Source organism: Hemicordylus capensis, chromosome 14 (assembly GCF_027244095.1).
Source record: "Hemicordylus capensis ecotype Gifberg chromosome 14, rHemCap1.1.pri, whole genome shotgun sequence".
Lineage (NCBI taxonomy): Eukaryota > Metazoa > Chordata > Lepidosauria > Squamata > Cordylidae > Hemicordylus > Hemicordylus capensis.
This window is the reverse complement of record NC_069670.1, coordinates 16807920-16909734: the sequence shown is the minus strand read 5'-3', so window position 1 is coordinate 16909734 and position 101815 is coordinate 16807920. Positions and strand designations below refer to the sequence as shown.

General features: G+C 52.4%; 4 protein-coding genes across 10 annotated transcripts; 2 read left to right on the top strand and 2 right to left on the bottom strand.

The window, feature by feature from the left end:
* The first annotated feature begins 1360 nt into the window (after positions 1–1360).
* MAP3K11 (mitogen-activated protein kinase kinase kinase 11) lies at positions 1361–33150 on the top strand. Of its 3 annotated transcripts, XM_053278261.1 has the most exons (11): positions 1361–1560; positions 3715–5518; positions 23068–23248; positions 24127–24275; positions 24867–25042; positions 25627–25867; positions 26065–26178; positions 26479–26605; positions 28297–28382; positions 30205–30549; positions 32559–33150. In XM_053278261.1, exons 2-11 carry the CDS (start codon positions 4813–4815, stop codon positions 33011–33013), a joined length of 2580 nt encoding a protein of 859 aa, XP_053134236.1. In that variant the 5' UTR covers positions 1361–1560; positions 3715–4812; the 3' UTR covers positions 33014–33150. The 3 variants fall into 3 exon arrangements, with proteins under 3 accessions (XP_053134236.1, XP_053134237.1, XP_053134238.1); XM_053278262.1 differs by lacking the exon at positions 1361–1560 and having other exon boundaries at positions 3713–5518; XM_053278263.1 differs by lacking the exons at positions 1361–1560; positions 3715–5518 and adding an exon at positions 19210–20279.
* Positions 33151–33677: 527 nt separating this feature from the next.
* On the top strand, positions 33678–46005 carry KCNK7 (potassium two pore domain channel subfamily K member 7). Its single transcript, XM_053278106.1, has 5 exons — positions 33678–33793; positions 34389–34465; positions 37695–37994; positions 43150–43545; positions 44822–46005. Exons 1-5 carry the CDS (start codon positions 33678–33680, stop codon positions 45040–45042), a joined length of 1110 nt encoding a protein of 369 aa, XP_053134081.1. The 3' UTR covers positions 45043–46005.
* A 3-nt stretch (positions 46006–46008) lies between these two features.
* On the bottom strand, positions 46009–85456 carry EHBP1L1 (EH domain binding protein 1 like 1). 5 transcript variants are annotated; one of them, XM_053278456.1, is made up of 20 exons: positions 85039–85456; positions 77221–77278; positions 75645–75740; positions 74320–74373; positions 73460–73638; positions 71711–71862; positions 70298–70333; positions 69127–69240; positions 66331–66658; positions 61390–63121; positions 60487–60656; positions 57970–58018; positions 57318–57500; positions 53474–53537; positions 53202–53278; positions 50740–50860; positions 49900–49999; positions 47886–47959; positions 47644–47758; positions 46009–46729 (listed from the first exon to the last, which is right to left on the bottom strand). In XM_053278456.1, exons 1-20 carry the CDS (start codon positions 85140–85142, stop codon positions 46642–46644), a joined length of 3894 nt encoding a protein of 1297 aa, XP_053134431.1. In that variant the 5' UTR covers positions 85143–85456; the 3' UTR covers positions 46009–46641. The 5 variants fall into 5 exon arrangements, with proteins under 5 accessions (XP_053134431.1, XP_053134429.1, XP_053134433.1 ...); XM_053278454.1 differs by having other exon boundaries at positions 56283–57500; positions 85039–85455; XM_053278458.1 differs by lacking the exon at positions 57318–57500.
* A 7221-nt stretch (positions 85457–92677) lies between these two features.
* On the bottom strand, positions 92678–99828 carry FAM89B (family with sequence similarity 89 member B). Its single transcript, XM_053278449.1, has 2 exons — positions 99026–99828; positions 92678–94596 (listed from the first exon to the last, which is right to left on the bottom strand). The coding sequence occupies exons 1-2, from the start codon at positions 99314–99316 to the stop codon at positions 94312–94314; spliced, it is 576 nt and encodes a 191-aa protein (XP_053134424.1). The 5' UTR covers positions 99317–99828; the 3' UTR covers positions 92678–94311.
* Positions 99829–101815: the final 1987 nt, after the last annotated feature.

Here is a 101815-nt window from a genome sequence, read left to right as displayed (position 1 = left end):
AAATTATAAAAAGCTAAAGAACCTACCAGATATAACAAAATAAAAAAGAGCATTGAAAAGTCTCCTTAAAAAGGTGTGTTTTAAGATGTTGGTTTTTTTAAACACTGAGGGAGGGAGCATGGCGAAGCTCTTCAGGGAGGGTGTTCCAAATCCAAAGCCAAGGGGCCACCACCGGAAAGGCCCTGTCGCTACAGTATCTTTTATGGTTATATCGTGCTTGTTTTTTACATCTTTTAATCAGATCTGCCTTTTTTTATATTCTAGGTGATATTTTAATTGTGTCATTTGTGTAGTCTTGTTTTAACTTTTGTGCGGACCGCCTTGGGATTCTTGTAATGAAAGGCGGTATAGAAATTTAACAACTAATAAATCAAATGTTTAGCCTGGAGATGAGAAACATAGGAAACTGCCATATACTGAGTCAGACCATTGGTCTATCTAGCTCAGTATTGTCTTCACAGACTGGCAGCGGCTTCTCCAAGGTTGCAGGCAGGAATCTCTCTCAGCCCTATTTTGGAGATGCTGCCAGGGAGGGAACTTGTAACCTTCTGCTCTTCCCAGAGCGGCTTCATCCCCTGAGGGGAATAACTTGCAGTGCTCACACTTCAAGTCTCCCATTCATATGCAACCAGGGCAGACCCTGCTTAGCTATGGGGACAAGTCATGCTTGCTACTACAAGACCAGCTCTCCTCTCAGAGTGTAGGGACAGAGTGAGGGGACAGATGACACAGCCATCTTCAAACAATATCTGAAGGGCTGTGTGAGGAAAGGGAGATCTCCAACTCGCTCAATAATGTCTTACACATACACTCCGCTCTGAGCGCTCTGAATGTGAGACATTGTTACTAAATGGGGACAGTTTCTTACTTTTGTTATTGAGGGGACAGGGCCATCCAGCGACAGGCCTGAGCCTCCATTTCACCAGAGGTAATCAGCTCAGACCAGACCTACCTTTAGACATGTGAGTTCAGACCCATTAAAGAGGAGGAACCTTCAGTTTGGAGGGGAAACCTAAATCCTGGATTGGGGTAAGAGCAGCCTTGCATCAGAGACGGGCTTTTTCATTGGATCCCAGAGCTGTCTGTCTATGTAAGCTGTGGTAGTTTATCCACTGTAAGTTATGGGTCAAGAACCCCACCATTTTGACACCAGTACAGTCATGAGTTGCCAGCAACCAGGCGCTATAGCTGCTGTGTCCAGAAAAAGAAAGCTGGTCTGGTGACAGCAAGCAGGACTTGTCCCCTTAGCTAAGCAGGCTCCACCCTGGTTGCATATGAATGGGAGACTAGAAGTGTGAGCACTGGAAGAGATTCCCCTCAGGGGATGGAGCCGATCTGGGAAGAGCAGAAGGTTCCAAGTTCCCTCCCTGGCAGCATCTCCAAGATAGGGCTGAGAGAGAGAGATTCCTGCCTGCAGCCTCGGAGAAGCCGCGGCCAGTCTGTGAAGACAAGACTGAGCTAGATAGACCAAGGGTCTGACTCAGTATATGGCAGCTTCCTATGAGAAGATGGAAGGATTAATGCTCCCTCAGCCAAGGACCTGCTTACTGCTAGACTAAGGTAAAACTCAGTGCTTGTTAGTTAGCTAATGTTTTCATACGTTATTTTTAATTCCCGTATACTTTTATTTACTTCCAGTTTCCCCTATTTCCCCCAGTTCCCTATTCTGTGTGCAATCCTTGTTTTTATAACAAATTTAATAGAAGTGGCTTCAGTCTGATTTAAAAGGCGCTGGTGGGTTACTTGCAAAACCTCTCCCCATGTGCCTTGTAAGGTCTTTTCTACCATTTTTTTCTGAAGAATATTTTGTTGTCTAGAGCTGGGTTGTGTGGACAGGGCCTGTAAATCCCAAGCCAGACAGTTCTAGGTTGTTGAAGCTGCATCTAAGCCCCAGTCTTCAACTGGTGGCAGCCTACCTCAAAGGAGTGGCATTGCTCCTAGATTGGGAAAAGAGCAATCTCTCTACTGAGGGTAGGTCCCAGGAAAGCCTAGAGTCACCCCCCTTTTGTCACAGGCTGTCACAGAGAAGTAGGAATGAACTTGCTTCTGAGGATAGGGTTGGAACTGCAAAGAAGCAGATTTAAGCTACCTTCAGAGGAATTTCCAAAGAGACAGTGGAACAGTCCGCCTCATGCAGTGTTGGGCTCTGCTTCACTGGAGGTTTTCAAACAGAAGCTGGGCAGCCATATGTCAAGGATGCTGGAGCAGTTTCCTGCACCAAGTGGTGGGTTAGTCTAGACCAGGGATTCTCAACGTTGGGTCCCCAGACGTTATTGGACTTCAACTCCCACAATCCCCAACCAAAGGCCACTGGGGCTGGGGATGATGGGAGTTGAAGTCCAGTGACATCTGAGGACCCAACGTTGAGAATCCCTGGTCTAGACGACCTCTGAGGCCCCTTCCAGCTCTAACATTCTATAAATAGGGCCAGCGTGGTGTAGCGGTTAGAGCGCTAGACTAGGACTGGGGAGACCCGAGTTCAAATCTCCATTCAGCCATGATACTAGCTGGGTGACTCTGGGCCAGTTACTTCTTTCTCAGCCTAACCTACTTCACAGGGTTGTTGTGAGGAGAAACTCAAGTATGTAGTACACCGCTCTGGGCTCCTTGGAGGAAGAGTGGGATCTAAAATGTAAAATAAATAAATAAAAATTAAATATATATATATATTAGCTCCACGGTGCACATCCCTGAGTACGTGTGTGCAGGACTGCCACCTCCGGTTTGGTTTTGGGCCAAGGTCTGGGGCCTTGAGCATCCATCAAGGACTAGAAGAGAAAGAAGGCAATCAAAGGGTGTTTGCCTTGCTCACGCCGGGCCTGAATGCAGGAAGTCACGTCACATGACCTGCAGCAATCTTTCCTGTGTTTGGAAGAAACCAGCGGGGGCAGGGAAGACTCATCTTCCCACAATTCCCTCCCTGGTCATTGCCTGTTGCAGCTTCCAAGGTCTCAGGTTCGAGACCTCTGCAATACTCCCCAAAGAAACAGAGCTGGGACTGGAAGTGGGGAGAATGGGGGACTCAGGGGCCCAGGAGGTTGTGACCACGAAGGGAAAACACTGCACAGCACAAGCAGAAAAACTTTGGCCAGATAGTTTGCAGTTAAATGGTCAATGTAAAGCGTGCAGGCTTCCCTTTCACACACGGCCCCGCATTCTTTGCCACAAAATGTTTTAATTCCACCAAGGTTTCTAAACAGAGAGGTGCGGCGGGATGAAAATTGTCTGGTTTTGCCCCTCTGGTCCAAAAGTCCTTGTTTATCCCACGGCTAGACTTTTGGGGCTGACGCAGTATACTTTGCAATATTTAGAAGCCTCCTGCTTGATATTGATTGTTACACTATTAAAACACTTAACCATGTGTTTTAACCGCTGCCCTGAGCCATTTTTGGAAGGGCAGTATAGAAATCGAATTAATAATAATAATAATAATAATGAAGATGATAATAATAAATTAATAATTAATAATAATGATGTGCTTGGGCTGAGTTCTGCCATGCAGAATAGACTAGACTCCATGGCTGAAGGCTTGGTCCAGTTAAACCCCGTAAGTCTACAGCCTGGGCCTGTCCTTTATTTATTTACAAGTCGCTACACCGCAGCTTGACCCGCAAGTCCTTATTCTTAACCCCAATTGAAGTCTTGAGGTTCCTCTGGTGTTTCCAGAAAGTCCACATATCCTCCAGTGCCCTTTGCCTCCTCTATTTTATCTAGCAAGCACGGACTTATTCCAAAGGAGACCCGGAGAAGTCAGAAGCCTCTAGCGATTCAGGAAGACGGTCGCCACATTCCAGTTTCCATGGAACTTGGAGGAGGAGGAGGAGAAGAGTCCTGTGCGCCTCGAAAGCTTGCGTCCTCCCAAGCTGACGCCCCTCTTCGCCCCGGAAAACGAGTAAACGACCACCACGCCATGCCAACGATTTGGAATCTCCTCTGAGGGTTTGTTGTAACATTGAGCTTCCCGCAAGGGAAACACCTCCCTGGGGCTGAGCCTTGGCTGCCTGCAACTGGAAGGCAAGCCTTCTCTTTTGTTCCACCCAGGCAGGCACGAGAGAGGGAGAGACCCGCCTCCCCCGAGGCAGGCCGAGGAATTCAAACCCCTCCCCTGCCTGCCCTGCCTTCTCCGCCTCGCTCCGTCCGGCACTTCTGCCTGGGACGGGGCGAAGGTACAAGAACTTCGGGGCGACGCGCCATCGGGCCGAACTGCTCTCGTCGACGGGACGGGCTCGCCGCTTGCCGACCTTCACCTGCCTTTCCTCCAAAGCCTGGCTCCTTGAAGCGGCCGTAGCAGGAGCGCCCTACTGACGGGAATCCGGCGTCGCTTCGCCGGGAAACTTCGAAAGGAGCCCCCGGACGGGGTAGGGAAGCGCAGCGCAGCCGAACGTCGCTTCGGGAGCCCTCGAAGAAGGCGGCAGGCAAGGCTCCAGGAGGAGGAGGAGGAGGAGGTTGGGGGGCGCGATCCCTGCCTCCGGCGCCGGGGTTCTCTCCTTGGAGGGGGCCGCCCTCGCCCTTTCCCACAAGGGAGGAAATAAACTGCAAGAGGGCGGCTGGCTGGCCATCCGACGGGGCGGTCGGTCTCCTGTCCCCTGGTGGAGGCGATGTAGACGCTCTCACCCCGCAGGCGTGGAAAGGGGGCGAAACTCGAAGGCTTCCTCGACGGGAGGTGGCAGGAAAGTTAGCCCCCTGCCCTCTCTCTGCCGCCTCGGTCTCTCCCCCAAGCGCCCCAGCCTGCCCCCTTGGAAGGAACCGGGGAAGCCGTGTTGGCGACTTAAAAGTGGGGTTCCCCCCTCGGACCAATGAGGCCCAGAGGAGATGGAGCCCCTGAAAAGCATGTTCCGGAAGGCCCCGCTGGTGGCCTGGGGGGCCGCCTCGCGGGGGGCCGGGGCCCCCACGGCCTATGCCAACCCTGTCTGGACGGCACTGTTCGACTACGAGGCCGCCAGCAGCGACGAGCTGACCCTCCGGAAAGGGGACCTGGTGGAGGTCTTGTCGTGGGATGCCGCCATATCCGGGGACGAAGGCTGGTGGGCCGGCAAGGTGAACGACCAAGTGGGCATCTTCCCCTCCAATTATGTCTCACCCAAGTCGGGGGCGCCTGAGGGCCCCCCTGAGGCCGACTTCCGGGACCTGAGGCTGGAGGAGGTCATCGGGGTGGGGGGCTTCGGAAAGGTCTACCGGGGCAGCTGGCGGGGGGAGCTGGTGGCGGTCAAGGCTGCCCGGCAGGACCCGGACGAGGACATCAGCACGACGGCCGAGCGGGTGCGGCAGGAGGCACGGCTCTTCGCCATGCTGCAGCACCCCAATATCATCGCCCTGAAGGCCGTCTGCCTGCAGGAGCCCAACCTGTGCTTGGTCATGGAGTACGCCGCCGGTGGGCCCCTCAGCCGCATCCTGACCGGATGCAGGATCCCGCCCCACATCCTCATCAACTGGGCCGTGCAGATCGCCCACGGGATGCAGTACCTCCACTGCCAGGCCATTGTGCCCGTCATCCACCGGGACCTGAAGTCCAACAACAGTGAGTAGCGGAATGGACAGGTTGCGGAATGGAGGTTGCGGAATGGAATAGACAGGTTGCGGAATATTTTGAAGGTCGCCTTTTAAACCTGGGTTCTGAGGGGCATGTAATGGTGGGGAAACAACTGGGAGTTCTCAATCTCGGGTCCCCAGATGTTCCTGGACTACAGCTCCTGTTATCCACCATGGCTGGGGATGATGGGAGTTGTAGTCCAACAACACCCTTGCTAAACTCTGTGGGTAAATTTCTAAAGCAACCACGTTCAGGGTTTAACTTGCTGGATTCGGTTTCTTTACATACCCAACAGTTTGCACGGGTGGAAATATCTTTCAGAAGCATCCAGCATCTAAATTTTATAGACTAAACCAGGAATTCTCAAACTTGGGTCCCTGGAATGTTGTTGGATTACAATGCCCATCATCCTCTGCCACAATGGGCTTTGTGGCGGAGGAGGACGGTGGTGGTTGCAGTCCATCAACATCTGGGGACCTCAGGTAGAGAAGCCCTGGCCTAAACTGTCTTTTTCCGGATTCACGACGGCATGGGGAAGTTCTCCTGCAGAAGTCCCACTACAATAGGCAGGTGCTTCTGTGCAACTCCCGTCCATTTCAATGGGACTTTTGCAGGAGACTTGCAAAAGAGAAGAAAAAGCCCCAAGGCTGACAATTTGGAACAGGATCCGGGAGTACTTGTGAAGAGAGCAGGTTCCTCTGAGCATACGCAGAGCGCCATCCCTTCCCTGTTAGGTAACTGCCGTCAGTTTCTCCATCTATGGGAAGAGCCAGGAGGGCTTCTAAGGTGGAGCCCTGCCCTGACAGATTCCCAGAGTGTGGAATTCGGCTCTGCTCCCAGCCATCTCCTCGCCTCTCCTGTTCTGCTCCAGGAGGTTGTCGGCAGCCTCCCAGTGTGACCTCGGTGACCCAAGGCCAGAAGGAAGTGACGGGGACTGCGCAGCTCCGGCTCCCTCCCTCTCCCTGAAACTAGCTCTGTGTGCCATTTCCTCTTGTGAGGGCAAGAGTGGTGTTTTTCTTTCCATACACACCAGAGCATGGGGATCTGGAGCTTTTCCGTTCACAAGGCGTGTGGGGCCCTCTCCGGCTACAGGGCCGAGGGGAGGGGGCCTCGCTGTAGGGAAAAGGATCTCCCCTTCTAACCAAAACATTCTGGCCGCTTGCCCTGACAACTCATTCCTTGATGTCCCCTCTGGCATAACAACAACAACAAAACCCTTCCCTCTAATCCAGGAGTTTAAAAACCTTTTTGCACCTAAAGGTGAAGTGTGCCGTCAAGTCGATTTCGACTCCTGGCGCCTACAGACTCTGTGGTTGTTTTTGGTAGAATACAGGAGGGGTTGACCATTGCCTCCTCCCACCCAGCATGAGCTGATGCCTTTCAGCATCTTCCTAGATCATGTATAACCTGTGTTTAACCTGTACTTTTGAAGGAGGTTGTCTTAAATTGAGAGTAGTCTTCTATTTGGCTAAATACAGTATATAATATAATATAATATAATATAATATAATATAATATAATATAATATATTTTTCATTAGGCTCCTAGAAAATTAGAGGGGCAGGTGTATTCAGGATGGTGATTTGTAAAAACAGTATTCTGGCTCACCAGGAAGCGAATTAAATTTAGTGCAGCAAAGATTTCCCACAGATTGCCGTGGACCCCTGGCTAAGAGTAAAGTAAAGTTGTGCTGTCGAGTCGGTGTCGACTCCTGGCGACCACAGAGCCATGTGGGTTTCTTTGGTAAAATATGGTTTACCATGGCCATCTCCCACACAGTATGAGTTGATGCCTTTCAGCATCTTCCTATATTGCTGCTGCTGCCTGATATAGGTGTTTCCCATAGTCTGGGAAACATATCAATGGGGGTTCGAACCAGCAACCTCTTGCTCCCTAGTACCTATATCAGGCAGCAGCAATATAGGAAGATGCTGAAAGGCATCATCCCTAGGCAAATTCTGCTCTAATCTCAGACAGATGATCACGATTACCCTGTGATGATCAAAAAGCACTCTGTGTATGTTCAGACACCCTCTCTTCTTCGCTGTTATTCTATGTTTCAGGGACAGGATCTTGGATAGAACTGTGGTTAAAAGCACAAGGGATAAGCCGGGGTGGGGTTTCCTATTTGAAATCTTCACTCTTCCACAAAAGGGGACTCTTAGGCAAGACACTAAGCCTGTTCACACAACCAGAAGCTGGATAGGCGGATGAGTGCCCAACCAGGGTTTCAGACCTGTGCGCGCTCCCGAGAACTGGCCAGGTATCCGCAAAAATCAAGGTCGCTTTTAATTGTGTGAATGGGCTTAGTGTCTTGCCTAAGGATCCCCATTTAATAAATGATGACCAGACATTGATTAACGATAAAGAGAAAGCAGGTGACTGCATTTCCTGGTAATGCAGGTAACAGGCAGAGCGTGAGAGCAGCTCTGGAACTAGGATGCCCAGATGTTGTTGACTACAATTCCCATGACCCCTGGCTGCAGTGGCCTTGGACTGGGGATGATGGAAGTTGTAGTCAGCAACATCTGGGAACCCCTGTTATCAGGGAACACTGCATTGGAGCCCGGTTTCTTGCCTGATGACATTGTGAACTGGGACTTAAACACTTCTGAGATCTGTCCTTAAGACTCATAGAATTTTAGAGCAGAAAGGGATCTTGGAAGTCCCTGGAAACCTGTTCTAGCATCTAGAGAACCTTGTCTGAATCTGTCTTCCATGCTGGTGCCTTTCTATGGCGAAAGTGAAGTAAAGCATGTGCAGAGTGCATTTCCTTTCTTGCCAGGTGATGATTGCTAGTCCCAATAAGACATCTCGGATTAGGGAGATAAACATCCAAGTCAGAGGCCCCCCTCCCTTGAGAAACATGTCTCCCTTTGTACAAATATAACCACTATGCCCGGAGTCAGGCAATGGTTTTTAAGACACCCGAGGATGACCTGAGAGAGGTTTTGCTTGCAATGAGATATGCATACATTTATTTCGTTCCATTCTTGCTTCTGATCAAACAGGTTTTGCAAGTTTTGGGAGCAGTACAGAAACCTGCACAACCTGTTTTCCCGGAAGCGAAAGTCAGGGAACAGATATACCCTAGTCCATAGTTCCTCTTTCAAATTGCCTTCATCTCTCTGGGGTGGAGTGGGGGGAAAACACTGTTGTCTGTCTCTAGGTTGACTCTTGCTTGTTTTGATCCTAGGCCTCTTTGTGGACGGGTGGGGTGAGGGAATTAATTCTGCATTTATCTTCCGTATCAGACCTATTAGCGATATTTAAAGGTGGCGTACGTTTGAATGAATTAATGCAGGGCTTCCCAGACTGGAGTCTAGTGTTCCCTCTAAGGTGTGCACACGTGCACAAACTCACAAGGTTTTTAAAATATCTGCTCAGTTAATTTTCTATCCCGCTCAGGTTGAATCAGGAAGGCCCCCCCTCTGAACGCACATGCGCACACACTGTCTTGATACTTCCGCCCAGAACGAGACTCATTCTGCACACAGACGGGGGAATTTTTTTTTTAGAGAGAACGCCGCTGGAGTCTCCACAACTTCCTTCACCCCCAACACAAAGGCCACTGTGGCATGGGGATGATGGGAGTTGTAGTCTAAACACCGGGCAGGAGGTGATGGGAGTTGTGGTCCAGCAACCTCTGCAGACCCAGGGTTGGGAGCCCGTGAATAATACACGCAAACCCTGCTATGGGACTTCTTTTCTTTATTATTTTTTTAAAAAAATAGTCTTCCCTGTGTGTTACCATATGGCTCTAACTAGGGGTTGGGAATGTAATTACCGAGGGAGTTGGTATTTTGAGCCAGCGCGTAGCCTGTTATTGTTTCCAGAGCCAAGGCTCGCCCTGGAATACTCGAGAAAGAGGCGAGTTCTTTTGTATGGACACAGATTGTCCCTGAAGCTGCGAGGGCAATTGGAACCTCCTCCCACAGTGTTATGGGCGACGGAGGCCAATCCCCCAGCCGTTTACGGAAAGGTAAGGGAGAATTGGGTGTGTGTGTGTGGGTTTGCCACCCCCCACCCCAAAATACTGTGATGGAAAGCTGTGGTTGCCGCTCTTTGTGCGTTCGGGCTCCCCTCTGGCAAATGAATCGCAGCATCACAGAACGTTAGAGCTGGGAGGGTCCTTAGAGGTCTTCTGTGGCACCAAGCTCTGCATAAAAGCCACCAGCACAGGAAAAACCTTCGCTTTACAAGGGACTCTTCCACTATCAAATAGCTCTTACCGTTAGGAAATCTGTTCATTTATGTTTACATTTCTGTCCCACTCTGCCTCCAAGGAGCCCAGAGCACATGGTTATGTTTATCCTCACAACAGCCCTGTGAGGTAGGTTAGGTTGACTGGCCCAGAGTCACCCAGTCAGTTTCACGGATGAATGGGGATTTGAACTCGGGTCTTCCCAGTCCGGGTCCAACACTCTGACCCAAGACTGTTCAACTTCGGCCCTCCTACAGATGTTGGCCTACAACTCCCATAATCCCTCGCTGTTGGTTGGGGATTATGGGAGCTGTTGTCCAAAAACTGCTGGAGGGCCAAAGTTGAGCAGCCCTGCTCGAACCACTAGGCCACTGGGCCTAGCCGAAATGTGCTTCCCTACAATTTCAAGACATGAGTTCTAGTCCTGCCCTGACTCAGAGCAAGAGACTCGAGATGCTCCTGCTTAGAAGGGAGAGACAGGCCTGCAGGTAACTGTAGCATTTAAGGGATAAAACATAATGTGCATTCCTGTGAACCAGCATACCCGAAACCCACAGAGCTGCACCGGAAGGAGTTTCACTGCGGAAATGTCTATTTGATGGGCTGCAGGGAAAGGAAGGAAAATGAGCTCAAAATACACAGGAACATAGTAAGCTGCCATATGTTGAGTCAGACCTTTGGTCATTCCAGCTCAGTATTGTCTACACAGACTGGCAGCAGCTTCTCCAAGGTTGCAGGCAGGAGTCTCTCTCAACTTGGAGACGCCAGTGAAGGAACTTGGGACCTTCTGCATGCAAGTGCTCTTCCCAGAGCAGCCCCATCCCCTAAGGGGAATATCTTATAGTGCTCACATGTGGCCTCCCATTCAGATGCAAACCAGGGTGGACCCTGCTTAGCAAAGGGGACAATGCATGCTTGCGACCACAAGACCAGCTCTCCTCCCAACACAGGCAGACGCTCATCTGCATGTACGCCCAATGATATCTGTCCAGCCCCAAATGCACGAAGACCTCAATGTGAAAAGGGTGCAGGGACCCCAACAGAGATGTCCACAGGTACAAATAGACCCACGCAGAGAAAGTTCATAGCCATGCGCCCCATGCATGCCTCTCAGTGTCCAGGGAAAGGAACAGATGCCTAGGAACATAGGAAGTGATTTGATACTGAGTCAGACCTTGGTCCGTTTACCTTAGTATTGTCTGCACTGGCTGGCAGCAGTCCTCTAGCTCAAAAAAGGGTCTTTTGCAGCCTCATATGGAGATTAGGATCTGGGAAAGGAACATCGGAACCTTGGTCCGGCCAGCTCAGCATTGCCTACTCTGACTGGCAGCAGCTCTCCGAGGAGCCAGGCAGGAGCCTTTCCCAGCCCTACCTGGAGATGCTGCTAGGGAGTAAACCTGGTACCTCTTGCATATAAGGAGATGCTCTATGCCCCATCCCCATAGTATCCACACTCTGAAATGTGCACACGCAGATGAACAGTCACGTGCATAGGGCTTAGAAACATCCTCCTCTGTTCCCCACATAAGCAAATATACAAATATATATTCCAGAACAGGGCATGACAAATCCCAGACACAAGGGAACCCTGGCTCCTAGAAATTTAACTTGGTAACTGGACTAGGAAATTCAGAAGTAGAGTTTCTTAGGATTATAGGAAAATACAAAGTGGCCTTATACTGAGCCAGACCATTGGTCCGTCTAGCTCAAGATTGTCCACACTGACTGGCAGCGGCTCTCCAAGGTTTCAGGCAGGAGTCTCTCCCAGCCCAGACTTAGAGATGCTGCCGGGGAGGGAACCTGGGATCTCCTGTATGCAAAGCAGATGCTCTAACCCTGAGCTAGGGCCTCCTCCCTTAAGGTTACATAGAAAACTGCCTTATAGAGAGTTGGTCCATCTAGCCCAGCGCTGTCTACACTGACTGGCAGCATCTCTCAGGTTTCAGGCAGGAGTCCTTCCCAGCCCTACCTGGAGATGCTGCCAGGGATCGAACCTGGCACCTCCTGCACACAAAGCAAACGCTCTGATGCTGAGTTACGGCCTGATCCTGGTTATCTATCCTGGCTAAATGCAGTTTAATGAACCACAGAGGATTAACCAGGATTGCCCAGGAAACCTGCGTCCTCACAACCAGCTCCATGGGACTCAACATTAACCAGGATCACTGTGATTGTGAGAACGCAGCCGAAGCATGTTAGTGGAGTAGTGCGTACAGCTTTGGTCACCGTATCTTAAGGAGGATATTGTAGAACTGGGAAAGGTGCAGAAGAGGGCCACCAAGATGACCAGGGGCCTGGAGCACCTTCCTGATGAGGCAAGGCTACAGCATCTGGGGCTCTTTAGTTTGGAAAACAGGTGACTGTGGGGAGACATGAGAGAGGTCTATAAAAGCATGCATGGTGTGGAGAAAGTGGATAGAGAGAAATTCTTTCCTCTCTCATGTAACACTAGAACCAGGAGTCATCCCATGAAACTGAAGGTCGGGAAATTTAGGACCGACAAAAGGAAGTACTTTTTCACACCATGCATAATTAATCTATGGGCTTCCTTGCCATGGGATGTGGTGATAGCCACCCACTTGGATGGCTTTGAAAGGGGCTTGGACAGATTCATGGAGGACAGGTCTATCAATGGCTACTAGTCCGGTGGCTACAGGCCACCTCCAGCCTCAGAGGCAGGGTGCCTCTCAATCCCAGTTGCAGGGGAGCCACAGCAGGAGAGAGGGCATGCCTTCACCTCTTGCCTGTGGGCTTCTCGGGGGCATCTGGTGGGCCACTGTGTGAAGCAGGATGCTGGACTAGATGGGCCTTCTTGGGCCTGATCCAGCAGGGCTGTTCTTAGGTTCTTGTAAAGTTGAGGGGGAGCTGCTGTTTCCCCTCCCCGGCTCCACAGTGTCCACCACTAAGTCCAGTAATTTTGCCAAGTGTCCATTGTCTGGCTCCGAAATGTGTGGGCTGTCTCCTAGATCCAAAGGAAAATGGTGAAGGCCTGACCTTGCTAGGGGGTCTCCTCAGACTGCAACACGGCTGCCTAAGTGAGGAGAGCTGGTCTTGTGATACCAAGCACAACTTGTCCCCTTTGCTAAGCAGGGTCTGCCCTGGTTTGCTTTTGAATGGGCAGCTACCTTTGAGCACTTAGCAGGCATCCCCAAACTGTGGCCCTCCAGATGTTGCTGAACTACAACTCCCAGCATCCCTGGACACAATTTTTTGTGGCTGGGTATGCTGGAAGTTGTAGTGCAGCAGCATCTGGAGGGCCGCAGTTTGGGGATGCCTGGGGGATGGGGCCACTCTGAGAAGAGCATCTGCATGTTTGCATACAGAAGTTCCCAGGTTCCCTTCCTGGCATCTCCAGAGAGGGCTGAGAGAGACTCCTGCCTGCAACCTTGGAGAAGCTGCTGCCAGTCTGTGAAGACAATACTGAGCTAGATGGACCAAAGGTCTAAAGGCAGCTTCCTATGTTCCTACGCCCCTGCTTTTTTTCTTTTTTCTTTTTTTGGTGCCCCTAAAAACAAATCCCACTTGGGTGGCTAGTAGGGCAAGGATCTTGGCGGCCTGTCTCCAAAGCTCACTTGTGCCGAAGCTGACACTGCAAGCCGGAACTCCCAGAGACTTGAGAAGGTGCGGCATTGCGCAATCCCGACTGGAAAGCCCCAGTGTGCAAATTTTGTAACTGTCACTATGGGAGCCCTATGATGCATTTAGTCATTGATTGCAGAAGAGTGGGGAAGGACCCTGAGATGGTATCGGAGTGTGTGGGAAAGACCAGTTCTCCGGAGCAACAGTCTCTGACGTAGAAGCCCTGCTCCCAGATGTGTGGGGTGAACTGTGATTCTCTGTCATTTATCATGGACTTCTCTACGAGCGATTATTTCCCGGCTTGTATGAAAAGGTGTTGATTTATTTGACAGATTCATATGCTGTCATTTTCCATAAACAAATTCGTGGCGGCTTGCAACAGAATTCGTTTAAAAACGTACAGTGAGGCTGTTTTCACAGGCAGACTAAACCGGGCTAGCAACACCCAGCCTGGTTTAGGCTGTGCGTGAGAACCATAGGAACAGAGGAAGCTGCCACATACTGAGTCAGACCCTTGGTCCATCTAGCTCAGTATTGTCCACACTGACTGGCAGCGGCTTCTCCAAGACTGCAGGCAGGAATCTCTCTCAGCCCTATCTTGGAGATGCTGCCAGGGAGGGAACTTGGAACCTAGATGCTCTTCCCAGAGCGGCTCCATCCCCTGAGGGGAATATCTTATGGTGCTCACACTTCTAGTCACCCATTCATATGCAACCAGGGCAGACCCTGCTTAGCTAAGGGGACAAGTCCTGCTTGCTACCACCGGACCAGCTCTCCTCTCACTGGGACCGGGCCCGATCCCGGCGAGCCAGTGCTGCCTAACCCCATTGTGGAACCCTGGGCAGCAGCATCAAGGCGTTCAGAGTGCGCATGTGCGTTCAGAGTGGGGCCTTCCTGATTCAACCTGAGCGGGATCTAAAATTAACTGAGCGGACATTAAAAAAACCTTCCGAGCTCAGGCACATGCGCATGCCTTAGAAGGAACATTGCACAAGAGGAGAACTGGTCTTGTGGTAGCAAGCATGACTTGTCCCCTTAGCTAAGCAGGGTCCGCTCTGGTTTGAATTTGAATGGGAGACTACATGTGTGAGCACTGTAAGAGATTCTTCTTAGGGGATGGAGCCTCTCTGGGAAGAGCATCTAGGTTCCAAGTTCCCTCCCTGGCAGCATCTCCAAGATTGGGCTGAGAGATATTCCTGCCTGTAGCCTTGGAGAAGCCGCTGCCAGTCTGTGAAGACAATACTGAGCTAAATGGACCAAGGGTCTGACTCAGTATGTGGCAGCTTCTTATGTTTCCTCTGTTTCTCAGCCCCACCCAGCACTTGTGTGGTGCATTGTGGGAATTCCTGGGGCTGGGATGACACGTCTTGACCTTCACACTGCCGGGGGAAACAGTGGACTCTCTGGGCTCATGGGATCAGCCGCCCTGAATTTCCCAGCCCTAGTGGCCAAATCTTCTGTGAGGAAGGCAAACTTCTGCTGCCTTCTCATTGATCGTGGGAAAAGGCTCAGCCTCTGCAATAATAGAAATCAGAGCCTTCGGAGTCAGGCGGTATATCAATTAAATAAACAAACAAACAAATAAGTGCAGGAGAAGGCAATATACATAGATATATTGATACATCTGTCAATATAAGATACATCTATCAGGTGGTATATAAATATGATAAAATAAATACATCATTAAAACGGGGCAGTCACAGAGAGATGTGTAGACTTAAGGGAAGGTCTGCTGGAATAAAAAAGCCTTCAGCTTTGTTTAAAATTAAATGGGAGCAGGGGAGCCTGAAATCAAGGGGCAGGGAGTTCCAGAGCCTACCATACCGCCAATCTCAGATTGTTGCTAGAACTCCGACTACTACAATGTTAAATTGTTAGTCCTAGGACAAATGTTACATTGCTAGTGTCGGGACGAACCACCCTGTCCTGTGTTTCACACATTTATCTTTCGGCGCCTTCAAATCCCAGTTGCAGAGGAGCAGTGGCAGGAGATGGGGCATGCCCGCATCTCCTGGTTGCCTGGCTTCCGATTGCGTGGGCCTCTGTGTGGGTGCTGGGCTCGATAGGCCTTAGGCCTGACCCCTCACTCAGTTTGCTAATTTTGCCAGGCGCAAAATACAATACATTAAAAACGACAAGAGGCCTCTCCGTGGGCAGAAAGGGAAGTCAGCGGATTACGGGTGAGACTAGAAAGTGGGGACGTGCCGGTTCACAGCTCCGTCGTCTCTTCCCTTGCTGCCTCCCCTTCGCGCCCTTGCCGTCCAGTTTATTTTCCTGACCTGGTTTCATTTTTAGAAGCAGCGTGGTTTAATAAAATCTGTATTTGTCCCAGGCAGCCCTGTGCCTGTTCCAAGTCTGTCCCTGGTAAAGGGTATAAAGCAGAGCCCTTTTATTCTCCCCACCACCACCACCAAGTGTCCATCACTAAGTCTGCTAATTTTGCCCAGTGTCCATTGTCTGGGTCCTACCGTTTGGGGTCAGCTCCTAGATCCAAAGAAAATGTGTCCAGGTTTGTCCTGCATCAAAGATATTAATGGTGGTCCGATCTTATTTTTGTTTGTTTGTTTTGTTTGTTTGTTTATTCAGTTTTTATACCGCCCTTCCAAATAGCTCAGGGCGGTTTACAATTAAAACAAAACCACTAAAATCAGTTAAGAATTAAAACAAAATTAAAAAACAGTATAAACAACAAGAATTAACAATTAAAAACATCATAAAACAAAATTAAACTAACACAACAATTAAAAACCCTTATACTTATATGCTGGTCTTGGACCGTAATAAAGATGATTGATTGATTGATTATACTTATGTTTAGACCTCAGTTATATCCATGGTTATGTGTGTGGATCTATATTTTACGGACCACCACTTATTTGGATTTTAATATTTATGTGCAGCTACATATTTATAATTAATTATTAGTTAATCAACGCATCTGATGAATGCCTGGTCCTCTCTCAAATTGCCCTGCCTTGTGTTCCACTCCTTGGCTTCTGTGCTTATTTATTTAATTTCACGATTTGTTTTATTTTATTTATGTCATATTTGTATCCCGCTCTTCCTCTGAAGAGCCCAGAGCGGTGCCCGTGATCATGCTCTATCCCTGCAACAACCCTGTGAGGTAGGCTAGGCTGAGAGAGAAGGGACGGGCCCAGAGTCACCCAGCGAGTTTCATGGCTGAACTTGGATTTGAACTCGGGTCTTCCCGGTTCTAGTCCAACACTCTAACCACTATGCCACGCTGGCCCCCTCAATCAATGACTCAAAGAGCAACAATCTTGGACAGGGACAAGTGTCTGCTGCGTACGGTGTGGGGATGTTTCTCCCCACATCCCCTGCCATCGAGAAAACTTCTTCTTCTGGTTTCCTGCCTAGGCTGCTGTGCATAGGAAGTAACTGCTTATTGGGAAACGCGGTGGGGGGGAGCCCCTCTCGTCTTTCCTCTTTCTCGCTCCGCCCAGCCCCTGCCACAGGACACGAGTTCCAGTCCTACCAGCTGCCTCCTTCCTTATCCCGGCCTTGGCTGGCAGCTCCAGTATCCGATCGGCTCCCTTCCCCTCCCTGGTCTCCAGCAGGCTTATGTGCCTGCTGCAGCTCAGACGAGGAGGTGACCCAAGGTTACGGAAAGCTTAACGTTTTTTTTGAAAGAAGACCACATGCGAGCAGATGTGCTCTAAACTTGCCCTAGAAAGGAGGTGTTCACTCGGCAGAGCGCCTGCTGTGTGTGCAGAATGTCCCAGGTTCAACCCGCAACATCACCGAGGGAGGACTGGGAAAGACCCCTCTCTTGGAGAGCGGCTGCCAGTCAGAGCTGGCAGTACTGATCTGGAGGGGCTAAGGGGAATGACTCAGTAGGAGGCAGTTGCATATGTTCATAATGTTTGGCAAACGGGGCACAGTTCCGTGGCCGGGGCTGTGCTTTACAGGCGGAAGGTCTTGGGTACAATAGAAATAAATATACGTATGTTTACATTTTATATTGCAACCCACCCAGGGACTTTTTTGTAGAGGGCGGTATACAAAAGGACTAAATAAATAATAAAATATATAAATCCCCGGCATTTCCGGTAGGGTTGTGCAAGTCCCAACCATTTGGAACTCCGAAGAGCTTCTGCCGATCAGAGTAGGCAGTCCTGAGATAGGTGGACCAGGGGTCTGACTCAGTAGGAGGCAGCTGCATATGCTTGTACTTTAACATGCCCGATGTATGCTCCTGTGCTCCTTTGTGTGTTTTATGCTCCTTTGTGTGTTTTAGGGCCCTGAGATACATTTGGGGGGTACACGGCAGTGGACCAAAACTCAGATTAAACGGCCTAGACTTCACAGACGTTCATGCAAAAGTCCTTAGTAGAGGAGAGCTGGTCAGGTGGTAGCAAGCAAGGCTTGTCCACTTAGCTAAGCAGGGTCCACCCTGGTTGCATAAGAATGGGAGACTAGAAGTGTGAGCTCTGCAAGAGATTCCCCTGAAGGGATGGAGCCGCTCTGGGAAGAGCATCTAGGTTCCAAGTTCCCTCCTTGGCAGCATCTCCAAGATAGGGCTAAGAGAGATTCCTGCCTGCAACCTTGGAGAAGCCGCTGCCAGTCTGTGTAGACAATCTTGAGGTAGAGAGACTAATGGTCTGACTCAGTATATAGCAGCTTCCAATGTCCCTATGTCCTGGAAACCTTTATCCCAGCTTTCTCTGGCCAGCAGCTCCTAGGTGGACCTGGGTCTGCTTCAGCAAAACATGTTTTATGTTCTACTGTGAAGGAATTTGGACTGCAGAGGCACAAGGAGAGGAGGGGATTCTGCACATGGTCAGGGACTCTCTTCTTTACAAGTATGAGTGCTGCTGGCATCCTAGAAACAGGTTGTAGGATTGTACAGTGTTGATTGACAGCTTGTGGGGGAGCAGTTAATAATAAATTGCATAGGAAACAGCTTCCTACTGAGTTAGACCTTGGGTCTGTCTAGCTCAGTATTGTCTGCACAGACTGGCAGCGGCTTCTCCAAGGTTGCAGGCAGGAATCTCTCTCAGCCCTACCTTGGAGATGCTGCTGCCAGGGAGAGAACTTGGAACCTTCTGCTCACACTTCTAGTCTCCCGTCCATATGTAACCAGGGTGGACCCTGCTTAGCTAAGGGGACAAGTCATGCTTGCTACCACAAGGCCAGCTCTCCTCATCTCTCCAGTGGCTGTTGCTGGGGTCTCTCTTATGTTTCTTTCTGGATTGTGAGCCCTTTGGAGACAGGGAGCCCTTTTATTTATTTAATTTATATCTATGTAATCCGCTTTGGGAAGTTTGGCTGAAAAGTGGTATATAAATACAGCATTAGTGGTGGTGGTGGTAGTAGTAGTAGTAGTAGTAGTGTAGCCACCTATTTGTGCAGCGGGGAAATGACTTGAGTAGCAAGCCAGAAGTTGCCAGTTTGAATCCCCACTGATAAATATTTCCCAGACCATGGGAAACACCTATATCTGTATATAGGTATATAAATTCAATAAATAATAATAACAATAATAATATCAGGCAGCAGTGATCTAGGAAGATGCTGAAAGGCACCGTCTCATACTGCGCGGGAGGCGGCAGTGGTCAACCCCTCCTGTATTCTACCAAAGACAACCACAGGGCTCTGTGGGCGCCAGGAGTCGACACGGACTCAACGGCACACTTTACCTTTCCTTTTAGCAGTAGTAGTAGTAAAGCAAAGTAAAGTGGTGCCGTTGAGTCGGCGTCGACTCCTGGCGCCCACAGAGCGCTGCGGTGGTCTTTGGCAGTCAGTCTCCCATCCAAATGCATACCAGGGTGGACCCTGCTTAGCAACGGGGATCATTCCTGCTCGCTGCCGCCAGACCAGCCGCCGTCCTCCCGTTCTCCGCACCGCACCGAGACTGCAGGTTTGGAGGGCTGGGGAGACTAGATGGCGGGTGCGGTGTGGTTCCAGAGAGGAGGTCTTTCCCTTCTGTGGGTTTTTTTAATGAGCGCTTGGCGGGGTGTGTGTGTGTGTGTGTGTAGGGGAGAAGCCAGCCTCTCCGAAACAATGACCCAGCGCTGCGGGGAAGCCTGCCTGGCCCTCGGTTTCCTCTGAGCGGCTTCCTGCTTGCGGCTGTGCTCTGGCTTCCTCCCTCCCTGCCCGGGGCCTGCAGGGAGGCGGGGAAGGGAGAAGTCCAGCTCTCCAGGAGCTGCAGTAGCGAGGAGGGGCGGGGCGCGGGGGGGGTCCTGCAGGGGGAGCCCCTTCCCGGCCCGAACAATGGACCGATTCTCCTGCCAGGCCCGGGACACAATGGGCCGCTCAGTGACGTAGCACATCGCAGGGAAATGTCGGAGTCGCCTACAGGTCACGGGGCTGAAGCGCAGCCAGAGCGCGGCCCTGGTCAGGACGGCAAGGAGGCTGGGGGGCCCGGCCTGAGATGGGCCCGGTTGCCAAGCCGGGGGGGGGGGGGGCGGGCAAGGCTCGGAGGGCGGCCTCCCCCTGCTTGCCTGACCAGAGACGGACGGTGTGGGTGTGTCTGTCTGGTATTTCGGACCTCGAGCTCAAGGCTCAGTGGGAGAAGAGTGCCTCTGACTCTGTGCAGAGTGCTTTCGGGCCCGGACAAGGGGACTCGGAGGCTGCGAGAGAGGAGAGTTGGGACTTGCGGTCGGAAGCATGAAGGGTCCGCTTGGCTGAGTGAGGTTCGCCCTGGTTGCGTACGCATGGGAGACGGCCTGTGTGTGAGCACTGGAAGATATTCCCCGCTTCGGGGCTGGGAAGAGCTCCTGCCTGCTTGCCTGCAAAAGGCTCCAGGTTCCCTCCCTGGCAGCATCTCCAAGACAGGGCTGAGAGAGAGAGAGAGAGAGAGAGAGAGAGAGACTCCTGCCTGCAACCTCGGAGAAGCCGCTGCCAGTCAGTGCAGACAATACTGCGCTGGATGGACCAAGGGTCAGACTCTGTATGTGGCAGCTCCCTACTCTGTTCCTAATTTGGGAGGCTGGGCGTTTCAAGGTGCGTTCTCCGTCTCTCGCTTTGGGGGTGAGGGGGCACAGAGTTGGGGCTCGGCGGCTCCCTGCCGCCCCCAGGCCCAGAGGCAGGAGTGCTGGGCCCTTCCCTGGGGCCGCTCCAAATGGGGCTTCGTAGGGGAGAGCAGAGAAGCGTGCCGACTTCTGCCTCGGCCCCACAGGACAGGCACGGTCTGGGTGCCAAGTGCGTGGAGGAAGCTTGCCAGCGTGACCAAAACAGGAAGCCCTTCTCGCGCCAGAGCAGTGCTGGCGAGGGCAGATTGGAACCACCGCAGAAGCCGGCCAGGGCTCTGAAAGGGGGGGGAGGGCGGTCGCTGGGAGGGAGCCAGTTCGGGGGGCCGCCCTCTTTGTATCCCTAAGCGGCCGCGTTATCCACCCCACCAGAGGTTCGCATTGCCTAGGTCAGGGGTCAGCAGCCTGTGGCAGGAGCCAGTTCTTCTGTGCTAGATCATCCCCACCCCCCTGCCATGTCCGGAAGGGACGCTGGAATCTCTCGTAGGAACATAGGCGACTGCCATATACTGAGTCAGACCCTTGGTCTATCTAGCTCAGTCTTGTCTGCACAGACTGGCAGCGGCTTCTTCAAGGTTGCAGGCAGGAGTCTCTCTCAGGCTTATCTTGGAGATGCAGCCAGGGAGGGAACTTGGAACTTAGATGCTCTTCCCGGAGCGGCTCCATCCCCTGAGGGGAATCTCTTCCAGTGCTCACACTTCTAGTCTCCCTTTCATATGCAACCAGGGCAGACCCTGCTTAGCTAAGGGGACCAGTCATGCTTGCTACCCCAAGACCAGCTCTCCTCTCCACTTTTATATCCAGGGGTGGCCATTCTGCGCGTGAGTTTCTCAGAAACTCGGCTTGTTGGGGAACAACTCAGTAGTAAACTCTCAAGATCAGCATTTTTATTTTATATTTATTTTATGTTCAGCTTATCGAGCATCGTAAAAACATCATTTACTTTACATGCAATAGTTCATTTATATAGAAGGACCTTCTGCATTAAAATGTATTGCCGGCATGCAAAATCTTAAATTAGAGTGGATTTATGACAGTTGAGCATGCTTGTTCCACTGGTTTTGTTTCCGCTTGCATGCAGAAGGTTCCAAGTTCCCTCCCTGGCAGCATCTCCCAGATAGGGCTGAGAGAGACTCCTGCCTGCAACCTTGGAGAAGCCGCTGCCAGTCTGTGAAGACAATACTGAGCTAGATGGGGCAATGGTCAGACTCAGTATGAGGCAGCTAGCTTCCTGTGTTTCTAAGTAGCGCGGGGGTGGGGGCAAAGTCTCCCTTTCTGGACCCTAGACAGGATGTGACGAGGGCCCCCAGGCTGCTGATTAGGGTTGGGCGAGGTTGATTGCATGTGGGTCTGCCTTCTAGCCAGGTACGGGTGTGTCTCAGGTGTGTACACATTACAAAGAGTCTACTCCAACCAAGCCCTTAGATGGTAATGATTTCAGAGAAGTTCCTGTGGAGGAGCTGCCACAAGAAGCAATACTGGGACGAAAAACCCAAATCTGGATATTTTGCAGAAACTGTCTGGTTTTTCTCTGTCTCATCGGCTAGTGGGAGAAATGGAGGGGCCCACCTCGTGATTCCGGGAGGTGGGGGTGATGCAAAATGGGGCAGCTTACTACTAGTTGAGTGCAGTGATGGTTTGGTTGGTTGGTTGGTTTATTTATTTATTTGTTTGTTTGTTTATTTTTAATTCTTTTGCTAGGTGTTTGTAGGTGGTAGCATCAGCAGCGATTGAAGGACTAGATCCCTGCTAACTTGGCAAAGAGGCACCTTTTAACGTGGTGATGCTCTTTATTGAGCAGGGGGAGAGTAACTGGCCCTCTCCACCCCCAGCACAGAACCTCCAGTGACTGTTGCTGGTGTCTATCTGGCAATTCTACCTTGTTCTAAACTGTGGTGCGGCCACACCTGGAGTACTGCGTACGATTCTGGTCACCACATCTAAAAAAGGACATTGTAGAACTGGGAAAGGTGCAGAAGAGGGCAACCAAGATGATCAGGGGCCTAGAGCACATTTCTTATGAGGCAAGGCTACAACACCTGGGGCTCTTTAGTTTAGAAAAAAGACGACTGCGGGGAGACATGATAGAGGTCTATAAAAGCATGCATGGTGTGGAGAAAGTGGATAGAGACAAATTCTTCTCCCTCTCACATAACACTAGAACCAGGGATCATCCCATGAAAATGATATCCAGAAAATCTAGGCCCAACAAATGGAGGTACTTTTTCACACAACGCATAATCAGCTTGTGGAATTCTCTGCCACAAGATGTGGTGGCAGCCAACAACCTGGATGGCTTTAAGAGGGGCTTGGATAACTGCATGGAGGAGAGGTCAATCAACGGCTACTAGTCGGAGGGCTGTGGGCTACCCCCAGCCTCAAAGGCAGGATGCCTCTGAGTCCCAGTTGCAGGAGAGTAACAGCAGGAGAGAGGGCATGCCCTTAACTCCTGCCTGTGGCTTCCAGCGGCATCTGGTGGGCCACTGTGCAAAACAGGATGCTGGACTAGATGGGCCTCCTTGGGCCTGATCCAGCAGGGCTGTTCTTATGTTCTTATCTACTACTACCTAATATTACTATTAGGTTTACATAGAAAAATAACACCCTATCCCCAAAGGGCTCACAATCTAAAATCTAGTTTTCTGTGCGTGTGGGACCATCTGCATACAAAGCAGCTGCTCCACCTGAGCTGTTCTGGTCTGCCCCACTCAAATCTCACAACTGCCTCTTTCTCCCTCCTCCGCCCCCTGCACCGCCCCCAGTCCTGCTCGCCGAAAGCATGGACGACGGGGACGTGAGCAGCAAGACGCTGAAGATCACGGATTTTGGGCTGGCGCGGGAGTGGCACAAGACGACGAAAATGAGCACGGCGGGGACCTACGCCTGGATGGCGCCCGAGGTCATCAAGAACTCGACCTTCTCCCGGGGCAGTGATGTCTGGAGGTGAGCGACAGCCCCCATCCAAAGTTGGTCCCCTAGTTTGAAACCGTAGGGCTGTGGTGAGTGGGGCAGGGGAAAGCTAGGCCCCTTTGCCTTGGGACACCCCCTCCAGTGTGCCATCTAACAGGGATGCCCAGATGTTGCTGACTACAAGTCCCAGAATCCCCAGTTACAATGGCTTTTGCTTGGGGAATTATGGGAGTTGTAGTCAACAACATCTGGGAATCCCTGTTAGAGGGGACACTGAGCCTACCCCGCCTGACATAGCGCCCACAATTTTTTTAAAATTGTGCCAAGTGGGAGAGCCCCACCTCCTTCTGCTCCCAGTACAAACTTTGGGGATTCACAGAACTCTTCAGCAGATGAAACAGAAAGGATGCAAGCATGTGAGAGTATATGGAGGTGGTAGTTCAGACGTCCATTTGTTGCAGCTGGGGATTAAGGGACTTGTAGTTCAACCCACCCCACCTTAGGGTACGGGGCCCTAACTCGGTAGAGCATCTGCACACATGCAGAAGGTCCCAGTATTGTAGACAATACTGTACCAAGCTAGATGGACCAATGGTCTGACTCGGTATGAGCCAGCTTCCTCTGTTTCTAAGGTTCCTCTGGTTCTAGTTGGAGAGGGGAGGCCGGAAGCCAGAACGCCTCGGTTCCTGTTGGTCTGAAAGGGGTATTGTAGGGGGTTCTCAGATATTGTTGGACTACAACTCCCATCATGCCCTGTCAAGGGCCACTATAGTTGTGGATGATGGGAGTTGTCATCCAGCAACACCTGGTGGGACCTACATCTGGGAAACTCTGGGATGGACTGAGAATCCCAGACACTTCTCTGTGACCCTGGGATTTAGCACTCTCCCCTGTGTCTTCTTTCCCTCCAGCTACGGGGTCCTTCTGTGGGAGCTTCTCACCGGGGAAGTCCCGTACCGAGGCATTGACGGACTTGCTGTGGCCTATGGCGTCGCCGTGAACAAGCTGACACTTCCTATACCCTCCACCTGTCCAGAACCGTTTGCACACCTCATGGCCGGTAAGCAGACGCAGTGAAGGAGGCAGCCTTTGGGATTCTCTCTGAAGCCTCCTTGCGAGGGAAGTCTGGTACAACGTCTCTCTGGTACAACGGCTCTCTGCTCCCCGTATAGCAGTCATTTATGGGAACCTGTCAGTCTTTGCTATTATTAATAATAATATCAATAATATTTTAAATTTTAAATATTTAATAAAATAAAATAAATATTGATGATGATAATGATAATGATGATGATGATGATGATGCAGCAATGGGACAGCCCCTCAGATAGTTGAAGATGGCTATCATATATTTATCATATTGTATCGTATCGTATTTGAAGATGGCTATTGTATCCCACCGCCCCCACTTCTGTTAATTTTAACTGTTTTGTATTGTTTTGCGTTTGCTATGTTTTAACTTCGTACACCTCCTAGAGATGTCTATATCAAGCAGTGTAGAAATATGATTGATAGATGAATGGATAGATAGATAGATAGATAGATAGATAGATCAGATCTCCGGGTTGACATCTTTCTGCGCATGGCTTTGATGCCTCTCTGCATTCTGTTTCCCTCCTTGCTCTCTCTCCCCCCACATCGGTCCCTCCAGAGTGCTGGGAACAGGACCCTCATCTGCGCCCCAGCTTTGCATCCATCCTGTCCCAGCTGACGGTGCTGGAGACGCAAGTTCTCCACGACATGCCTCAAGAATCCTTCCACTCCATGCAGGACGACTGGAAGCTCGAAATACAGGACATGTTTGATGAGCTGCGTGCCAAGGAGAAGGTGAGGAGGAAGAACGGGAGAGGGCTCTGGAGTCTGGATTCCAGACCTAGAATCTCTTTGCATTAAACACACAGAAATGACTAAAAAATATTGCCCATTTTGTCGGAGCAATGGAAATGCAGGAATGTCCTCCAGAGATGACTCCGTGGAGAGAGGGCAACCCTCTGCTCATTGTGACGCTAACCCTTTCCTTGGTGCAAAAATGACTGCAATTTTACCCTAATTGTTTGGGGATAGGGATAAAGAAGCAGTGATAATGCTCAGAAAGCTGTAAGAGCAGCAATACTGCCCTTCTCTAGGGGGAAAGGCATTGCCAAAAACCACTAAGAGCATTCGTCCCCTAAGATGGTACCAGTGGACAAGATTTGTGGGCCTGGCTCATGGAAACCCTATAAAGGGCTTCCAGATTGGCATATGTGACCTCCAGGCCATGACAGTCGTCATTTTAGAAAGGAAGCTCCACCATTTTAGAAAGGAAGCTCCGCCATTTTAGAAAGGAAGCTCCTCCAGCCCAGGTTCCGAGGGCCTCGTTCTTTCGACGCCCAGGCCCTCCTGCACCACCTCACTTCCTGCCTCCCCCCCAGGAGCTGCTGAGCCGCGAGGAGGAGCTGAAGCAGGCGGCCCTGAAGCAGAAGTCCCAGGAGGAGTTCCTGCGCCAGCGGGAGCATGAGCTGGCGGAGTGGGAGCTGGAGGTCTTTGAGCGCGAGCTGAGCCTCCTCATTCAGCAGATGAACCGGGACCGCCCCCACGTCAAGAAGCGGAAGGGCACGTTCAAGAGGAACAAGCTGAAGGGCCGGGACGGCGAGAGGATCAGCATGCCTCTCGGTACGGCCCGCCAGGGGTCAAAATGGCGGGCAGGGAGGGGTTTTGGCGACGGGAGATGGGAAGCTGTGAGTCAAGTCAAATGTCAGCGCCTGGGAGTTGGGACCCATTTGGGGGGTGGGGGCATCCACTTGGTTGTTTTTTGTTGTTTTGAGGAGGGGGACCGATCAGATAACGCTTGTGTTTCGTTCCTCGTTCAGATTTTAAGCACCGCATCACCGTGCAGGCGTCCCCCGGGCTGGATAAGAGGAAGGACATCTTTGAGGTGGGGGCCGGAGGCTCCCCAACTTTCCCCCGGTTCCGAGCGATCCAACGTGAGTGTGATATCTGGAAAACACCCCTAGACTCCGTTTTGCTTGAGTTGACATAAGCGACGCCATTTTAGATTGCTAATACAGAGCCACAGGCTCTGAGACTTGCTTATGGGGGGAGAGGGGAGGGGGAGGTATTGGGGTCACGGGCACGCAAGTGTCTTTTAGGAAGAGCTCTTTTTAGGAACGCCTTCCTCCTGTTCTCCAGAGGGAAGCAATGGTGGTTCAAGCGATTTAGGTGTCTGCAAGGCGTGTGCCTCAATGTACCATTCGGTTGCTTGTTTATCTTTTGCCCCCGCACAGTGGAGCCAAGTGGGAATGATCCGAATTGGGGGCGCCAGTCCCCACGTCGCGGGGACGAGGCTTGGAATGGGCGTACCAAGAGCCCCGGTTCCCCAAAACCATGGGATTGCAGTACACAGAATGGCAGGTAGGGGGCGTCCTTTTCCTTGGCCCCCCCCCGTCCCTCCATCACTTGCCCAGCCAAATCTAATTTTTTACTGCCTCCCTCTGGGAAACTAGAACAGGGGCCCTGCTTTGGGGGTGGGCCTGTGACCCCTTTTGAGAGTGGAGCTGCATTTGTATGGGGAGTGGGAGTGTCTGGTAGCTCCCCTGCCTGTTGGATTCTTTCTCCACCTTGGAATAGAGGGTAATGAGGACTGGGTCCTAAAAGCACAAGGAAAGAGGAAGAGAAGGCTGACTTGCATAATCTGCCCGTTAGGTTTTCAACTCGACAGTCAGAGCCCCGTAAAGGCAGAGCAGGGCGCACCAGTGATGGAACCTGTGAGAAAAGAAAGGACGACAGTGCCTCTGAGCATGAGCAGAGTGCATTTCCAGCACCAGTGAACCACCCTAGCCCACCCCTGCCCATTAGGGAGCAGGGCTTTCAAGTTGTGGTCTCAAGGTGACAAAGCCCATCACTTTCTGGAAACAAAAGCACAAAGTTTCAGAGGGAGGGGGACCAGACCCCTGAATTCCTGGAGTCTCTTTCCAGTCCTGAGTATAGGGAGCTGTTGAAGGCAAGAACTCCTGAGTTCTCTCCCCATCCCAGAGAGGTGATCCTAGGCACTGTAGTTTTAAAAGGATCTTGGTCAACCAGAGCTCGGAGGAGGAGGAGGTCAGCCAAATATGGCAAGGAGTTTGGAAACGTGGAGAAGAGAAGACCAAAAGGGCGTATGATATCTGCCTTCAAATACCTGTAGGGCTGTCTCACAGAAGGAGGAACGAGCTTGTTTTCTGTTGCTCTCAAGGGCGGGACTAGAAGCGAAGGGCTGGAATTACAAGGAAGCAGATTAGGCGGAATTTCCTGACAGCAAGACCTGTTGGACAGTGGAACTGTCTGTCTCATGCAGTGGCGGGCTCCTTATAGAGGAGGTTGGAGGTTTCCTTATAGAGGCTGGATGACCTCTATCTATCTATCTGTCTGTCTATCTATCTATCATCCATTCATTTGATTTCTATCCCGCCCTTCTGAAAATGGCTCAGGGCAGTTTACACAGAGAAATAATAAATAAATAAGATAAGATGGATCCCTGTACCCAAAGGGCTCACAATATAAAAAGAAACATAAGAGAGACACCAGCAACAGTCACTGGAGGGATGCTATGCTGGGGGTGGATAGGGCCAGTTACTCTCCCCTTGCTAAATAAAGAGAATCACCATGTTCAAAGGTGCCTCTTTGCCAAGTTAGCAGGGGTTAGCATTAGCCAGGGATGATGTAGCTGTTTCCACCAGGGGGTGGACTAGATGACCTCCAAGGTCCCTGCTAACCTTTTAAGTTGTGTCATTGGAGTCCAGGATGCCCAGAACAAAGCGTTCCGGGGGTGAGTGGTTGGGGGGCAACCAGGAATGGATTTGGAGTGAGTGGGGTGGGGAAGTCCGCTCCGGGTTCCTTCTTAGGGTGTGTCCACAACAGGGCTTCTCCTTCACCCATTTTGGGTGCAAACCCAGCAGTACAGGGAGCAACCCAAGGGAAAGGGGAGGCATGGCACACGGATTCCATCAACTGCGCGTAGCTGTAGAGTCGGCCGGCTGTGCCGAATGTGGGAGCGAGGGCAAGGTTGGAGGAGGCTATGCCCAGGCCCGGCCTTGGGTTTGACCCCTTTCCTGCCTTTCCCACAGGAGAAGGTCGCGGCTGGAAGAGACTACCTCGAACACGGAGCCGGAAGGGACGGTCTCTCCTGCACAGAGCCAGCCCAGCCCGAACGGTGAGTCCTTCTCCCCTCCCCTCCCGCTGCAGCCCTCGTTCAGTGGCTTTGCACTGCTGTTATTTTTGGGCGGGTGGGGTGGGGGCAACAACATGGGAGGAGAGCTGGTCTCGTGGTAGCGAACATTGATCGTCCCGAAGCAGGGCCCACCCTGGTTTGCATCTGAATGGGAGACGCCATCATGTGAGCACTGTTAGGATATTCCCCTTTGGGGATGGGCCCATAGCTCAGAGGAGGAGCACCTGCCGGCTTGCATGCAGACCTTCCCAGGTTCCCTCCCTGGCAGCATCTCCAAGCTAGGGCTGAGAGAGAGACTCCCGCCTGCAGCCTTGGAGAAGCCGCTGCCAGCCTGGGTAGCCACTCTTGAGCTAGGTGGACCAGGGATACAAAGCAGCTTCCTGTGTTCCTATGAGCATCTGCCAAGTTCAGCCCTGAAGGCTGAAGCAGACCACCAAAGCAGGATCTCCCATTCTAACAGCAGCCTGAATCGGCTCTCCTGCTCTCTCGCACGGTCTGCTCCGGCTTCATACACTGGATCGGTAAAACCGGACTGTTAAGAGGTGCCTGGGATTGGACCCGGGACCTTCTGCATGCAAAGCTTCTCATTCTGAGTCGAACCGTTGACCCATCTCGCTCAGTCTTGTCTGCACTGACTGGCAGCAGCTTTCCATGGTTCCAGACAGGAGTCTCTCCCAGCCCTACCTGGAGCTGCTGCCAAGGATCTAACTTGGGACCTTCTGCATGCAAAACTGAGCTACGGTGCCATCCCTTCCATGTAGTGCTGGAAAAGGCCCCTGACCAGTGGCACATTTAGGCATGGCCCACGGGGCGGGGGTCCATGGCCTACTGGGGGTGCCCCCCCCAGCCCCGATGCCCCACCGCTGCTGCCTGGCCACCACCATGCGTGCGTGTCGTCGCTATTTCCCCCTCTTCACTGCTGGGGTGTCGTGCATGCGCAGTAGGAGTATGGAGTGTCACATCCTGTGACGTCATGACCCTTGCTAACTTGGCCAAGAGGCACCTTTTAACGTGGTGATTCTCTTGTATTTAGCAGGGAGAGTAACTGGCCCTCTCCGTCCCCAGCACAGCATCCCTCCAGTGGCTATTGCTGGTGTCTGTTTTATAGAGGGTTTTTTTAGATTGTGAGCCCTTCGGGGACAGGGATCCATCTGGCTTATTTGTTATTTCTCTGTGTAAACTGCCCTGAGCCATTTTTGGAAGGGCGGTATAGAAATCAAAGAAAGAAAGAAAGAAAGAAAGAAAACTCCATCCTCCTACTGTGCACATGTGCAGGCTGAGGAGGCCCACCTGTGCTGCCCCTGGGAGTGGGGGCCTGATCTACTCACCACCACCCCTGCGGTGAAGAGGGGGAACCCGTGGCGGCGGCGCGAGCTATTAAAAAAAGAGGTATTACACAAGAGGTATTAAAAAAAATTAGGGGGAAGTGGCTCGCAGCGGGGTGGGGGCGGGCCTCTGAAGCCTTTCAGCCTCGGGTCCGGGCACTCAAAATCCCGAGGTGAGCCCCCCTGCCCGAAATCTTGGCGAGCCGCTGCCAGGCAGCGGGGACCACCCTGCGCTAGATGGACCAACGGTCGAACTCCGCATAGAGCGGGCATCTTCTTTGCATTGCAGAAGGTCCCAGGTTCAGTCCCTGGCAGCATCTCCCGGTAGGCCTGGGAAGGGACTCCTAGCGGAAACCTCGGAGAAGCTGCTGCCAGCCAGTGTAGACAGTGCTGAGCTAGATGGGCCAAGGGGCTGACTCAGTAGAAGGCTGCACCCCCAGGAAGGCCGGCTTGATGCCTCCGCTTTCTCACCCCGACAGGCAGCCTCCCGGTTGACTCCACAGAAACGGAGGACCCAGCACCGGAACGCCCCGGCGCTCACCGGCTCATCCAGCGGGCCCTGCTCCGAGGCACCGCCTTGCTCGCCTCGCTCGGCTTGGGTCGCGAGCTGCCGCCCGTCCCTCAGGACCCCCCTCCGAGCAGCCCTCCGAGGGAGCCCCCCCCTGTCCTGCAGGTCGAGCTCTGCAAGGAAGACCCCCCCACGGATCTCCTCATCGACCTGGCCTCAGGGAGCGACAGGGAGACCCTGGCCCCTCTCTGGGCTCAGACGTCCCCCAAGATCCCCAGGCTGGTGGAGAGCCGCAGCCACAAAGCCCAGAAATGGGGTAAGTCGCCGGGGGGTCGTTTGGGGGGCTCTGGAGGGATCAGCTGCACTGGTACGCCCGAGACCTGTGAAAAGGGCAAGGGAATCCAAAAGGCAGAAATGTTGATTTTGGGTCAGGAGGTGCATGTCAAAAGACACTTCAAGAAAGAGAGAAAGAAACCAAGGGTGTCTTCAGAGTACTAAAAGTAAAGTGTGCCGTCGAGTCGGTGTCGACTCCTGGCGCCCACAGAGCCCCGTGGTTGTCTTTGGTAGAATACAGGAGGGGTTCGCCATAGCCATCTCCCGCACAGTATGAGACAATGCCTTTCAGCATCTTCCTATATCGCTCCTGCCCAATATAGGTGTTTCCCATAGTCTGGGAAACATACCAGCGGGGATTCGAACCGGCAACCTCTGGCTTGTTAATCAAGTCATTTCCCCGCTGTGCCATTAAGTGGCTATTTCAGAGCAATACTGCTAAGAATATATATTCTTAATATATTTATATTATAAATATTTTTATAAAGAACATATATATATATATAGAGAGAGAGAATAATATACTGCTTTTCAACAAAAGTTCCCTTACACAGAGAAATAAACATAATTAAATAAAGATGGCTCCCTGCCCACAAAAGGTTCACAGTCTAAAAGAGAGAGGCAAGATAGACACCAGCCACAGCCACTGGAGGGGTGCTGTGCTGGGGGGGTGGATAGGGCCAGTTGCTCTCCCCCTGCTCAATAAAGAGAATCGCCTCTGAGAAAAAGCGCCCCTTTGCTCAGTTAGCAGGGACTAACTCATTGTAATCCATCCTGACCCACGGATAGTGCACCCACACGTGGAAGGGCTGGCATGGATCTCAAAGGAAAAATTCCCCTCGACCCAGAAGCTCTCCACCATGTCTGGGTGCACAGAGGCAGATCTCTGTTGACTAGAGGAGGCATTCATACATGCAGCCAAATCCGCATGTATTGGCCCGTTCCTGACCCTACCCAGCCGCAGACGTCTTTGTGCATGTAACCCTGCTCAGATCACGTCCCGTACCCTCACTTTTGATGTTTGGCTGAGCTCAGCCTTCACTGCCAACCTGCCCCCCCCCCCGCTTTCTCTCTTTTGAATAGAAATTGGCGTTTCCAGTGATCATTTTGACCCTGGCTAAGCAGGCCTCACAGCCCACTGTTCACAGAGCTAGGCTATTAAATCCAAGAGTGTCTGCAATATATATTTTTAAAACCATGTATTAGGAGGATCTTCGCTCCTGACAACTGACTACCTAAGCCACACGCACGTTCTGTAATCCAAGGGTTCTCGAACTGGTACCCCCGGCGGCTTGCTGGGACTGCAAACTCCTGTCACTGCCAGCCGCAGCGGTTGATGGGAATTGTAGTCCAACCCATCTGGGGACCCAAGTTTGAGAACCTCTGAAGATAAATACAGGGGCATCTTTTCAGAACCTCAGTAGGTCTGTTGAATGGCCAAAGGAGGGGTGAAATTGTCTGGCACATTAATAAACACAAACAGCCCCTTGTTGCTGGGAGGAAAATTTCTCCCTCTTGTTATTTTTGGTTCAATTTCAGCCGCAGGCCAACACCACACAAACGGAACACCTTTGGAGATAGGATGGGAGCACTAAATTCTCGGCCCGGCCTGTTAAAGTTGTCCCCCACCCCCTGCAGATTGACCACTCTGGCCTCTGCGGGTCTGTGAATGGGGTTTAAACCCACTTCTAAAGCAGGGGCTGCACAACTTCAGCCCTCCAGCTGGGTTTGGACTACAACACCCATCACCCGCAACCAGGGTGGTCAGTAGACAGGGATTATGGGGTTTGTAGTCCAGCATCTGCTGGGGGGCTAAGGCTAGGCCCGTTCTAGGGCGCATAGTGCTACAGTATACAATTCTTGAGCAAATCAGAAAAGCGGCATCCAGCCGACACCATCGGCTTGAGAAACGTTCCCTTGTCCGTGTCGATTTCCTGGCACTTTAACGTGGCTCACGGGGCCGTCCCTGTGGCCTGCTTCTGTCCCCTGCAGATGGCACGCTCCCGTCTCCCTTGTCCCCTCGCAGCCCGCGGTCGCCTCACCCGGCGCCTCACTCCAGCCTCATCTCCCGCCCCCGGCCGTCTCCGGTCCGCAGCCGCATCGACCCCTGGAGTTTCGTGTCTTCCGGACCCCGCGCCTCGCCCGTCCAGTCCCCCCGGCTGGGGACACGCCTGTTCCAGCCAGCGGCTCCCGAAGGCAGCAATCCTTTTGCCGTGCCCGACCCCGATCCGTTCGCCTGCGGGGACTTCTCGGCCAGGAAAGAGCCCCCGGCGCCCGCACACCCCGACCCCTTTATCGTTGCATCCCGACTGCTTCCTCCGAGGCAGCTCAGCCCCGCTCCGTCGCCCCGCTGGACCTCCAGGCCACTCCCGCCCAAAGAGGAGATGCCAGCCCCACCTTGGTGGTCAGCGGCCACGGTCCCTCGAGGAAGAGCCGCCCCGAAATGAGCGGGAGCGAAAGAGGAAGTCCCGCCTTCCAGGTGCACCTTCTGTTCAGGAAGCTGGCCCTTGGCACGGTGCCTTCTCAACTGTGATTGGACAGGAGGCTGCAAGCGCTGTGGATGGCCGGGAACGCAGACTACTGTTGGAGCGGGAGAGGGTGTGACTGTTCCCAGGTTGCAGGGGGTGGGGAGAAGCCTGGGAGTGCAACTTCTCCTGCCTTCTGCCCTGCTTTTACTCACCGAGCTCCTTCCCCCAGCAGCGCTGGGGTGGGCGCATTCTCTCAGCGGCAGCCATGTGAAGCCACTGATCGGGTTCTTGGAGAGGACAGGGAGCAGTTGCGTGTCCCGGGGGGAGTGTGGCACCGGGGTGTGTACGTCGCAGGCCAGAAGGAGGGAAGAGCCACCACTATTGTCCATGTAATTAACACTAACCACTAGGGAGCAGTCTTCCTCCCACTGTCCTTCACCTCTGCTGCAGTGGGTTGCGTGGGGGGTCCCGGGCTTTCCCACCCTGGCCAGATTGCCAACAGGCAGCTATCTTCTCTGTTCTCCGTTTGCCTCCTGAAACTCCTCCCCATCTTTACTGGGCCTCCCTGGCTCTCCCAGTTGGTTGCCGGGGCCCCGTGTGAGCACAGGGTCCCCGCAGAGATCCTCCCTTCCGATCCTTCCCAATGTCCCTCCTCCCCAAGCTCAGTAGCGCCGGCAGCGTCGTCTCCTGGGCACGCAAGAGGACCGAGGACAGTGAAGGCGGTCGCCGCAAGAACGAGGGCTCCACGGGCGGTCGCCGGTAGGGAAGAGCGTGGTGTGTCGCAAGTGTACGGATGTGGGAGCGAGGGAGGAGCAATGTGGGGAGGGGGCTGTTGTGCGGGGTCCTAGCGTGGCCCACGTGCCTGCCCGGTTTTTGTCTGTGATGGTGCAAGAGGAAGACGGAGCACGTGCAAGGCAGGGGGAGGGGGGGTACCCCTCGTGCAAACGTGAAATGCATGTGGCTGCCGCTCGCACTTTGATTGTGCACTTCTACTGTGTCCACTGTCCCCTACTTGAAATCCTTGTGTGTGCCAGGCCTCCCACACTCCACTCGCACGAGGGGGGCTGTCTGTGTCAAGCCCGGCCCAGTTTGGGATGGGCCTAACCTGTGAAAAACGAGACCAAATAAACCTCCAGTTGCTGCCTCCGTTCTTGTGGCTCGCTCGGTCCGTGCCGAAATCCCCCTTGTGGGGAATGAGAGAGAGAGAGAGAGACGCCGTCCTGAGCCTTAGGGTTGGAAGACGCAGGGGTTTTAAAACAAGGCTTGGCCTCATTCCACAACTGATCTGCGGTAGTTAGGGGCTTCTTCAACATGCTGCCCGCACCATCCTGAGATGTTAGACCCTGGTCACCAGCGACCTGGAATCAAATCAGATCAGATCTTTATTGTTACAGCCACCAATCAGGAATCAAACCAAACGAAACCAAACCTTTATTGTTAAGGTAAATTGACCAGCCGTAACAAGATAGAGACTTTAAACAACATAGAAATCAAGCAATAAAAATCACAACACATGAACACTGCATATATATGTTAAAAGAGCTCTAACTTCTCATTTAAGTTAACTGTACATAATGATAGTTTACTTCAATTCGTGTTGACACACCATTTTCGAATTCTGCAGGCCACTGTGCAAAACTCTGCAACTTTGCATGAAATATCCAAGTATTGACCAGAAAGGAGGAGCATAATCGAAAAATAATTAGTTCAGTTTAGATGATTGCTTGCTTGCTTGATTAAGTGTCGTCAAGTCGATGTTGACTCTTAGTGACCACATAGATTCTCTCCAGGATGATCTGTCTTCAGCTTGGCCTTTAAGGTCTCTCCAGCTTCCAAATACAAAGCAAGCCTCCAAATTAGCCACCCAGAGACATAAGTTTGGGCAGGGTATAAAATAAATAAATGCCACCCTCGTGTGATCTCACAGAGAGCTGCTGCACACTGTGAACTGGTAGCAACTGAAAGCTGTTCACGTGAGTTCTCGGAGTTCTGTGTAACTAGCAGGTGGAGCTAATGCTCTGCAGCAATTCTGTCGGATCTGGCAGCCACTCCCGACCTGGCTCGCTTCATCACGGCAGCCTGCCAGCTTCTCTCTGCTTCCCACATCTGTGTTGGCTGTGCAGTTTAGAAGCCGGTGGTGGCTTCTCCGTTTCACACCTGCGACTATCCAGGAAACAGATCCAGTGGTGCCCCAAAGTTAAAAGGTCAGAGCAGCAGGGGAAGCCCATTCTTCGTTAGGCATCCTCATGACAGCAATTAAAACTCAAGTGGCAACTGAGACAAAAGCTTTCAAGAGAGGTGAAAGCAACTTCCTTTTCTGGGCAGTGCTTGCTGGTGACGCACGACCGCTAGGAGAGGGTGCCAGGAATCTAAAAGCCTTGGGTTCAAATCTATGTGGCCTTAAGCAAGCCGCTTCCTTGCTTCATCTTGGTCCGCTCCCCTCCTTTGCAATGAGAGGGCAATAAGACTGACCTGCCTTACAGGGCTGTTGTAAGAAGACAATGGATGCAACTTGGACGAGAGCCAGCAGTGTGACACAGCTGCAAAAAACATGAATGCAATCTTAGACTGCAGTGAGAGAAATATAGTGCCCAGATCACGAGAAGTGATTGCTCCACTCTTATTATGTGCTGGTCAGAGCTCACTTGGGAAACTGGGTCCAGTTCTACATCCTGCATTTTAAGGTCGTTGATAAACTGGAAGGGGTTCAAAGGAGGGCAACCAGCTTCTGGTCAAGCGGATTTTATGGCCGTTGGAAACCATCAAACTCGCTGAGCTGGTTTCCCAGAGCTGAAAGTGGGACAAATGTTGGCATTGTGAGGAAACAGCCTTCTTTCAAACTGTGCTAAATGCTCCGAAAAGCTACTGTCCACCTACTTATACAAATATATAGTATTAAGAACATAGGAACATAGGAGGCTGCCATATACTGAATCACACCCTTGGTCCATCTAGCTCCGTCTTGTCTGCACAGACTGGCAGCAGCTTCTCCAAGGTGGCAGGCAGGAATCTCTCTCAGCCCTATCTTGGAGATGCTGCCAGGGAGGGAACTTGGAGCCTAGATGAGAGCAGCTCCATCCCCTTTAGGGGAATATCTTCCAGTGCTCACACTTCTAGTCTCCCATTCAAATGCAAACCAGGGCAGACCCTGCTTAGCTAAGGGGACAAGTCATGCTTGCTACCACAAGACCAGCTCTCCTCCTCCTCCTATTATTGGGGGCCATTCAGAGAACAGTTCTGTTTATCTCAGAAAAGAGCAGCTGGAGCAGGTTTGGGTGGAGAGAGGCCAAAGGGGCGAGGAATAGTGAGGATGAATCTGTCGCCCAGTGGCAGAGCATCTGTTTTGCATGGGGAAGGTCCCAGGTTCAATCCTGGGCAGCATCTCCACGCAGACCTTGGAGAGCCGCTGCCAGACCCTGGGGAGGACAGCTGGTCTTGTGACAGTGAGCATGAATAGTCCCCTTGCTAAGCAGGGCCCATCTTGGCTCCCATTTGGATGGGTAACTCCGTATGAGCACTGTAAGATATTCCCCCAAGGGATGGGGCAGCGGCTCGGTGGAAGAGCAGGTTATATTCCCCTTAGGAGATGGAGCTGCTCTGGGAAGAGAGCAGAAGGTTCCAAGTCCCCTCCCTGGCAGCATCTCCAAGGTAGGGCTGAGAGAGATTCCTGCCTGCAACCTTGGAGAAGCCGCTGCCAGTCTGTGTAGACAGTCCTGAGCTAGATGGACCAACGGTCTGACTCAGTATATGGCAGCTTCCTAGGTTCCTGTCTCCAGGGTGTTTTGAGGTGATTCAGAAGTGGGGGTGGGACCGGAAGCTGAGCTAAAATTTATACCCTCAGACAGAGGGGGGAAATGAAAGGTACCACTACCAACACAAGTCGAAGAGGATGCCAGCACTACTAATCTGGGGACACTCCAGATGGTTTCCTCCCAATCACAAAGTCTTTCCCAGCTGAAGAGGACAAGAAGAGCAGAGTTGGGCGGGGGGGGGCTTCCCCTCAGGCACCTCCCTCTATGGTCTTGTGTCCAGTCAGCATTAATTGTCCCCTTTGCTAAGCAGGGTCCACCCTGGCTTGCATCTGAATGGGAGGCTACATGTGTGAGCAGGGTCAGATTTGGCCTCTCTCTCTGGGAAGAGCAACTACCTGCTTGCGGCGCAGAAGGTCCCAAGTTCCCTCCCTGGCAGCATCTCCAAGAGAGGGCTGAGACTAGAGACCCCTGCCTGCACCCTTGGAGAAGCCGCTGCCAGTCTGGGTAGACAGTGTGGAGCGAGACGGACCAAGGGTCTGGGTAGAAGGCAGCTGCCTGTCTGTGTGTGTCCCTAATGGAAAATGCTCCCTGTGAGACTCTGATCCTTCAGGGCTGTACAGCGCCGAGCACCCAGCGGCGGTCGAAGCGGCCAGAAGCGAGCGGGGAGGGTTAACCGCTGCCGCCGCCGCCGCCCTGAGTCACTAGGGAGGAACCGCCTGCCTGCCTGCTTTGGGCTGGGGCCAGCACAGCCGCTCACCTGGGACAGGTGTGGCTGCTGCCGGCCGGGCAGACGTCGTCGCGAAGCCGCAGCAGCAGCAGCAGCAGCAGCAGCAGGCGGGTCCGGTGGTGGCCCCGTGGAGGAGCCAGGGGCGCAGCAGCCGGGATGGAGGTGCCGGCCGTGCCGCGGCGCTGGCGCTTCGGGCTGCTGCTGGGCGCCTACGGGCTCTTCCTCGTGCTGGGCGCCGCCGTCTTCTCGGCCCTCGAGGAGCCGCCCGAGCGAGCCCTGCAGGGCGCCCTGCACGCCGCCCGCGCCCGCCTGCTGGCCCAGCACGGCCAGTGCCTGTCCGAGGCGCAGCTGGCCGCCCTGCTGGAGCGCCTCCTCGACGCCGGCAGCTACGGCGTCTCCGGCCTGGGCAACGTCTCCGGCGACGAGAACTGGGAGTTCACCTCGGCCCTCTTCTTCGTCGCCAGCGTCCTCACCACCACAGGTAGCGTGTGCCGCCGGGCAGGGTGCGTGGGTGGCTGGGGTGCGGCGGGTCTCGCCTGGGCTGTGGCGGCTCTTTTGGGCGGCAGGCGGGAAGCCCACCGGTGAAGCGCGCCTCGACGGGCCTCAGCAGAGGCGGCTACGCATTGCCAGGGCGCAGAGCCCAGCCTCCGACCCAAGCGCGGCTGCGGAGGGAGCGGGGCATCATGTGTGGTGGGGCAAAAGCCCACAGGCGGCTGGCTTGCCGCCGTCCCAGGAGTCTAAAAGGGGGGGGGGGCACAGCTCTCGCCCACCCCTAAATGCGCTTCGTCCCTTCTGAGACCCCCCCACCCCCCCGCCTTGTTGTTGTGGCCTTGCTGGCCCGGCTAAGAAGGGCTTGGAAATTTGGCCTACAGGTGGCATTTCCAGGCCTTAGGAGACTCTCTCACCCGGTGTGAGCCAAACCCAGCCCCAAAGTCTGTCTTTCCCCCAAGAAACACTGAACGGGGGACAAGCTTTCTGCCTCCCCCCCCCCAAAAAAAGAGGTTTCCAACACCCTCACCAGCCCTGTTTCGGCACCCTGAATAGTATCGCTCAGGGATTGCCGTCGACCTCCCGAGATGGCGCTAGGAACAGAGGAAGCTGCCACGTACTGAGTCAGACCATTGGTCTATCTAGCTCAGTATTCTCTACTACACAGACTGGCAGCGGCTTCTCCAAGGTTGCAGGCAGGAGTCTCTCTCAGCCCTCTCTTGGAGATGCTGCCAGGGAGGGAATGTGGAACCTTCTGCTCTTCCCTTCCCAGAGCAGCACCATCCCCTAAGGGTAATATCTTACAGTGCTCACACTTCTAGTCTCCCATTCATATGCAACCAGGGTGGACCCTGCTTAGCTAAGGGGACAAGTCATGCTTGCTACCACCAGACCAGCTCTCCTTTCCTTGACTACAAGGAGTCAACCCCCACCATGCCCAGCCACTATGACGCTGTGTGATGTGAGTTGTAGTCAAACACCATCGGGGAAGCGGGGAACCCTTGAGCAACGCTAAAGCATCCGCCCCCCCCCATCTCCATCCGAGGAAAAATCCCACCTGCTCCAGTTCTCTGCACGAGAAGCCGCTGGTAGTTAATCCCTGCTAACTGAGCAAATAGACATCTTTTAAAAGTGGTGACAATCTTATATTTAGCACAGGGAGAGCAACTGGCCCCATCCAACCCCAGCACAGCATTCCTCCAGTGGCTGTTGCTGGGGTCTAGCTTATGTTTCTTTTTACATTGTGAGCCCTTTGGGGACAAGGGACCATCTTATTTATGTATTATTTATTTTTCTATGTAAACCGCCTTGAGAATTTTTGTTGAAGAATGGTATATAAATATCCATTGTCATTGTTATAGTTGTAGAGTAGGACACATTAGTGGGGCCGGGAAGGAAAGGTGGCAGCCTTCCTAAATGGGCCGTGGTAGAGATTGTCCAGACTGAACCCTGACAGGAGGTAAAGGTAAAGTGTGACATCAAGTCGATTTCAACTCCTGGCACCCACAGAGCCCTGTGGTTGTCTTTGATCGAATACAGGAGGGGTTGACCATGGCCTCCTCCCACACAGTATGAGCGGATGCCTTTCAGCATCTTCCTCTATCGCTGCTGCCCGATATAGTACCAGCGGGGATCCGAACCGGCAACCTTCTGCATGTTAGTCAAGCATTTACCCGCTGTGAGAGCAGAGCTGAATTGCCGACACCTCGGCCTCCCAAGCTCTCCACAAATAAACCAAGAGCTGTCAGGACTTTTCCCCCACACCCGTTCGGCAAACAGATCTTGGACAGCAAGTGCAGAATTGGGCTGACCGGCTGTGAAGGAGGCGCCGTGCCTGCTCTCTATTGACTGTGCTAATCGATACCCCGCCTCTCTGTTTGTTTATTTTAAAATATATCATGTGCAGTAATTTATATCCTGCCTGCCGGGACGTTCTAGGCAAGCGGCAACCCAGGCCAGCATAAATATACGCTCTACCACTGCACGCAACCTGAATGCCATGTTCCCGTGACACAAAGCCGGTTCAGTTCAGAGCTGCCCCGCTTTGCCTTGGCTGGCACAAATCCTGCCCGTCTGCGCTTCAGTGGCTGTGTCCATCAAGTGCCTTCTCACAAGCCGCTCTAACCAAGCATGTCTGGAACATTGTTGCATTGTCTTGGTGAAGGACAGAATGTGTGAGAGCAGGTCACTTTGCTTGAATGGTTAGGGCCTCACTCTTAGGAACATACGAGGCTGCCTCCTACTGAGTCAGACCCTTGGTCCATCTAGCTCAGGATTGTCTACACAGACTGGCAGCGGCTTCTCCAAGGCTGCAAGGCAGGAGTCTCTCTCAGCCCTATCTTGGAGATGCTGCCAGGGAGGGAACTTGGAACCTTCTGTATGCAGGCAGGCAGATGCTCTTCCCAGAGCGGCCCCATCCCCTATGGGGGATCTCTTGCAGTGCTCACTTGTCCCATTCAAATGCAAACCAGGGTGGACCCTGCTTAGTAAAGGGGACAATTCATGCTTGCTACCAAAAGCCACCTAATGGTGCAGCAGGGAAATGCTTGACTAACAAGCAGAAGGTTGCCGGTTCGAATTCCCACTGGTCCTGTACTGGGCAGCAGTGATATAGGAGGATGCTGAAAGTCATAATCTCACACTGTGAGGGAGGTGGCAATGGTCAACTCCTCCTGTATTCTACCAAAAGAAAACCACAGGGCTCTGTGGGCGCCAGGAGTCGAAATCAACTTGACAGCACACTTTACCTTACCTTTATTGTCTTTCGCGCAAAACAATGTGTCTTTATTCACGCTTGCTTTCTCCAAAGTATGTATGTGGTTGTTTTCTGCTGGCTGCCACAGGCAGGGCTCTCTTTCGCAAACGTATGTTATTCAGCCTGATGGCACCCATTATTAAAGTTTGTCCAGGCATGTTGTTCAGCCTTCCCAGAAGATACGAGCAAAAATGCATTTTAAAATGCACTACCAGTGGTGGCTGGTAGTTCCGTGTGTGTGTGTGTGTGTGTGTGTGTGCGCGTGTGTGTGTGCGTGTGTGCTAGGCAGAGCAGATGATGGGTGGGGCCACAGGTAGTGAGAGGTGGAGCCAGTTGTGGGCAGCTGTGGAGGTGTAGCCAGGACTAGGCAGGTGCCTTATCAATAACTAGCATAGTGTAGATTTGTAGCTAACGAGTGGGATCAAAATATACACACACACACACACACACACACACACACACACACACACACACACCCGACCTCAGTTGCTCATCAGCAGAGATACAGAGAAACGTGGAAAACCTCAGTTGCTTTAGAGCAGTGTTTCTCAACCACCGGTCCCTGGACCGCTGCCGGTCCCCGAAGGGTTGAGTGCCGGTCCCTGACTGGGAGTCAAACCCCCCCCCCCACTGAAATCAAGGCACTCACTTCCTCAATTTTGCACATGGCACGGAAGAGGAAGAGTATCACGGAGGCATGGGACCCTTCTTGTGCCTTGCCTCCACGTGCTGCTGAGATCTTCCTACAGCTATCTTATTCCCTATCTTTACAGCTTCAAACTGTATGCGATGCGGGGGCATGGAGGAAAAAGTATGGCAGTGGGCGCCACTTGAAGGGCTGCTGGTTCTTGCATGCTCATTGTTTGCAGCCAAAGGTTGGTTGATTGAAACCCAGCTGCCTGTTGTGATCGAGGCGCCTTGAGAGGGAACGCTGTTTCCCTCTTGCATCAGTGGGGCTTGCTTGTATGTTGTTTTCATTGGCCCCATGTAGCTTTTGAATTTTTCTAATGGCCCAACATCCCCTCTCCACTGAGTAATCACAAGCACCTCCACTCCAGACATACTGGAGACAAATTTGTTCACCCAGGCTTTTAGATTCAGGGGTTCTCAACCTTGGGTACCCAGACGTTGGTGGACTTCTACTCCCATAATCCCCAGCCATAATGGCCAAATGCCATTGTTGCTGGGGGTTATGGGAGTTTAACTGAGGGACCCAAGGTTAAGAACCCCTAATATTCAATGTTTGCAAAAGATTCCAAATTTAATTATTTTAATGCTTATATTATTTTCATTCTAAACTGCCCAGAGATGCAAGTTTTGGGCAGTATAGAAGTCTGATAGATAGACAGATAGATAGATAGACAGACTTGAAACCCCTTTACTAACTGCTGGTCCGGGAAACTGCACATGAAGAATGTAGCGGTCCTTGAAACTCTGCACGAAGAATTTAGCGGTCCTTGACTCCAAAAAGTTTGAGAAACACTGCTTTAGAGTGCTTCACAGGACTACAGTAGTGTGAAGATTTGTATCTAACATGGCAGGATCAAAACACAAGCGTGCTCACACGGGAAAAGAACCGTATAAGCCACAAGTAAAGCACAGACCAGCTACAAAACGCTGGTTCTGTGGAGGGTAAATGCATTCTGAAGTCACCAGGGCAGCTCTGTCTGCCCGATTATTTAAAAAACAAACTAACTAATTATAACAAACAACAAAAAAGAACTCAAGAGGCAGAGTGGTGCAGTGGTTAGTGTGCTGGACTAGACTGGGGAAATCCAAGTTCACATCCCCATTCAGTCATGAAACTCACTGGGTGATTGTGGCTGGGAACTTCTGACCTTCTGGGTCCCGTCTCCCTAAACAGCACCCCCCCAAATGAAGTGGGGGGTTCACTTAGGGAGAGGGGCTCCCTGAGTTTCAGGGCATAGTTTCCAAAGGCTGCCAAGGACAGCACTTTTTTTAGCCTACTTTCCCATAGGTTTATGAGTTCACCCGGCATTCTGTGTGAGTGTGTCCGTGTGTGTGTGTGTATACCCCCACCCCATCAACTTCGTGACACCTGGACTAATATGAATCAAACCGGGTACAGTTGTAGGGACACCTCAAAGGTGTCACCCACCCCAATCCAAGATGGCGGATGCATAAACTTTTGAGGCACAAGTGCACTAACTTGAGGACTGTCTAACCGATTTGGAACAGCCGTAGTGAGTGACACACAGGGACACCTCAGTGGTGCAGTTTGTAATGACAACAGAAGCTTGCATCCTGCAGTTTGAACACTGCCCCCGCCCCCAAGAGGTCACTTGACGCGCTCTGCTTTTTCGTGGCTTGTGGCTTGAAGGTTTTGGGTCGAGCCTCTTCCTCCAACAGCCTGTCTCTCCCTCGCCCACAGGTTATGGGCACACAGTGCCTCTTTCGAATTGGGGCAAGGTTTTCTGCATCCTGTACGCGCTGGTCGGCATCCCCATGACTTTACTGCTCCTGGCCTGCCTGCTTCAGAGTCTTCTGCCTCTTCTGAGCTACCGGCCTGTCCAGTACATCCATAGGCGCTGGGGCTTCCCACTCGGCCATGTGGCTTTGCTCCACGCCCTGGGTTTAGGCCTGGCCACCCTGGGACTCTTCATCCTGGTACCCGCCATCTGCTTCTGGGCGCTGGAGGGCAACTGGAACTTCCTGGAGTCGGTGTATTTCTGCTTCATCTCGCTCAGCACCATCGGCCTGGGAGACTACGTACCGCGTGGCAGTTCTCAGCCACCTCTGCACGAGCTCTATGAACTCAGCATCACCTGTAAGTAACCACCAGCAGGGGGAGCTGTGCCACAGGAGGGGGGGCTAGGTGTTCCGTGGGGGTGTGTATTTGGAGCAACTCTGCTACAGGAAGTGGGGTACAACACATGCTGTTTGGAAAGACAGTACTTTGTATCGGCTTCAGCCAATATGTCAGCTACGCCAGTTTCTGGAGGTAAATGATCTTAAAATGGTAGTACGTATGCTGGCGACCTCCAGGCTTGACTACTGCAATGCACTCAGTGTGGGGCTGCCTTTGTACATAATTCAGAAATGACAACTGGTACAGAATGCGGCAGCCAGGTTGGTTTCGGGGGCAACATGAAGGGGCCAAATAGAGTTGCCATGCCCACTCCCCACAAGGAATTCCTGGTTTCACCTGGATTTTAAGCATCTCACCCAGATTGCTTAGCCCACCTAGATTCACCCACATTTCAGCTTCCTTTCTTTCAAAAAAGCTAAGCTCTAACCCTTGTAGAAGTGGAGTTATTGAGAAAAATGTGCAGTCACTCCTCTGCTCAAAAATTATTTTCAAGCCAATTTACATACGCAAATTAGGCACCTGGTTTTGGAAAGCCAGAATAGGGCACCCCCATGACCCTATAACACTGATTCTGAAAGAACTGCACTGGCTGCCGATATGCTTCCAAGCAAAATAAGAAGTGCTGGTTATTACCTATCAAGCCCTGAACGGCTTAGGTCCAGGTTATTTAAGAGACCGCCTCCTTTGTCATGAACCCTGCTGCCTATTAAGATAATCTGGGGTGGACCAGTTATGGGTCATCTGGAGGCAACTCGGGGCCGGGTTTTCTCTGTGGCTGCTCCAGAGCAAGATTGCAGTGCGATCACCTCTTTTCCATCTCTAGGAAAAAAATCACAGTGAGCATTCGTCCCCCGAGATGGTACCAACCACCTCAGCTGGCTTATGAACTAAAGGAGGGACAATACAGTCAGAGATTGCTAGGACTGTGCCAGATTAATACCAAGGGCAACAGTGTGGAAACCATGTCCCACCTTTCGGAATGTAGGAAGCTGCCCGTTGAGTCAGACCATTGGTCTCACAAACCCATTATTGCCTACACTGACTGGCAGCGGCTCTCCAAGGTTTTGGGCAGGAGTCTTTCCCAGCCCTACCTGGAGATGCTGCCAGGAGTTGAACCTGGGACCTAGATGCTCTACCACTGGGTTATACCCTTTTCCAGGCATAGTAGAGAGATTAAAACACACATGCCCCTTCCTCGCCAACCACTCCTTTGTCTCTCTTTCTCCCACCCCAGGCTATCTACTGCTGGGACTACTGGCTATGCTTGTGGCCCTCGAGACAGCATACAAGCTACAGGAAGTCCGTGGTCTTTTCCGCTTTTTCGCCCCCGCCCACGACACGCCCCACACGGACGACGATGACCATCTGGAAATCCTGGACCAGGACCAGCTCGCCTTGACCACCATATCTGGAGGGACTTCTCACAACGAACCTGCGGAACAAGGTGCCACTTGACATCTCCCGGGGAGAGGCAATTCTCCCTCCAACACACACTAAGGGTGTTCTCACTCCCCACCAGTGGGCAGTTCCTAGATTCAGAGACAGGTTCTCAGCTAGGGGGAAAGCAGAGGCCCTGCAGAGTTGGGAAGCATCCTTTCTGAAAAGGAGGGGTGCTCCACATCACTTTTAACCAGGGTTAGTCCCTGTTTTCTAGGGCCTGGTTTTGGAAAATCAGTGGGTTGAATCCAAAGCAGCGTGTGCAGAAGGAAAAAGTAGCTGCTACTGCTGTTTCACAAGTGATTGTACAATAGAGTTGATGCAGCGCTAGGATAGAAAGGCTCTTATAGCAGTATTGTTTATCATCAAGTCAAAGAGCACCTTATGGGCTTTCCCTCTGCCCACCCCATGCCTGTGCCTCACACAGTTTCTCCTGACTCTTTAAGTTCTGCACGGGTTTTTCCCCTCTGTTCCTTCCTTCCCTTGCTTTTTGCCCTTCTTTCTCTCAGGTTTCTGCTTCCCTGTCCGGCCCTCTGCTCATGCAAACTTCCCCACCTCTATACTTCTAACAGTATGTAGCATTTCCTGTTGTTCTTCCTTCAAGGCTGAACTTTCACTTCCCTCCCAGAAGAGGTACTGTTGATTAACATTCCATTGCAGGCACCTTCTCCCCAAGCATGCAAACATTCCATGATGTAACAGTAGCTCAGCCAATGGCTACAAAGGAACTCAAAAGTGACAGGGTGTGTGTGCAGGAGAAGAAGGGAAAGAGATACTGTATTTACCTGAATACAAGACTAGGTCTCCCCCCTCCCAGTCCTTTGATGTTCAAATCCAGGGGGTCATCTTGAATTCAGAGTCCTTTTCCTTTTGAGTAAGTATAGGTATAACCTGTATTTAGCCTTTATTTTTTAAGGCGCTTGTCTTAAATTCAGAGTTGTCTTGTATTCTGGTAAATGCTTCACGAATTAGACTTCTCAAGCCTTGTGTCTTTTGATATATTTATTTCAAACTCTGGTACAAATTTAGTGCAAATAACCAGGGAGGGATTGGGTGGTGAAAAATAGAGAATACAACTTTTCCATGACCATGTCTGGCTGTAGGAGCGTTCAAGGCACTTTGTACCATCAGTAAGAACATTGATAATTAAAAAATAGAATAAAATAAAACACAGCCTCCATGAAAATGTAAAGATGGCAGGGAGAAGGCATCCGCTGAAACCCAAATATGAGCTCTCTCACTCACGCAAGCACACACAAATAAATAGAACCTAAGGCGGCTTTTTTGCCCTCTCCAGCTAGTGAGTCCATGGGCACTGCCCCTTTAAAAATGCCATCCCGAATCGGTTCTTGGGACGGCATGGAAATGGGGTACTAGAAGCCGTTCTGGACTCTCTGCACCCCACAATCTCTTTGGCACAAGTTACAAACAGAGGCAGCCTGCAAAGAATTGTGGGTAATAAGAGGCACAGGGGGGAAGTCAAAACTGGCATAGAAGGGGGCGCCCCTGTGAAGGCTGGGGGGCATCTGGGGAGGAAGAAGTGCTGGTGTTTGCTGGCCCCACCTAGTCATCATGGGGGGGGAGGGCAGGGAGAAGAGGCAAGAAGGCTCTCCTGTCTCAGCTGACACGACACTTTTCCTTGCGGCTGACCTTCTGGCGTCTCTGTCGGAGTCCCCGTTCTAGCCTGGCATCCTCTTCCAGAGCTCTGAGAGGGCCGAGACAGAGGTCGCAGCAAGGGAAGGGAGAACGGGAGGAGAGGCCACAGAAAAGCAGTGTTAGGTTTAGGCGATGTTGGCAGAAAGTCACCCCCCCAAATAATCTGAGGGGCTAATGTAACAGAGCAAGAACGCAGTGAGAGAGCAGCCTAGCAACACTCCCCACCGACCGACACTTTTCGAAGCCCTCCTGTATGCCAGGAAGCCCTAGAGTGCCACCCAAAAATATGTCCCCAAGGGCTGTGCAGCCTTTGGGGACGTATTTCTGGGTGGCACAGAGGGCTCCCTGGGAAAGGGGAGGGTGCCAAATTGCTACTGCATGTTAGAAAATTCCATTAGGCTGCTCTCGCACTTTCATAGGTACCAAGGAAGCTGCCATATACCGAGTCAGAACATTGGTCCATCTTGCTCAGTATTGTCTACTCAGACTGGCAGCGGCTTCTCCAAGGTTGCTGGCAGGAGTCTCTCTCAGCCCTCTCTTGGAGATGCTGCCGGGGAGGGAACTTGGAACCTGCACACAAGCAAGCAGGTACTCTTTCACTGAGCTACATCCCCATCCCCTAAGGCAGGCCTGCTCCTGAACTTGGGTAGGATGCGACTCCTACGCTGTTGAGGATCGCAAAAAACCACCCTTGCATGTCAACCAGTGAGCATATGCATTAAAAAACAAACCCAGGTCTGAGCACTCATTTCCTGGGAGGAACCTTCCCCCTTGGGCTCCAACCCTGCAGCGTCCCCTGTAAGAGGGACCCCCAGACGTTGTTGACTACGATCCTCATAATCCCTAGCCAAAGGCGGAGGATGCTGGGAGTCGTAGTCAACAACATCTGGGAATCCCCGTTACCGGGAACACGGACCCCTCCCCATGCTCTGCGCTCCAAAGACGGGGTAAAGACACACTCACATCCTCTCTTTAATATCCAAGTCTCTGACCAGCTCGTCCCTCTGGTTCACCAGCGACACCAGTTCTTCCAGGAGCAGCTGTTCACGTTGCTTCTGGGCTTCCGTTTTGAGCCAGTCTGGGGAGACGGGGTGTGTGTGGGAGATGGCCACGATTTCCCTTCCGGCCAGCCCACAGAGGGGGGCAGAAGCCACGCCCCCGTCCTCCCCCCCCGCCCACCTCCAGAGTCATTCCTCATCTCTCACCTTCAATGCTCATCATGGCTCTCAGCTCCCGGCTCAGCAACTCAAAGCGGCGCTCCAGGTCTTGCTCTTCGATCCTACAAGAAGAAGCAGAGGCAGCAAGGTTTGAGCCAGCAAAGCAAGGCCCAGAGACAGGAGCAGCAGCCCCGAGTTCTGGGGGACGTCCCACACAAGGAAAGGTCTGTTCTAGAAGGCTAGAGTTGCTCCTTCCTGTGCTTCAGGAAGCGTGGAATCATCAATGTCATAGGAAAAGACGAAGCTGCCATATACTGAGTCAGACCCTTGCTCCATCTAGCTCAGTATCATCTACACAGACTGGCAACAGCAGCTTCTCCAAGAGGGAAGGGTGTGGTAGCAAGCATGGTTTGTCCCCTTAGCTAAGCAGGGTCCGCCCTGGCTGCATATGAATGGGAGACTTGATGTGTGAGCACTGCAAGCGATTCCCCTCAGGGGATGGAGCCGCTCTGGGAAGAGCAGAAGGTTCCAAGTTCCCTCCCTGGCAGCATCTCCAAGATAGGGCTGAGAGAGACTCCTGCCTGCAACCTTGGAGAAGCCACTGCCAGTCTGTGTAGATGATACTGAGCTAGATGGACCAAGGGTCTGACTCAGTATATGGCAGCTTCCTATGTTCCTAAGGTTGCAGGCAGGAGTGTCTCTCTTGGCCCTATCTTGGAGATGCTCCCAGGGCGGGAACTTGGAACCTTCTGCACGCAAGCAGGCAGGGGCTCTTCCCAGAGTGGCCCCATCCCCTCAGGGGACTATCTTACAGCGCTCACATCTAGTCTCCCCTCCAAATGCAAACCAAGGCAGACCCTGCTTGGCAAAGGCAACAATTCATGCTCGGTAACACAAGACCAGCTCTCCCTTCTGCGCTGGACTCAAGAGGAGACGGAGCGGGGCCCTTTCTCAGAACATCCACACCTATAAGTTAGGCCTCCCTCCAAGGTGGCATCTTAGTGTCGGGGCAAACAGCAGCTGTGGGGGGAATTTTCAGCAAAGGGTGGAAATTGTTTGGGGAGGGGGAACTCCACATCAATGCTTTTCACTTAAGGTGGAGGTTGGCGCTCAGGGCCGGGTCACTCCGCACTCCGTAACTGGGCACGTGAACTGTCTCTAATGAAAAGTGTTCGTGGCTGTGAAAGGGTTCTCCGTGGTGCTGGCTCTGGGTTGGCCCGTTCACACGTGCAAGCCGCCCTTGATGCAGCACACGTCATAGCAACATAGGAAGCTGCCTTTTACCAGGTCGGCCCTTTGGCCCCTCTAGCTCAGCATTGTCTACACCAGTGTTTCTCAACCACCGGTCCGTGGACCAGTGCCGGTCCGCGAAGCGTTGGGTACCGGTCCATGAGGCATCACTAATAAAAAATACCCCTCACCCAAAAAAACCCCAATTTTGGGCCGGAGGGGGCCACTGGGGGCTCTCCAGAGCTCATTTCCAGGCAGCCCTTGCTGCTGGATAACATTCATTTCACTTCCTCAAAATGAACATTATCCAGCAGCGAGGACTGCCTGGAAATGAGCTCCGGAGAGCTGCCCACAATTGTTTTTTGGGGGGTGCCTGGGGGTGGAGGCGAGGGGAGCAACCCCCTTACTAACGGCTGGTCCAGGAAACTGTGCATGAATAATATACCGGTCCATGACTCCAAAAAAGTTGAGAAGCACTGGTCTACACTGACTGGCAGCGGCTTCTCCAAGGCTGCAGGGCGGGAGTCTCTCCCAGCCCTACCTGGAGATGCTGCCAGGGAGGGAATCCGGGGCCTTCTGTGTGCAAGCAGGCAGACTCTCTTCCACGGAGCTAGAGCCCCACCCCCCAAGAGGAATCAGTTGACACGTGTAGTCTCCCATTCGAATGCAAACCAGGGCACACCCTGCTTAGCAAAGGGGACACTGCATGCCTGCCACCACAAGACCAGCTCTCCTCCCACCACGAGGCCAAAAAAAAAGCAGGTAGAAAGCATTTGCCGAGCTGGGGTCACAGGACGCCCCTCCCTTTCCGCTCTTCCAGCCGCACACTCACAGCAGCTGCAGCTGGTCCTGCCGCCGGATCAGGGCATTCTTCTTATTCACAAGGGTGAACCATTCCTGGATGAGCTCCTCCTCCTTCAGCTTATCTGAGCCTGGAATGAACCAAGGAAGGGAGCAAGTGTGAGTCTCGCTTTCTAGCTTCCCTTTCCCAGCAAGCATTGTCTAACTAAGCTACACACCTAGCGGTGGTGAACACGGGAAGTTGCTGTCTGCTGAGTCAGACCCTTGGTCCATCTAGCACAGTATCGTCTGCTCTGACCAGCAGCAACTCTCCAAGGTTTCAGGCTCAGGAGTCTTTCCCAGCCCTATCTGGGGATGCTGCCAGGGATTGAGACCCCCCTTCATGCCAGATTTATAGTATATAAATCTAATAAATAAATAAGCAGATCCTCTACCACTTATGCTCCCGATGAACATGCCAAGCTGCCTTCTAGTGAGTCAGAGAAGGGCCACCAAGACCCAAAGACAGGGCTGCACAACCTTGGCCCTCCAGCTGCCGTTCGACTCCGACTCCCACCATTCCTCAACCACAGTGTCCAACAGTCAGGGATGACTGGCGTTGTAGTCCAAAAGCTCACTCAACTCCACCTTGCAGATAATCTCCCTGTGCAATGCCACATTCTGTCAGCAGGTGGCACCAGAAGGCTGCACGGGCCAAGTGAAAACCAGAGAGGGTATTTTAGGTGCTTGGCCCAGAATGCTTCTAAGGAAATCCTCTGCCTGTTTTCATCACCTCTCTGTCTTGGCCTGATCCCAAGGACCCTCTTCCACAATCTCCCATTCTCTTAAGCTTTAAGTGGATCCACTTCTGGGTCCAGAAGCGTCTTCCTACCGGATTCCATGAGCCCTCGCAGGTCCTTTTCCACCACGGCTGCCCGTCCGTCGATCTGCTTCTGTTCAGCCTCCAGCTCCCGGAGTTCAGCCACAACATACTGGCTGGTGTCCTGGAATTTCTAGTGGGAAGGCAGAATGTGTGTCAGAACTGGCATCCAGGCTTGGGGCCTTTAAGGTCAATATGGAACGGAGGAAAAGCTAGGCAGCTGTTTTGCAAAAAACTTCTCTGGAAAACCTGAATGCTGGTGTGAGATGCGTAGAAGGCAGGACTCAACCTGGTTTTAATTCTGCTCTTCCAACAAAAGTGTTGCCTTGTGGCTAAGGAGCAATGCTTAGATCTGGGAGCCCTACATTTCCAGTCCTACCTCTGCCACAGCCTGACTCAGTATCCTCGGGCATGCTTCTTTTCCTTCCCAACAAGGTTGTTATGAAGGAAAGAAACGACCATCTAGTACTCTCCCAATTAAAAGAGTTGCACAGACAGTAGGAGGAATTAATACATTCTCATTGCAACATTATTTTTCTTCTGTGCACAAAGTGAGGAGATGTCCTTGCAGGATTAGGGCTTTCTGTGCAAAAGCTGATTGAGCAAAGGAGGCACAGGGAGGGAGAGCAAATCTGTATAAATAAATGTAGCTGCCCTTATGTTGTGTCAAACCACTGCGCCATCCAGACCAGGATTGCCGACTTGTGACTGGCAGCAGCTTCCTCGGCTCTGCTACCTGAGCTCCTTCAGCTGGAAATGTCAAGGATTAAGTCAAAGGCCGCCTGTATGCACAGCACGCACTCTTTCTCTGAGCGGTGGCCTTTCCCTTGTATGGGGCAGAGAGAAACAGGAGAACAGGGGGTGGGGAGAGATTGGGAACTGCACAGAAGACCTGCCGGCTCTCACAGCCTCTTAAAAATTTACCACCTCGCCCAATCTTGGATTACCCGTACATTTTCCAGCATAGTCATGAGATCTAGAAACCTGTCTTAAAGCTAAAGGCCATTTTGCACCACCATTCTGCCCGTGGCCAAGCACTGGAACATAGGAAGCTGCCTTATACCGAGTCAGACCACTGGTCCATCCAGCTCAGTATCATCTACACTGACTGGCAGCGGCTCTCCAAGATTACAGGCAGGAGTCGCTCCCAGTCCTGCTTAGAGCAGATGATCTTCCACTGAGCTATGGCCCCATCTCCGAAAGGGAATATCTTACAGCAGTTGCATGTAAGTCCTGTGTTCTTTTCAAGTAAATGCAAGTATCAATTGAATTTAACCTCTATTTTGAAGGGAGTCTTAAATTCAGAGTCGGCTTCAGTTCTGGTATTTGGTTACAATAAGTGATGCCCTCTATTGACAGTTGCCTTGTAAGTAATGAAGGGGGCTGTTTACCTGGCTTTCTGTTTACAGGCTTAATTTTGACAAAGCGTTGGGGTTTCCAAAAACAAATAAATGATCCAATGATCAGGGTCCCACAGGCAAAGGTTCTACCCAATCAAATTAAAGCAGAAGACACACTGAAGGTGGAGGCTTTGGCCAATCAATTTAAAGGCGACAGCAGGGCTAGGATTGGCTGGGCCAACTTCAAAGTCCTGAGGAACTTATAAATAAAGACTCCAAGTGGGCTGGAGGACCAGACTGAAGACTTGTGCCTGAGAGAGCAGACAAGGCCCTGGCCAGCAGCTGGATAGCTACATGCCAAGGCTATCTGTCTCAACAGCCAATCAGAAGCTAGTGAAAGTAGGGCAAAGTCCCTATTATTTTGAGGCTTGGGTCAACAAGGTGCCTCTGTTATGTGACTGGAGAAGGTAAATCTGGGCCAGGGTTTTAATCAGGCCAGTGATTAGGACCAGTGTTCCCTCTAATAGGGATTCCCAGATGTTGATTACAACTCCCATCATCCACAAGCAAAAGTCATTGCAGCTGGGGATTCTGGAAGTTGTAGCCCACAACATCTGGGAATTGCTGTTAGAGGGCACACTGCTTAGGACTAATCCCAGCCTAAACAGACAAACCCTTTACACCTTTAAGATGATATATTTGTACACTGCCTAGAGATGTCTATATCAGGCGGTACAGAAATATGATAATAAATAAATAAATATTTACCTGGTTGTTGGTGTGTGTGTGTGTGTGTGTGTGTGTATTTTTGAATTAATACATTTAATTATTCACTTAATAAAGAATACTCTAAATGGATGAAATTCATCAAGGTGATGAAGTGTCTGAGAAGTACTGATTATGCCACTGGGTATTAGTGGAGCAAGCCATCACAGAGGGGATGAATTCCCCACTGTTTATGCCTATTATTTGGTAGAGTGCCTTTGAACATGGAGGTTCAACTTTTCATCTCCCACATGAAACAAATCTTGCTGCAACAGGATTCGAAGCTAGTGATCCTTGTCCATCTTATTAAAAAATATTCATGTACCGCTTTCCAACCAAAAGGTTCTCAAAGTGCTTTGCAAATCTTACTGGAGCCTCGTCTTCATTGGCACTTTTCTTGATGCCGGAATCCTGGGGCAGTTCCTGGGAGGTAGTAGTTGGAGGAGCTGTGATTGAAAGAGCAGGAAGGGTATCAGGCCATGTTAACCACAGGGGTCTGGGAAGTGGGAGGAGGAGTTGGGAAGGGTCTAGGATTGGACCTGCCCCTTTTGCAGAGGACCTTTAGATGGCTTGGGGTACAGAAAAGCCAGCACCCACAGCCCCTCTAAGTTCTAGCCTTACCTGCAAGAATCAAGACTCACCTGGGTGCTGCTGCGCCTTCGGCGTAACCTGTCGGGGTTTTGAGCCTTCGTCACAAACATCATCCTGTGGGAGGAGAGAGGAAAATGGGTCACCACATCGCAACAAAACAAAACATAGCCATGTCATGTGTACCTTAGAACAAATCTTGGACTACATCAAACTACTGCATTTACAACAACAGGGAAATCTTACCAAGAGGTGAGTCACCAACGAGTTTTCATCCATACATTTAAACAAAAGAAACCTACTGTTTCCCCTTTCTATTGCCACAAAAACAGCAAACCCATCAGAACCAGAAACCACGCAAGAACTCAAGCTTTCTGTTTCAAAGAGGCTGGCTGACAATGCTTGGCATTCCTTGAGCCCAAACCATCCAGCTTTGGCAGGTGGTGTGCATGTGTGAGTGTGTCTGTGTGAGCGACCTGTCCCTGTCAGTTGCAAATGTAGAGAGAAGAAAGGCGAAGGAGGAGGAGAGGCAGCTGGAGCAACTGGGCTCACTAGCCCAGCGATGTAGTTGCCAGTTCAGAAGTGCAGAAGGCTCTCTCCAGGACAGCCCCCAAGGCCATGGCCATGCCCACCCCGACAGCCAGAGGAGCCAAGCAGTACCGGGGCTCCGTCCCAGCGCATTCCCACCTCCGCGACACCCCTGCACTAGCACCCCTGTGGATTTTCCTTCTGGCCAGAGCGTAACTAAACATTCCGTTAGTGACAGCTTCCAGATGTGCAGCCCTGTTAGCTTGCCACAGCAAAAATGACAAGAGTCCTGTGTGGCACTTTAAACAACCAACACATTTTAGTACTTCCAATTCTGCTTTCTCCGAAGCCTTTCTCCAATCCCTTCGTCCCCATGCCTTATTTGCAGGAGCTCCCAGCCTTGGGTCCCCAGATGTTCCTGGACTACAACTCCCATCATCCCCTGCCAAAGGCCACCGTGGGTGGAGATGATGGGAGTTGTAGTCCGATGACATCCGGGGACCTAATGTTGGGATGCCCTTCTAATGAAGCTTATAATGAACCCACGTAACCACAGTAACGGTATATTCGTCTTCTTTACCCCGCCTTCATTTCCTTCCTCTGAGGTTTCCCTTGTGCCAATATCTAGCCTGGTGGCTCCCAACCTGGGTTCCTCCAGATGTTGCTGAACTACAACTCCCATCACCCCCCCAGTAAACTGTAGCTGGGAATGATGGGAGTCATAGTTCAGCACCACCTGGAGGAACCCTGGTTTGGAGGGAACCACTGATCTAGAACAGTGTTTCTCAACCACCGGTCCGTGGACCAGTGCCGGTCCGCGAAGCGTTGGGTACCGGTCCATGAGGCATCACTAATAAAAAATACCCCTCACCCAAAAAAACCCCAATTTTGGGCCGGAGGGGGCCACTGGGGGCTCTCCAGAGCTCATTTCCAGGCAGCCCTTGCTGCTGGATAACATTCATTTCACTTCCTCAAAATGAACATTATCCAGCAGCGAGGACTGCCTGGAAATGAGCTCCGGAGAGCTGCCCACAATTGTTTTTTGGGGGGTGCCTGGGGGTGGAGGCGAGGGGAGCAACCCCCTTACTAACTGCTGGTCCAGGAAACTGTGCATGAATAATATACCGGTCCATGACTCCAAAAAAGTTGAGAAGCACTGATCTAGAATGTAAGCTCCTTGGGGCAGAGACTGCCCTCTCAGTCCTGGCAAAGTGCCCTGTACATGGGTGGTGCTAAATAAATAAATAATAGCCTAACATTCCATGGACTGAAGCCCACTTTCTTAGGTGCCTATTTCCCTATATCTGGCTGTTGTGCTTGGGGATGATGGGAGTTGTAGTCCAACCACATCTGGAGACCCTTATACTAGAAGACCTCCAAGGTCCCTTCCAACTCAAAAACCCTACAATTCTTCTATCTAACGGGGGTAGGGCAACTTTGGCTCTCCGGCTACTCCTGGACTACAACTCCCATCATCCACAGCCACAATATACCACAGCTGGGGATGATGGGAGTTGTAGTTCAACAAAAGGCTGGAGTACCAAGGTTGCCTCCCCCTGCTCTATACCCTGAATTCAAAAAAGAAAGAAGGGCATGTTTGGGGTGTCCATGCAGGCATGCAGTGGTGTTGCTTAAAAAGAGAGCTGGTTATTTCATCGGGATAACTTAAACCAGAGGCCCCTAAAACACAACATTTGAGCTGCCCTTTTGCGATTCAAAGACTCCTCTCCGTTCAACCTGGGGCTGGGGCAAATGCTCATCCAAAAGCAAGGAAGAGGCATCCCAAAAGGGACCCGGAATATAGACACAGCCAGGCCTGGCGCCAAAGCGTGACCCCAAAAGCCGGAGACGGGGTTAGAGGGGGACCAAAAGCTGTACAGAGCAAGCCGGAAGGGAGGCGACAACGTTGATCAAAATGTACGGTCAATTCCCCCTCCTCCCCAGCACACCCCCCCAGGCCGAAGCAGGCAATCCACACTCCTCTCGCAGTGCTCCGGTGGGGCTGAAAGCAAAGAAGTCCAGCGTTCAAAAGCGTCCGCCCAACTGGGCCGAATGGGACGCAAGAGACAGGCTGGGTTTCAAGCATGCTGGGAAGCCATGCCCCCTGGGTCTGAATGCTTGAGGGTTAGCTGTGATGACCAGAAATGCAACTCTGCACATGCTCAGGAGCACTCTCTCTTTGTGGTTTCCGGGGACGAAAAGGGAAAAACAGACACTGAAGAGGAGCCCTCTGGACCGAAGCTGAGCTGACGCCCGGCATCACGTCTCCAAGGGAAGTTTATCGGGATGATTCCCAATGGCACACTGGGAGACCGGCGACTCCGGGCCACTCACCATGGCAAGTCTTTGGGCTGGGTCCTCCAACGGACCACCGGCATCCCCTTCGTCCATCGACAGGGATTCGCTCTTGAGCCGCGAGCGTCGCTTTTTCACCAGGTCAGCATCGCGCACATGAGCGAAGGTGGACTTGCTGGCGTGGGATCGTGGTGGGGCGACGGGCCCCTGGCTGCCCGTGGAGAGCGTGCGCTGCAGGCCGCGCTCGGGACCACTCCGGGAGGCAAGCCGCTTCAGCCGTGGAGGGGGGACCAGTGGCTCGCTGTTGCTGGCCGAGGGTTTCCCGTCAGGCCTTGCAGCTTCTGCTCCGGGGCTCCTGGGAGCCTCCGGTTCGGCCCGCTGAATCGACTCGCCAAGCATCGAGGCTTCGGCCCCGGAGTCCCCACGGGCAGAGAGCTCTCCCTCCCGCTCGGCGCTTGGCTCCGTCACGGTGCCATTGACCATTGATTTCCCACCAGGCCTTGGGGCCTCCGTCCCAGAATCCAGTTGGGTCAGAAACCCTGCGCCGGGTGCTGTGGCTGAACTGGCCACGGCGCCGTTAAGAAGTGCTTTCCCGTCGGGCGTCAAGGTCTCCGCCGCGGCATCCCTGAGGAACGACTGCAGGCTCGGAGAAATCTCCGCCACGGCCTTCCCACCAGCCTCGGGGCTTTCTGCTTTAGTATCGTCCACAGCTTTGGAGGGCTCCGGCTTGGGTTCTTCAACAGAAGGGGCGCCGTTGACCATTGGCTCACTTGCACGCTCCACAGCTTGGAAGGACTCCGTATCCCTGGCTTCCCTGTCCCCCAAGGGGGCTTCGTTCCCAGAATCCTTTGCAACACCGGCCTTTGCCTCACTCTCGGCAGACTCTGGAGTAGCGTCCTCCGCCTCTGGTTCCTGGTCCACCCCTGCCACGCTGCCGGAGGCCCTTCTCATCCCAGAATCCTCAGCGTCCTGCCTCCCAGGATGCTCTACTTGGCAGGCGGCACTTTGGAGGTGCTGGGAGTAGAACATGGCGGGGTCAATGGAGCCAGAGGCGTCCGTGTCGAATTTGCCCACCTTGTAGGTGGTCTGGTTGCTGTGGCCTGCCAGCTGCACCACGTTCAGCTCCTGCCCCGTGAAAAAGGCCCGGATTTGGCACAGGTACGTCATGACAATCAGCCGATCGGGCACTGTCAAGAACACCATGTCGGCCGGATCCATCACCCGGGAGATTCCCAGCGAGGCAAAACCATCAAAGGCCTGATTGCAGGAGGAGAGAAAGCAGGAGAAATTCAGATTCAAATTTTTCTTGTTAAAACTCCTCTCGGTGGAACATTATTTCCTGACATCAGTTCCTCCTCCATGACACTTTGCAATGGGGCAAAAGAGCTTCCCCTTGACACTGTGCGACCCTCGCGACAAAATGACCCATTTTACAGATGGAAGGGCTGAGGGTGAGCAAGAGAAAAAGAAACAGGCCTCTCACAGTCCAACCCTGCCCTGCAACCACTTGGCCATCCCATCTCTGCATCTCTTTCACGGGGTTATTTATTCTCCAAACACTCCTGTGAGCTAGCAGAGGTTGAGTGACACGCCCAAGGACACCCAGAGAGTCTGTGTCAGAGCAAAGGATACAGACCTCCCACTGGCAAGGCCCCATCCCAGAGCATTCCTAGCAGGCACCACCAAACAAGAGGCCACCCCAAAGAGCTTGGAGCGACCGACTCACCAGTTTGTTGTTCTGCTTGATATCGAGGGGATCCAGAGCTTCATAGTTGCTGAGGATGGGAGGGGAGAAACATCAGTTCCATCAATGGGCTTTGCCTGCACCTACCCTCGATCCCAAGACACTTCACCACCAGAAGAATCCTCCACACTCTGCTGCATCACTTCACCCTCCTCCTTCAGAATTTTGCTGACACCAGACTTTTGCTCAGCCCCTGCAGATCTCTCTCGCTCCCACTGCCTGCCATTTTGATCCCTCACTCTGCAGTGGCCTCCACTTCTCCATTTATCTATCTATTTATTTGATTTCTATCCTGCCCTTCCAGAAATGGCTCAGTGCGGTTTACACAGAAAAAGAGTTCTTGCCTTCCCTCTTTGACCCTGAAATCCACTGAAATCTCCCCTCCCAGATTTAGGCTAGGCATTTGGAGGAATTTTCTAACTGTAAGAGCTCTTGGACAGTGGAACAGCCTGCCTCATGAGGAGTGGGCTATCTCTCTGGGTTTTCAGAGAGAGGTTGGATAGTCATCGGTCAGGGATGCTGGAGCAGATTCCTGTAATGAGCAGGGGGTGGTCTAGAAGACCTCCAGGGGGCCTTCTATGCCAGGGCACCCTCAACTTCGGCCCTCCTGCAGATGTTGGCCTACAGCTCCCATAACCCCTGGCTATTGGCCACTGTGGCTAGGGATTATGGGAGTTGTAGTCCAAAATTAGCAGGGCAGGGACCTAAGTTGAGCAGGCCTGATCTATGCCAATGATAGCCAGATCCAGGATGCACAGTCTGTGTCTTTAACCAGAGTTTGGAAGCTGTGAGACCAAGTTGAACGAAAACAAAATCCAGATAAGCTGGAGGCAATGCTAGTGGGAAAATCTGTGTGTCATGGAGGGGATTTTACCATAGTTATAGGATCTGTGGGTGGCTTTGAATAATTCACCTATATTTGTTTGATTTATATAGAATTATTGGTGTTTGGTCACAATAAGGCTTTGCCTCTAAGCATTTTGAACAAGCTTAGGCATTTGGGTGGCATCCAAAAACTGTCCAATGAGAAGGGTCCTACAGGTAAAGGTTCTGTCCAATCAAATGAAAGCAGAAGGCACTCTGCAGGTCAAGCTTTCGGCCAATCAGTTCAAAAGGCGACTCTGGGCTAGGATTGGCTGGGGCTATGTCAGCATTCTGGGAAATGGGAGCATAAATAGATGGTCCAGCCAGGCTCACAGGGAGAGTCTGCTGGGGTGCCAGAAGGAGAGCTCTGAAGGAAGAAGAGCTGAAAAGAAGGAAGAAGGCAGCCCAGAGGAAAGGGCAGCTACTGAAGAGCTGGTCACTAGGAAGGCTGGAGGGCAGCAGGAACATTGGCTTTGCCCAAGATACCTCCAAAAGAGCTGGTGGGGGTGTCTGCCTTGTTCACCTCACTTAAGGGATTTAGCCCCTGCACCTTCAGGGTGCCTAGCACTAGAGGAGAGCTGACTAGTGAGGAAACCTTGTCTATAGGGAGCCTGGCAGTTAAGTGGTTAACTGGCCAGTGACAAGGTGGAGGACCAGACTGAAGACTTTGTGCCTGAGACAGCAGACAAGGCACAGGCCCTGGATGGGAGCAGAGGACCAGACTGAAGACTTTGTGCCTGAAGGACAGCAGACAAGGCACAGGCCCTGGATAGGAGCAGAGGACCAGACTGAAGACTTTGTGCCTGAAGGACAGCAGACAAGGCACAGGCCCTGGATGGGAGCAGAGGACCAGACTGAAGACTTTGTGCCTGAAGGACAGCAGACAAGGCACAGGCCCTGGATAGGAGCAGAGGACCAGACTGAAGACTTTGTGCCTGAAGGACAGCAGACAAGGCAAAAGACCTAGGAGAGCAGCTGGACAGCTACAGAGGCCTAAAGCCACCTGCCTCAATGGATATCAGAAGCCCAGGGAAGAATAAACGGTCACTTTTATTTTGGGGATTGTGTCCTCAAGGCTCCTGAGTGTGTGTTATTGGGGTGTATAAAGGGAATCTGGATCAGAGCTTTGGTAGGGATTAGGACTAAGGCCAGCCTAATTAGAGAAAACTTTTGCCCTTTAAGATTATTTTCCCCTCAAATACATACAAGGGATAAAATTCATCACGATGATTAGGTATTCAAGGGGTACTCAGACTGGCAGCACCATTCCCACTGGGAACTGGTCAGCAGTGTTCCCTCTTAAGGTAAGTGCATGTGTGTGCGCGCACAAGTTTTTTTATGTCCGCTCAGTTAATTTTAGATCCCACTCAGATTGAATCAGGAAGTTCACACACAATGCAGGTGCACACTCACTGCCTTGCTATGGCTGCACAGAACAAAATTCATTCTGCACACATGAAAAAAATTAAGAGCACTCCTGGTCAGGCGAGAAATCTGTGGCAAGTCTCCACATTCTTGCATTTCATTACTCTACCCCTGTTCAAGAGCTGTCACCACAAACTCTGCCGCAGAACTGGAAATCCCCGAGGAACTCTGCCAACACCCCTGGGCCCCTGTTTACAGCTGCCAACTCACATCTTCTCTGGGTGGAAGTGATGCAGGATGGCACAGAACGCCAGGCCACTGCGCCAGGAGGTGGTGAAGTTGGTGACGCGGACGCCCCTGAAGCCGGAGGTCACCTCCTGACACCACTCCAGCAAGGACTGGCTGGAGTTCATGAGGGTTGGGTTCCTGGGGCTGTCGGCCTAAAGGGTAGGGGGCAAAACAAGCTAGTCACGGGCCTGCATGAGGCTACGTCCCTGCTGAGCCCCCAGAGCGGCAAGTCTCTAGCCCCAAATCCCAGCCTTGTGGAGGGAGGGAAACTCTGCCATCTCATGGGTGTGAGAAAGACCATAAGCCTGTGCAAAGCCCCTGATCAGGAATGTCCAGATTAAGGATATACATTAGATATTCTTGCATGCGTTTCTCCGTTTTGCACAAGCAGGAGAACTTTTGCTACTTTTTACTTTTCTCAACCGTTTCTGGCCAGGAATGGAGGTGATAAATGGGCCATGCTATTTGCCATTATCATAAGGTCTAGGAACTTGGTTTAAAATAAAAGCCAAGCAAATAAGCCTCTAAGACAGGGGTGGCTCTCAGCTGTCACTGGACTACAACTCCCATCATCCCCAGCTGCAAAACAGGCTGGAGATGATGGAAGCTGTAATCCACTTGCATGGCAATCCAGCAACCACAGAAAACAACTCTGGGAATATGATCACCATCGACAGCGATCATCAACCCTGGGAATATGATCACCATTGGTGTGTGTGTGTGGTCACACACACATACACCAAGATTCCTGAACCCCTTCAAGAGTGTTGGCACCATACACCACTGAGCCCAGGGGTTCTCAAACTTGACCCCCCCAGATTTCAAAATGGGGGAGGCAGCTGGAAGCACCAATGATAAGGCAGTCACTGCCATGGTCATCAGTACCTGGGCCTCCCCTTGATGTCCTAAATCCGACGCTGTGCCACGGGGCGTGTAAATGGGCACCAGGGGCTGCTGGCTGGGCTGGGCGGTCCTGTCCTTGCGGGCACGGGGAGCTGGGACGGGCAAAGCAGCATCCTGAGGTGATGGGGGGCCCGGCTGGCGAAGAGCTGTAACCGCAGCCATCACTGGCTCGCTGGTCCCGGGTGCTAAATTATGCTCTGCAAAAGGCTCCTCCGCGCCTGACGCGGCTTCTCTTCTTATTCCGCTGTTGTCCAGCACACCCTGGCTCTTGGGCTCCTCTGGGCCACTCCCTGGCCCTTCCAGGCTTGGCCCACAACTCCCCAAAAGCGTCTGACTCCCATCTTTCTCTGGAGTGTACAGTTGTGTCCCTGGGGCCTCCAAAGCATCTTCTGGACGGGTCTTCCTGCCATCTTTGCTTTGCTCCTCTCCTCTCTCCGAGGCGACATCCTCCGCTCGTGGAGGTTCCCGCCCTGCTGCCTCGGGCAGGACATCTCTCTGGTCCGCACCCCTCCCATCGCCTGCCTCACCTTTCTCCAGTTCAACATGCACCTTGGCTTCTACGGGACTCTGGTTGCAGCTCCTGGCAGCTTCCGTCTCGTCCTCCGCTCCCAGGACAGCAAGGGCAGGTGTTGGCCTCTCCGCTGCGTCCACCCGTGGGACCTCTTCGTCGCTGCACCTCTCTGCGGGAGGCGGAGCTTCTGCCAAGGTTGGGGAGTGGCCACCCCCCAAGTCCTCCTCTGCGGATGCTTGCTCCTCACACCCGCCTTGCTGGGGAGAGTCTTCTGTGGCAAGCGCGGAGGGGGAAGCAGGGCCTTCAGGCTGCTGGGGCCCACAGTCACTGCCCCCGTCAGCCTCGTCTCCTTCCCAAGGTCGCTGCAGCCGGGGAAGGGTTTCGGGGGAGGGAGTCTCTTCTCCAGAAGCGGAGCTGCAGGCCTCCTGGCTGCTGACTTCGGCCGGCTTCCTTTCTGGTTCAGCCAGGAGCCCCAGCGGGCACACTTCTCCCGCCACGGACCCCGTCTCGTGGCTGGAACGCCCCATTGTGACCGCAAGGTCCTCCTCCTCCTCCCACCTGGCCAGCGCCACTGCAGGCGGGGAACCATCTCTGCCAGGCTGTGCCACCCCTCCACAACCTCCCCTGCACTCCGGATCCGTGAACTCCCCAGGGGCAGCGTCACTCTTCATCCCAGCAGGGGCTTCTTGCACAGCTGCCTCCTCTGCTGGACTCTGGGCCCCGCCTCTGGCTGCCTCTCCAAAAAACCCTGCCGCTGGGGACGGCCCCACGGCGGGAGACAAAGCCAGGAAGGCCGCGTCCAAAGCCCCCACGGATCCTGCGCCACCGGTGACAACGAGAGGCCCCGGTCCGGCGAGGACCGTGTCTGCCGCGAGATACATGACCACAGAGCCGCAGTGCTGGGATGGGGAGTGGGGCACATCTGCTGACCCCCTGGAGGGCAAACTCTCCTCCACTGGGCTGCCGTAGGCGACCGGGCAAGAGCTGTCCTCCACGGGCACAGGAAACTCAGCCGCAGCGTCCGGGAGCTCTGGAGCCAGTGGGGCTTTCTCCAGCCTGCGTTTCCGCACAGGGGAGGCTTCGGGGACAACCGGAGGCAGCACGGGCACGTCCTGGGGCTCAGCGGGGCCTTTGAATGGGTTCTTCCTCCTCCGTGGTGCAGTCACAGGGTTCTGTGGCCTGGGTTGCCAGATATCAGTCGGCCTGGAGGCGGGGAAGAGAGAGGCGTGCTGAGGATCGGTCCCCAAGGGACTCCCCACCCTCCTCAGCCTGCAAACATTAACCCTCTTCCCTGCCAGAATCTGATCCAAGAATCCTCTCTTTACCCCTTAGGCCAACTGGCCACCACAGTCTGCCAGCCTGGCCATCAAAATTAACCCTAATTATTGGCCCATTTTCAAGCAGTCTCTCTCACAGTCCGATTCCTCCAACCCAGGGCTGCAAAACGCTGGCTCTCCCGCAGGTGTTGGACTACAATGCCCATTGTCCCTGACTACTGGCCACAATGTCTGGGGATGATGGGAGTTGTAGTCCAGAGACAGCTGGAGGGCCGGAGTTGAGTAGCCCTGCTCTAACGTTTTCATGAGGATAAACCTCTTTTCTCTCTGTATCTTAAACTCACTGGCGTTCAACACTGCTGCCTTTTGAGGCTGACCTTAGAGATGGTAGCAAACCGGTGCAATTGTGAAGCTGGAGCAAAAGAAGGAAAATGGAAAAGAAAAGAGGAAATGTCTGAGTGCCAGCAACAGGCGTGGTGCAGAAGCAGAGAAGAGGGTGTCAGAGAATGTGCCTTCAGAATACGCAGGATGATGCTGGAGCTCAGTGCTTTGCATGCACGGGAAGTCTCAGGTTCAATCCCTGTTAGCATCTCCAGCCAGGCTGGGGAAGACCCTGCTCAGAATCCCTGGGGAGCTGCTGCCAGTCAGTGCTGACAACGCTGAGCTAGGCAGACCAAGGGTCTGACTCAGCAAATGGCAGCTTCGCTCACAATCCCTGTGGTGCAGAACCGACGCGTCAAACACCATACGTCCTGCAAAAAGCCTGCTGCTTTCACATGCCTAAGAATGTGAATTCTTTAAAAATATTTTTTTTTAAAGGCCACTATCCAGGGCCAGCTCAGGACAAACTGTAAGATATTCCCCTGAGGGGATGGGGCCGCTCTGGGAAGAGCACCTGCCTGCTCCCTGGCAGCATCTCCAAGAGAGGGCTGAGAGAGACTCCTGCCTGCAACCTCAGAGAAGCCGCTGCCAGTCTGGGTAGACAATCCTGAGCTAGATGGACCAAGGGTCAGACTCAGTAGAAGACAGCTTCCTACGTTCCTATCCTGCCCTCCAAGGCAACCTTGCAACGGATCCTGAGGCATGGCCTCTTGAATCACCCACAGCTCATGCTGCCCTCTTACTAAATGTGCTTCTGCCAGCAACTCCTTGGGTTGCTTTCGCAACGGGGGGTCAGCCCCGACGCCATCTTGCACAATAGCCCACAGCTCTCCGCCACAAAGAGGCTCTTCTTCTTCTTCTTCTTTTTTTGTCTTCTGCACTGGGTGCAGGGTGAGCTGAGAGGAAAGGCGGTTCCTTCTCTCCTGCTAGCTAGCAAGCAAGGACAGACCCCCCACTATCTCCGGCCCACCAAACAGGGCCCATGCTCTAGACCCCAGCGGGCATCTGCAGCGGCACCCAGAAAGAGGCACCTGCAGAGGGAGTATTTCCCCGAACAGAAGACGACCCTGATTTTAAGACAACCCGCTTAAAAAGGAAAGGTTAAATACAAGCCATACCTGTATTGACCCAAAAGGAACAGCACTCTGTATTTAAGACGGCCACTCCCCACCCCCAATTGCTAAGATCAAAGAACTTGGGAAAAGCCTAGATTTGTATTTCGGTAAATACAGTAGCTGCAGGTGGCTCGAGCAAGCGAGCCAAGTCACATGCTGCCAGCCAGGGAAGGCAGAACTCCATGGCCAATTTGGTCTGGATAAGAAGGGCTACCCTGTATTTCATTCCCTGCCTCTAACGCGGCCCTCACCTTCCTCTGAGCTTTCCAGTCCACCTGCAAAGAAATTTAGTCCGGGCTCATTTTAAAGATCAGGGCTTCAGGCAGTGCAGGAACCTGCTCCCTTCCCTACTTCCTACTAAACAGCGGAATCCCCCAGTATCTGGGGGCCTCTGAGCTCCCAATTATTCTTGTGCACAAACTTCTCTTTTCTCCCTGCGGGTGGAACAACCTGCCCCTTGGTCAGAGAAGGAAGGGAAGCTACATCTGGCACCCGCCCAGCACCCCAAAGAAAAAGAGAAGCGAAACTAGCAGCTCATGTCCATGCTTGCTTTTTGCTTGCTGCCCATGTGCTGATCCACCCAAAGCAAAAGGCACCGTATTCCAAAGACAAAGCAGAGGACAGAAAGCGAGGAAAGCTCCATCTCAGGCTAATATACAGCATTTCATTGCTATGTTTTCAGATGCCGTCTTTTACTGTAAGCCGCCTTGTGCTTTTTTATTAAACCAGGAAAGGCGGAGTACAACTCAATTACCGTATTTACCTGAACAGAAGACGATGCTGAATTTAAGATGACCCCCTTGAAAAACAGAGGTCGAATACAGGTTATACCTGTATTTACTTGGAAGGAAGACGACTCGAAATTTAAGGCAACACCCCAAAGTTCGAACATTAAAGAACTGGGGGTGGGGGGAGCTAGTCTTACGATTCAGGTAATTACGGTATTACCATTTCTCACTTGTACATGTTGTATTTCATATATATATACAGTGGTCCCTCGACTTACAAACTACTCGACATAAGCATTTTTCGAGTTACAAACGGCAGTTTTAGATCCGGTTTTAGATGCGGTTTTTTCGACTTACAATTTTTTAGATGGGGTTTCCTCGACTTACAAATTTTTAGATGGCGTTTCCTCGACTTACAAATTTTACATGCGGTTTCCTTGACTTGCCTGCCTGTTTACTGCCTGTTTATTCTTGAAAAGAAATGTTCCTGTGCAGTTTGCAAGCCTTACTGTGGGTCTGGGTCTTTTTTCTAGGCTCCGGAACGCATTAATCCGTTCCCAATGCATTCCTATGGGAAACCGCTTTTCGACTTACGAATTTTTCGACTTACAAATGTGCATTCGGAACGGATTAATTTCGTAAGTAGAGGGACCACTGTACACACATCTTTTCAGAGGTTGATTTTTATTGTAAGCCGCCTTGTGCTACTTTTTGAACCAGGAAAGGCGGAGTACAGAACAATAAATAGTAGTAGTAGTTCTGGCACTCGGGAAAGAACAGCCCACCCCTTTTGCTCCTTCCTCCACTAGATCCCCCTTTTGGCTGTCCCTCCACTAGATCCCCTCCCCTCTTATTCAGGAATGGGACCCAGGTGTCCGAGCTCCTCCGCCCCCGTCCGAAGCAGCACTCACCTGACTTCAGCGCCCGCTGGCCGATCCGGCGACAGCTCCGACCCCTTCTCTTCCTTCTCCTCTTCGGCCCCCGCCCGTGCCAACTCTGCGAAGGTGCCCGTCGCTTGGTGCCCGGTGCCCGGCCCTCCTGGGACGCCAGTCACTCCTCCTGGGCGGACATCGCTTGCCCCTCCATACCCCATACTCCCTGCACATGCGGCACCACTTACTGCAAGGGCTGGTGCTGGGGAGGCAGCCGGAGCGGACTCCGCTGTCAGAGGCAGGGCGCCAGGGAGGATGGCCCTGCCGTCCGGGAAGCCACAGGCTGGTTTGGGGACTTCTGCATCAGCTGCAGAGACAAGAGCAAAGGCGAGCGGTTGGAGGGATGCCGGACCCAAGCGGCACCAGGCCCCGAGGGGCACTCTGCAAGGGCAAGCGAGCTCAGGGCTGCCCACTCTGACCGGCAGCAGCTCCCCAGGGTTCCAGCCAGGAGTCTTTCCCGGGCCTCGCTGGAGATGCTGCCGGGGTTGAACCTGGGGCCTTCTGCAGGCCAAGCAGATGCTCTTCCTCTAAGCCAGGGTGGCTCCACTTCGGCCTCCCTGCAGATGTTGGCCTACAACTCCCATCCTCCTTGGCTCTTGGCCACTGTGGCTGGGGATTGTGGGAGCTGTAGTCCTAAAACCACTGAGGAGCCTACGTTGGGCAGGCCTGCTTCTAAGCTATGGCCCCATTCCTCAAAAGTAAAGAGAAATTTATCTTATTTATTTATTTGATACACACACACACACACACACACACACACACACACACACACACACCGCCTTTCCAAAAATGGCTCAGGGAGGTTGACATAAAAATTAAAACACCACAATTAAAATCAAAACTAAATCAATGTGGGAGGAGCATAGGAGGCTCCTCCCACATGTAGGAGGAGCATAGGAGGCTGCCCTAAACTGAGTCAGACCCTTGGTCCATCTAGCTCAGTGTCGTCTACACTGGCTGGCCGTGAATCTCCAAGGTTCGAGCCAGGAGTCTTTCCCAGCCCTACCTGGAGATGCTGCCAGGGAGTGAACCTGGGACCTTTCTGGACACAAAGCTGTTGCTCCACCAGTGAGCTGTGTCCCCCTCACCCCAACATTTCAGATGCCCATGGGGACAGCCGGGTGAAGCGGCCAGCCTCGAGACAGCAGATTTGGGGCAGCCACAATCTCTCCTCCCACCCCCACGCCACCATCCTGCACCTACTCTGTTGTCCGGTAAAGGAACCGAGTTTGTTCTCTGGCCTCCTAGAGAAGCTAGTAAGGCCAGGAGGGTGTGGAACTATTTCTCGAGACCCAGAACTTTACTAACGGCTTCTAGAATGTCAGAACCATCACGTCGATTCCTCCACAAAAGGTCCAGGCAGAAAAGAGAGGGCCCAGGGTGGGGAAGAGGAAAGGAAACGCCCCCCCTAACTAAGGGGTTCAAATTTCAGATGGTTCCTGCTTGCCAGCTTCTGCCCGGAGAACAAGGATTCTCAGCTTTGGATCCCTGGATGCTGTTGAGCCCCTGGGAATGATGGGAGATGTAGTCCAACCCTCTCTGTGGACCCCAGGTGGAAACCCCTGCCCTAGATTACATCACCACCACGGACCAGCATGGCTCCTTCCCACCATGCTGCTGCCGCCTGGGCCAGCAAGCACAGCAGCACTGGTTTTGCTGCAGGCCTGAGTCCCTTGTGGAGAGCAGCCAGGAGGCACTGGAGACGGGAAAGGGGCCGGCCGCTGCTGGAGGGGAAGAGAAACCCTCCAGGTTTAAAGGAAGCTGAACTGCAAGGCGGATGGAGAAGTGTCTCCAAAGAGTGCTAAAAAAGATCAGATTTTTTTTTTTTAAGTAAAGGAGGAAGACAGCTGCAAAAAAAATATTAATAAAACAAGGCAAGTCCCCAAAAGGGCACGGATGTAGAAATAGAGGCAGAGAGAAAATGCTGCATGTAAGTCGTGGTCTTTAGTGCAAAGATGAATGAAATGAGGGGAAGGGAGGGAAGGGTAGCAGAGCTGGTTCCCTGGAACTGCCTCCTTTCCCCTGGCAGGATCCTGTCCCTCTCAATAGGAGCAGAAACATCTTTTCCCTGCCTAGGGGTACAGCATATGGGGCAGTGCTCCCTCTAAAGCGTGCTCATGTGTGTGCACCGACAAGTTTTTTTTAATGTCTGCTCAGTTAATTTTCGATCCTGCTCAGGTTGAATCAGGAAGGCCCCGCTCTGAATGCATGTATGCACACGCTGCCTTGATACTGCTGCCCAGAACAAGACTCATTCCGCACAGATATAAAAATGGGGGTGCCATTTCCCGGCACGGGGGGTGTAGTGGTGGGAACCTGCAGTTCTCTGGGACACAGGAGAGCCTGGAGGCAAATGGGGAAGGGTGTGTGTGTGTGTGTGCGCAAGAACCCTCCCCCAGATAAGTAGCTCTCCCCCCTTGCTGAATCAACAAATTGCAAGTGGCACTGTAGTCTCTTCAAGGAGACGTCAATCCCATCAAAACTCTAGCAGGAAACGTGCTTTCGATAGGAACGTTCAGGCCGAAGACATCATTATTTCTAGATTTCTCAAATCTAACGGGGTGTGTGTGTGTGCCCTCCCGCCTTTTGCTTTTTCTATACCCCCCACCCTCCAAATTGCACTCTTTTCTGATGCCAGCACTGCCTAGGATTTGGGACTCTCAGCCTTCCCTCACGCTGGCCCACGAGACCTTCTGCCTGCCCAGCCCACTGCCCTCCAAACTGGAGGTACAACCCCCACCCACCCCGCCCCGCATACAGCTGCCTTGATCTTACCTTCCTTCCTGAGGTTCCTGGAAGGGGCACCGATGCCCGACGTGGCTTGGCTTGAGCTCTGGGCGGACGAGTCCTCCTCTTCCTCCGCCAGGGTGCTCAGATCCCAGGAAGTGTCTGTGCAAAAGTCCAGGAAGAAAAAGAAAAAGGAGGGGTGCAGGAGGAGAGAGAGAAAAAGAGGAGAGGGTAAGATTTCATTTGCTGCCTGGCCACTGCATCCTGCTATCTTCCAGATGCTTCAATGCCCATTCCTGCCCTCCCACGTCCAGAACGTCCTTGCAGAATACCTGCATGGTTCTGCCTCTCTCTTCAGCCCCCTGGCCCTTTTTCTGTGAAGTCCCTGGCACTTTAACTGCCCTCCCCAGCCGAAATGAAGCCACAGGTCCACTGAACACATACAGCTGCTTCCTACCGAGCCCGACTCTCGGTCCGTTCAACTCAGTATTGTCTGCACTGACTGGCAGCAGCTCTTTGGGGCTCCGGCAGGGATCTCTCCCAGCCCTCACTGGAGATGCTGCGAGGGATTGAACTTGGGACCTTCCCCAGGTCAAGCAGGGCTCTGCCACTGATTTTTAGAAGAGGGAATCTTTGTCAGGGGTATCTAGCTATTTTCTACTCTCTGGGCTTTCAGATCAAACCTGGAATCTTCTGCATGCAAAGCAAGCGTCCCGCCATGGATACTGTCGATGAACACAGGAAGCTGCTTTCTACGGAGTCAGACCCTTGGTCCATCTGGCTCAGTATTGTCGACACGGACTGGCAGCGGCTCTCCAAGGTTCCAGGCAGGAGTCTTTCCCAGCCCTACCTGGAGATGCTGCCAGGGATTGAACCGGGGACCTTCTGCATGCAAAGCAGATGCTCTGCCACTGAGCTACGGGCCTGGCCCCTTTGGGTACCAGCCTCTGGCACACTTCACTGTCAAAACGGAAGCGATTCAAAATGCAAGCCCACAAGTCCCACAAGCAAGAGAACCCCTTGGCTTCTCACACACTCACACTCTGGTGCTCTGGGCTAGCGGAGCTGGAATATGCCACCACCGCACGCATCCGGATTCCCGCCCGGCCCACCCAGTGTGCCGCAGAAAATCTCAGAGGGTCCTTTCCCCGACTGTGAAAAGGACCACCGGGTGGAAAGGGTGCGAAGCCCACCTTGAAATGGGGCGGGGGGGGCCTACCTGAGAAATAGTCCGTCAACACATTTTGGAGCAATCCTGAACAGACGCAACAAGACAGGAAGAAAAAGGAGGAAAGGAAAGAGAGAAGACGGTGACTCGAGCAGAAGTGGATGCATTGCTACTGGGTGGGGGCGAGGGGGGGGGCGGAAGCGGGGGCCTGGAAATCCCACCCTTGGCTCCCAGGGCTCCTTCCAGCAAGGCAAAGACGACCCAGGGTCTCCTGAGAGAGCAAGGAAGAAAAGCTAGCGGGGGGCGGAGGCAAACGGAAATGACACATTGAGCGTCTTGCTGGTTTGGACAGCCAGCCTGCCTCCAGGAGGAGGGGAGGGAAAACACCCTCTCTGGGCCTCCCTGGAGAGGGGATTCCATAGCCGAGGGGCCACTGCTGATCTCCGGCCGGCCACCGTTCTTCTGAAGGTTGGGGCACTTGGCACAGGGCCTGTAATTGGGACTTGAGCATGGAGGCAGGCCTGCCTTCTGGTATTCCAGGGCGCCTAAAGCTCTGCCCCTGGTCAGGTCCACTGCAAGACCTCAGCTGCTCTGCAAGTGGATCGTGACCGCCAAACATCTTGCAGCACCTCCGCTGTAAGGAGAGGAGAGCTGGTCTGGTGGCAGCAAGCAGGGCTTGTCCCCTTAGCTAAGCAGGGTCCGCTCTGGTTGCATTTGAATGGGAGACTAGAAGTGTGAGCACTGGAAGAGATTCCCTTTAAGGGGATGGAGCCGCTCTGGGAAGAGCAGAAAAAGGTTCCAAGTTCCCTTCCTGGCAGAACCTCCAAGATAGGGCTGAGAGAGACTCCTGCCTGCAGCCTTGGAGAAGCCGCTGCCAGTCTGTGAAGACAATACTGAGCAAGACAGACCAACGGTCTGACTCAGTAGATGGCAGCTCCCTATGTTCCTATGCTCAAGCAAAACAGAGCTCCTCGCAAAACCCTGGCTCCTCTGCCAGCTAGTTCGAATGTCCCCCGGCTAACTGAGCAAAGAGGCACCTTTTAAACGTGGTGATTCTCTTTACTGAGCAGGGGGAAAGCAACTGGACCTCTCCATTCCCAGCACAGCATCCCTCCAGGGGCTGTTGCTGGTACTTGTTTTATGTCTCTTTTTAGACTGTGAGCCCTTTGGGGACAGGGAGCACTTTTATTTATTTATATCTACTTCAACCGCTTTGGGGACTTTTGCTGAAAAGTGGTATATAAATAACCGTTGTATTTGTATTCATATTCCTCGGATAAACCCAGTCTGCTCGACAGCTCCAGATCAAAATCTTGCAAGGAGAGAGGTGAGAACAGCAGTTAGCGATTTCCCAGACCAGAGGAGAAAGCCTGAATCGCCCTCTTATGTCTTTCCAAAAATCTAGCCAATAGGAGTCTGTGGGCTGGGAAATGTGATATTATGGGCGGAGGAAAGTTGCCCCACCTGTAGAGGGCACACCTTGGCCCATAGCATCCTCCTGCTGGCTCTGCTTAGGGGGTTCCTCCTCCTCCTCGCTGTCAGCGAAATCGTCCATGTTGCCAATGTCCAAGGGCTTGACGCTCATCAGGCTGGCCAAACTCTGCATGTCCTCATCGCTGGAATTTCGAGAGAAGGGGGATGGGTGTCACAGATGAACAGCTGCCTTCGGATCAACAGGAAGCATCAGGCACCAGGAGGCTCGAACCAGCAACTCTGGAAGCAGGACCCGGACGTCCTACCCTTTAAGCTCCCCAAGAGAGCTAACACACAATTATCGCCCTGACCTCTGATGCTCTACAGCACCGCCCTTAAGAGTGGCTGGAGTCGGTACTGCAATTCCAGCCCATGTGACCAGAGGAACCAACAGGGGCTGGTTAGCTCTATAGAAGGGTTGTTCCAGATTTCAGTCCGAGCAACCCGTCTTACCAAGTAGCAACACAGCCTCGCTCCGTGCCCTACCCTGAACACGAGCACCAGCCTGTCTTTGCTGGGTCAGCCTGTCTACTAGGTAGAGTGAGGCAGTTGCCTACGGCGCCAGTTCTTATGGGGTGAGGGCATAGACAGTGCCAGAATATAGCACTGCCCAATCTTCTCTCTCTCCCTCCCTCTTGTATTCCAGCCTGGATGTACTGCGCCGGGGTGTAAGAATGTAAGTGTTACCCTGCTCCCCAAAATACACAGCCTGCTTGGCTCACTGCACCTCAGTGCCTAATAAACAGCTCGTCTTACAAGCCGCACTCCTTCTCTTGGAAGACAAATGGCTTGCCTTGGTATTCATTTCCAAAAAGAAATGGTCTCAGGATGGATTTCCAAATCAACAAGAGCATCTTTTCGTTTCTGAGGTGTTAGAGTCCCCCCCCCCAAAAAAAAATACCAGAAGGGGAACTCTCTGCCACTGTATCCTCAACCCCTCGCGGGTTAGTCGCTCACTGGTCATCCATGTGGACTGGTCATTCTACCCTCATGAATAAGCCGCTGGTGCAGTTCAAGTTAAAGCCGCCGGGGTTCTGCATTTCTCGGCTGGAGGGTGCCTGAGTCAAACTTTGCCCAGGGTGCCAAAAGCCACAGGGTATGCCCCATGTCTTTTGCTTCTGGCCCTCGTGACTCTCACCTGTCTAATCCAATTGCTGGAAGCCAGCTTATTTGTGACTCTGCCTTCTGCTCTGGTCCCTTGTTCCTTGCCTGCCTGCGACAAAAATGGACCCCAGCCTGTCCTGGACCCATACAGGAGACTGCGCATACCAGACTCCTCATTTGAGGCCAAGTGATCATAGGCACATAGGGGGCTGCCATATACTGAGTCAGAGACCATTGGTCTATCTAGCTCAGTATTATCAACACAGACTGGCAGCGGCTTCTCCAAGGTTGCAGGCAGGAATCTCTCCCAGCCCTATTTTGGAGATGCTGCCAGGGAGGGAACTTGAAACCTTCTGCTCTTCCCAGAGAGGCTCCATCCCCTGAGGGGAATATCTTACAATGCTCACATGGAGTCTCCCATTCAGATGCAAACCAGGGCAGACCCTGCTTAGCAAAGGGGACCATTCATGCTTGCAGCCACGAGGCCAGCTCTCCTCCTAGCGAGATACCCCTTTGCTTACTCCAGCTCCTGCTCTACATAAGTGAGAAGGATCAACAGAGCCCAGGCCGGGCTCTGGTTAACGGGAGTTTCCCCACTGCAACCCCCTTCTCCCCCGGGGCACCGGTGGAACTCACGTGGCTTTCCCCTCACGCAGGAACACGCAGGATATGGTGAGCTGCAACGTGGCCGCCACCACCTTCACTGAGCGGGGCTTCAGCTTCAGCTTCAGGTCCACCTGGGTGGGTGTGGGGCTGGCAAAGCGTTTAAGATTCACGTCCACCGATGCCAGCACCTTGCGCCGACCTTTCGATTCCTGGAGGGGGGCGGAGTGGAAAACAGTCGCCACGTTTGCCAAGAAACTGACACATGCACCCCACTACAGGTCTCTCCTGCTCCCCACAATCCACCCCTCTGAACACTCTGAGTGCTCCTAACCTCTCACTCCATCCCTGATCTGAAGACCTTCACTTGCCATCAGACAGACCTACCCTGCCTTCACTTGCCATCAGATAGACCTACCCTGCCTTCACTTGCCATCAGATAGACCTACCCTGCCTTTACTTGCCATCAGATAGACCTACCCTGCCTTCACTTGCCATCAAACCACCATGCAATCCCAGCATTAACAATAGGGTTCCAGGATTCCCCCCAGCCCCCAACTCGTCAATTGCCATGGGACCTAAGAGTCTGAGCGCTCAGATGGCTTTGCCATAGTTAACCCATCCACCATTTACACAGGGCAAACGGGTTTTTAAAAATGATTTGTTCGTTCATTCAGTGTATATACCACCCTTCCTAAAGTGGCTCAGGGCGGTTTACATTAGAATCAAACATAGATAATAAAACAATCAAAACCATAAATAAGAAACATGACCAAGACACTGTTTTGCTTCTGGTGGCAGAGACATCACCCTGGAGTCCTAACTCTCCATCTCTGTTCTACAGCCAAACTAAACCAAGCTCCACCCTCGGTCCCAAGGCCCCGTGAATGTACATTTTCAATCACAAAGGTCCAATCCTTGTCCTCGTATTCCTCTACGTGCGGGTCCTGGAAGAGAAAAAAGAAAGGGGGTCATCCAGTGGGGTGCAATGAGAGCCGTCGTGGTTAGAGTGTTGGACTAGGACTGGAGAGTTCCGAGTTCAAATTCTGGTTCAGCCACAAAACTCACTGGGGTACTTTGGGCTAGTTGCTTATCTAACCTAACTCGCAGGGTTGCTGTGAGGATAAATATTTCTGTGTGCACCACTCTGGGCTCCTCGGAGGAAGAGCAGGACGTAAATGTAAAAATAAATTAATAAATACAACACGTGGGACTAAGGTTTCTATAAACGCCCTCCGGTTTGGAGCACAGCTTCCCAATAAGCTGCAGGAGACCTATTTAGACATTATGTCATACATGTGTTCAGATGTCTGTACCCTGGCACGTGTTTCTGTGTGGATGACTGTAGTTGCCTTCACTTTAAAAGAGAACCTGGGTGCAGGCCCCTCAAATGCATGGTCCAGACAGCAAGTGGACTGCTGAACCTGCGCTCAAGATAACATGTGAATGACTGTACCTGCCTACAGATCTGTACCTGTGTTTATTGTACGCAGGTTGCAAGAGTGTTGAACATAATGTTTGAATAGGAGCACGTTATGGGCAACCATAGCAATCGTGCGGTCAGGATGTTTACCTGCACGCAAAGAAACAAATGCAACAGGTACAGCCCAAGTCTTTCTGGAAACCATTCTCCCAAGCCTTCACACCCAGTTCCAGCTAAGGACCTGCCACCAGGAAGGTATCATAGGTGGTGTTGGGCGTGGGTAGGGGGCGGGCGAGGGGGGCATGTCCCTCTCAGGCAACATCTCACCCCCTCCTCCCGCCGCCCACATTACTAGACCCGTTGCTGACTCACACACTGGGCATTAAAATAAGGCTGCAATCTTTAACACACTTCCTTGAAAGTTAACTTCCTCAAAACTATTCGGACTTCCTTCAGGGAAAATGTGTTGAGAATGAGTGCGTTAATGCTCCCAACCGTGGGTCTCCAGATGACGTTGGACTACAAATCCCATCATCTCCTGCCATTGTGGCTGGGGATGATGGGAGTTGTAGTCCATCTAGGGTCCCAACGTTGGGAATCCCTGTGTTAATGCATCACATGCTATTCCCTCAATTCCAAAAATCTGACATGTGAGATGAAAATCTCACCCTGACCCTCACTTGCCCTTTTTATGTCCCCTCAATTTCCCCCCCTGAATCCTCCTCCTTTTAAAATCCTGCATGTGCCAAAGCCCGCCTGGGCTGGGCTGGATCCCCAACACCATGGCGGTCGTACCCGATAGAGAGTCACCATGATGTCCACGTTCTCAGGTACCATCCAGACCACCGTGCCCCGGTAGGGGTTCTTGATTCCTGGTTGCCAGCTGTGTGCCTGAAGAAAAACAAGTAAATATCTAAGACATCCACCAGCACTGTGAAGAATCCATCTATTAGTTTTATTTAATTAATAATGTTGGTGTTTGGTGTAAGAGATGACATCTGCGTGCACTTAGGGAACTACTTTGCAACCAGTGTAGGGTCTGTTTATGTGGCTGACCAGATTTACCTTTGGCTCTTTACACACTATAGTTTTGACAAAGCTTAGGGGTTTGGGTGGCATCCAAAAACTGACCAATGAGAAGGGTCCCTCAGGCAAAGGCCCTGTCCAATCAAATTAAAGAAGGCGGCTGCAGGCAGGCAGGGGCTTAGGCCAGTTTAAAAGGAGGACAGCTGAGCTGGAGCAGAGAGGTTGGGTTAGGGTTAGCTAAGCTCACCTAAGCAGATTAGTCTCTGTACCTTCAAAGAAGACTAGCAGCTGAGGGAGAGCTGGCTAGCAAATGAAGCCTCATCTTCAAGGAGCCTGGCAGTGAAGCGGTTAACTGGCCAGAAATGGAGTGGAGGACCAGACTGAAGACTTGGCATCTTCAAGGAGCCTGGCAGTGAAGCGGTTAACTGGCCAGAAATGGAGTGGAGGACCAGACTGAAGACTTGGCATCAGCAGGCAAGGCAAAGGCCCTGCTCAGGGAGCAGTGAGGACCAAATTGAAGACTGTGGCATCTGAGACAGCAGACCAGGCAAAGGCCTTGGATGGGAGGGGAGGACTAAATTGAAGACTTTGGTGTCAAGACCAGAAGAGCAGCTGGGCAGCTACAGAGCGACTTCCAGGGCCCTACATGACAAGGCGACCTGACTTAGCCCTTGCAGGCTTGTTAAGGGAGGAAAAGGCCCCTTTTCTTTTATTTATTTATTTTATTTTATATATTTTTATGTGGCCCAGAATTCACGTCTCTGGGCAGTTTACAACGAAATAAAAACAACATTAAAACATTAGTTAAAAACAAAAACAAAAAATTTAAAATATGACAATTTAAGAGGTTTGTGTCACCAGAGCGAGTGTTGTTGGCGTGGTAAAAGGGAATCTGGGCCAGGGTTTGGGTAGGGATTAGGACTACGCCCAGCCTAATTGGGCAAACCCTTTATACCTTTAAGGTTATTTATCTTTTAATGACATATCTCCTTGAATCATCCGGCTTCAATAAATTTAATCATCCACTTAAGAAAAAATACTTGTCGCATCAGCCATACCAAATCACTGTCTGTGTGTGTGTGTGTGTGTGTGTGTGGTGCCACAGATATGCCAAACAGCACCTTCTACAAGGGAGGGAATTCAGTGGGGTGATGGGTGGCTGTGGGTAGGCTGTGTGTCTGTGTGTGTGTGTCCCACTGGGTACTGGTGGGACGAATCATCACCGGCATCTTCTGCTGCATTTGCACGGACTTCAGCCCAACCTTTTTCTTCTGTGTCCAGAATGAATTCTGAGCACAGTCACGGGGAACAACCCCCAGTCCACCGCTGCAAGAAATGCACACACCTTGGAGCAGATCCGCCGGTTCCTTCGGGTCCAGACCACAACCAACTTGTCCGGCTGCCTGGGGTCAGAGGGGAAAGGATTCAGAAATAAAGCACAGAGGCAAACTTACTAGCCCACAGAACTGGCCCACTTGCCTGCAACAGTCATTGTAGGCACTTTGGAGGCCTAAAGGAAAGAAGGTTTGGAGCTGGAAGGGATCTTGGCCAACCCCTGCTCTGTGCAGGGATCTGCTACAGCCATGCTTTTAGAATCACATAATTTTAGAACTGGAAGGGGCCTTGAAGGCCACAAAGGGCCAACTTCCTCTTCCTACAAACAAGCCCACCCTAGCCTTGCTTGTCTCAGTAACAGCAGCAAACCACCGCTGCGCATTTTCCAAGATTCCTCTCTACCTCCTCTGAGCGACAGATTCTCAGTTGATTCAATGTCATTTGCAATTTGTTTTTTTGTTTTGTTTTTTTAAGTAGCTGTGTTATTATTTTTCATGTTGCACTCACGGTTTCCATGCATCCATTGTGCATTTTTTAAAAGACTGTATTTTCATTGTTTGTAAGCTGCATAGAAGCTTACAAGTCTTCTTAGGGGCAAAAGGTGGGGTATATAAAAAAAATGAATAAAATATTTTTGAAAATACCATGCCTCCGCTTAAGATATGATCACAGGAAGAACCCTGCTGAATCTGACAAAGGTGGGGTCCAATGGGTCCAGCAACCAGCCCCCCCACCGGGGCCAAACAGAGGCCTTCACAAACCCCACAAGTTGGCCTTGAAATCAACAACCTTCTCCTCCTTTTGCCCCACAGGCAAGCGGTCTCTGAACACAGAGGTTCAGCCATAGGGGTTCATAGCCAGCTCTGTCCTCACTCCTCCTCCCTGTTTAAGAGCCATGGACCTCCACCCCATCCCGTACCATCTTTCCCCAACATCATTTATTCACAGCATCCTTTATATCCCACTGTTTTGTTCTGAGACAATTCGCAAATGGGTTACGCCAGGGGTTCTTAGCCTTGCCCCCCTGCCCCAGATCTTGTCGGACTACAACTCCCATCATCCACAGCATCACTGGGCAATGGGAGTTGTAGTCCAACCCCATCCGGGGGACCCAAGCTTGAACGCCTCCAAGGGAAGTACTCATTTAACTCCTTCTGAAGCACAGAACTGTCTTTCGGCGGGGCTGAACTGGAGACAGGACTGAGAGGGGTTATGGCTGAGCCATGCAGTAACTGGAAGTGCCCAGGGTCGGGGTGTGTGCGGGCTAAGTTTATCTCCCGCTTCCCAGGCTCACTGGGTGTGACGCTGGTGGTTCCCCCACAAGCAGGCTGGGCCACGCCCAACTGGCAGCAGGACTCCACCCCAGCACCCGCAAGATCTTCTTCCCCTAAGGGGATGGGCTGCTCTGGGAAGAGCCCCTGCATGCTTGCATGCAGAAGGTTCCAAGTTCCTTCCCTCCCTGGCAGCATCTCCCAGATAGGGCTGAGAGAGACTCCTGCCTGCAACCTTGGAGAAGCCGCTGCCAGTCTGTGAAGACAATACTGAGCTAGATAGACCAATGGTCTGACTCAGTATATGGCAGCTTCCTGTGTTCCTATGACATGCAGGGAGAGATCAGCCCCTACTGTCTTTTAAGCCCCCCCATCATGTTTTCCTACCCCCCCCCGCTTCTAATAACCTCAGCTCCGCCCTGCCCCACCCCAAGCCCCCACCCCTAGGTCTCAGGGACAGGGTTCCTGCAAGAATCCTGGCCTAGATTTCAGGATCACATAAGCCTTCGTCCAGTCCACAAGTCCCCTCCACCCCGATTAGTCCCAAGTTCTGAAAAGGACCCAGGAGTCTGGTTCCCCTCTTTCTCAGGAAGAATACCGCATAAGACCCTAGGGCTGTGTGGAGTTCATACAGTCACGATGCTGGAGCTAAGCAGGGTCAGGTTTGGTCAGGGCCTGGATGGGTGGCCGCCTCAGTTCGCTTTCAGTGACCTCAAATGGCTTCGCCTCTCTTGACATCTCAACTTTAGTAACCTGCTGCATTCCTGCCTGTGCCTTTTGCTCCCCCAACACCACCACCCCCTGCTCCCCCAAACAACTCCACCCTTTCTCCCTCGCTGCCCCTTAGGCCTGGAGCCATTTCCCCAAATGCCTCTACAATTCCACCTCTCTTATTTCCTTCAAATCCCTCCTCAAAGCTCACTCATCCTTTAAATTTTTTTTGGCACAAGCCTGTAGTCCTCCCAATACCTTACTGTAAAATTAAGTCGAAATACAACCTGTTTCTAGAATGTAAGCCCTGTGGGGCAGGGACCTCTACTCTCATTCATTGCAGAGAGCCAGGCACTGAGACAGCACTACGATAATCAGGCCTTGACCAATTCTCTTTGGATCTGGGAGCCAGACCATGACACTGGACAAAATTACCAGATTTAGTGATGGAAGAGTAAACGGGCTTCCTTTTACAAGGAACAGAAACAAAACTGCTTGGGGCGGACGGGGGGAGAAATAGTTTATTAAACAATTCTACCTCTTGACTATCCTAGTCTAGGAAACACAGTTCCCTGGGACTTGTCAATAAATAAAAAAAATAAAATAAAATAAATAAAATTAAATTAAAATAAATAAAGCCATCAGAGTAGAGAGAGATGGATAGCACCAACTCAAGGGCCTGAAGTTCTCCTAGGTAAGTGTCATGAAAACGGATGGAGAGGCATTCCACAAGAACAGCAGCGTTCATCTCAAGAAAACCTCTCCCATACAAGCCTGCTCCCCTCCCCATATTACAGCATTTATTATTAATTATTATCATTAATAATAACCTTTGAACCCTGGATCTCATCTCTGACCCTCTGGAGAGCTTCTCTCCACATCATTTTGAACATAAAAATAGCGACCGCCCACAGAGCCCCACCCAAGGGGCTGCTGCTGAGCTCGGCTCCTGCCTTCCTCTAACGGCATCTTTCGTTCTTCCGGGCTAGTGGCCAAAGGCTAATTTTAGCCCTGGGGCCAGGGTCATAAATCCGCTGCAGGTGCTGGGTTATATCTGGGCTCAGCGAAGAAACCCAATCCGCTCACCCGGCTCCACCAAAAGGAGATTCCCTTTTCGACCCAGGACTGGGATGGAGAGGCAGGGGCCTCTGGGCGAAAACAACGGTGCAGCCAAGTCTTTCCTGGCCCTCGGAGCCTACTGAGTCAGACATTGGCCTTCGAGATCGTCTGCACGGTCTGGCAGCAGGCTCTCCAAGGTTTCGGGCAAGAATCATTTTGCCCCACTGCGGTCCTGATCTGCTTCCTGCCATGGCTCCGATTTGCCTCCAGGGGAATGCTCCCATTGGTGCTGCTAATCTGGTTCAGAGGAGAGGGAGAAGCACTCTGTATGTACTCAGAGGCACTGTCCTTCGCCAACGCTTGTGTTTCACAGCTGAGCTGGGCTCTGGTGTTGGAAGCAGGTGCCAAAGGCAAACCCCGGCCGTTTGCACTTGGAAAATCAGCAGAGCTGGCATTGAAGAAAACCCAAGTGCCGCTGTGCAGGAGATATCCCTGCGAAGTGGTCGAATTATCAAGTGCTGGCATTGCAGATTCGGACTCAGAAACCTGCAAAAGCAGAGTTCAAGTGCGGGCTCTGCAGGGCTCACTAGAACCGATTTCCAACTTCAGGGCTCATCCCCTTAATACAGGAAGGAAGGATAAGGATGTAGGTGCCTCAGAGCATTTGCAGAGCACCTTGCTCTCTTCCTCCAAAGAACACAGTCAGGCTCCCACCATATATCTGGGATAAAGCTGAAGAACTTTTGGGTTAGGTCATACTCCCTCCATAAAGTGTTAAGTCCTCACATCTTATTTAGGGTTCAGGAACTGGACCTGAAATCGATGCATTTAAAACTGGACTAAGCGGCCATCTATAGGAAGCTGCCATCCGAGTCAGGCCATTCGTCCATCCAGTTCACTGTTTTCTACTCTGACTGGCAGCGGCTCTCCAGGGCTTCAGGAAGGAACTTTTCTCAGCCCTATCTGGGGATGCTGCCAGGGATTGAACCCGGGACCTTCCTCATGCCAGGCAGATGCTCTGCCACTGAGCTACGGGCCCCATCCACCCTTACCTCATTCCCCCACATCCAGTCTGTGGGGCACCACACGTGCAAGGGCTAAATTTGAGCCCCAGAATGTATTTTAACACAACAGTCCAGAGCAATGATGGCGCCTCTGAACACGTGCAGAGTGCTTGCCCCTCGCCACTAACGATGAGGAGGAGAGATCCAAAGGCACAAGGTTTCCAGGCTGGCTGGAACCCCAACACCTCTCCGGAAAACAAAAAACAAAATAAAAATAAGAAACAAGACTGAGCAGCCGTCTGCTCTCTCTCCTCCCTCCCCCTCCCTTCACGCTGCCAAGGACGGGTCGGATCCTGCCAAGTCATGGGAATGAGGGTGGGGCTGGGGGCCAGAGACTGGAAAGAAATTGAGCGGCAGAGAAGCAAAGCAATCTGGTACCCCGGACTGCCCCAAAGCGGGGTGCCCGGATGCTCCCTCTCCCCGCTGGGACCCCTGTCGTGCCTCACCATCTACAACCCCCCCCTTTGCTACAGTCCTCCTGAAATGCTAGGCCCCCCCATCCCAGCTTTCGCCCTCCTACTTCCATTTTTAGCCCTGCAATGACTAAATATTTATCATTTCCCGAGGCCCTTATAAGGCCTCTGCTGTGTCAGAACGGAGGGGGGGAAACAGACGAGAGCCGTCCAGGGCCTGCTTTGCTCCAGTTTCTGAAGCCCAGCAGGGCATCTCAGCCCCACTTTGGGGGACACAGCTCCCCACAACCATCTGCCACCACCATAAGCAACTGCATCCCAATGTTTGAGGGGGCTCCCCCAACCTCTGAGATACAAGGGAACTTGCCCCCCTTTGTGCCCCCAGAAACTTCCCCCAAACTCCCATGGGGGGGCTCCTCTCTATCCCAGCGCTCCCCACAAGCAGGGCTCACCCCCAAAGCATGCAAAACAGCTAGCCCCTCTGAGCATGCGCAGAGGGCATTTAGTTATTTTAGGAGCAAGTGATCACAGACCATTCCCTGCCCACACTTTGGAGATGAAAGGGCAGAGCTCCTGTGCCCGAGGAGGTCTCTTCCAGGGAGGCCTGAGTTCTGGCACACCGCCCCACTCCCAAAATAAAAATAAACATAAACATAAAATAAGCATTGCATGCTACCACATGCCCTGGAGAGGCGAATTCCAGGACTGACCCTTCAGACCTCAAGCTTGGAATGTGCAAAACCATAAAAAAGAAAGCATCGAGGCATGTGCAGAGCGCTTTCCCACCCGACGCCGGCACAGGCGGCTTTCTTGGCAGATTTCACACACACACCCCAACAGGTCTCTGTTTAAGTCGCAGCTGCTGAATGGAACCCTCCTCTTGCCCAGCTTTTAGTAGGCCCCATCTTAGACCGAAGGGCAAATGTCTCTCTCGGGCAGCCTATCAGCTGCCCCTAGCCAGTCCTAATGCAGCAGAGGAAGGCCGCAGTCAGGCCGGTTGGCCCAGAGCACGTCAAGAGTGCTGTTTTCCTTGGGATTAAGAGTCAGTGGCCGAGTCATCTGTGGCTAGGAAGACTCATCAGTTCCAGGCAATCAGCGAGGAAATAAGTCAGCTTGCGTTCCCCTCCTCTTTGGGGCCACTCGTGACCCACGGAGGGATCACTGCGGGCGAGCAGCCTCCGAACGACTGCGCTTTGTTTCTGTAGCTGCCTCATTCAGCCCGACACCTGCCCGGCATCCACACCTGCTGCTCCCAGGGACGGAACTCCGATGTCAAAAAGGGCCTCCCGTCAATCTCGCCCTCCTCCTGGCAGAAGCAACTGTGCGCCCTTGTCTCTGCAGAGGAGATTGCCTTCACACATTCTGTCCATCCCGTCCCAACTCGCAGCTGGCCAGACGGGCGAGGCAGCAAAGAGCAGATCGGCTGGATCAAGCCCTTCTTGGCCCCACACAGTGACCAAGAACGTGATCAGGTGCATTTCCACCCTTGCCCCCCAGCTTAGGTTAGGAGTCTCCAACCAACAACCTCTCTAACAGGGGATTCAAGATGTTGTTGACTACAACTCCCAGCATCCCCAGCTGTGGTGGCCTTTGGCTGGAAGTTACGGGAGTTGTGGTCAACTACATTTGGGAATCTCTGTTAGAGGGAACACTGCCATCTCTAATTTACCCATCTGCACTTGGAGGAAGGGAAGTGTGCACCCCCCATCCCTCCCCACCGCAAGACCCCACAGCTCTGAGACTCCCCTCTCTTTAGTTACCACCCGATTCACCATTCCTAGTGCACAGATCAGCACTCACATTATTTCCTAGAACACAGCAGAAGCCTGGCCACTGCTATGCTTATCCATGCTCCCATAACTTCCAGGCTTGACTACTGCAGCACATTCTACATGGGGCTGCCCTTGAAGACTGTGTGCGGGGAGCATTTCAAACAGAGGCTGGACAGCTGTCTGTCAGGGACTGCACAGAACAGGGAACTAAAGACCTTTAGGGTCCCTTCCAACTCTGACATTCTGCGATTCTATGTCTCCAGACAGGTACTAGGAGGCCTGCTTGTACTCAGCCTGTTCTGCACACACGTCACCAATTTGGTTCTGGACCCAGTCACCTGTGAACCTTCACACCTTAAGGATCCTTCCCCCCCACAGAAGTTCAAACAAAGCCTCCTAGTTCCCAAATATCACTTTCCAAGATCAGCAGCCAAGGAAAAGGTGTCACGATTTTGGAGCCGTGACCATGCAGGACCTGTGCAGTCGATTTTTGAATCGCGGAACCTTCTTCTGGAACAAGCTGCAGTCTTAACTTGTTCCAGGAAAAAGTCCCATTAACTCGAAATCTACTTTATTACGTTTCCCAAAGAATGTCATGACCGTCTTCTTCTGACAGGCACTGGCCGATTTGGATTCTTTTGTGGCTATTTTTATCAATTGCTTTATTTATTCGGGTTTTTTGGGTTCTTTGGTGGCTATTTTTAATCAGAAGTTTTATTTGTTTTATTGCTGTCAATGACGACTTGCTTTTCACGGCTGTATCTTAATCAGGGGGAACCCTTTGGGAAAACGACTTAGAAAGATTTCAAAGAGATAAACAAAAATAGCCCTCCCCACCGGGCCCTCTTCACCACTTCCCCATGGGCAACCCACGACTCACCCTACTGGAAGGGCACAACTTCCCCTCTGCCTTGCCCAGCGCAGCAAAACTAACTGATGGCCTACACCCTGTGGCAGCAGGAAGCCCCCAGTTCAAATGTCACCTCAGCCACTCAGCATCTTACAACGCGGGGATGCAAACCTCTCTCGGCCTCAGCCCCTGCATCTGCAACAGGGCGTTAACCAGCCCCATCCCGGCCTACCTCCCAAGGCTGCTGTAAAGAGAACTTAGATGCCTCTCAATCCCAGTTGCAGGGGAGCAAGCGCAGGAGAAGAGGGCAAGCCCTCACCTTCTCTGCCGGTGGGCTCCTCAGGGGCATCGGGTGGGGGAACCACTGTGGGGGAACGGGATGCGGGACAAAGACGGGCCTGATCCAGCGGGGCTGTTCTTGGGTTCTCTTACTGAGACCGAGAGCGCAGCCTTTTTGCTCACCGTTTTGCTAACACGCGTGTATTCCCCCCACCCCCATAACCTCGCTTCACCACGCCTCGTGCATTCTGCACCACCGCCGTCTCTCTCAACTTCCTGCCACGGCCTTGGCTCCGCCCACCAGCCCTGGTGCATTCACTAGTGCCCCGTGTCGTCACCACCACCACCACCACCACCACGCCCTGGCGGTGGTGCAGCCGCGCGCGCCCCTGCCTCCCTCCCTCCTCACCATTTCTTGGTGCACTCCACCTCCAGCTCCTGGTAGCAGGCGACGAACTGGAACTTGCCCGCCCGCTTCCCCACGCGCTGGAGCCGCTTCCACACCGAGCTCATGGCCGCCCCGTCGGTGAAGGCTCCGGGCTGCTGCGCTCGCGCTCTTCCTCACCGCTGGCTGCGGCCCCGCGCGGCCCCCATCGCCGTCTCCCCGGGCCCCGAGGGGGCGAGCCGGCCGCAGTCAGGGAGTCAGCCGCCGCCGCCCGTCGAGGGCTCGTCCGGGGCCGGCTGGCAGCCGCTGCGAGGAGCCGCCAGGAGGAAGTCGGTGCTGCGAAGCCAAAGAAAGTTGCAGGAGCCCGACCTGCTGGGGTGGGAGGGAGCGGGGAGGATCGCTGATCGCGAGGGCTGTGGGTGTGAACCTCAGACCGGGAGGGCGGAGCGGGGGAGGGCGGCGGCAGCAGCTGACAGCCTGGGCCTCCCCCTCCTCCGGTGTGGGGCGGTGGACGGGATAAAAACAACAGAAGACCACCCGCCCCTCCAGCCTGTCTTTCTTAGGCTTGGTTTGGCGTCGTCCCCCCCCCCCAGCTGCTTCTTTTTTAAAGACACAAATCTCCTTGCATCTCCGCAGACCAGGCACAGAATTCTCCCCGGAAGAGTTTTCTTTTTAAAAGAACACAGGGTTTTTCTGACCATGCACAGAATTCTCCCCGGAAGAGTTTTCTTTAAAACAAAACAAAACACAAGGTGTTTCTGACCATGCACAGAATTCTCCCCTGAAGCTTTTTTTTTAAAGCACAGGGTGTTTCTGACCATGCACAGAATTCTCCTTGGAAAAGTTTTTTTTCTTAAGATGTTTCTGACCATGCACAGAATTCTCCCCCCGAAGAGTTTTCTTTTTCTTAAGGTGTTTCTGACCATGCACAGAATTCTCCCCAGAAGAGTTTTCTTTTTTAAAAAACACAGAGTGTTTCTGACCATGTGCAGAGCTCTCCCCGGAACAGGTTTAAAAGGACAGACACACACAGAGGACACATCCTTCCACAGTGCTTCAGCGGTGGTGGCAACAGGCCAAAAAAGAAAGAAAAACCTGAGGGGGCGGGGCACAGAAGGTGCAAAGTGCATTTATGGGTGGGCAAGCTGTGCCCCAGATGTTAGATTTCTGGAACAGAAATTAGAAGGCAGTGGGGGAGCCACTTTTCTAGGGGAATGCTTGCCCAACCTCCCCCCCCCCAGCTGCCTTCCATGAAGCACTTTTCTCCTCTGGCCAGTTGCAACTTAGAAGGAAACAAGACATGGGGGCATGTGCAGAGTGCTCACCCCTCTGATGGGTAGGATGAAGCGGCAGCAGCAAGGAAGCACACACTTTTCTCTTTTCCTCCTGCTTTGGCAACTGGCCAGGAGGAATTGACCTTTCTCCACTTCTGGCCATAACAAACCTCAGCAGCGCCAAGGGCCTCCCCAGAAGGACTCTTATTTTCCTCTAGGCCAGAGGACCATCCAGCTCCAAAAAGGTGGGGAGGAATCCATGAAGAAAGGGGTGCCTCTGAGCATGTGCATTCAGAGCGCATGCTATCTCTTTCGCCGCAAAGTAGCCACCCCTCTCATCTAGGGTAAAGGGAGAAGATTCCCTTCCAGGTTTATTTTGTTTGGGTTGTTTGTTTTGTTACGTAAACCACTTTGGGAACTTCTGTTGAAAAAGAAAGCTTGTGCCTGCTGAAAAGCAGTATATAAATATTCGTCGGCACCGTATTCATTCAAGGGGCTGACACTGCCTCTCCCCAAACAGAATGGGGGAGAGACCCCCTTTTGAGCCACACCCTTGCACACACACGCACACACACCAATGCTGTTTCACACGATATATTTCCAGGGAGGTAGTTGTGTCCTCTCTAATGCCACCTTAAAGACTCTCAAACTCTTGGCGTCTTAAATGGGGGTCTGTTTTCCAGGTCCCACAGGATTCTTCTTCTCATCCCTGACTCTTGTCTGGCCTGGAACTTCCAATTTTGGCAAGCCCATTTAGGATGATTTAACCCTCGTTTGTGGCAGCCACATGGCTACCTCTCTGGAAACATGCTCCGCTGCCCCAATGAATCCTCTGCCCTGAAGGATCAAGTGGGGCAGGCACAGCTGCCCATTCTGCTTGACCACCCAGATTGCATGGCACTGGTAAAAGCTGCTGCTGCTGCTGTTGTGTGTTAAGTGATCCTCCTTCTGACGCCCTAACCACCTCTGCCCCGCACACACTGATCTTCCACCCGCCCGGACCACACACTTCCCCCAGCCGGCTTGGTCTCCAGCCTTCTCCTGCTCTACCACCCACCTCACACCCCACCCTGCTCTCTGCATAGCTCTCTTCTGGCTCAGAGCGTATAAATAAGCACCCCGTAAGCTGATCCCAAACAGATCCCAGCGTCATCCTGGGTGGCTGCGTTCATCATGGAAATTCACCACCCCAAATTTAGCAACCGAGTGACAGAACCTTCGCCAGAGACTCTGGAGGGCCAGGTGGAAATCGTGGTCTGAAGGGACGACATTTGCATTACTGCTTTGAGCAGGGTCCAGGCTTGGCCCTTCTTCTTTTCTTGCCAGGCCTCGATTATGCAAAATGATAGTGAGTGAGTATCATCAGCAGGGTATCATTACAGCTAGGACCCTGCCACACACGTCAGAATACTAAGGCAGACTTGAGCCCCAGCAATTCCCCCTCCCTCTGTTTTGCAACATTATTTGCATCCACGGCGGGAAAGGAGCTGTGTTTTGTTTCTAGCAGTCAGTGGAACTCCCTGCCTCATGAGACTCAAAAGTTGGAACCCCAGTGTTTTCAGGAAATGCTGTTAAGGCTGCCTTCCTGGAATTGCTTTTAACTGGCAAATGTAACTTACTGGAAGTAATTTCTATCACATTTCTATTTCATCCTCCCTCCATTCAATTTCATCCTCCCTCCATTCAGGATGACTTAGAAGAGATCACCCCATTATTTTCTTCACAACGATATTGGAAGGTAGGCCAGCCTGATTTTGAACCCAGATCTCCCTGCTCCTTGTCAAACTCTCCCTGCTGCACGGATCTCACTGGTACACAGAACCAAAACAACGGCACGTGTGTCATTTGACTGTGGCTGTGCTGCAACCCACCCTGAGCCCGAGGGTGAGGGCGGGCTGGAAATGGGAGATGAATTTTTAAAAACCTTCACATCCATCTAAAATCCATCATGACCTGCTCTAAGCCTTTGGGACCGGACAAGGGACAACGGAAAGTAGATAACAGCATTTAAATCTGCTCTTTGGAGCTCAGCCCTGTAGTTTAGGACACAGCCCTCAAGGAGAATGCCGTGTGCACCAAAAGCTTGCTTTGTCATAGAACATCGGAAGTTGCCTTAATGCTGAGCCAGGCCCTTGGTCCATCTAGCTGAGTATTGCCTACACTGACTGGCAGCGGCTCTCCAAGGTTGCAGGCAGGGGCCTTTCCCAGTTCTACCTGGAAATGCTGCCAGGGATCGCACTCGGGACCTTCTGCATGCAAAGCAGATGCTCTGCCACTGAGCTACAGCCCCATCAGGCCCATGAACGTGGATCCAGCCCAACTTGGCCTCCGGTAACTCAAGGCCTCTGTGTGAATGGGGTAGAGCAGCAACTGTTGCCAGTACCCCAAAAACCTGCTGCCTGGATCGACCACCCCGCCTCGCCTCGCCTCCCAGAAGGGCCGCCCCAACTCTGGCCTATTCAGTCCCTCTCCCTCCGAGCCCACAAGAAGCATCAGGAATCACCACAGCCATATGCTGCCTGCCCGCACAGGCGCATTAATGCGCAAGCATGCTCCAAGAGCCACACTGGACGCACGTGCTGGACCGAAACGCCAAACAGAGACCGACTCGGGGCTTCTGGGGCCCCGAGAGAGACTTCCCGGGGGACCTTTCCCTGGGCGTGTCCAGCCAGAGCTCTGGGAGTGGGGAGGGAGTTTATACAGGGAACAGCCCTTTCCTGGGCCCCACCCAGGGTAAACAGGGCGTCCTGGTGACTCAGCCTGGCTAGAGGCAGCCGCTCACACAGACTCAGCAGAACGGCGCGGCTGCCCTGGGGCCAGCCGTTTCAGGTGGCTTTTCCCCAAGTGGCGCTGGAGGGAGGTGCCTCCGTTTCGGGCCGAGACGGGCAGGGAGCCCAGCGTTTCAGGGGCAGGGAGGCAGGGTTGGGTGGCAGTGATGAAGAAGGAGGAGGCGTTACCAAGAGAGCCTCAGAAACCCCCAGGCTTGGGAAAGGCTGCCCGGAAGGGACTTGAGGCCTAGGTCCACGTCCCAGCTCCGCCCAGGACTCCCGGGATGGCCTTGGGCAAGTCACCCGCTCTCCCAGCTTTCTCTCCCGCAGAAGTCGAGCAGCTCTACAGGGTGGTGGCTGGCGGGGAGGAGGCGGCGGCAACACAGAGACATTTCGCTCCATAAACAATAAATCCAAAGTTGACTAGTGGCCAAGAGCGTGTGCTACGAGCCAGCAATCTGCTTCAAGTCTTGGCTTAGCAGCAAGTCACTTGGTGGGTTTAGAGCAGGGGGTCCCCAGATGATGATGATGATTTCTATACTGCCCTTTATTATTATTATTATTATTATTATTATTATTATTATTATTATTATTATTATTTCTATACCGCCCTTTATTATTTATTATTATTATTACTATTTCTATACCGCCCTTCCAAAAATGGCTCAGGGCAGAGAAATAACAAACAAATAAGATGATGTTTGACTACAACTCCCATCTCCCCCTGCTACTGCGGCCACTGCACACTCCACCTGTTGTGAAGGACACCAGTAGTACTTTCTACTCTGTTGACCTGAACCCAAGACTAGTATTCCGCCCCCTGCCCCGCTGCCCAAGTTCTTTGATGTTAGAAATCGGGATCGTTGTAAATACAGATTACACCTGTATTTATCCAAAAGGAAGGGGACGCGGAATTTAACGGGGTTATCTTCAGTTCAGCGCCGCCTTCTATTTGTATTTAGGATTTTGTCTTGTTTTGTTCTTACATTTATATCCTGCTTCCTCCAAGGAGCCCGGAGTGGTGTCCATGGTTCTGTTTATCCTCACAACAACCCTTTGGGGTAGGTTAGGCCAAGAGAGAAGTGACTGGCCCAGAGTCACCCAGTGAGTTTCATGGCTGAACAGGAATTTTAACTCAGGTCTCCCCGGTCCCAGTCCAACACTCTGCCCCTGGAGGGATGAAATCTCTTGCAGTTCACCACCTCCGTGGGTTTTTGAAGAGCAAAGCAATGTGCTATACAAGCACCTTTTGCAGCCAGCGAGGTGTGCCTGTATTTTGCACTCTCCGTCCCAGTGAAAGCCACCATATAGCTTTATAACCTTCTCCCACGAGACCCATTCACTGGCCCCAGACAGGGTTAAATCTTGGCTTGTGCTGAGCCCCTGAACCCATTGCTATTTCTAGGGCTCAGTCTAGCCCGCAACCACATGCTACAAAGCAAACGCTGCCACTGAGCATGTGCAAAGCGCAGTTCAGCAGCAAAGCAGGGCTGGATCCCAGCACTTTGTATTACTAAACATTAAGCCCCCTGGGCTTTCTTAATCATCTCCAGATCCCCCTGCCCCCTAACTGTTCCAGAACAATCTCTTCCACTTTCCCCCCTGCTAAAACTTTAGATAAAGTCTGAGACTGATCCTTTGAAGTGCAGTCTTGTGGCTGAAAGGCCAATTATCTCGAAAGACAAAGTCTTGGAGGCTCAGAGTCCCAGACCTTTGCACACTATTCTCAGCACCGGCCACCCACATCTGTTTCGCAACACTAGTCCATAGGAATATTCCAATTTCCTAATTTAAACAAATCGTACAGTGTCTGTCAGGGAGAGAAAGAGATGCGGTATGCTGGAAGTCCTTAATGAACCAACTTGCATTGCTGGAGGGCTTACGGAGAACTGGACAAATATTTCAGACGTCTTAACAGCTAGCAACTACTGAGGAAAAAGCTGGAGCGGGTGCCAGCTTCTGAGCTAACACAGCATTCTTCATTTCTCCCCAGCCAACCAAGAATTTTGTTTGACTCCAACAGAAGCTAGTTCAGCAAAGATACTGCCTGGCTTTCCACCCCCTCCTCTGGATCTTTGGGGGAAAGATCTTCCCCTTCTCACCTCTGCCAGGGTTTCCATTATATACATGATGGAAGCAATTCAAATGTGAAGGAACCGGAGAGGAAGTTCCCTGCAGTTTGGCCACGGCAAGAATTGAAGGAAGCAGGAACTGGGGGAAGCCCAATTGTTGGTGGAAGCTGAAAACCAGACTGATTCTCCAGACGCTTTGGCAAACAGGAAGCGGGGAACAATAGCTTCGAGAAAGATGAATTCTGGCAAGCAGGAGGGGTGGCTGAGTGGCAGACCATGAAGTCAGTCGCTGGGGGGGAAGGACTTTATCAGCAGCAAAGCTCCTTAAGGGTTAGCTCTGAAGCCTGCTTTGAATGAACAGTTGCAGACATCATGAAGAGGGCCTCTGAGCATGGACAGAGCGGTTTCCCCTTACCATTGAGGAACACGGACAGGCCCTCCAGTATTACGGATTCGGAAGCAGGATCATCAACATACTTCACTGTTCCAGGACCCCAAAGACAGGTCTGGCTTGACCACTCATCCACACTGCCTGCACCTCCCTCCAATTTATCCCCTAATGGAGATCGCCGGACAAAATGCTGCTTTATGTCCCTCTGTCTAGAATTTATGGCGTGAGAACACACAGGTAGGTTTAGCAGATATTAAACCGGGTGAGCAGAAAGCATACCCTTGTACTGCGTCAATGCCGTCCAACTCCCAGACGCAGAAAGCATGCAAACTTGATAGCATCGCTGAACTGTCAACCCATTAAGTGTTCTGTGAAGCTCAAAAGCTTGTCTGCTCTTGAAAAACGTTTATTTCGGAAGCAACCTAGAGAGTTATTTTTGTTAGGCAGTATTTATTATTGCTTAACAAATCGACAATATTTGCCTACAGTAACAAATCAGCAATAACAATTCTCTAGGCTGCTTCCAAAATAAAAATGTATATAAGTATAAACAAACAACAAACTAACTTAATTCGGTCCAGCAAAGACTACTGTTTTACTTGCTGTATATTTCCAGATTGAGTGGGCATAGGAAGCTGCCATATACTGAGTCAAACCATTGGTCTATCTAGCTTAGTAATGTCTTCACAGACTGGCAGCAGCTTCTCCAAGGTTGCAGGCAGGAATCTCTCTCAGCCCGATCTTGGAGATGCTGCCAAGGAGGGAACTTGGAACCTTCTGCTCTTCCCAGAGCGGCTCCATCCCCTAAGAGGAATCTCTTCCAGTGCTCACACTTCTAGTCTCCCATTCATATGCAACGAGGGTGGACCCTGCTTAGTTAAGGGGACAAGTCATGCTTGCTACCACCAGACCAGCTCTCCTCTCCGTTCAGATGCAACGCAAAACCAGAGTTTATTGTGTCCAACTTAGATCCGTTTTATTGCCTGTACCCACAACGTGGCATTAGTGTGGTTTATTTGCGGCTGTCTTAAGAGAGATCTTTACTCCAACTTTGGAGCTGGTTTGCCGAATTCAATAAAGTTCAACATTTCAGTTGAACCCAGCAAGCCACCTTCTGCCCCGAGATCCCCTCGGAATGAAATGCAACCAGACTCCATATTTTAAGAAGCTGAGACGCTTTATTCCCTCGGGTCACACTGCCATCACACTGACCCAAAGCCAAATGCCCTCTCACAACCAATATATTAAACCAGCCATCCAAGGTTTGGGCCCCGTTACAGAAGGGAGGCGGAAAGCAAGGATTGCCCACTCACCCACCCCACCGCCAACCCTTGAATACCAGGGCTTTAAAAAATAAAATTCCTATGTCATTAAATATTTTTAAAAGAGGCAGTTTGTAGGTAACATGGCTGAGGCACTAATAATAAATCCAGCCAACGCAGGTCTGCCTAGGAAAATCTATCTTAATTAAGCTCCATGCACAGCAAATTCCAGCTACATTTTTCCTGGGGGCTTCCAGTGGGGAGGGGGAGAGATGTGGGGCGGGAGGGAGGGAGGGCGGGCTTTGGGGGAGAACTGTGTGGAGCAGGTTAGTAGGGGTGGCTGAGGGGAACCACAAGTCCCCCCCGCCCCCAGCCCAATAAATTAAAACTGTTTTAAACAAATCTACAGTTCTGCAAATCTGGTTAAAAGCTTGGGTGAATACGTTTCTTGCAGTGGGGGACCCTGCAGCATGGGCATCACCCCAGTAAGCAGACAATCGGGTAGCCATAATTGGGGTCAGACAGACCCCAATTATCCCTTACCTAATTGGGGTCAGACAGACCCCAATTATCGCTCAAGTAATTGGGGTCAGACAGACCCCAATTATTCCTCGCGTACCAAGAGAGCTTCACACATATGGGGTTGGATCCAAAGGTGGCGAGGGTTGCTTTGCACGCTTTGCACTAGGACGCGGCATGAGGAAAAAGTGACACGGAACCCAAAGGTGCTCTTCCTCTCGTGCGAGCGTGCAAAGCCTCTCGCACAAGCAGAATCACAAAGAGACCCCATTATAGCACCACATGAGCTTCTGCATGAGCATTTGCCGGCCAGTTCTAGCACCTATTTCCTGGACACTCGCAATTCTTTGAGTTCAGCCCACAGATCACCTCTGTGGGTGGGTCTTCATACGGAGAGGATGTTTTGGCAAAGGCTGCATCAGTCCTTTCCTGAGGTTGCTACCTTCTTCTTTCAAGACTCCCAAAGAGACACAAGCCAATCACGGACCCCCTTGAGCAGGAGTCCCCACCCTTGGGTTTTGGACTACCAGTGCCATCAGCCATGACCTCCAGCCATTGTGGCGGTGGGTGATGGGATTTGTAGTCAACACAAGCCACCGGGGCTGTGGGTTGTGTAGATCCAAACGCCTTGTGGCTGTGGATGATGGAATTTGTAGACCAACGGCATCTGGGGACCCGTGCTCCGGAGAACAGAATGAACAGCACCCTACTCCTCAACGGCCCAAACAAGGACGGGTTCTGTCTCTCACTCTCTCTCTCTGGGAAGGAACATCCATGAAATCCTGCCGGATCAATTCTCCGCAAGTAGTTTTTATTCTAAGTTCTCGCTGTTAAGGTGGCCAGGGTACCCAGTGGGGCAATTCTAATGCCATTCAAGCCAGCTGCCTACGTGGGGCGGGGAGGGGGGCCTCGCTTCCCCCGCACCCCGGTCCAAAGATCCAAGCCTGTTGCAAAGATGCCTGCATCCCGCCCGCCTTCATGGGGCAAGGCCACGGGGCGGCCCAGGCCCGTTCAGATGGTGATGTGGAAGGATTCCTGAAGCCACTGATCCCGCGAGTTCTGAGGCTGAAGCAGGCGCAGCCGCTGGCCCGGGGGGTTCTCCTTGGGGCCGTCCGGGGTGGGCTGGTCCACTTCGAAGTCGTCCTCCTCGTCCGAGAAGCCGTTCTCGGCTGCCAGGCTCCCTTCCGAGTGGAGCGAGGAGGACATGTCCTGGAAGAGGCCTTTGTACTCCTGGATGGACTCGTACAAGGACCACAGCTGGCACAGGAGGGACATGTCCAGCTGCCGCAGGCCGACCTACAACAGGTAAAGAGCAGAGATTCAGCGGGAGCACTATCCCTGGCTCGATCCAGCCCAGTCTGCTGGGCCCGAACTGCTTCTCCCTGGGTCATCAGAACAGGTAGCCGCCATGCAAGGGTCCCAGAAGCCAGGGCAAGTCCCAGAGATGCGTCCAAGCTTTCTGCCTTTGGGAAGTGCTTTCTGCCTGGGCTCATCGGCCATGGACCCCTCCAGGAGGACTCCAGAGCCGGCGGGGGCACAACACGAAAACCACTGCAGCTCATTTGGTTCCTGGCCTTGGGGGGGTTGCCAAATGATTATTTATTTATCTGACTTCTATACCACCCTTCCAAAAATGGCTCAGGGCAGTTTACAATTAATAACAAAACAATTAAAATCAGTTAACAGTTACAAACAGATTACGAAACACCACAAAACCATGAACACTTTAAACATTCAAAACAGTTTAAAAACCCTGGAAAACCAGGGTTACGTATTGGACTACAACTCCCATCATCCTCTGCCAGAGGGGATGATGGGCATTGTAGTCCAACAACATCTGGGGACTCAAAGTCAGGAAACCCACCCCTGGTGTAGAACATTCACTGAAACTGAATGGCATGATTAATTTAATGACCATCTGCAAGCTGGGTAAATTCAGGTCTCCCCATCAGCAGTAGTCAGGAGTAGAAGCTAGACTTTCACCATTATTCCCCCTGCTGGGAAAGCGGCTGCATTTTGAATATGTGTGCATGCATCTCTGCTGCCCCCTGCTGGAGGGACTTGTGCAACTGCACCTTACACAACTCTTTCAGCCTGCACAGTGGCTCATTGTGTCCACTGGCTTTTCTCTCACAACCACCCTGCAGAGTGGGCCACTGTGTGCTCCATTTTACTCACAGGAAAAACTAAAGGACAGCGTTACAGCCAAATCGGAAATCCATGAGGACGGCGGCGGCTTTGGACCCAGGATGCCCTGCTCCAAGGCCAGTCCTCTGGTGGTTTATTTGACTCATCTGTTTATTTGACTAATTTCAATCAACATTCTATTTTAGTTTCTTAAAATATAATCAGTCATCACCGAGTGGGTGATGGCAAAAATTCATCAGCACTTTAGGAAGTAGTTTTACATACCTCAGCCCACTGACAGCACCAAAACCTTGCAGAGACCATCAGATATTACATGAAAGCAGTGTGGAATTTCCTTCTCTCAAATGATCTCTACGGCATGAGAAACAACAACACCCTATAAAGTCATTTGTCCTGACCCGACAGCAGATAATCAAGCCACAGGTATAAATCCAGGGTGGCTTATTAAGTGCACAGAGTAAACTCTGGTCCCGGATGCATTTCTACAGGAGGCAACGTAAAGCAGAATCTACTTTATTTTTTTATTGTTAGATTTTTATCCAAGGACATAGGAACATAGGAAACTGCCATATGCTGAGTCAGACCCTTGGTCTATCTAGCTCAGTATTGTCTTCACAGACTGGCAGCAGCTTCTCCGAGGTGGCAGGCAGGAGTCTCTCTCAGCCCTATCTTGGAGACGCTGCCAGGGAGGAGACTTGGAACCTTCTGCTCTTCCCAGAGTGGCTCCATCCCCTAAGAGGGGAATCTCTTGCAGTGCTTACACATCAAGTCTCCCATTCAGATGCAACCAGGGCAGACCCTGCTTAGCTATGGGGACAAGTCATGCCTGCTACCACAAGACCAGCTCTCCTCTCCAGACTATGGGACTGAATCCTGTTTACATGAGTGGAAATGCTGATCTTTTGGCATTTGAACCCTGGTGTAGTGGTCAGAGTGTTGAATTAGGACCAGGAAGGCCCGAGTTCAAATTCCCACTCAGCCATGAAAATCTCTGGGTGACTCCGGGCCAGTCACTTATCTCTCAGCCTAACCTACCTTAAAGGGTTGTTGTGAGGATAAACATAAGCATGGGGATAAACACAACCAGGATAAACATAACTCTGGGCTTCTTGGAGGAAGAGTGGGTTATAATCATAAAATAAAAATAAATATTTCTCCTCCAAATTAAGCCCATAGCAGAGTCTATTATATGTCTACTGTGCTTTTCGCCAGAACCCAAACCAGAGCTGTGGGTTTTCCAAAAAAATTCCAATTGTAAACTTTTCCAGAAGAAAAATTCCCCTTGCATTTTTTCACATTTGCATGCACGTTCTCAGAAAATTTTAAACTATGACCATTTTCCTGATGCCCTAAAATAAACTGATCTGGTTTAGCATGTTTTCTGACCTATATATCTAGTAGTAGTTTTTTTTTAAAGGCCCATGATACGACCACAAAAATCAATAAAATCATATATGTACTCTCTCACGCACTTTTGAGAAATAATCACCTGAAAAACTGATCACTTCGCCTGCCTATCACAGCATTGGCATCCAATACGTATGTTAGGAAACAATGCGTTTTTGGACATAGGGAATTTTTCATGGAAAAAGAATGGGAAGTCTTCCCTTTTGGAAAAGCTTCAGCCCCACACCTGATTTAAACCCAACACGGAGTATTAAAGTCAAAACCATCAACCAGCATCAAGCCGCGAAATCTCTCTCTTTTTTTCCTTATCAGAATCACACCCTTCTCTCCCCCCCCCCCCAGTTCTCTGTTAGGAAGGGACAAGAAAAAGGAATATTGTGAAATTTTCTCTAGGAGGTTAACTGGGTTCAACACGGGTAGGTTTCTGCTGGGAGCATATTGCCAAAGTCTGCTGTTACCACAGAGAAGGTCTTGCTTCCCTCAAGATGTTACAACAGGGGTGAGGAAGGGGAGAGCATTCAAGAAACCGGATCTTGGGAGGAGAGCTGGTCTTGTGGTAGAAAGCATGATCCACCCTGGTTTGCATTTGAATGGGAGACTACATGTGTGAGCACTGGAAGATCTTCCCCTTAGGGGATGGGACCTCTCTGGGAACAGCATCTGCCTGCTTGCATGCAGAAGGCTCCAAGTTCCCTCCCTGGCAGCATCTCCAAGATGCTGCAGAGAGAGAAGCTGCTGCCAGTCAGAGTAGACAATACTGAGCTAGATAGAACAATGGTTTGACACGGTATATGGCAACTTCCTATGGGGAACACTCTGAGAGGTGGTGTAGTGTAGTGGTAGATGGTTGGGCTTAGATCAGGGAGACCCAGGTTCAAATCTCCACTTGTCCCCTTTGGGCAGGCACAATCTCCCAGCCTAGCCTACCTCACAGGGTTGTTGCAAAGATAATACAGGGGGGAAGAGCCATGGATGCCACTATCAGCTTCCCCATCATTCACACTTATAGCAAAACCACCCTAAGCCATTTTTGGAAGGGCGGTGTAGAAATCGAATAAATAAATAAATGGATGAAATAATAAAGTGGACTCTTGATTATACAAACAAATTTGATGAGCTGCCAAGATGCCAGTCCTTTGGCTACCACTTATTCCGCTTCCAAGTTTCCCGTCAGATGTTCCCATCTATTTGGAGAGGCCTACGGTTGTATTTAATAGCTACCACAGACCAGGGGATGGGGGCTTGCCAAATTTAAAAACAAGACCCTTTTGAATGCACCTTCCTGCCCTTTTCTAGGTAGCATAGAAGTGTTCAGAAATGGTCCTCATTCCTGAACTTTTACAGTGTAGAGCACATTGAGAGAGTTATCTTGCTACACACAGCCTCACAACCTCCACGGGACTACAGTTCCCAGACTCCCTTTGCTTGACAGATGTTATTTCTAGCAAAACACGCTCAGACTTTCACACTTTGGACTCGACGGAATCTGAATTTTTAGATTCAGCAGCACAGAGAGGACTGAAATGACTGCTAGATGCACGCAAAGGGAAAGTGCCAAGTTCTCATACAAGGTTTTATCTGTATCCTGCTTAGAAAGAAAGGCTAGGGGTCCTGATAGGACCACCTCCGGCCTGCCCGCTGTTGCTGGACTACAACTGCCATCATCCTCAGCCACAGTGGCCAACAGTCAGGGATGCTGGGAGTTGTAGTCATCAGCATCTGGGAATCCCTGAGATCGGGAACCCTGTTATCAAGGTATCACTCCTAGGTCCACGGGAAGGAACAAAGGCAGCCCCTCACAGGCAATGTTTTGCCAGCACCCTGGTTAGCAATGGCAAGAGAGACTCTCTGGGGTCCCCCGCCCGCTGGGGTGCCCTTGCAGCTGAGGATGGTGGGAGTTGTAGTCCGTCCAGCAACATCTAAGGACCCCAAAAGTGGAGAACCCGGGCTTCTCTGCCCAGCAAATGATGCGCGAGCGCTGCTGGTTTCTTAAGAGGGGAGCGGGGCAGACCCGGCAGGATGGGAACCAAAGGGTGGGTGGGTCCTCCCGCCCCCCAGGCCTGACCATGGGCCAGATGAGGGAGGAGGCTTTCCCTGGGGGGGGGTGGCTCACTGCGGGAGGGGGCGCAGAGATGGGCGGGGCTTGGGGTCCGGGAGGAGGTCGCCTTACCATCTCCTTGCGCAGCACGGCCAGGGCCGAGTCCAGGTTGGCCGGCTTGCTGCGGAGCGGCGGCTTCTCCGAGGAGGCGGCGGCGGCGGCGGCCTTGCGGAGGTCGTCCTGGATGCGCGTCTTCTTGCTGTAGACCTTCTCGATCTCCCGCCAGGAGCCGCCGCTGGAGTTGAGGATGCCGCTGAGCCCCTTGGGCAGCGGGGGCAGCCCCTCGATGGCGCACACGCTGCTCGCCCCCGCCGCCGCCGCCGCCGCCAGGCTGTCCTGCGACGAGGCCTGCGGGCAGCTCATGACGTCGCCGCCGCCGGCCGGGGAGAAGGAGCAGCAGCCCCGCCGCGGCCGCGGCCGAGGACGGGCGCCGGAGGACGCGAGAAGGACCCTGGACCCGAGCGGCGGCCGGCCGGCCAGCCCCCGGCCATATACGGAGGCGCCGGCGCGGCGGAGCAGCTCCCAGCGCAGGGGGGCTGCCTGGAGGCGCCCGGCCCTCTGCCTAAGCTCAGAGGCACTCTCGTCGTCTGCCAGCGGCCGTGGCTTCCCCCGGGCAGCCGGGCTACCATGCCCGGGCCGGCGCCTGCCCGGTGGCAGCCCGGCGCCTGGCTGTTTCCATCCGCCGCCCTGCTCCGGCCCTCGCTTGCGGTGCTGCGCCCTGCCCGGCACGTCCTTGCCGGGGGAGTCCCGCTCGGCAGCTCCCGGCCTTTGTTCGCGCGGCTGCCGTCGCGGCGGCCACACCCGCAGCGCCCCTGCCTGCCTCCGCGGCGCCGCGCACAGGGACGCCGCTTAAAGGGGCGGCACAGCCGCGGCAGGTGGGGCGGGGGCTCCCAGCGCCGCTTCGAGCGCTCTCAAGGCCCGCGGGGCGCTCAGAATGCATCCTCCCCGGCGCGAGCAGAAGGCAGGCGAGAGTGCCCCTGAGCATAGGCAGAGTGCCTGACCACGAACCAGCCGCCAGCCCGCAAAGGGAGGGTGCGAGCTGGAGACAGGCACGAGCTTCCGTGTGGACTCGGACTCGTCTTGGCGCAGGTGAAGATGAAAGAGTGAGCCTCCGAGCATGGGCGGGCTGAGGCTGCAGTCCCTACAAAGGCTTCTTTGAGAACTGTGGGCCTCCTCTGTTTTCCTTCTTTGGTGGACGGGCTGGTTTCCCTTGCCATCCATGTGCAGAATAAAGATGGAGATAAACCTCTGCCCCAAGGAGGTTACAATCTAACATCCCACAGGGGAAGCAACAAAGGAAGAGGGAAGAATGTGCATTTCTTTCAATACGGGGTGCCTGCCCCAAAGGGCTCTCAATCTAAATTTTGTCATGGAGAGGTGAGGTGGTGAGTGGATGGGGACGGGGCCATAACTGCGTGCAGGAGGTCCCAGGTTCAGTCCCTGGCAGCATCTCCAGGTGGGGCTGAGAAAGACCCTTGAGCCTGAAACTTTGGAGAGCTGCTGCCAAGTCAATATGCAGAGCTGGACAGAGCACACAGGGCTCAGGAAGAGGTGGCCTCTGGCTGTGTCAGGATCGTCTCTCTCCCTAGGGAAGCCAGTGGGGCTTGCTCTCCAACTCAAAAACATAGGAAGCTGCCATATATTGAATCAGGCCATTGGTCTACCTAGCTCAATATTGTCTACACTGACCGGCAGTGGCTTCTCCAAGGTTGCAGGCAGGAGTCTCTCTCAGCCCCATCTGGGAGATGCTGCCAGGGAGGGAACTTGGAACCTAGATGCTCTTCCCAGAGCAGCTCCATCCCGAGGGGAATCTCTTCCAGTGCTCACACATCAAGTCTCCCTTTCATATGCAACTAGGGCAGACCCTGCTTAGCTAAGGGGACAAGTCCTGCTTGCTACCACCAGACCAGCTCTCAAAACTGCTGGTGTAAGTCAACCATTGGGCTTTCTGCATTGAAGTTAATGTGCACTGTGCCCTCTCTTAACCAGTGAGATGCTGGAATTAAATTGGGTTGTCTCATTCAAGGTTCAAATCCTCCATTGGCAGTGCAGGCTGCTGTCATTTTCAAAGGCGGAGTTAGAATAAACAGAAGATATTGCAATACATGCATCAGGAAGGAAGGTAACCAGATGGAAGTTGGGGTGTGTTGTTTCATACCTGAGCTGAACCCCACAGCCGCTGTCAGATATAACCAGGAGCGAGCAAAGCCTCTCTCACATTCTGCTTTAACTGAACAGGTAATTCAGACATGCCTGTTTCTCACTTGAAGACCTGCCTGCATACAAATGAAATGACACGCATGATTTCAGCACCACAGACACAACTTCCACCTTCAAATACAAGAGGTTTGCAAGGGGGAAGTGGTACATTTAGGTACAATACAGATTTTTAGCACCCCTGTGGGAAAAGGATGCGAGAATCACCATACCTATGGTCAGGGCGGGATCTCTCCTTCCCCACCACAGCAGGCTAGCAATGGATCCTGAAGTTTTAGTATTTCCACATTGCAGCTTGGCTCACTGCCTTGAGCCACTGGCTCTGAGGACAGTTTTATTACAAATACACCTTATTCTGGGTTCTGGCAAAGAGTGATTGGGCTCGCCCTGTCATGGCTTTTGGCTGGACGGGGTAGGGAAGGGTAAAAGAACATGCCCTTGGGTTACCCTCTAGCTCCAATCCTTCACGATCTATTGAAAGATTTACATGTAACAAAATTCAAGAAGTGTTGAGTATAGATGGCCTTTACCCCTTCGAACTCCCTTTGTGACTCATCTCTGCATCCACAGATGCTGGGTGATAACGACATACTGAAGCTGGCATTCTCCAAAGCTGAAGAAGAGGCCAGAGGGACTGAGTGTTAA

What these genes read in the sequence shown, in the direction of transcription:
- MAP3K11 (XM_053278261.1), top strand. Translation starts at nt 4,813, where the DNA reads ATGGAGCCCCTGAAAAGCATGTTCCGGAAGGCCCCGCTGGTGGCCTGG. An exon ending in GTTTGCACACCTCATGGCCG is followed by an intron (nt 24,276 to 24,866) that starts GTAAGCAGACGC and finishes CGGTCCCTCCAG; the next exon opens with AGTGCTGGGAACAGGACCCT. An exon ending in CCACAAAGCCCAGAAATGGG is followed by an intron (nt 30,550 to 32,558) that starts GTAAGTCGCCGG and finishes TGTCCCCTGCAG; the next exon opens with ATGGCACGCTCCCGTCTCCC.
- EHBP1L1 (XM_053278454.1), bottom strand. Translation starts at nt 85,142, where the DNA reads ATGAGCTCGGTGTGGAAGCGGCTCCAGCGCGTGGGGAAGCGGGCGGGC. An exon ending in GACATCAAGGGGAGGCCCAG is followed by an intron (nt 60,657 to 61,389) that starts GTACTGATGACC and finishes CCTACCCTTTAG; the next exon opens with GCCGACAGCCCCAGGAACCC. An exon ending in CCAATGAAGACGAGGCTCCA is followed by an intron (nt 50,861 to 53,201) that starts GTAAGATTTGCA and finishes CCTTCCCACTAG; the next exon opens with AAATTCCAGGACACCAGCCA.
- FAM89B (XM_053278449.1), bottom strand. Translation starts at nt 99,316, where the DNA reads ATGAGCTGCCCGCAGGCCTCGTCGCAGGACAGCCTGGCGGCGGCGGCG. An exon ending in CCGTGCTGCGCAAGGAGATG is followed by an intron (nt 94,597 to 99,025) that starts GTAAGGCGACCT and finishes TACCTGTTGTAG; the next exon opens with GTCGGCCTGCGGCAGCTGGA.
- KCNK7 (XM_053278106.1), top strand. Translation starts at nt 33,678, where the DNA reads ATGTCCCTCCTCCCCAAGCTCAGTAGCGCCGGCAGCGTCGTCTCCTGG. An exon ending in GGCTCCACGGGCGGTCGCCG is followed by an intron (nt 33,794 to 34,388) that starts GTAGGGAAGAGC and finishes CCTGGTCACCAG; the next exon opens with CGACCTGGAATCAAATCAGA. An exon ending in AACCAAACGAAACCAAACCT is followed by an intron (nt 34,466 to 37,694) that starts TTATTGTTAAGG and finishes CCGTGCCGCGGC; the next exon opens with GCTGGCGCTTCGGGCTGCTG.